Source organism: Cynocephalus volans, chromosome 9 (assembly GCF_027409185.1).
Source record: "Cynocephalus volans isolate mCynVol1 chromosome 9, mCynVol1.pri, whole genome shotgun sequence".
In the NCBI taxonomy this organism is placed as follows: domain Eukaryota; kingdom Metazoa; phylum Chordata; class Mammalia; order Dermoptera; family Cynocephalidae; genus Cynocephalus; species Cynocephalus volans.
Window position 1 is genome coordinate 47551813 of NC_084468.1, and position 144179 is coordinate 47695991.

Here is a 144179-nt window from a genome sequence, read left to right on the forward strand (position 1 = left end):
ACTATTCTGCACCTGAGTTCACACCACCTTTAGTGCTGTCTTTGCATTATACTACATTGAGCAGACATGAAATGTGGCAGGTACAATACAATATAACCAGGAGGTACACATAGTTTCTGCCCTCAAGAAACTCCAATTAGTCGAGAAACAGGAAACAAAAACTCATTCAGTTAAAAGGTTGAGTACCAGCTATGTATGTGCCAGGAAGTGTGCTGGATCCTTTAAATATGGTCCTAGCCTCACCGTCCATATAATGAGACAGGCCTTAACCGATGCTCACTGCTCAGAAGTAGAGATCTCTATGACAAAATATAACTGCAAAGTCAAAGGTTTCCTCATAGAAATAAATTTTAACCTAGAACCAGAAAAACACAGAAATATTGAAGGATGAAAAGGAGTTAGCTAGGTTGCTGGGGGGGTGGCGGGAGGAAGTGGCAGGAGTTGTGAAGGTCATGACAAGATGAGTCTACAGAATAGGCTGGTCAAAATGTCTCATCACTCCCATCAAGTGTACCCAATGGGTCTCCACTTCCATCGTATATTCCAATACATCTTGTATTTAAGGTCTTCCACAAACCCTAAACTCGTTATGTTCATGTGTTGCTTGGTGCTTACCATGTTCCAGGTGCATGAATTGTCGTTTATCCCTAGAACAAATATATTATCACTGTTTTACAGCAGGGAAAACCAAGACTTCGAGAAGCTAAGTAACTTGTTTACTGTCATGCAGAGCCAGTAACAACCTGGAAGGGTAACTTCCAGCTTTATTGCCGACTGCTCCTGAATTGGAGCCAAAAAGGCAGCCAAGGGGTTTTCACCAAATTTGCCTTGCAATTAGGTTTTCTCTTCTTATTTCCTCAACCTGGCTTCTCTGCCGAATGTCTCCCTACTTTCCCCGGAACCAACCCGAGGTATTCCTTGTTGTGAGGTCGTCGCTCAAGAAAGGAACCAAACACTCAATTGAAAAATATAGCAGGGTCCGGCGACTGCTTCCCCAGATATTCTGGTGAGAGAGCAGCCCCGAGACTAAGTTTGAGGGGTTTATAAAGGCAAAAAAATCACATAGTCACACAGCCAAAATTACATCCCCCCCTGGCATGACGGGGTGAGAGGGGTTTCACAAGGCCTAAAGCAAGCTGGTTACAGAAGCCAATATAAGCCAGTTAATCAGTCAGGAACAGCAAAAACTTCCCCATGGTAGTCCCCTTCCTACGTCGCCTATTTATATCTTGATATAGTTTTTGTTTCTATCGGCCAAAAACAGCATAGGTGGGAAATTTTAATTTTTTCATCTTTTATATCCAGGTACAGGGTGTCATGTTTGTCTAACGAGAACTTCTGCTAAGGATGCTGGGGGCACTCCAGGGGAACAGGAGAAGGGAGAACTTGACAAACTAAGGGCAGGAGGGGAGGAGGCGGTGGAACAGGAGAAGGAGAACTTTGATAAGCTAGGCACCTGTTGTGAAATGTTGGGAGCTAATGGCGTGAGTTAAGTCAATTTACCTTTTCACATCCTAAAAATCTTTCAAGAGCCCTTTCTCCAGTTCCTCAATGAAGTATTCTCAACCACCAACGACAAGGCGTGCTTCTCTCCCTTTCAAATGACTCCTTACAATTTCTAGTTGATGTTCTTTTATTTACTACCTCAGAAACGTTTTATTTATTTCCCATAGACGGTCGTCCAGTCCACCCTCGTAGGACCAGGACACTGTCTCGACCGCCAGAGCTGTCGCCGGAAACGCACACTGCTTTGAGCCGAAACTGTTTAGTGAACCCCTTCTCAACCCCCTCCCGGATTCCGGCGCCTCTTTCTTCCAGACGGGCTTCAGGAAAGGTGTATCGACTCTATCCACGCAAATTTCTTGCCACTAGAGTGTAAGACTACGGTCTCTGACGCTGTCTCAGGTACAAAGACGCCGCGACCCCGAGACGCCTAGCAACCACCAGCTTCCTCCCCCGCTTGGCCGCTTTGAAGATCCTCTTCCGGGGCAGAGGTCGCCCCTCTCCTTCCCTCGTCTTCTCCAAGATGGCGAGCGGCGGCAGTGGGGGGGTATCGGTGCCTGCGCTGTGGAGTGAAGTGAACCGTTATGGCCAGAACGGCGACTTCACGCGCGCTCTCAAGACCGTCAACAAGAGTAAGTGTCGGGGCGGGCGCCAGGGCGGGCCCGAGCGGGCGGGACGATGCGGCCTGTTTCCGGCGCGCGCGACCAACTCCGGGTAGACGCGGGGAGGAGGAGACCACCCGCTCCCATGGACTGTGGGCCGAACGCCGGGTGGGCGCGGGTCGCAGTCCCTCCGCTCCACCACGCCAGCTGGCTGTAAGCAGTCCAGGGGTCCCGGATTGCCTACAGCCACGTGTACTTCCCTCTACACCCCGTGGGAAGTGAGGGAGGGATTTAAAGAGACCGTAGTTCCCGGAGTCTTTCAAACTGGTTTCTTTCTTGACTCCGTCTGTGCTGCCTTATTTCGCAAATATTCCAAATTGCCTCCTTTTTTTTATTCCTCTTGAGCGCAGTGAACAAGACGGTATTGCTGAAGGAGCTTGCTCTCTCGGGCCGCGGCGGGGGTAGGAACCTGCCTGGGACACGTAATGTAGAAGCTGGTCCCGACAAGGTGGAAGCTGTACGGATTCGACGGGGAGAGGGGAAGGGCTGGATCTGGATGTCGGGCCTGTCATTCCCACAGAATCTCCCAAAAGTCATTAAGCCGGGAAATGTGTGTGTGAAAGGACAAACATTTTAAATAATGTCGGAAGAAAAGTTTGGCCTTTTTTTTTTTTTTTTTTTTTTTTTTTTTGCCAATTTGATCATTGTGTGAGGTTCACTCAACTCATTCTTTTATCCTTTACTACATAACTGTAATACGGCCGTGCTTTTTTAACGCTCTGGGTCATGCTCAGTTATTGTCTGTTGAAAATGCAGACTGTATATGTTAGATTTGGAATGTTAATTACCAAGACAAGGTTTAGCTGTTCAGAGCAGTAGTAACATACAAGGCTATATAAATAATTTGCGACAACCTATTGCCGGGTTAATGTGAAAAGTGGTGATTGTGCCCACAGTGCACTTTTGGTGATTTCAGACATTGAAGAAAATAGTTACTAATTAGAATTATTTGATTCTTGAACTTGTTTGAATTAACTTTAGCCTTTGGCTAGGCTTCCAACCAATACTATACATTTAATAGTAGCCTAGTAAGTATTTTGTAGGAATTCTTTAATAAGCAAAGGCTGTCAATTTGTTCACCAATGTGTTTTCGTAATTGGTAGAAATTCTTTAAAATTTCTTAGACTGAGAATTGGACACCTGTAGTTGCCCAGGAGCCAGGCAACTATAATCCTGGTCATTTTGACACTGAGCAGCTGTTAGCTTTGGAACTTGGCCACCTGAGTCTTTCATTGTACTACTTTTTGGTTATCTTAGGTGAAAGGGAAATTTTGAATGATTTTTAGAAATATTACCAGCAAGATAAATGGTTTTTGTATTATGCTTTATGGTTTATAAAATTGAATATTATTATTTCATGTTCTTGATAACCTTGTAAAATAGGTTACACTTTTGTATTCACTTTGTAGATAATAAAACTAAGATTTGGATGTTAAGTGATTTGCCCAAGACCTCAAGGCAATTAATGGCAAGCTTGCACTAAGCCTAAGTCATTTGCTTCTAAATTCTACATAAATTTTTTTCTTTCCCTGTGAAGTAATGAAATATGTGGGATGTAGCATGCAACCCAAGATGAAAAAGCTGTAGAAACAGCTTCTTCCTTCCTTCCTTCCTTCCTTCCTTCCTTCCTTCCTCCCTTCCTTCCTCCCTCCCTCCCTCCCTCCCTCCCTCCCTCCCTCCCCCCCCCTCCCTCCCTCCCTCCCTCCTTTCTCTGCACTTTTTTGGTACATGCACCTTGGGAATCTTTATCTCATGGAAAAATCAAATCCATAACTCTCCTTATAACTTCTTAAGTTAAAAGTGAAGATCAGTCATTTTCTTACTGTTTTGGCTAATAATTTCTACTGCAATAAAATTGCAAATGTAGCTTCCTGAGGCAGGGAGTGGGAAAATTTAGAAAAAAATGTGAAAAGGGAATGGATTTAAAAATGACTTTCCTAAAATTGTTGTCCAGTACTGCAGATCAACAAGGATGATGTAACCGCCCTGCACTGTAAAGTGGTATGCCTTATACAGAATGGAAGTTTCAAGGAAGCCTTGAATGTCATCAATACTCACGCCAAAGTGTTAGCCAAGTAAGTGATTCAGTTAGTTGTTTATGCAATTATTAAAAAAACGTTTACCATAGCTATAACTTCTTCCATGGTTTCTTCCGCACTATTCACTGATTTTTGTGCTTTCTTTTTTTTTTTTCTTCTTTTATTCTTTTGCTTGCCAGTAGTGTTCCTGAAACTGGAAGGAGCAACAATAACTTTTGCTCTTTTCTGCCTTAGAGAGCCTTTTTTTTTTTTCACTCCTGTCTTCCCTTTGAACTAAGAAGAGGTAAACCGTAGAGGGATGTATGGCATAAATATTACAAGAATCCTTGGAAGATATAGGCAAGAGGACTCAGCAGAAGTTTGATTAAAAAACAAAAAACCCTATTCTTCCTACTTTCCCGAGGGAAATGAGGGCAGGGAAGGGTAGCTTCTCAGGTTGCCAAAGCCCCTGCTGTATTGGACCTGTCAGCTGCTCCTCTGCACAGTCAGAAATGCTGCTGGCTGCACAGGGAGGGAGGAGCAGGGGAGAAGAACAGATGGACAGGTTCCTCCTGCATTCCAGTTCTCTGTTCACGGAAACTGAGGCCTCTGGCCTGGCAGAAAGCCCCAGGGTGAGGGGAATGGGCAGTTGTGGCTGATGGCTTAAAGTTCGAACTTTCTCTGAAGCTCCTTCCCTCTTGCTCTTGTTCCTGCGTCCCTAAGCAAGCCTGCCCCCTCAGCCTTCCAAGAGTTGCACCCAGTGACCCCTTCCCTTGAAGTGACTCCTGATGAAGCACAACTTCCCACAGGGCTCCTAGCCCTCAGGGGTGGCCATATTTGGGCAGTTCCCAGTCCTGTGGTCTTGGCGATCTGGGGAGCAGATTTTGGGTTTGGAACTTCCTAAGGAATGGGTCCTAGGCTTGGATCTTTCCCTACGGGGCCCTCTTACCCCTTCCTCTATCCTCCTTCCCTCCCACATTGCTGGAAATATTTCAATGAAATGGAAAAGAAGAAAAAAGAAAACACGGGCTGGCTGGTTAGCTCAGTTGGTTGGAGTGCAGTGTGATAACCCCAAGATCAGGAGTTCAGATCCCAGTATTGGCCAGCTGTATAAAGAGAAGGAAAAAAAAACAACAACAACAAAAAAACCACAGAGAGCAGAATATGTAGGGTAGGGATATATAAGTATATAGAATATAAGCATAAGTTGATAGAGGTCTGAAGGTGTGGCAGTCTTAGCCTGACTTTTGTGTTTAACTCCACTAAGAGAAGTATTTGGGTGAGTGTGATTTTGGGCCAAGATCTTTCAATGTCAGATTTCTTTAACAGTCTTTAGAATACATGGGTACTTTAAAAAGTTCATGGAAAGATAGAATTAAAAGATAATACAACTATTTCCATGAACCTCTAGAAGTATCCTTATATATACCAGGTTTTTAAAATTGTTAGTCTTTTTCATTTATTTATTTTTCATTTATCATTCCACAAAATGTGAACTTATATTCTGAATTGTTACTTTGATTTGATTTTTCTTTACAGTTATCCCAAATCCCAAAAGAAATGTGTATCAAAATTAAGTTTGCAGCATATTGATTCTTTAATTGTATACTGGTTTATAAGGTGTAGAACAGTATATAGTATACTTCCTTTTGTAAGAGAAGGAAGATATGAGAATTTGTATGTGTATTTACCTGTATTCGCAAAAACAAACACTAGAAAGAGAAATAATAAAAATAGTCACTTGTAGAGAATGAGGAGGAATAGGTTAGGTTTGGATAGCAGTGAGAATAAAACCTCTTAGCATATATCTTTTTGTCTTTATATTTGAGCCATATAAACTCATTACAGATTGAAAACTAATTTTAAAACTTTATTCAGAATAGAAGGTAAATAAAGGGGATACTGCTTTCTATTATTAAGCATGTTTATGCTAAAATTCAGTATTTTGAATTTTGGTCATTTTGTGAGGTGGGGAAATTCTTAAAAATTTTTCATTAGATAAGTGAGTAAAGGATATTGCCATTTGCTTTGATAAATATTTTTCCTCATGGATTATGATAGAAACTTCAAAGTGAGTTTCAGATATCACATTAACATAGATGATTTTTTAAAAATTTAATTTAATTTCATTTTACTTCTAACAGATGAATTTTTAAGTCTGTGTATGTAAGTAGTGCTTTTATAGTTGTGTGTTTACCAGTTGTTTGATTGCTAGTATTTTGTTCTTTTAAGATTTTTAGTTATTTTTTCTTTGCTAATCATTTACAACTTAAAGAATAATTTAAAGGCAGCATTATATGGCTTATTATTTTATCAATGGACTTAAGAAACTTCTAAAATAATCCACTTAAAACAGTGTTCAGGTTGTCTTTCTTTGTATCTAGCCAGTTGTTATTTAGCTGATTCATGATTTCCTTCTTAAATGTTTGTTTCAACAGGGCAACAATTCTAATAAGAATATCCGTGAAAACAAGAGAGGCTAGGGAATCGGATATGATATTTTTTGCCACTTACAAGCTATCTGATTTTTGGACAAGTCATTAACCTTTGTCAGTTTCCTCATCTGTTGTAATGGAGATTAAATAAATTAATACATATCAAGTGCTTAGAGAAGTATCTGGCATATAGTGGGTGCTCTGTAGTGTTAAATTATAATCAGATATTGATTTTTTCCTTCTTCAGTAACTCTCTCTCCTTCGAGAAGGCATATTGTGAGTACAGGCTGAACAGAATTGAGAACGCCTTGAAGACAATAGAAAGTGCCAACCAGCAGACAGACAAACTAAAGGAGCTTTATGGACAAGTGGTAATTACTGCTTTAAAATACCTGTTGACAGTCATCCTGAGTGAGCATGACTCTGCCTCTAGCCAGGAGCAGGGATGAGGAAACTCAGCCCATCCTGATGCTCCACAAAACTGGCCACCAAACCAGTTCTTGAGGTTTGAACGTATTCCCTCTTCTTGATCTTCATACAGTTGCATATATAGTGTTCTATGAACAAATAACTTCCTCAAGGTAATTAGAAAATTAAAGAAAATGGAAGAACTATTCTATGAAATTTGGACTTTTTAGTTGGACAGATGAAAGCCAGTTACTTTATATACTCACACAGATTTGGAATAGTGTTTCTTTCTTTTAACTGGTATTTTATTCTAAGTTTAACATAAAGAAAATCATGCTACATAAGAATTTGAATGACTTCAGCTAGTCTATGAAATTGTGAAAATATTTTATTCTAAAAGGATTTTGAGACATAAAATTAAGCCTGATGTAAAATAGGGCTGTTGATGAGAGGACAGAAGTGTGTATGTTAAGCTAGCAAACCCCTCTTAAGGATTTTTAAAATGTCAATTTAGGGCAGATAACGTTATATGAATGTATTGTCCCCATGAGGTAGTATAGGTTAACAGTACAAACGGGTTGAAAAGATTTGGGCAAATTCATGGATAGTGAGTCTTATAAAAGAACTTTTAATGTAAACTGGATAAATTTAGGGTAAATTCTAGCACTTTGAATTGTTGAAGGGCACCAATCTCTGTCATACATAGTGGTCTAGTTGACCCAGAGTGGCAGTTGTTATTGTCCTTTGAGAACAAATTGAATGAAATAAGCAGGGATTGTATTGTGTGTACTTGAGACTACCTGTACGATAGCTGGTTTCCAAGAAATAGAAAATGAAGATTATGTATAGTGAACTTCTAGGAAACATAAGTCTTTTTGTTAACATTTAATTTTGTTTCTCTTTCCTGGGGTTTACTAATCATTTTGTGCTGTGGAAAATTTTTTTTATTGTAATTCGGGTTTAGTTTACAGGGTTGATTTCTATAGAAAGGTTTCCTTTCCTAACCCAGTTAGGCATTTAATTAACTTCAAGAAGGAAGGTCAAGAAAATGACTTTTTAAAACTGAGTCATGCCTATAAATCTGCAGTATAGTAAAGATTCATTGCAGGTACCTTTTTGAAAGTATTACTAGCACACAGAACTAATTAGAAATTATAAAAAATAAGCAGTTTATTGCCCAGGTTATGCTGAATTAGGTTTCCTACTTAGTGGTTCCAAAAAGGGTTTGTGTGGCATTAGAGACATAACATTGCATTTGTCTTCTCTGATTTTTTATTTGCTTTTTGTCTTTCAGTTATACCGTTTGGAACGCTATGATGAATGCTTAGCTGTGTATAGAGATCTTGTCCGAAACTCCCAAGATGATTATGATGAGGAGAGGAAAACAAACCTTTCAGCGGTTATTGCAGCTCAAAGCAATTGGGAAAAAGTGGTCCCAGTGAGTATTCTTCTACAACCCTGAAATAATATTTGTGTCTAATGCTTTGTTTCTTTTTTTGTGGCTGGCCAGTACAGGGATCCAAACTCGTGTCTGGTATTTGACTGGTATTTTGCTCCATTGACAGGAGAACTTGGGCCTCCAGGAAGGCACACATGAACTGTGCTACAACGCTGCATGTGCATTGATAGGACAAGGTCAGCTGAACCAGGCAATGAAAATCCTACAAAAAGCAGAAGGTTGGAAGTTTGTTAAATTATCTTTAAATATAATGTCCATAGAACTTTACAGAATATCTCCAAAAATTGCATTTGACTTTTGTGAAATTATTAAGTAGAAGTTATTGATGCAGTGGAAATTTCTCAGAGTTCATCTAGCGTTTCTCTTTTTGACTATATCTCATCTGTATTTCTGTCTAATCCCTAAGCCAGCCCTCTTGTCCATTTTCAACCATACCAGACCTTAAAGTTTGAATTTTGAGGAGTGGGTTTTTGAACAAGTTACTGCGAATGTTAAATCTAAATTAAGTGAGATAATGTCAAGTATTTACAATAGTATGTGGCAAATAATATAAGCATTCAGTAAATACTAGTTATTGTTGTTAAACAGGTACTCAAATAAGTAGTAATATGGTGTGCCTTTGTGTGGGTGCATACACACATACACTACATTTATATATTGATAGCAGCATTCAAGTACATTTTAACTCTATATAGTATGTTAGTATATATAACACATGCTTTGAAGCTTATAATTAAGAAAAAAAATAGTTTATTAGAGAACTTATATCTGGTCTCAGCTCCTGAAATACTGAGACTTTTCTACATGCATTTTCCCTGGAACCTATAAAATTGATATAGTAGGGACTACAGTGAACAGTGGGGAGGAAAGAAAGGTAAAACAGGGTCTCTTTTACTGTTAAATGTTGAAGGTTAAAATAAGAGCAAGGGTTAGGGCATTATAAGAAGAAAAATATGTTTAAGAATTACAGTTACTTGATCATACCCAGTATTGACAGTGGTATGGGAGAAGGGCATTTTCATATGTTGAAGGTTTGAGTGTAAAAGTAGTACAGGCTCTACAGTGGACAGTTTAGTGATGTGTGGCAAATTAAAAAATTTGCATACCCTTTCATCCGAGAATTCTATGTCTAGAAATTTAAAGAAATAATTAGATAAATTAATATATGTATCTATGAACGTTAATAGAAGGGATTTTCATAGGAACAAAAATTTAGAAATAGCATGAGTTCTGTGCAGTTGGCTGTTTTACTTTAATCACAAAGTAGATTACAATGTAGTCATTAAAGTCAATATCATAAAAATAATGTAGATATATATTTATTGTAACAAAGATGTTCACAGTATATTAAATGGGGGAAGGAAGGTTTCAAAATAGTATGTAGAATATCCCACTTTATTTTAAAATGCAGCTGTGCATTTACATAAAAAAATAACTGAAATGCTAGCAGTGTTTATCTCTGGGTGGTAGGAATATTGTCTCTATTTTTAAACTTGTCCATAATTGATTTGTGCAGTCAACGTTTATTACATTTATATATATTTTAAATGCCCTTTAAAGATTTTGTAAGCATAGAGACTGTAAATGAGAGAAAAGTACCAAAGTGCTAGAATAATCAGGGACTGATAATAGTTATGAAGTATATTTGATGCTAAGGTAAATTTTAAATTTGCCTGTTATTAAGATTATCTTAAAATCTTCTTCCTAGGAATTTAGTTCTTGCTTTTTGGAATGAGGAAAAGAATGGGGGTTACCCAGCAACACTAATTTTAAAACAATTTTTCTTTTATAGATCTTTGCCGCCATTCATTGTCAGAAGACTCTGTAAGTATTCCACTGTTGTTAAACCCAAATTTTACACTTCTGACACATATAAATTAGTGGGAGGCCTTATAGTAGTACTTATTGAATTTTTTTAGTAGATGGTGATTCATTAAATAGTAATCACACTAGAACCCGCTCGATCAGTTATTTGATGATGTCTGTTAGGATGAGAAATCATTATATAAAAATTTTTACATACCTTAAGCATTTTATTTTAAATTCATATAAATTCATTCTCCTATTTTAGGATGTAGGGCTAATGTCTTTTATTACGGGTCTGTTCATAGGAATTCTATGCATATTTTTTACATAATTCAACATTCCTGATATCTCCTTTTGTTGTTTTTTTTTCTAAATGCGACATTATCTTAAAGATGGTTGGGAAGCAGTTCTGTTACAGAGTTCTTATAAATGTTAACTTTTTTTTTTTTTTAACCAATCTCACTTTTTTTGGCTCATACCTAATTAGACAGTAATTTTCCGTAGGAACTTTCCTATATCAAATCTTGCTGAGCATTCAACATGGTTTATGTTGAAATAAGTCTCTTTTCACATTCATGTTATGTTCTTACAATAATATTTAAGTTTTATCATTTCTTTATCAAACACAACTGTCATAACGGGTCATAAAACACATCTGGCTAGTGGTCAACATACACTAACCAGGAAAGAGCAGGACTGCTGGGTTGGTAGAAGAAAGTAGCCTCCTAGCCTTGAGCATTCATTGTACATGAAAATCAGTCGACCTTTCCAGAAGGAATGGAGAATATAGATTTATCTGGAGCATCTGTTAAGAGAGCTACTACTTAACAGATTAGTTCAATTACAGAATTACTTTAATTACATAGTTAGTTCCAGCTTTTGAATTTCTTTGTACAGTGTTAGAACTTTGTAGTCTTTGGATTAGAGTTATGGTAAAATTGAGAGAGAAGCATTTTAAAAATGTGTTCTTATGAGAAAATATATTTCCAGAATTTAGGGGTATCACTGTAAAAAGTTAAGGGTTTTTTGTTTTTTGGTTTTTGGTTTTGGCAGCTGGCCAATAGGGAGATCTGAACCTTTGATCTTGGTGTTCTCAGCACCATGATCTCCCAAGTGAGCTAACCAGCCAGCCCTGCCCGCTGGGTTTTAACATTATTTTTTTCATCCTTGGGGTTTTGAGGATAATAATGATCAGTAAATGGTATTCCTGAGTTTGTTACCATGTTTTTCTGGGATCTTTTTGCCATTTTCACTTAAACTTCTCTCTTTTGGTGGCAGTTCCGAAATTTCAAAGAACTGACTCTAAGGAATTATTTCTGAAGTTATATGTCTTCTTTAGGATTGTATGTCTTTTGATTGTTTGGATCACTTGGTAAATATGTGGATCAATTTGGCAAATTTACAGGAAAAAAAAATGTTTCTTCTGCTTAGGATGGGACTGAGGAAGACCCACAGGCAGAATTGGCCATCATTCATGGTCAGATGGCCTATATTCTGCAGCTTCAGGGTTGTACAGAGGAGGCTTTGCAACTTTACAATCAGATAATTAAACTAAAGTAAGTGAGTTATTAAAATAAGGTGTCTTTCACAGGGGATGAAGTTTCTTTTTAAAGGTTTGTTCGGTTTTGACTGTTGCTTGTTGTTCACAGGCCGACAGATGTGGGATTATTAGCTGTAATTGCAAATAACATCATTACCATTAACAAGGTATGGACTATTCAGGCTTTCCTACACATATATTTTACACTGAAAGCTGATTACCCTAGCTTTGATCTAGAAAAAGTGTTCTTTTTTCCATGACAGAAAAAGTCCAGTTGTAGCAAAATCAGAAAGGAGGGTATAATATAGCTCTCATAATGATGACTCTGCAAAGTATATTCAAGTAATAAAACTTTTCTGTAGTTGCAGACCCTGGACTTTAAAATCTTCCCCTTCTCCCAGTTTAGATAATATAGAGAATCTCTATTAGAGATATAAATTGTTTGGACTTTTAATCTTTAAGTGTGTGCACATTTCTTCATCTAAGTTTGAATGTGCAAGTTTTCTTTATATAAATTTTTTCTCTTGAGTTTTCTTTTTGGGGGTGAGGTGGGGTATGGGCATTTGCTCTCTCTCCTTCACTCCCCATCCCCTGCAAAATATTACAAGTATGTATATAGACAGTCCTAACTTTGAGTACTGTAGTAGTCAAATTAACCACCATTTGGAACATTGTTTTAATGGAAAAATATCTCAAGTTCAGATTTGAAATCCAAGTCAATAGAAAATAAGAAAATTACCTAACATTTGACCTAACATTTGATTTTTCTTTCATGTAACTTCTCAAGTGCCATCTTATTTCATCCTCACAATACATTTTAGGTAATAGCCCTTGTCTTCAATTTATAGGGAGTATAATCTGAGGTTGAAAGGAGTTAAGTAATTTATGTGAAGTTATAGCCAGTAAGAAGTAGAACATGGATTCAGATTTGTCTCTGACTCCGAAGCTTGCCCCTTTTCCTCCTTTGTGGTACCTCTCTCCTCCTATAGCTGAAATATAGAGGGTCCCCAGATGTGAAATAATGGCCATTAACGGGGGTTAGTAATTGTGGGATGTTGCAGGCCATTGGCATGGTTTAGGTTTCCAAACATTGGTGCTGGCATTTGAGTGTTGCAACAATATGTACCTGCCTATGTTTACGAATTTTGAAATGCTTGTCAGATCAAATTCTTTTTATCTGACATATATAATTAGGGGGAAGACAGTGTGTGAAATACTAAATATCTCAATCTGAATGTAATTTATATACAGAACTTTCTTCAGTCAATAGGTATTTATTTCTGACTTTTATTCAAAATAGTATTGGATGCAATAGATAATGCAAAAGAAATAGGAAAATGGTCTTAATTATTACTGCATAGTTTAAAATCTCATTCTGATGTTGAAGAAAATAGTGTGTATTTAAATTTCTTGTCTGTATACTTTATAACTGCAGCATTTGGTGAAAGGAAAGATCTCTGGGTTGGCAAATTTGAGCTGACCCTTGGAGAAGGGATATGGTATGAAGGTTAAGCAACAGCATAAGTAAATGTACGTATGAAGAAATATCTATGATTTGTGGGGGAAGTGAACATAGAAGAGGATACATACATGCTGGATAGTTAAAAAAAAAAAACAGAACATTAGACTGAAGGACAACAGGATGTGAGAGGCCTTGAAAATCAAGTTTTTGAATAATAAAGTGCCATGACAAAGTTTAAGAAAAGTCTGACACTGGTACGCATAATGAATTGAAGTATTAAAATAGTGACACAGGAGAACCAACTAGAAAATACAGTTTCTTGGGGATTAATTTATATGACAGGCAGTCTCTTGGCTGTACATTCAGATAGTTTCAATTTGATTTGGAGCTTCACACTCAGAAAAAGAATTTATTTTAGATTTCTTCTTTGCTTTATTTTAGCCTTTAAACTGGTAGAAGACCTGGTTTAAAAAGCACAGTACTTGCAAGGAAATATATCATTTTACAAAGCACTTATTTGCAAATAAATATATTGTTTTACCAAGGTAGAATATTGTGTGCATAGTAGACACTCAGATGTTCAGTTTGTCTTCCTCAGGATATAATGTAACTTAGTTGTCTTTCTTTCCTGAGAGATATGTGACTTTCTATAATTCTTAATAGGACTTTCTTTAGGCAGATAACAGTGTTTGCCCCACATAGAAATTTCAAGAAAGGGAACTTTTCTGCTTCTACCTAGTTGAGAAGAATAGCCTTAGGAAAGGAAAAACGGTAGATGTTACATGAGTGTTTTCTCCTAAAAATGGGTTCAGAAGTGGTATAAATGTATTTCTGAAGTGTGTTTCATGATTTGCTTGCATAAGTGACTGTTTCAAAGAGGAATGAGTTACTGTCCTCATTTATCATATTCTAAAAGCCACAGCTTGTAGAAATTGCAAGGTTAGATATATCTGTAGTCCTAATACACTGTAAGATTTGTGCTATTATCCTATTTTTTTTGCCTTCAAAAAGCTCAAAACAAGCAGTTAATAGTGGAAAGATAAAACAAAAATCTTATTCTGCTTCCCTTCAAAGCAGCTCTCTTCTTAAGCCTTTTTATATTTATTAGTAGGAAGCCTCCTTTTGGAAGGTTCTAAAAGGAATGGGACACACACACGTGCGCGCGTGCACACGCACGCAGATTTGAATTGCAGAGATTTGGTTTACTTCTGTGAACCAAGAGCTAAGACAGATTTATATGCATTTTATTAGCTTAGGTACCCTAACCATGTAGATATACCAAAGCTCTCTTGTTGTATATATACAAAATAAGTAAATGAAAGAGAAACGTGTTCAAAGAGTTTAAGTCAGAGATTCTGTTAATGGTGGGCAATCTTTTCTTTGTCAGGACCAAAATGTCTTTGACTCCAAGAAGAAGGTGAAATTAACCAATGCAGAAGGAGTAGAATTTAAGCTTTCCAAGAAACAGCTGCAAGCTATAGAATTTAATAAAGCTTTACTTGCTATGTACACAAACCAGGTAGGTAATAGACCTCTGGTTCCCTGATTAAATCTTTTGTAATTTGGCATATGAAGCATAATAGGCGTATTAGTTCAATCTTTATATTTTTTGTTTATATTTTTCCTTCTTCAGAATGTCATGTATCTCATATTTTGTTTAGTGAACAAGTAATTTGCCCAATTCTTTGTAAGGGTCTGGAGTTGATGGCTTTTAAGAGGAAGAAAACAGAAGTCATACCTTTAAATGAGATGACTTTCTCATAACCTTTTTTTTTTTTTTTTTTTCCAAAAGATGACCAGTAAGGGGATCTTAACCCCTGACTTGGTGTTGTCAGCACCACGCTCTCCCACGTGAGCTAACCACCCATCCCTATATAGGGATCTGAACCCGTGGCCTTGGTGTTATCAATACCACCCTCTCCTAAGTGAGCCACGGGCCGGCCCCTCATTACCTTATTTCTAATCTCTGAATTAAAATAGGATCATCAAAGATGCCAGTCATGATTATAGATTTAAGATCCATCTTTTATTTTAGTTTTACATAGTCACATCAAGTTATAAATGTTAAGGAGGTCAATTCTAACTCTGATGTGCATTCTGATTAAATTCTGGTTTTATATTCTTCTAGAGCAGATTTTACCGGGAGACTTAGAGGCAGTAATTTTATTATTTAGAACTGAGTCAAGTTATTCTTAATACTTTAGCAAGAAATACTTATGTGTTTTATTTTTTTGAGGCAAATACTTATACTTGATGTGTTTTTTTGGTTTTTTAACAAAATTCTGGAATTTAGGTATCCAAATAAATGTTTAGAACTTGTCCTTTACTAAAGGCTTTTAGAACTCGTAGCTTAAATTCAGTAAAGAGAAATCTTTTTCTTCTAGAAAAAAATTGAGAATTGATACTGTAAACTGATTCTCACACACTAGACAATTCTTCACTTACTGTTTTGTTTCCACTGACTTCTCCGACCTCTTTTCTTTTTGGTCATTTAGTGTTTAATTTCATTAACCAGTTTATTTTTGTGTTGGGGGGGAAATTCTCCTAGGCAGAGCAATGTCGCAAAATATCTGCCGGTTTACAGTCCCAAAGTCCTGAGCATCTGCTGCCTGTGTTAATCCAAGCTGCCCAGCTCTGTCGTGAAAAGCAGCACACAAAAGCAATAGAGCTGCTTCAGGTAAAGGAATTACTTGAATTTTTAATGATTTATCAGGCAGTTGCAGCCTTGTTTCATTTTCATTATGCTGTAGTAACCTAAAAGCTTATAAATTTGACGAGAAAACTAATAGGTAATGTACCACTAGACAAATTCCAGTGTCACTGTAGTTAATTCTTGGGTTACAGCTTTGTTTTATATAAATTTGCATAATGTAAATATTTGTCCTAAACCCTGAAGAATGCTTTTTCATTTGGAGATCCATATTTTAACATGAGTTTTAGGGGTTTGTTTTAGGCTTACAATACCAGAATATGCTTAACCTCTTTTTAAATAATATATTCTGGGCCGGCCCGTGGCTCACTCGGGAGAGTGCGGTGCTGATAACACCAAGGCCCCGGGTTCGGATCCCATATACGGATGGCCGGTTCGCTCACTGGCTGAGCTTGGTGCTGACAACACCAAGTTAAGGGTTAAGATCCCCTTACCGGTCATCTTTAACAAAAAAAAAAAAATAAATAAAAAATAAATAAATAAATAATATATTCTCCAGAGACTCCCACTCCAAAACCTCTAACAATTATGGAGATACCAACTTGGTTTTTATCAACCCAAACCAGCTGTTATATTACATGTTTGAATTTCTTGAGTGTAGATTGTGTTGGGAAGTTGGGCAGGGTAAAATTAAGACCATCCTGAGAGGCAAAGTTGCGTAGCAGGGGCCCTTAGTAAGGGAGCACCATTTGAATGCCTTTCTTTAAAAAACCAAATTTATGTAGTAATCTTTATTTCTCTGGTAGTGACTTCCAGGAAACGACATTATTGCACTTACTTTCAGAGCATACCTTTATTTATTTATTCATTATTCAGTAAATATTTATTTTAAAAATTACTATGTAGCAGAAATTTTCCTAGGCACTGGAGATAAAGCAGTAAACAAAATAGACAAAGACCCTTCCCTCATGGAATTTACATTCTAGTGGTGAAAGCAGAAATTAAGAAACTAGTGTATAATGAAATGGCAGATAGTGACAAGGGCTAAAAGGAAATACAAACCAGAGTAATGGAACAGAGAATACAAGAGCAACTTGGTGAATGGTGAAATTATTACTGAGATGGGGAAGACGGGTATTGAGTGGGATTGCAGTGAGATTGAGCTGTGTTTTGGATATGTTGGATTTGCGATGCCTGTTGCCAGCCAAGTGGAATTGTCCAGGAAGCAGATGTTCTTTCAAGTCTAGGTTTCACAGGAGGGATGGTGGCTGGATGAGTTTCCCTTGAGGAGAGCGTATGGTAGAGAAGTCATCTGCGGACTGAGCAGAGCATACCTTTAAAGCAAAGTGGGTGTTGAATAAAATTTTTCCAAAATTAAGATTTTGACCTGAAACCAGAAGTTTAATATTTTAAAACAGGATTTAAAATTGTATGTAGCTGAGATAAGTAATTATAGTGTGTACAGTTAGTTGCGTAAATAAATGATTTCTTTTTCCCCAACTAAAAAACTTTTTAGGAATTTTCAGATCAGCATCCAGAAAACGCAGCCGAAATTAAGCTGACCATGGCACAGTTGAAAATTTCCCAAGGTATTAATGATATTTTTCATCAATGATTAAAATATTTTAATGGAAACACATGGTTGGAATAATTCTGAAGTTGCGAACTATGTGGTTTTAAATTTTTTTCATAATGGTAAGGCATAAATATTGTTGTTTCAAACATGAAGCTAGATTGTGTGATCTCCAGCAGATTGAATAGTGAAGTAGTTGGCCCTTTCTTGTGTTATTTCTAGATTGTTAGATGATTCTCAGTCTATGCTTTGAAAGTCAGCAAAAACAAAGGATTTTTCTGTTCCAAAAGACCATACCACTAAAATCCTCAGTATGTCATGTGTAGAAAATCTTATGTCTGTCACTTGGTAATATTTGCATGAAATAAGAAAGAGATTAATTTGCATTGTACTTTTCAGAATTTTTTAGCCCTTTATCCTTCCTCATTTTTTTTTTGCATCTGGCCAGTACAGAGAACCGAACTCTTGACCTTGGTGTTACAAGGCCGTGCTCTAACCAACTGAGCTAATTAGCCAGCTCCCCTTCATTTATACTTTGCCACCTGTATTTTTGGAAGGGGGTTGGGGTGGAGGTAATAGAATTTAATGAGAACTGATGTGTTTGAATCTTACAGAAAACTGCCAGTATATTTGTCTATGATTTTGAACCAACTTTGAGTGATTATCGAGAACTGTGTTACCCAGTATGGTAGGCACATGCTACTATTTTAATTTTATATCATAAAAGTAAATGAAATTTAAAATTCAGTTTCTCAGTTGTGCTTGCCACCTTTCAGAAGCTTAGTAGCCACATGCAGCTAGTGGCTACTGTATTGGACAGTGCAGGTACAGGACATTTCCATCATCATAGAAAGTTTTGTTGGACGGCTCTGGTGTAGAGAATGCATTCTCAGTGGGGTCAATAATCGTTCAAAAAAAACCTTAGATATTACAATGGCTGAAGTGAAAATTTCATGGGTTGGAGGGAAGGGGAGTTGGCAATTAGGGAAAAAACATCTAAAAAGGCACTTATTAGGACAATACTGAAAACGTGGTTGAGAAACACTGCTGATCCCCCTGTTTCCCCATTCTCACATTTCTTTACCTTACTCCCATGTCTCTTTTTCCTTCTCACCCCTGTCTTCTTTTCCTTGCCCTCCCCTTGATCTTCTTTGCTCACCTATTGCTTATTTTTGTAAGGATTATTTATCATGCTGAAATTACTGAGAGTCTGTCATGGTTTTTTTGTTTTGTTTTGTTTTTAAAGACTAGAAGGTTTGAGTTACTGAGGTTTGTAATGGAAAATCAGAATTTTAACACCATAGAAAATTTTTCATTGCATCATGTCTATAGTAACATATTTCAAAGCTTTTAGGGAAGGACCCCCACCTTCAAGTTATAGTCTGAAAAAGGAAAAAATAGAGCTAACCAGACTGGGAGTTGGAGACTTCTTTTCTGGTAGTGTCTCTGCCATTATCTTTCTTTGTGAGTTTAAGCAAGGTATATATTTTTTTAGAACTCAATTTCCTCATCTGTAAAATGAATAGAGTACACTATCCCCAAGACCTCAATGCTTGTGAATTTAGAGATGTATAAAATCAGTTTTATGACTCATGGTTGCTTTCCTAAGGAAAGGTAGTGGTTCCAGGAAGTAAAATTTTTTGTATTTTTCTCATAATATGCTTTCTTCAATATGATGCTAATTTTGTTTTTAATCTCTTAAGGTAATATTTCCAAAGCATGTCTAATATTGAGAAGCATAGAGGAGTTAAAGCATAAGCCAGGCATGGTGAGTTTATAATTATAACATTACAAGACTGAAAAGTAGTGGAATTGATAGTCCATTTGTGCTTCTGGTGTTTCTTTGTTTTTTGGGGTTTTTTTTTTTATGGCTGGCTGGTATGGGGGTCCGAACCCTTGACCTTGGTGTTATAACATCGTGCTCTAACCACTGAGTTCATTGGCCAGCCCTTTTTGTATTCACTTTAATTTCTACTTATTTCATTATATATTCATAAGGTGGGAGTAGTAGTTAAAGTAGTAACAGTTACTTATCTGGTATAAGTTTAATTTTATTCTGTGCTCTGCTTTGCATTGGTTTATTATTCAGTCAAATGTGCCAGGCACTGTTTAGGCCTTATATTATCATTATATTGTATTAACATCAGAGAAACTCAGACCTCTGTAAGAAATTTCTTAGCCTAAACTGTTTTATCATGTCATCATTGTGATTTCTCTGAGTTAAAACAATTTAGTAATAGTAGCCAACAAGTTTAGTTTTTAGTTCTCCGAATATTGAAATATCACAGGTTTAGATCACTAATACATCTGCAAAAGCATCTATTTCATAGCAGAGTCTAATGCTGTCATGGTAGTATGTGCATCTGTTGAACAAAAACTGCTTTATTCATGTTTGTATCCTCTAACAGCTTATTTGCAGTTGGCACTTGGTGAATGTGTAATAATGTTATGGTAGTGCTTTCTCTTTTTAGATTTATATTTCAAGGATTGTGCTACAATTACTTTATATTAGAATCAAATACAATATATGGCTGAAAATAAAATGTTTCTAATATTTAATATCTGGCCTTTTGTTACCTTTCAAGGAATTTACCCATTTCATCTAGGTTGAATTTATTTTCATAAAAGTTGTTCATAATATTCTCTTATTATCCTTTTAATATCTATACAAACTCTGTTATTCCTGATATTGGTTATTTTTGTCTTCTTGGGTTTTTTTCTTCTCAGTCAGGCCAAAAGTTGATCAGTTTTATTTATTTTTCTTAAAAGTGCAGCTTTTTGTTTCTGTGTCCTTTCTATTCTCATCTCTTGTTGCTCCTCTTTTTCCCCCTCCCCCTCCATTTCAGTCATGTGGGCCTCCTTGCTGTCCCTCGGCCACTTTAGGCAAGGCTTTCACTGGCTTTATGCAGCTCAGGCCACATGTGACTCATCATAGGAGTGCAGCCTCAGTAGTGTATACCTCATTATCATATGCTTGAATCTCCAGCAATGTCTTATTGCATAAATTTTTCTAAGTGCTTATTCTCAACTTCTGTACTTACCAAACCATTTGTGAACTGGCACTGCTTTAGAGCAAAAGTGTATTTTATAGATAATTGCCTTCATGTTTGGAAAACACCATTGTTCGTGATATTTCTAGGAATAAAGTTATTATACTCTAAAGTAATTTTTTATGATAAATTAGGTATTAGCAGAGAGCCTAGCAACCTTTATTTGCTATTTCTTCAATATTTTTTATTTTCAAAAAGTGTATTCTGGGAGCAAAGGGGGAATTGTATTCATTGATTTATACCTTTGGCTGGGTAGGTGTCTGCATTAGTGACCATGTATAGCCATGAGGAAGATATTGATGGTGCCATTGAAGTCTTCACACAAGCTATCCAGTGGTATCAAAACCATCAGGTAAATAAATGGAGTAAAATGTCATTAGCACATGTTTTTCCTTAAAAATTAAAAGCTGCAGTAGCAGAACTCAAAATTTAGGAAAACAAATATTCCAAGTTACTGTTTTAAAAATGGAATGTTTTTAGACTATCAAATCCATTTTTAAGTATATTAGATCCAAATAAAGTTATTAGAAATAAAGAATAGCTGCAAAATGAAAAAAAAAGTAGCTTGTTTATGTTTTTTGAAGCTCCTTCCTTTGTGTTTGTGTGTGAGATCTGAAGAAATAAGAATGGTAATAGTACTTGATTGCATATAAGAGAGTGCATCTTACTACCACAGGTGGTAGTAATTAGTGGAACTGTAGTACGTGGAATCATTGTTTATCATTTCTCCATCTAATAGGAACATCTTCATTTTTTCCAGTATGGATCTCTGCATAGGCATTTTCCAGTTTATACACACACAGGTGTCATTTATCCTGTTCGCACTATTAGCAGTGAAGGGGTATCAGTGTTCTGGGAAGTATTGGGTTAAATTAACTATGGTGGCATATCTTTAAGAATTGATTATAGGGGAATGTTTCCAGTTGTAGACAACCTTAAATAGAGCTGGGTTATGTTCAAAATTCATTGATTACTTGTACTAATTTGTCTGCCCACCTCCATATATATGTGTGAGTGATTTTGTTGTTTCAGGCATTCAGTAAAGCTTAAAATGAGGAATTTATTGGATAGGTTCATTTTAAAGATCTAATGAATATAACTTCATTGACTTGCTAGATATTTAGCTTAATTTTTTTTCTTTTGATTGAATTTGTAGCCCAAATCTCCTGCTCATTTGTCCTTGATAAGAGAAGCTGCAAACTTCAAACTCAAATATGGGCGGAAGAAGGAGGCAATTAGTGACCTAGAACAGCTATGGAAGTAAGCTCTGAAAGAAAGGTGGAGATATAGAAATCCACATTTTATTGCTGTTATTTTATATGAGAGTTATTTTGCTTGTTTATGTTACTTTCTCCAGTTTTATAAACTTCAGTAACTTTCTTATTTCTTCTTTTAGACAAAATCCAAAAGATATTCACACCCTGGCCCAGCTTATTTCTGCTTACTCACTTGTAGATCCGGAGAAAGCAAAAGTGTATCCTTTTGATTGTTGTTCCAGACAGCTCCCCAATAGCATGCTAGAGTTCTTCTGGTACCTGTGTTTTGACCAGGGCTTTTTCTGTTATAAATTTCAACTAACAAACAAAACCCTTTTCTAACTAGTAAAAGCAAAAAACTAATCAATGTGATTGAAAAATGCAGTGATAGATCCAACTTGGGGTACAGTCTGCTAGACAGGCACTTTAACCAGGTAAGCCATGGTACCAGCAAACTTGGGGTACAGTTTGATCCAGAAACAAAAGTGAAGTCAACAGTGTGCAGCCTATATCTTCCAGGTATACGTCTAGCAGCAAAAAAAAAAGAAAGAAAGAAAAGGAAAAAGCATATTTTGTGTGGGTAGTTGTGCATGATTCTGATGATTCTGAAATGCTATTCTTTTTTGGCAGGAGCGGGGAGCGGGGCGCTGGCCAGTAATTGATCCAAACCCTTGACCTTAGCATTGTAACACTGCACTTTAACCAACTGAGCTAAGAGGCCAGCCCACAAATGTTATTCTGATTAATCTATTTGGGTCACATGCCCATCTCAAACAATTACTGTTGATAAGAGGATTCAGCCCTGATTGAGCTTGACTCACATGTACTCTAATCAGGGTGTGTTCCCAAAACTGAGGTGCGGTGGTGGAAGTGAAAACCTTTGCAGTGAGCGAGTCTGTTTCATAAGCTTGATACTTGTTTTGGAAAGGATCTTTTATTAAGCAACCACCTTGAAGGTACATCACTTGAGTTAAGGAATAAATGATTAGATTATGACTCCTCAAGTTCTTTCCAAGTAAGGGTCTTCAAAAAGTTCATGGAAAGATTCTCACTATCTTTTTTTTTTTATTATTAGCACCACACTCTTAACCAACTGAGCTAACTGGCCAGCCCTATGCACTATCTTTTAATTCTACTTTTCCATGAATTTTTTGAAATACCTTTATATATGCTATATAATTGACATGGATTGCTGATTTTGTTATTTTATAGAAGATTTAAGAACATCTTTTGCTTTTGATGAAGAGCATCAAGAAAAGACAGTGACTTTTTCTATCGGTATAGATATATTTGTAGATGCGCGGATGTGTGTGTGTGTGTGCATGTATGTGTTTATATCATGTTCCTGAACTCCTGTTCTGTCCCAGTCTTAGTAAACACTTACCCTCGTCAGATAGTATGTCTCTAAAAGTAGATGTTGAGGCTCTTGAAAATTCTCCTGGAGCTACGTACATTCGGAAGAAGGGTGGAAAAGTTACGGGAGATACTCAACCAAAGGAGCAAGGGTAATGTTTTATATTGTAACATTTCTCTAATGCTGATTTTAAATTATCTAAGGAATAAAAAATGCATTCTCATAAAAATTCCATGTGAATAAAGTTTTAGTGCCCTTTGTTTCTTTTCCTTCTTTGTGCCCAGCTCTTTGTCCTTGTTTCCCCCTCCCTCCAGCCCCAAATTAACCTCTAGTATTAATAATTTAGTGTATACTTCCAGATCTTTTTCTTTGTGTTTACACACACAGGTGGTTTACAAATACTTTCTTTAAATTGGTTTATTTTGGTTTTTTTACAGATGCGGGATTATACTTGGCTGTTTTCCAACTTGCTTTCATTTAATAAGTCATAGAGATCTTTCCGTGTACTATATGTAGACATATTTCATTCTTTTTATGCATATTTCATATGCTAGATGTGCCCTACTTTATTTACATATAAGTTACTGATGTACATTTAGTACATCATTTAGTATTGTTGTTTCTCTTTTTTTTTTTCCAGCTGGCTGGTACAGGGATCCAAACCCCTGACCTTGGTGTTGCAGGGTTGTGCTGTAACCAGCTGAGCTAACCGGCCAGCCTCATTTAGTACTTTTGAACCAAAATTCAGATGGTTTATTTTGCTGATTTGGAGAAAAGGTTAGCCAGCTTTATTTGCTTATAAAAATCAAATTCTGATTTTTTCCTCATTTTCCACATTTGCTATCTTAAAAACAGCAGAGGCCTACAGTTAAAACGTTTAAGATTCTACTTTAAGAATGTTTAAGACTCAGGATGAAGGGCCAGCCCATGGCTCACTTTGGAGAGTGTGGTGCTGATAACACCAAAGCCATGGTTCCAATCCCTATATGGGGATGGCCGGTTCGCTCACTTGGGAGAGCGTGGTGCTGACAACACCAAGTCAAGGGTTAAGATCCCCTTACCGGTCATCTTTAAAAAAAAAACAACAAACTTTTGTTTAATAAGGAATTGGAATCTCAAAGACGTTACATTGTTCCAAATTCCATTTTATCATGTGAATCTGATTTCAAATCTTATCAGAAACATCAAAATGAAATAAATTCAAGCCAGGTCTTCAGTGGAATTTTAGTTAATACCTATTTAAATATTTTCAGTATTTTTTTTGTTTACCACAGCATGGTTGGCTAACTACTAAGAACACACAATTATTTTCTTATCCTTTAATCTTCTTTCTCTTTTTCAAAATTCAAGAGATAAAAAAGTACAGAGTAAGTAAAAAGTCTTCCTCCCACCCCTGTCTACCCTCCTTTCTCCCAGAGCCATACCAGTATAACTCGTTTTGCATATCCTTCTAGAGATATCCTTTGCATGTATTTTATTTATACATGTTCTTCTGGCAAAGAGTTTGTTCTCTAAAGTCTTGCCAAATATAGGGTAATGTATTGAAGTATTATAGATTTTCATGCTTATGCAGACTTCCTTTTTACATAGACTTATGTGCCACTTAAAAGTTCTTTTCAGCGTAAATGGTATCTGTTTTCTGAAAACAGTTGTCACCTCTCTTTTCTAAACTACCTTCCAAAAATTATAGTATCTGAAGCTTGATTGAATTTAACCTGAGTTAATATCCCAACTAATTTGTTAGCTTTGGTGAACTGGTACCAAGTCTTAAACACCTTTATGATAAATCGCCCAGCTCACTGTTTTGCACATACTTAATGTTATATAAATTTTGTTTATCACAATGATGGTAATGATTTTCTTCTCTTTGTAGTCAAGGAGATTTGAAAAAGAAGAAGAAGAAAAAGAAAGGTAAGGTTTTTTTTTTTAATCTTTAGATTTTTTTCCGCAAGGTAGAAGTTTGAGTTTAGCCCTACATAGCAGTCTTTGGACATAAGTATACTATTCTCTCTTCTTGTATCTTTAAACACTGACTTTTGTCTTGACTCTAGCTAACATTTAATGTAATTACTTGAAAGAGTGCAACTCTGGAGTTTGATTGTCTCAATTCAAATTGTCACTCTGGTACTCTTTCACTGTGTGACTGTGAACAGGTTACTTAACACACTTACCTGAATTTTTCCATCTGTAAAATTGAATATGATAGCATATACCTCATAGAATAAATAAGATGCTAGATGTAAAGCTCTTAGAATGGTTCCTGGCACACAGTAAGCCTTTATACATTAGGATGTTTCAGCTACAGACACCATAAAACTTCATGAAACTGGCTTAAGAAAATATACTGTTTCTAAAACTGGGAATCTAGGGGAAGGTTAATATCAAGGTTGGTTGATCCAATTCTTGTATCTCTTTGTTCTGCTATACACAAAACTAAATCCCAGTCATAGGATATTTGTTGGAAACAGAGCCACATACTTGTTATTTATATCCAGCAGGACACAGAGGACCTCTCTGGACTTGACAAGCCTTTCTCATTAATCTGATAACATAGGACAATATCTAGCCATGAACCATTAACCAGGGGAATACCAGACATCGATTGGCTTGAGCTGTGTTCTTAATTTCTGGCCAGAGTGGATGGAATTACCATGTTTGGCTTCACCTAGTCAGAGATTATCCCTGGAACCACCTACCTATTCCTGAGTTTTCTGGGAGTCTGTGGTATAAATCAGGTTGTTTCTTGATTTTGCCCACTGCCATCTTAGATTTCAGGTTTCCCAAGCCTTAGCTAAGTTCATTACTACTCTTCCATCTGTTTTCTACCTTCCAAATTTTATTGATATCTTTTCTCCTCCTTTTCCTTCTAATGTGTTTATTACCATTTTAGTGGATGTTTGCATTCAGTTCACTTTTTTTTTTTTTTTTTTTTTTTTTTATAAAAGATGACCGGTAAGGGGATCTTAACCCTTGACTTGGTGTTGTCAGCACCACGCTCACCCAGTGAGCAACTGGCCATCCCTATATGGGATCCGAACCCGAGGCCGGCCCTCAATTCACTCTTTTTAACTATAGAAGTCTTATCAGTTCTTCACTTTTGTCACAGTACTTGGAAACTAATAAAAATTCAGTAAGTATTTATTTTATGTATTGGTAACACTGCAAGGAAATAGCTGATAACTGTAGGTAGCAGTAACCTGCAATTTTACTTTCTTGTCCATTTTTGTGTTTTCTAGATGAATATCCTTTAAAATTTACAAGTGATGTATGTTTATTCTAAAAACAAAAGAAGGCTGGCTGGTTAGCTCGGCTGGTTAGCTCAGCTGGTTAGAGTGCGGCCTTCTAACACCAAGGCCAAGGGTTCGGTTCCCCACACTGGCCAGCCACCAAAAATAAAAATAGAAAAATAAAAACAAAAACAAACGAAAGCAAACAGAAAACCAAAGATGTCTGTTATGTCAATCATTATGGAATGACATGAATAGTAGAAAATTCCCTGTCCCAGATTCATGCTCCCAGAGATGATTACTTAATTTTTTTTTATGTGTATAGAAATATACATATAATTATACACTTACATGCTCAACGAAAGTTTTTATGAAATTGATATGAACATAATATCATGGTAATTTGTTTTAATTCTCTACTTTAGACTGAACTGTGAAGAATATTTTTCCAAATTATTAAATATAGATACACTTCACTTTTTAACTCAATTATATAGATTTCGGTAGTGTGGGTATGTTCTAATTTATTTAATCATGCTCACTGATAGACATTTAAGTTATTTTCTTATATTAAAGAATGTCATTGACTAGTCTTAAAAAAAAAAAGAATATCAATATTTTTTTAAACAGCTTTATTGAGAGATAATTCACATATCATACAATTCACCTATTTAAAGTGTACATTCCAGTGGTTTAGTATGTTCACAGAGTTGTGCGACCATCACCACAGATTTTGGAGCATTTTCATCACCTAAGAAAGAAACTCCATAACCCATTCCCAATTCCCCCCCACCCCCACCTCTAGGTAATCACTTATCTACTTTCTCTCTATATATTTGCCCATTCTGGACTTTTTTCCCCCTCTTATCTAACTATAATTATCCTTTGACCAACGTCTCCTCATCCACACCTCCCCTCTAACTACTCAAACCTCTAGTAACCACCATTCTACCCTGTCCTATGAGATCAGCTTTTTTAGACTCCTAATATGAGTAGGATTATACAATATTTGGCTTTCTATTCCTGGCTTATTTCACTTAACATAATATTCTCCAGGTTCATCCATGTTGTCACAACTGACAGGAGATTGTTCTTACATAACTTTGTGGCTTATAGAAGTCTATAAATTTTGACTGGTACTGCCAAATTAAATTGCTCTTCACAAAGGCTATACCAGTATACACTTCTGCCAGTAGTGTTTGTTTTTCACCATTTCACCAACATTGGGTATTTCTGGTTTTAATATTTAATAGTCTGATAGAATTTTTTACCCTTCTCATTTTTAATTAGTGAGGTTGAACATCTATTCACATGACTAACGACTTATTTATCCTGGTTTATCCTAATTATAACCATGCCCATTTTTCTTTAAGTGATTTACCAATTGGTTAGCAAGAATTCTTTCTATATTAAGGATATTAATCCACTTTCTGTTATACAGTATGTAAAATTTTTTGTTATTTTTCTTAAAAATGTATTGTCTTTTCCCAAATGAAAATTAAAATTTTTAAAATATATATCTGTGAAATCTTTTCCTTTATGTCCTCTGAGTTTTGTGTCATGTTTAGAAATAAGGCCTTTTCCCTTGCTATATTATACAAATAAAGCTTCCTCAGATAAATTTCAGTTTTAATGTTATTAATTCCCAGACTTAGATACATTATTAAACAAACTCTTGAAAATGTTATGGACACATCTCTCATTTCTTTATTAATTATTATACAGGAAAACTGCCTAAGAATTATGACCCCAAAGTTACCCCAGATCCAGAAAGATGGCTGCCAATGCGAGAACGTTCTTACTACCGAGGAAGAAAGAAGGGTAAAAAGAAGGATCAGATTGGAAAAGGGACCCAAGGAGCAACTGCAGGAGGTTCATCTGAACTGTAAGTCATTGCTCCACAATTGAGGTCACATAGAACATATGTTGTTTCTTTCTGAGATTGACTTAAGTGTACTAGCTGAGAATTTGTTAATATATTTTAAATATATTAAGTATAGTCATATATTTTTGATAAATGTTTGCAATATGCTTATGTAAAGGAAATAAAATATATTTCTGGTTTGATTGTATTGTAAAAACTAAATATTGTATTTACTTTCAAAAGGAAACTACAGAGTCATTCAACTAAATATCTAGATAAACAGATATAAATAATATAACTAGAAAGAAGTATTAAAAATGTTAAGTTATTCCTATGTGGTAGAATTATATGTCATTAAATTTTTTAAAAAATTGTCTAAGCTTTCTAAAAATTGGCATGTACTAGGATCAAACCCTCCCTTGGTGTTATCAACACCACGCTCTAACCAACTGAGCTAACCAGCTAGCCCAGCATGTACCATATATCACTTTTTCTTTTATTATAAAACAGTAAAAATTTTATTTAAAAGAAAAATGGATAGGGAGTTGAGGGAGCCACCTTAAAAGAAATAGAAAATGTGTAGGAGATGGTTAGGGGTGGAAAGTAAAATCCATGTACATACATTTTTATAGCTTTTTCCTTTGTCAAATATATGAATGATCAAAACTTGTCTAATCTGATGATTTCAGGGATGCCAGTAAAACTGTAAGCAGCCCACCCACCTCCCCAAGACCTGGCACTGCAGCAACAGTATCTGCCTCTACAAGTAACATCATACCCCCAAGACACCAGAAGCCTGCAGGGGCTCCAGCAACAAAAAAGAAACAGCAACAGAAAAAGAAGAAAAGTGGAAAAGGTGGCTGGTGATTAGAAAATTCTTGTTGCAGGCTATTTTTAAACTAGTCTCAATGGCACTAGGAACATAATAAAGGTAACACAGCAAGAAGCACAGAACTGCTCCCTCTTCTGTCCCCATATTTTCAGAAAATAATTTCTTGTGTATCAAATTGAAAAACATCTTTCTCAAACTCTGCCTAGTAGAGTTGGCCTGCTTGTACCACCTTGCTTTGCACAGATTATGAGGACTGAAAATAATTGGGCATTTACCTACCTTGATATCTGTTGCATACCTTATCTTTGTGTACTCATTTGATCTTTTCTCAGTTTCACAAACAAGGCATGTTCCAGGAGGTTTTCCAGGATTTAAACAGAAACTATTTCAACTAGAGTCTGAAGATACTTGTTTCTGTTTAAGTCTCACTTTAAATTATGTCTTAGGAGGCCTTAAGAGGCTGAAAGTGCAATCTTCTGAGCATTCCAAATATCTGCTTACAAATATCACGTGATAAAAAAGGACCTTATTAAAACATTGGTGTTCCTCACTTAATTAAATGAGTGCCCACAAGAAAACTAAAGTAACTATCTTAAATAATTTTAACTATAAATTCTCTGTCATGTGATACTGCAATATGGGATATTTTTCATATATGTATGGCTTCTTTGTGCCCCATATTGTTTTCAGATTATGGTAACATACTGATAGTGCCATGAAAGAATTCAAGGAAAAAAATCAATGTTGCAAGAAGTTGACTCTAAGACACAGTGTTCTGGGGTCAGATTTGGGTTTGGACTGTCTCAATTGGAAAGATTAATGGCCTCTATCAAGTACATGAACGTTGCTTCCTATGTAGTGAGGGAATCAATACCCAAGTTCTGTACCAGGCAGTATAAAATCTAACAAGACTGTTAGGCTCAATTAACAGTAGATACTCAAATGGCTCCTTTTGATAGTTAATGGTTATGGCCTTTCATTACCTTTCTCAAAGTAATGAAGTATTTTACAGTCAATTTGTGGTATGAATGTTGCTCTTGTCTTTTCTTGCTTACAAGCCGCTTTCACATTGAAGAGCTGTGAGACAGACACATTGGGATGCCTACCCTGTTAGTATTCATTTTATGTTGCCCAAGATATCATTTAATTTAGATTTAGGAGTATTTCCTTGTGATCATATTATTCTGTCCTTGTTAATAAAGTACTCCTGTGTTTGACTCTGAATATATCTACTGAAACTTCTTCAAAGAGTTTTTTTAAAGGCTTTTCTCCTTAACAAGATGAGAAATGGGATTGCTGCCTTTCTGTTTAGCATAATCAGAATCTGCAGTGGCATCTAAACAAGAGATCTTCTTAAAATAAGAATGATTTATTATGGCATAATACTTTTTTGAGCTCTCAGAGAACAGTCTTTTGGTAAGACTAACAGATATTTATTCCTTCTGAATATATACCCTATTACAGGAATAATTGTTAGTAAGTTTATTTAGGATTCCATTAAATTTCTGTGGTGAAGGATAATCATTTTTTAGGTTAACTAAACAACAGAATTTTGGTGAAAATAATCCATCGTGAGAAATTTGACCTAAGGTACAACAGTGAAATTTATAGTTTTCTATTTAGTCATTGTTATTGGCAGCCATTGCCATTGGTAGTCATTGCTAAACAACCGAAACCCAGTTCAAATAAATAAATTAATTGTCAAATGAAGTGTGAACATCTATATTAACTTTCTAGTAATTATTTCCTCTTTTGGACAGGTCTTTAACCAATAACATACATATACTTTGTATATATATGTGTGTGTATGTGTACATTTATAAACTTCAGTATGGATACGTCCATTCACTGTGGCACATTTTAAAATAAAATATTCTAGGAGTCAATATGGAAGGTGTTGTGGGTGTTGGCATTTTATGGAGGACTTCCTGGTTAGTGTATCTAAGAATTTTCTTTTAAGCGGGTATCTAAAATTGCTCCTGCCCCTCCCAGCAAAGCCACAAAACTAATCTGATGGGATTGAGAGAACCCAGTTTAAATGCCACTGAAAATTCGTGTTGGCATGTGTGTAAACAAACAGGAGTAAACCTTTTTTAAAGTTACTACGCGCAGCACTTTCAAGACTTACTGGAAACAGCTAACCTTAAAAACTGTTGCATCACTCAAGCCTTCTGGTACTTGCCATTCATTTACTGTTTCTTACAAGCCTATTGAAACATATCTGATTAAGGAAAATCAGTTTATTCCATTAAAAAATAATTTTGTTAAATTGTGAGATATACTAAAGAGTCCAGTTTAACAAGATAATAAAAGGAACCATCCAAGTATTTCTCAACTATTACACCATCTTTGAAAAGCCCTTTGAGTGCCTGATTTACTACATATTAGATCATTAGGGGCGACTAGACAATTTCGTTTTGGTTTTAATGCCCCGCATTACTAACAGCCATGAACTTGACAGGCTACTTAATCTATGGAGAATTTTTTCTAAAGCGAAATACAACGAATTTAAAACAACGGAACTGTTCACGTTCCTCCGTCCTTTACAATCCTGGGTAGCGGACTCTAGACATTCCTAGTGGAGTTTACAGGGGCCGGAGGGCGGGGAGATACACGACTTTCCAGGCCCTGTGTTGTTAGCGGGGAACGGCGGGGAATCCCTTGGGGACGCACGGGACTCTGGCTCCCCAGGCGTTCTCCGGGTTTGAGACAAGTAGGCTGGGCGGGCCTGGAGTTGAAGCCAGAGAGGTCAGACGCTAAGGTCGCCTGGGACGCGGCCTGCGTGGAAGGAGTTTCTGAGACACTGCCCGCTCGAGGGATTCGCGCTATAGCGCACCCTCCAAGTGGCGCCTAGGGACGCTCTTCCTGCAGCGACGATCCGCCCCGCCGGGCTGTCCCGACTCCCCCGCTTCATGTCCCCCCTCCTACCCACAGAGTTCGGCAAATAAGTTAGGAACAGCGCTCGGTGGGCGAGGTGCCGGGCGGCTGACAGCGCGCGCTGGGGCTGGCGGCGGCCGGTGACCGCGGGTGTGGCCTACGCCCCCTGGACCTACGTCTCCGCTCAGCGTACCCCGCCGGGACCACTCCGGCCGGGACAACACGGCCAGGCTCCGGCGCGCGGGCGCGCGGGGGGAAGGAAGGAAGCGGGGGCGGAGAGGATGGAAAGGGGGAAAGTGAAGAAAGGGAAGGGAAAGGAGACGGACGAGGAGAGACTTAGAGAAAAAGGAAAGGAAGAGAAAAAGAAGGAGAAAGTGAAAGAAAGAGAAAAGGAGAAGGAGAAAGGAAAGAAGAATAAAGGACAAGAAGAGGGAAAGGAGGAGAAGAGGAGAGAGCAAGGGAAGGAGGCAGAGAAAGAGAAGGAACAGCTGAAGGGAAAAGGAGAGGAAGAGAAGAACGACGACACGAGCGCCTTGGCCAGGACCCTGCTCGAGCCCCCGGTAAGACACCCGGTGCCCGGGACCCCCGCCCCCAAAGCCACTGTGGGCGCTCAGACTAGGGCACCGGCTTTGTTACGTGCGGAGGCCCCAGACCCGCGCGGGAGGGGATCGAGTCTCATCTGAGGGCTTTTTAAAATCTGGATGGACGGGGTTGTATCAAGCTTCGAACGACCTATCACCAGCCCCTTCCTCACCCCGGCCCCTGCCCCTCATCACATCGAGTGCTGAGGGACAGGAGATCTTGGCCTTCGCCAAGCGCTCTACACTTGAGCGCGCACACCGGCTGACACCCGAGAAGAGCCCTGAACCCTGAACCCTCCGCACGCACAGGCTCTTTCCATTGCCTGCATTCTTTGTGAGAAGGGGCAGTGTTCCGAATTTATGTAGGATGTGTCTGGCGGCTCTCTGGATCGTTTCCGTGGGCGCTGTGGCTACTGCTTACATTGTTTTCAGACCACTATTGAAAGGACGGTCGCAATTTTAACTGAGGTCTTAGAAACCAAGCACTGTTTGGGTCAGCTTGATGGACTCTGTGCTCCTGGAGCTCCTGAACTGGCTTCTTGGCTCAGAGCGCCTTTCTCATTGTAAACAGTTTGAATTACTAACAGAGATTTGATCTCTGGTAAAACACAGACTACATAGATTCACATATAGCTAAAGGAATAACTTTGGGCAAAGAACAATGGTGTTCAAAATCACATTTAGTGTCTGAACTCTTGGTTTACGATAATCTCAGCTTTCCTTAGGAGATGATAAACACGAGGAAGAACGTTTAGACTAAAAATTAAGTAAAATATAAACATGGGTGAGTGCAGAATTTCTAGATAGGGTGGGCTTAGGGACAGCAATATGGTGGGAAAGGAAATAGGGAACTGTTTTTAACTCACAACATTTCATAGAATCTAAGATGCCATTATTTTAGGTACCACTAAGAAGGGGAAAAAATGCTGCCAACCAAAATATGACTACCTTTCATGGTAAAACACATCCTAATTTCAGAGATATTAAAATAAAATAAAAGAGCATTTTAGAATTAATGTACTATGCTGGGGTAGCCTGAATGGTGTCCCTAGTGAAGGTTGTTGGGGGACTCAACCACACCCTGCAGCCATTCTTTGGTGCCACCATTGCTTTAAAGCGTGAAATTTTAAACCATCCAATGAGGTCTCCTTTGTGCATCAAGTGCCTCTTTTTTACCATATAGTACACTCTCAGAATGGCTGTATAACATTTAGACACAGTGAGGGAGTGGGAAGGAAGCAGGGATGGAGGTAGGAAACACCCATGAAAATACCATTTGCTTTAAGAGCCATCAAGAATTCACTCGAAGAACAAATACGTACTTTTTTTGAATTCTGTTTTCTACTATAGTCCTTCATAAATCGTGTTCTCTACACAAGTCTGTATTAGACCAGACCTTAAAATATCTTCCTTTCAAGAGATCTTTTTTCTTTTTTACTTTTTTTTTTTTTTTTTTCAGTTAGTCAAATGTGGTTGTGGGGGTGGGGGAGACAATGTTACAAAGACCTTTTTAAAAAGAAGGTGGGATAGATATTCTAATGCTGTTTAGGGTCACTTTTTTCCAGAAATCCAGTCTAAGTCTAATGTCAACATTTAGTGTTCAAGCAGAACAAACAGAATGTATAAGATTATTTTTATTTCTAAACCAGTGCTATTAAAGACAATTACTGGTGTTTTTGTACATGAGAAACTTCTTTAGTAGGCTTTTTAGGAAATAGAATTGAATTTTTGTGAGCAGTCTGGCTGTACTGTTGCTCATTTATTACTGTTCACATTAAAGTTTGCACCCTAGAAACCATATTTCTGAACACTCTGAACCTTCTGTTTCTGTCATCACACCATCCTGCCCTTCTTGTCCCTCAATCATTTGTCATAAAAAATTTTAAGCCTGGTACATTGGTAGAATGCTTCTTTCTAAGTATATTGGTAGAATACCTCTTTCTAAGCTTACTTCCAGTTCAGCAGGTTTTAACATAAGGTTCTAAGACAAATAAATACTCATTTGTGATTGGAAGTGGTTTAACAATTTCTATAATCTTAGCCTTTTCATTTAATCATGATACTTATATTAAAAAGTATAAGAGGAGAACCTTGCCCTGAGATCTTATAATCTAGTTATCCAGTTGTGGAGACAAGACAGATTAATAATAATATTAGATGCTTCCATGCTGAGTGGCACAGTTAATATATGCACCATGGAGGTCCCAAGACCCCAAACAACAAGCTGAACTCTGGTGCAGTCTCCAATGGACAGCAATTCAAGAAGCAAATCTGAAAACTGGCCCTGTGATCTATGACACCTCCCATAAATAATGATTTATATATATATATATATATATATATATATATATATATATATATATATATATATATATATATATAGTATTTATTTGATAGACTAACCAAGAGTTGGGGGACAGAGAGGTGATATGAGATTAATATCACATAACTAATGGATAATTAGAAAATATTAACTGATTGGTACAGTTTGATCTAGACCTATAAAATTTCTGTGAAGTTTTGTTCTGATTTACAATTCCATGAATATTATTGCATCCTACCACAGGCAGGCACACTACCAGGAGCCAGGAAAACAAGGCCCTGATAACATAGGTTTATCAGTTTATCTTTTGTTTCATAGGAGAAAAATAAGCAGATCCTAGTGCTGGGCCTGGATGGAGCAGGAAAAACCAGTGTCCTCCACTCTCTAGCCTCAAACAAAGTCCAGCACAGTAAGGCACCCACCCACGGTTTCAATGCAGTATGCATCAACACTGAAGACAGCCAGATGGAGTTCCTGGAGAGTAAGATCTCTTCCTCATTAGCTATGGGATAGCCCCATATTGTTATATCTTAAACCAGACATGATATTATCAACTTTGGATCCTGGTGAAAAATAAAACTGGATCAGATTTTCCTAGACTTTTAGAATATGTGTGTAGTTTAATACTAGGGTGCTCTGTGGGAGAAAATCACTTTCTGATTTTTTTTTTTTAAATTTTCTCCTTTTTGCAGTGGTGGTAATAAAGGGGAGTTTAAAGGAAAGCTTTAGCACCTTCTCCTATAATCTCCTATGATCAGCCTCCCTGGTACCATACTACTGCAAATAAACATGCAATCTAATTAAATACACTGTGCTTCCTTCTGTGCAAATGAAGTTATAGACAAGCCACAACCTCTTCTAACTAGATGGCAGTTCAGAAGCCCCTACTGTATAGTAATTCTGGAGTCATCACCTCTTTAAATATTGCAGTTTCCAAAAGTTGGGTCCTCCCCCGCACTCCCCCCGACCTAGGAAACAAAATTAAAATAATACAACTCATGAGCTGAAACTGGAGTGGCAGCCATGATAAAGCAAACAGAAAAGTGATGTTATCCTGAGGCATGTACCAATATTTGACCTGCAGTGGGCCTAGGACAATATAGGGAAGCTTCAGCTGAGATTCCAGCATGAAGCTAGGGCCTCTGGGAGGGGGCTAACATGCTCCCCGTCAGAGGCCAAGATATTCTTGAAGAAATTAATAAGAAGGGTGGACTTGTCCTGTCAAATGTCAAATCTTATTATAAGGCTATAAAATTGAGTTTGTGTGGTACCGGCACAAAGATGAACAAAGTGACCAAATGAACAGACTAGAGAGTCTGCTGGACAAAGGAAAGACTGTTCAATAAGTGGTGCTGGAACAACATGGAATAAAAGGGAAATTGGTTCCCTACTTCCTACATATACAAATGTATACATCAATTTCAGATGAATAAAAACCAAATGTAAAAAGCTTTGTAAAGAAGATATAGAATATCTTTATGACTTTAGGATAGAGAAAAATTTTTTAAACAGCATACTAAAAGCAAGGTAAAGAAAAATGGCTAAATTCAACTACATTAAAATTGAGAACTTCCATTTATAAAAAGATGCCACAAAGTGGGAAAAAATACATGCAACACATACAACCAATAAATGCATAGTATCCAAAATATAGAAAAAACCCATACAAATAAAGATAACATCATTAAAAAATTGGGCAAAAGACATGAATAACATTTCACATAAAACAACAAATTAGAAGTAAACATGAAAAACGCTGAATTTGATCACTAAGTGGAAGGATTCAAATTAGGCAAAAACAAAGAAATCTGATAATACCAAATTTTGAAGAGGATGTAGTTCCAAAGCAAATTTATTGGCTGTTGGTGGAGCGTAAATTGGTACCAACCATCCTGGAAAACAATTTGGCATATTTGGCATTAGTTCCACTCTTAGGAACTAAACTCTTTTATATACGTGCACCAGAGACAAACATAAAAATATTTAGAGTAGCATTGCTTATTGTATCAAGAAGTGGTGAACAACTCAAATGTCCGTTGATGTTTAAACTAAGTGTGTTAAAACCATGAGTTACTTAGAAGATAACGCAACATTATTTTCACAAATTAAAAAACAAAATACTTCAAAGAATGACTAGTCTAGTTCTATACAAAGGAAAGGCAAAGACCCTTTCCTACTAGAACTTAAAATGGTTTTGTTAAGTTCTCAGAATAGAAGTCTGCAAACTTTTTCTGTCAAGGGCTATACTAATTTAGGCTTTGTGGGCCCCATGGTCTCTGTTGCAATGACTCATCTCCACCATTGTGGTGTGAAAACAACCATAGACAATATGTAAACAAAGAGGGGTGTCTGTGTTCCCATAAGACTATTTGTGGACATTGAAATCTAAATTTGATATAAAGCTTATGTGTCACAAAATGTTACACAAACCTTTTTTCTCCCAAACATTTAAACATGTAAAAGCCATTCTTAGCTCATAGGCTGTACAAAAATAGGCTGGCAGCCATATTTGGACCATGGGCCATAGTTTGCCTCTTCTTAGGAGAAAAATAAAAACTAAATCCATTGTGTATATATTATTATCATTAGTCAAAAGGTTTCTTCTGGGAAGAATCAGCAAAATGAAATAATCTAAAGGCATTCTTTTTCCCTGAGGCAAATATTTCTGAATTTGCACAGAATCATATTAACTCAACACAATATTAAGAGAAAAAATTAGTTCTGGGATTTTGACAAAGGAAACAAATCGTGCAAATTAGTCTAGCCAATTAATTCAATGCATTAAAACATTAGAGTAATGTGTGTTTTAACCTACCATTCTTAATTATTTTAGTAGCCCACTCCCATTTTCTGAGCTATAATTGATAAATATGCAGTGGCTACGTGACTGCTGTGATAGCAGGATCAGGAGACATCTGTGGTAGTATCTCTGTGCTGATCCTTTATGATTCTAATATGAATGGATCACTTGTAAAGGGTAATTTATTCCCCTTGACCAACTCTTTTCCCAGTAACATCCCTTTGGCTGTCTCAGAATTGGGTACACTTTAACCCAGTGGCACTTTATCAGAACACCTATCTAGTGTTCAGAAGTTATCTAGATGTGCCCTGCCTGGTGAACGCTCTGTGACTTTTTTGTGTCTTCTTCCCCTACGTTCTCTGTAGTTGGTGGCAGCGAACCTTTCCGTTCCTTCTGGGAAATGTACCTGTCCAAGGGATTGCTACTGATCTTTGTGGTGGATTCAGCAGATCATAACCGATTACCTGAAGCGAAGAAATACCTTCACCAACTGATTGGAGCAAACCCAATCCTTCCTCTGGTTGTGTTTGCAAACAAACAGGTAAAAACCTGTGCAAATATAAATAGTACTCAATAGTTGTATTATTAATACAAGAAATGTCTACTTTTAATAGTTTTTCAACAATAGGCTGTATATTAAATTCAATCTATTATACACTCCTGGATTATACACTCCTGGAAGGTAAAAACTATTTTTTATCTTTGTGTCCCGTGTAATACCTAGTATGCTGCTTTGTAAATAGTAGGAATTCAACAAATGTGTGTTGAACTTATTTCAATAATCATACTGATTGTTGAATTGAATTTGAGAAAATATTTGGGTGGCTACCATGCATAAAAAAGTTTTGGTTTAGATCAATTATACTGACCTAAATTTATTTCTCACATGCATTAAAAAAAAAATTTTTTTTTTTTTTTGAAGATGACCAGTAAGGGGATCTTAACCCTTAACTTGGTGTTGTCAGTACCACGCTCTCCCAAGTGAGCTAACTGACCATCCCTATACAGGGATCCAAACCTGTGGCCTTGGTGTTATCAGCACCACACTCTCCCAAGTGAGCCACGGGCCGGCACTTGCATTAAAAACATTAAACATCCATGGAGAAACTGGAACCCTTGTGCACTGTTCGTGGGAATGTAAGATGGTGCAACTGCTATGGAAAATAATATTGTGATTCCTCAAAAAATAAAAAATAGAATTCCTATATGATCCAGCAATTTCACTTCTGGGTATATACCCAAAAGAAATGAAAGCAGGTGCTGGATGTGAAGACAGAAGAAAAAGAAAAAAAAAAGAAAGAAAGAAAACAGAGACGCAAACATATTTGTACATCCATGCTCATAGCAGCATTATTCACAATAGCTGGCAGGTAGAAGCAAACCAAGTGAATGGATAAACAACAAGATGGTAAATATATGCAATGGAATATTATTCAGCTTTAATAGGGAGGGAAATTCTGACACATGCTACAACACAGATGAACGTGAGGACATTCTGCTCAGTGAAATAAGCCAGTCACAAAATGATAGTTACTGTAGATACCTCACGTAAGTGGACAAGCACAGGAGGCATCCGAAGTTGTTAAATTTATAGAGATAGAAAGTAGAATGGTGGTTGCCAGCGGTTGGGAGAAAGGGGGATCAGAACTATCAGCTGATAGCACAAAGTTTCAGTTTTGCGAGAAGAAAAGCGTCTGGAGACGGATGGCGGTGGTGGGCGCACAGCAGTGTGAACGTGCCGAACGCCGCTGAACTGCGCACTGAAAAATTGTTAGGATGGCAAATTTTACGTATATTTTACACAGTTAAAAAAGCGCCGAGTGGAGCCAGCATGACCGAGCGCCGCGTGCCTTTCTCGCTCCTGCGGAGCCCCAGCTGGGACCCTTTCCGCGACTGGTACCCGGCCCACGGCCGCCTCTTCGAGCAGGCCTTCGGGCTTCCGCGGCTGCCGGAGGAGTGGTCGCAGTGGTTCGGCACCAGCGGCTGGCCGGGCTACGTGCGGCCGCTGCCCCCAGCCGTGGTCGAGGGCCCCGGGGCGGTGGCTGTGCCCGCCTACAGCCGCGCGCTCGGCCGGCAGCTCAGCAGCGGCGTCTCGGAGATCCGGCACACGGCCGACCGCTGGCGCGTGTCCCTGGACGTCAACCACTTCGCCCCCGAGGAGCTGACGGTCAAGACCAAGGACGGCGTGGTGGAGATCACCGGCAAGCACGAAGAGAGACAGGACGAGCACGGGTACATCTCCCGATGCTTCACCCGCAAATACACGCTGCCCCCCGGTGTGGACCCCACCCTCGTCTCCTCCTCCCTGTCCCCTGAGGGCACGCTCACCGTGGAGGCCCCGATGCCCAAGCCAGCCACCCAGTCGTCGGAGATCACCATCCCTGTCACTTTCGAGGCGCGTGCCCAGCTTGGGGGCCCGGAAGCTGGGAAGTCCGAGCAACCTGAAGCCAAGTAAAGGCCTTAGCCCTGCTGCCCACCTCCCAGTAGCCATCCCTGGCCACCCCTATCTGCCAGCCTGTATGTTCTTTTGATACGTTTACCTTCTGTTTTTCTCAAATAAAGTTCAAAGCAACCACTAAAAAAAAAAAAAAAAAAAAAAAAAAAGTGAAAAAAATAAACATCTGTAACTTTGGAATACTAAAGCCCCTTTCTCAACAGCTAGGTTTGCCAATCGTAGATGAGTCGAATTCCTGCCTTTTCTCCCAGTGCTTTTATGGATGAATGTTTATGGAAGTAAACAAAGCAATTACAAACGGTGACCTAAAGTAGGGGCCTGTGTAAAAGCTAGTCGAGCAGATTTCGACATTCTGCTGGCATTTTGAAAGAAAGGCTGGGGCTTTTTTGGTTTGTTTTTAAACCAAAAGATGCTCCACCGTAAAGTGGAGCCATCTTAAGTACAATAAATTACAAAGATTTAGAAGATCATGATACATGTAAGCAAGTGTTCCATTGTATGAATACACCACAATTTTACCATTTTCTTGTGGTTGGATATTTGAATTATTTCCTTTTTTTTTTTTTAAAGACGACTGGTAAGGGGATCTCAACCCTTGGCTTGGTGTTGTCAGCACCACGCTCACCCAGTGAGCAACCGGCCATCCCTATATGGGATCCGAACCCGTGGCTTTGGTGTTATCAGCACCACACTCTCCCGTGTGAGCCACGGGCCGGCCCGAATTATTTCCAATTTTTTATTGTTATAAACAATGCTGCTGTGAGCCTTCATGTGGATGTGTGTAACATTTCTCAAGTGCATTTATCTGAAAGAAGAATTGCTGGGTTTTGGGATTTGTACATTTTCAATGTTATTATATATTACCAAGTTGCTTTCCAAAGATGTTGCACCAATTTATTCTTCCACCAGCAGAATATAACAGTTGTTGAAGCTCCATTTTCTTGTTAATACGTGGCATTGTCAGACTCTTTCATGTTTGCCAATCTGGTGGGCACGAAGTTTTTTTTTTTATTATTCTAATTTGAATTTCCTCAATTACTAGTGAGTTTGAACATCTTTTCAGATGTTTATTGGTTATTGGTCTCCACATCTGTGAATTGCCTATCAATATCTTTGCCCAGTTTCTTTTTTTTTTTTTTTTCTTTTAAAAGATGATTGGTAAGGGGATCTTAACCCTTGGCTTGCTGTTGTCAGCACCACGCTCAAGCAGCTAGCCAACTGGCCATCCCTATATAGGATCCGAACCCGTGACCTTGGTGTTATCAGCACCACACTCTCCCAAGTGAGCCACGGGCTGGCCCTTTCCCCCAGTTTCTTACTAGGGTGTTTATCTTTTCTTATTTGAGTTGTAGGAGTCTTTCATATCTATTGGAAAAATAATCCTTTGTTAGTTATATGCATTACAGATATCTTCCCCAGCATCCTGGTGGCTTATCATTTTACTTAGCTATTTTGCTATGGCTGTTTCTATTTTTATATAGAAGATTTCCATTTTTTTAAGACTTTTTAAAAAAAATTTTAACATTTACTTGTACATATTTTGGGGGTACAGTGTGTTGTTTCAATACATGCATATACTGCACAATGATTCACAAGATTTCCATTTTTAATAGTCAAGTTCATGAATATTTTCCTCTTTTGTGGTTTATATCTCTTATCTTCATCATAAACAGAGCCATTTGTTGTCAAATTTATAACTTTTACTGAGGCTAAAGGACAAAAGGTTTGGCTATTCTAGTTTAAGATTAATTCATTTTTGTTTAAATTCCTTAGCCAAAATGTTTACTCTATACTTTCAGATGACTCCCATGTTCAAGTTATTATTACATAGTCTTCAAAAAGTCTTGTATTATCTTTACTGTCTTGGGTTTTGACCTCTATTAAGGCACAATTACGTTAAGTGTGGAATAAACCTGGTCTTTATACCCGATGTGTGTTTTCACTGCAAGGAGTTCCTCCTCCCACCCAACACCCTCCATCTCCTGTTTCTTCCTCTCCAGTTCCATCAGTGAGTGTGTTAACCCGGGACATCATCCAAATGTTACTGGATCCATTAACACTGTTACAGAAGTTACTATAGGTTCCAAAACTAAACGAATTCAGGTTTCAAACAGACAATATATTGCAACTACCAACATCTAGAGAGGTAATCAACTCCAGTCAGTTACCATATATAGCATGCCAGGAAGAGCCTCACAGGCTCCCAGTGATAGAATTTGATAGGTTCATATTGGGCAACAGAAAAAAATAATGACACGATATTGGATTATTTCCAGAGATTTAAAAAGAATCTCCTAAAAACTTAGGAGGGATACTGTGAAACACCAAAAGTCAATTACAAATGCAGTTTCAGAAATGAAAACACACAGGGCCTGTGGCTCACTTGGGAGAGTGTAGTGCTGATAACACCAAGGCCACGGGTTCGGATCCCTATATAGGGATACCAGGTTAGCTCACTTGGGAGAGCGTGGTGCTGACAACACTAAGTCAAGTGTTAAGATCCCCTTACCGGTCATCTTTTATAAAAAAAAAAAAAAAAGAAATGAAAAAACCAAAATTTTTACAAAGTACTAAAAAACTATAGCTGACTCTGTAGATTTATCAAAGGGACTACCAGAGGTCATTTGCAGAAATAATTCTTGATGTATGAGAGGTAAAGAAGTCTGTTCCCGCCTTGCCATTTGACCCTGGCATACAGCATAAGCACAGGCTTCCTGTCTTCCCATTCTAACCTCTCTCCTCTCTGCCTCTCAGTCTTCCCCGTCTTTTTCTCTGTGCCCATCTCTCTTAGCCTCTCTCTCTCACTACCCCTTTTCTAAATCCACTACCTTTCCACTTTCTTCTTGTCTTCCTCCAGCCCCCAAAATTTTATCCAAAAATTTTTGTTCAGGAGAAATAATGAACACAAAAAGAAAACTCACAATGGCAAGTGTTATAATTAGTAAAATATGATATGGACAAAAAACAGCTAATGAATCAGATTTCTGTAGTTAAACACAAAATAAAAATAATTGATTCTATTGAAAATAATCTTGGAAAGTTAAAAAGAAAATGGAAAAACAAAATTAAAAACAGATTTACTGCACTTTTTTAGAAAATTAGGGTATTATATTGGCTTAGCTTCATTCCAGAAAATACTTTTTTGATAACTCATTAATGCTGGCATAATTGTTTTTTTTTTAAAAATTATTTGTTAATTATTATTATTATGTTTTACATTCTAAGATGTTGCAGAACAGTTGGAAAGAGAGAAGGGGAGGGGGAGGGTTGGAGAATGCTGGCATAATTCTGATGAAAATATTTATATTCAGGCAACAACTGGGGTCATAATAATGGGGTCACAGTATCCTCTGTATTAAAATGGTAGATTCATTGAGAGCAACAAATAAGAGAATAAGTGTATCTATCTGAAAGGACTGCAAAATAACCGACTTTTTCCCATTCTTTTTTCAATACGGGTGAAGGATCTTGAAGCAGCCTATCACATTACAGATATCCATGATGCTTTGGCCTTATCTGAGGTGGGAAATGACAGGAAGATGTTCTTGTTTGGAACCCATCTGACTAAGAACGGCTCAGAGATACCCTCCACCATGCAAGATGCCAAAGACTTGATTGCACAGCTGGCTGCCGATGTGCAGTGACCAACACTAGGTCCACTGTGCAGCTCTCAATCTAAGTGTCATCAGGGAGTGTTGAATGGCAAGCTTGAAGCCAAAGTTTCCACTTTCAAATAAAAAATAAGCCACTTTTTATTTTCTCAATGCATGCCATATATACAGTTGGCCCTTTATATCCATGGGTTCTATGTCTGTGGATTCAACCAAACACCTAGAAAATATTCAGAAATATTCAGACACAATAAAAGAGAACAATACAACAATAAAAAGTAATATAAATAAAAAATACAGTATAACAGCTATTTACATAACATTTACATTGTATTAGGTATTATAATCTAGAAATGATTTAAAGTATATGGGAGGATGTGTGTAGGTTATGTGCAAATACCATGTCATTTTATATAAGGGACTTGAGCATCCACAGATTTTGATATCTGAAGTGGGTCCTGGAACCAATACCCCGGATACCGAGGGATGACTACAAAGAAGGTGCTAATTTAGTAAGAGCATCTCTTTAGTTACATTTGAAAATGTTTTACATTGTAAAACTGTGTATTTGGCGGGGGATTGGGATTTTTAATCAACAAAAGTAAAATGAACATTACCAAGCCCTTATCCTATTTGTGGTTTTTCAATGACATGAAATTTGTGTTAAAATATTTTAATAAGTTTTCTCTTTTCAAGTAAAAATCCAGGTGTTTTTCCTTTAACTGGATCCATTCAATCCTGCAGGAAAGAAATATCTGTATAAGACAGTGAGGAAAGAGAGCACTATCAAACCCACAAAGAAATAGAAATTAACACTATTCGGAAAGAAATAGGAAAGGCTTCTTTTCTAGGAGTCTGTTATACTAGATGAGGAACATTTGGGGGTTTGTGGGTTTTTTGGCTGCTGGACAGTCTGGGGACACCCTTGTTACAAGACCATGCTCTTAACCATCTAAGCTTACCAGCCAGCCCTGTGGGGATTTGTTTTTAAATACTTGATAATTTGCTTGTATATGTAGATAAGGTTTCTTCACTAGGAATATTTTGTAAGAATGATAACTATATTTTCCTACAGACATGATATAAATCCAACTTTTAACTGTGGTGCCTTGCCTTGATTAAAAAAAAAATAAAGATTTGGAAAGAGGATTTGTTCTGTAAATCTCCTTTTAAAGTTGGAATTATGGCAAAATAAAAAAACAAATATGGTGAAGACAGTTAACCCTTCTCGATGTTGATAGCTGTCTTTATCATGTTTTAGGTTAAGATGGAACATAATCGAACTTAGGCGTGCATGTGCAACATTATGACTGCCCTCTGAGAGATGAGATATCGGAGTGTGTGCCTTTAAGTTCTCTCACTACCTTTCTTACAGTGCTGCAGTATTGTGTTTTGTTTTTTTTTTAAATTTTATTTATTTATTTTTGGTGGCTGGCCAGTATGGAAAGTATAATGTTTAATTTAATGGTATCATATCACAACAGCCACGTAGGTGTCTCCAGTCAAAACTTCTTTTGTCTCGCTTATGGAGATTGGATCACACAATGATTCAGCATTGTCAGAAATTCTGGATTTTAGCCTCTGCCACAAGGATTACCATGAATGGACACCTGGACAAATTCCTTAACCATATTGGTCTTCTCCCTGTAAAAGGATCAAATCGAGATGCACACTACTTCCAGCTCTAAACTCTGATTCTATATGCTTCCCTATGTTTTCTTTCTTTCTCTCTTTTTTTCTTTCTTTTGCTGGTGTGAGAAGGGTCTGGAAGCCGAAATAGGAGCAAGTACACCTGCTCCCCATCCAGATGCTACAGGATGAGGCATATGGGAGAGAAAGGACAACTTCTTTTTTTTTTTTTTTGTCGTTTTTTCGTGACCGGCCACTCAGCCAGTGAGTGCACCGGTCATTCCTATATAGGATCGGAACCGGCGGCGGGAGCGTCGCCGCGCTCCCAGCGCAGCACTCTACCGAGTGCGCCACGGGCTCTGCCCGAGAAAGGACAACTTCTGAGAAAGCAGAAGGGAAGCCCAGATTCTTGTGAGAGAATCAGGTTTGAGAAAGAATATGAAGAGAGCATTTAGAGAGGAGGCAGAGAATAGACAGAGGGAATGCGAGGAGGACAAACAGGATTTTTGAAGTTGGGGAGAAATGAAAGAAAAGATCAGAAAAGGGGAGGTGGAGACTGGGACTGGTGCAGGTGGGGTCTGCGGTAGGGGTGAACGTGCTCCCTGCGGCGTTTCCTGTTCCCTTCTCTGAGTGGCTGCAGATCGGGCCTTTGGCCTGACCCAGCCCAGCCATAGCTTCAGCTTTGGAAGAGTTACAGAAAGATCTGGAAGAGGTAAAGGTGTTGCTGGGAAAGGCCACTAGGAAAAGAGCACATGATGCCCTTACAGCTGAAAAATCCAAGATTGAGACAGAAATCAAGAACAAGACATGACAGGAATCTCAGAGGACAGCAGAACTTCTTGACAATAAAAAGCCAGCTGCTGTGGTTGCTCTGTTTACAACAGGACATACAGTGAAAATCAGTAATTATGGATGGGATCAGTTAGATAAGTTTGTGAAAATCTACATTACCTTAACTGGAGTTCATCAAGTTCCCACTGAGAATGTGAAGGTACATTTCACAGAGAGGTCATTTGATCTTTTGGTTAAGAATCTAAATGGGAGGAGTTACTCTATGATAGCGAACAATCTTTTGAAACCCATCTCTGTGGAAGGCAGTTCAAAAAAAGTCAAGACTGATACCGATATTATCTTATGTAGAAAGAAAGCAGAAAACATGCAGTGGGACTACCTGACTTAGGTTGAAAAAGAGTGCAAAGAAAGAAAAGCCCTCCTACAACAGTGAAACAGATCCTAGTGAGGGAATGATGAACGTTCTAAAGAAAATTTATGAAGATGGAGATGATGCCATGAAGCAAACCACTAATAAAGTGTGGGTGGAACAAGAGAGAAGCAAGCCAAAGAAGACACAGAATTTTGAGATTTTAAAGTCATTTTGGGAACTGTGATGTGGAAATACTGATGTTTCCAATAAGGGAATGTTGTACATATAAATTTGACAGATAACTACTTACATGCCTTCTTCTAAGTAAAGGCAATGAATTTTTCATTTCCTACTGGAGGATTTATTTATCTGCACCGCACTCTACCGAGTGAGCCACGGGCCGGCCCTATTGGAGGATTTATTTAAATAAAATATGCTTGTTAAATACTTCCTCCAAAGATGGTTTTATTAGTACCCTGGTTATTTTGTTCAAGAAAGGGTTATGTTGCATTCTGATGTGAAATGTAAAAAGCAAGTCTTACCTAATGAAACTGCTATGTTGTGTGTATTTTGTTCAGCTAAGAGAAAACAAAAGTATTTGCTTGCCTTTAAGTTACCGACCCCAGCTCCCACCAATGTAAGAATAAGTAAGAGTAAATCCTGAATTTTTGCATAAAAAAAAAGAAAATAGAAAAAGAAAGGGAGTGGTAGAGAGCATTATGGGAGATAAGACACAGAGACATGACATCTTGGTCTTCCTGTGGTGATGATGAGATTGGTCCTGTTAGCTTGTAGCAATCGGTCCCTCAATAGAAATAATGTGACAGGGGGTAGGATGATTTCACCAATGGGTGAAATTCCACCAGCTGCCTTCTCCTGGTTGGGAGAGAGTTTCAAGCTGAGGAGTGAAGAGGTGCGCCAGCAGGGCCAAGAGCAAGCCAGCATGTTCAGTGAGCCCACTACCAAGGGCCACAGCGAGGCGACTACAACTGCTACTTCTGACCTTCCATGACCTCCACTTATGGCTGCCAAGGGATGCACCATTCCCAGAGGTACTGCAATACCAGGTCAATGCATGGAGTGGATGGAGCAAATTCCTATTCCACCTCCCTGCTCCAAAAATCTATTTAATCTATTGTCCTTGAATAGAGGATGTGTCACATATTAAATTGACAAGAACAGATACTACACTTGATCTTAGCCAAAAGGCTGAGAAGCGATCTTCCCTATGTTTTCTAAGGTGGTCAGGGGCATACACAAGTTTCTGGATGCTTATTTCAAAGGTGATACCAAGAGCTTTCAGGATGGAGAATGATCTCTCTGTTCTTTCTTGTTCAGTCTTGTTTTTTCTTACTCAGATTTTATAGTCTACATTTTGGCAACAAGTGTTGTGGCCAGAGTTTTTTCTCCAGTGAACAGTTATTGAGTGCCAACATGGTAGTCACTGCTTGATGCTGGGAATGAATAAAGCAGGGATCCTATAATTGAGATGATCTCAGGATAGCGATGGAGGTACGTGTCACAGGGCTTACCAATGGAAATGGCACTCAGCCAAGACAGGTTGGTGTGTTTGTCAAAGAGGCTGCTTGGCTGGTAATCTTCCCAACAGGCCTTACAGGGTAGCATTCATTACCTCGGAGAACTTCCCACAATCTGGTGTCTGTTGCCAGCCTTCCAGGCTTAGAAACTATGGGTTTATGAAGCATACTAAGAGTGGATCTGCCTTTTCATTTATTTATCCAGTGTTCTGTACCTGGTTGTACTACCCCATGGTCCCTCCAAAGTATTTTACATGCTAGTGAAGCTGGACTTCTGACTGGTCCTTGGAACCCTCTGGGCTTTCCTGTTACTTGGCCTTACTTGTGTCGTTTTCTTCCTCTGGAACAGTCCTTTTAATTCCTTTCTCTCATACCTCTAATCATTTTTTAAAGTGTGTCTCAGTACCTCCTCTGTGTAGTCTTTTTGTATCTCTTTTATGAGTTGTGGTGTCCCATTCACCTGACACTCTTTACCCCTCTAAGCCACCCTGAGGACATTTAGCATACTCTTCCTTAAAGCTCCTGTTGTGGGCCTCTCATTTATACCTGGCAGTCTGTGAGATCTGTGAGGGTGATAATGGTGTCTTCTTTTCTCTGAGAAACTCTCAGTAAAACACAGTAACATTGTTTATAAGTAAACATTTATTTACTTATGTGCCAGAAAGAGTGCCAGAACTCTTTCAGTTAAAAATGGTGGAAATTCAGCTAAGTTTGTGTGTGCCAAAAAAGGGGATTCTTTTTTTTTTTCATGGGGGTGGGGGGTGGGAGGGGTGGGGCTCATCATACTGGGAAATCTGGGCATGGGTGGATTCAGGGACTCAAAGATAACAAGACTGTTTCTCCTTCTGCTGGGTCTGCTAATCTCTGCTTGGTTTCATTCTCAGATTTCCCTCCTCAAGGTAGCAAGATGGTTGTTGTCTTGCTGTCAACACCAAGCCTATAACATTCTTACAGCTCATGATTCCAAAGTAACATGTATGCTCTCTCTTTGAGCAGCCATACAGCAAATCTCATGAAGAAGCACTGATTGGCTCTCTGGGGTAGTACATTCATCCCTGAACAAATCCCCGTGGCCAGATTGGCCAAATCTGGGTGAAGGGCAGGATTAGCCCCCTTAAACCACAGGGAATGAAGAGGTTCTGCCTTCAGCAGAGGAGGGAAGGGATTCTAGGCAAGAAAACAACAGAAGTAATGACAACTATCCATAGTAACTCACTATGCTTGGCACTGGGAATACACCAGCAATCAGGACAGAGAAATGTCCCTGTCCCTCGGAGCTTACATTCTAGTTGGGGAAATACACACAAAAATAGACAAGCAGATGAAATAATTACAAATCATTTTGAAGCAAGGATTTAAAATAGAAAGTAATGGTGAGAACATTTAAAAAATTAATGTGGGCTGGAAAGACTTCTCTGAGTGGGTGATAATTAAGATGATCCTAAAAGGATAGAAAGGATACATTATGTGGAGAGTGGGTGAAAGTGGATTTCAGGCAGTGGAAACAGGTGTAAGAAAAGGCCAAAATAGGAAAGAGATTGACGTGTTAGAGAAGAACAGAGAAGCTGGAATGTAGAGAGCAAGGGTGCAGAGGCCCAAAGCAGACTAGAGAGAAAGAAAAGGGCCAGATCATGGGGCTGGTCATGATTATAGTGTCATGATTGGAGGGCAAAGGTAGAAGTCAGAAAACCAGTTGGGGGCCGAGCCCGTGGCGCACTTGGTAGAGTGCTGCGCTGGGAGCGCGGCGACGCTCCCACCGCGGGTTCGGATCCTATATAGGACTGACCGGTGCACTCACTGGCTGAGTGCCGGTCACGAAAAAACGACAAAAAAAAAAAAAAAAAGAAAACCAGTTGGGAGGCCACTACAGAATCCAAAGAGATGATGGTGGCCACGACTGGAATGGTGACGAGAGATGGAAAGAAAAGGATGGATTAAAGACACATATTTTTGGAATTAGCTGGAGTTGCTGATGCTTTGGGAATAAGGGGTTGAGGGAAAAAGAGAATCAAGCTTGATTTCTAAATTTTTCTCAGAAAAACCTTAGATTTGTGAGGCTGGTGTATAAAATCAGAGTGCCAATATATAACTGTGATGTGGACCAAAATTTATTCTGTGTGATCATTATTAATCTTGCCCAGTAAGCAGACTCCCTGGGTCATGTCAGAAAGTGGAATGGCGAGCATAGATCTTTTGATGTACAGTGACACCAGGCCACATGTCCATCTCAAGAGGGTCTGAAGAATGGGCTGTTAACAGTTGCAGTCTGTTGGCTTAGGTCCTCTCGCCTCTGCAGTTTTTGAACAGGCACAGCCTCTATGACTCTCTTCCTGTACGTTCTCTGGGAGCGGAAGCCCCATCTTCTGATTGATGTGTTCTTTGGATCTTGAAGGTATTTCATTTAGGTATTTCATTTACTGATTTAGAAGCCATCCTGCCTCTTTAAGGTGAATTTACAGAACTCTTCCCTGGTTGTTTACAGGTTGAGTTAAAACTCTCTGAGGGTAGCTTTATCTCTCCTTTTTCAAAGTTTTGGGGCATACTCTTGAATCTCCATACAGCACTGTACATGTTTATATCAAAGTGAGTCTGAAGGAGCAGATTTCCTGATTCATATACGATTATACTAGAATTAATCTTCTAGTTCCATTACAGATAATATCCACAATTCAAAATGTTTCTTTCAATTTTTCTTTGCATTTATGAGTCAAAGTATCCAAGGAGTACCCAGCAGTGTGCAAAAGGTGTACTAGGGTTCACTATATATTTTGACAGATAACTTATTCCTAACACCTCTAGTCCCTTCCCTAGAAAATTACTGATGTAACAGGTATAAGAAAAGTCCACCAGTTATATTCTCCTCTACCACATTGTCCTGGCCATGAAAGTTTGCTGAAAGCACTCTTCAGGAATTGGGAGAGGTCCAGGCCACTTACATTTTAAAAATTCTTGGTATAATAATGATAACAAAGAGGAGGAGGAAGTGGGGTTGCCAAAAACAGGATTACAGAAATTGTGGTATATTGTATTTAAAAAATATCACAGTTAACAAATTAATGCACACACACAAAGCATACAGTTGTGCTGTTCACAAGATAATTACAGGACTTACAAAAATAATGATTTATAGCATACTTCAATAGATACTGTGCCCTGTAATGGGACACAAGTTGTAGATGAATATAGTTTTATTTTAATCCTGTTAAGTGTTTCTTTGTGCTTGCGTGTAGAACTTCATATAGAGATAAAGTCAAAAATCTAACTTGGAGATTCTTCTTGAATGCTTGCACCAAATGTCATTACCCCCCACTCTCCCCGCTCATTCTGATTGCTGCGGCATTGACTAGAAATTTAAGAAAATCAGTTCCGGTGGTTGAAGGTCTTGCCAGTCTCGGCATCTTCTCCCAGCATGATCAGGGGAGGGGACAAAGGCTTGTATAGAATCTGTGCCCAGGCACCTCTGAAACCTAACAGAGACCTGGCTCTGCAGTAACGAGGCTGGAATAGACTGGAAGCTGATATGTTCTGCTCCAGGGCCTGGGCATGCGAAAGTCCTCGACCTTGACACAGTGAATAGGGTCAGGATTTCTGTCCCTCGCCCCTGCCCCCCGTCACTGCCAACTCGCCTCTGGCTCCTCTCCTCGCCGGGCGCTCCCCGAAGCCCTTGGGGAGCTGCGCGTCTCCTTGGCAACGGGACAACGCCGGCCGGGGCGGGGCTGTGTTGGGGCGGGGCTGCGGGGGGCGGGGCGCTGGCGGCCCCCAGCCCTGCCTAGCGGCTCGGAGAGCCCACCGCGCCTGGGGGCTCCCGGCACGGATGCAGGACCGAGAGTTCTCAGGTTTAACCGCGCTGTCCGAGGTGACCGACGGCCAGGACACCACAGAAATATCCACTTGCTCCGAAGGCTTCCAGAAGCCTCTTGTGCCCAGGATTCTCGACGTGCACAACGAGCTCGGGGACTCCGAGGATCCCGAGGATACCGAGAACCCCGAGAAGGCCGACCGCGAGCGAGACAAGCGAGACGCAAGTGAGCAGTGTGACGAGTCGGCGCTTCGCGAACGCCACGAGCACCGCGAACCCCACGAGCCCCGCGAGTCCCGTGCACCGCGCAAGCTCCGCGGGCCTCATGAGCCCCACAAGCTCCGCAGGCCCCAGGGGCCCCACCGGCCCCGCCAACCCCACGAGGCCGCCTGGGCCGAGGTGCTCCCCCGCGCCGCCCTGATGATCTCGCCATCCCTGATCACCGCATTCCCGCCACGGCTTCAGCAGTCTTCCCTGAACGGTAGGTGCTGCCCCCGCCTCCCCTGCACGGAGCAACCCCGCGCCCCCATGACTGGGGGTCCCAATGTGAAGAGTTGCATGCAAGAGCTTACTGTGTGTTCAAGGAAGATAATTCTGGTGTCATTTACCTGCTGCTTTGCAGTCACCTCTCTGCACTTAAAGGGACTCCGACGGGAAAGTGAATCTGAATCCCTTCACTTCCTCCACTGGCACCCCTGAGCGGACCTTGACGTCTTACTGGTGCCTCCTTTTGAAGCCCTTCTGAATTCTTCTCTCCAGTTAGTCATTGCACCCCTCTGTCCATTATCCCTATTATAGCACTTAAGATTTTGTATTACACCATTCATCTTTCTCCCCACTAACGGGAAAGATCCTTGAAGTGAGAATCTTTTTGTCAGTGTTTGGCACATGATCCCATGTGGAAACAAAACATTCATTGAGCAAATATTCAAAGAGTACATCTACTCAGTGCTCACTATATGCTCAGTTCTCACCAAGTTTTCCAGGTAACAGGGCTGATGAGACATTCTTTCTCTGACCACACCAGCTCACTTAGGATCCCTCACTGATGACCCAGCCCAAAACAATTCTTTGTCCACATTGGCCCTCCAATCCCTTGGCTGATCAATTTTTATCACATGTTCTCACTGACTCCTCCTCACCCAGCCTCCATTCTATGGTCTATCACTTCATTGTTCCCTTACAACATCTTATACCATCCTCTGGCCCTCCCGCTATCCACCATACTTCTGACAAAACCCCAGCCGTGGTATAACCCAGCCATCCATCTACCCTCTTCCTCCACCTAAGCAGTTGACTCTTGCTGTACAAAATTGCACAACCATACTGACTGGTTTACTTCAATTTCATTACCACAAATCTCAGTTGGTCACGTGGCACTGCCTAGCAAGTTCACTTTATTCACCTAGTAAGTTAGTTTTCCCAGTCTCTGAGATGATGACTAAAGGCCTTCTTGACTCTCTTCCAACCTTCATACCTTTGGCCCCCACCCAGTTAAAGACTTTGTCTTACACTTTATTGAGAAAACAGAAGCAATCAATCATGAACTCTCTTATTTTATCACTACAACTCTGTTGCCTTACCCACATCTGTACCCATGGATTCTGCCTTTTCTCATATTTCAGAGAAGAATTGTGCCTCTTCTTATGAAAAGCAAATTCTTCACTTGTGCTTTGAATTACAGCCTTGTTTCCTGAAGAACCCTGTTCCTACAGTTATCCCCTCTCTCGTACAGCATCAGTTTTTCCTTTTCTAGTGAATCAGTCCCTTGAGCATACACAAATACTCTAGAATCTTCCATCTTGAAATAACTCTTGACCCCATGTCTTCTTCAGACATGTCCTTTCCCCATCATCACCAATATTTTTCTGTTCTCTTTTACCATAGAACTTGTTGAAGAGTTTTTTATACTCACTGACTCCATTTCCTCACCTCATTCTCTCCTCAACCCATCTGGCTGGGCCTCTTTCCCCTCTACTCCACTGAAACTGCTCTAGTTTACTGCCTTTCTGTCCACTGCCACCCTTGTCATCTTGCATGGAGATTTCATATCCACATGGGTGATCCCCTTGGCTTCTCAGTTCTTCAATCTCCTTGCTTCAAATGATCATGTCCTTCACCCCGTCTTAGGCAACCACTACCCTAGTCTTTTCAATTGCCTTACGATTTACAGAATCTCTATTTCAAGCACTCTAATCTCTAACCATGTCCTGTCTTTCCAGCTCACTCCTCCATGTACCCCCTCTTATCAAATTCATCTTTAAAGGGACCTCTCATCGGCTGATCCTACTAATCTTTCATTATGTATCACTACCTTAGGTTCTGTTTCTCCCTACTCGCCTTATATTCCATGGTCCACCAATGGAATCATTCCCTTCCCTCTCTTTCCCTCTGTCATTCTTGCCTGGATAAATCCAGCTCTTGCCTGCACTTGAGTAACAGATAATGACAAGAGAAATGCAAACAACTATGCTAACTGATCATTGCATTTATGACCTTGAACTTCAAGTGGGCTCTCAGTGCTGCTTGGCAGTCATACCACATTTCCCTAGTCAATTCATTTTCCAAATGTCCCAGAAATCATGGTCAGTGTTCTCTTTCCTCAAACCTCCTACATTCCTTCCTCCATCCTTACTCTTAGCTGGTGACTTTACTTTTTTTTTAGAAGAAATTACAAAAGATCTTCATATTTTTCCACATGTAACCTACCAAATCACCAGTATCTGTACATATATATACTGTACTTTTTCTACTGTTAATAATGGATGAACTGTTCTTGCTCCTCTTAAAGGCCATTCTCTCAGTCTTTGTGTTGGATCCCATCCCATTTAACTGCTTTAAGCTCTTTGTTCCTAAAATTAGCCCCTCTCTGTCCTACATCATGGTATTCCCCTCTCTCCTGGATTCACCCCCATCAGCATATGAACTTGCACAGTAACTCTTATCTTTAAAAAAACAAACAAATCTTCCCTTAACTCCTTATACCCCTCCAGCTATCACTCCTATTTCTCTGTTCTTCTTTAGAGGAAACATTTCTCAAAATAGTTGTCTTTGAGTCATTTTCTCCATGTCCTCTTTTTCCATTCTCTAAACCACTTAAATTAAGCTTTCCCTCTCTCCACTTAGCCAAAGTGGCTTTTGTTGAGGTCACAATGGCCTCTGCCCTGCCAAATTCAATAGTTAATTCTCCATCCTCATCCTCCTCATTTGACGCATTCACTTCTTTCTTAGAAGTCTTTCTTTACCTGACTTATGGGATACCACCACCTCCATTGTCCTACTTCATTGATTGTTCCTGACTCAGCTTCCTCTGCTGGAGCTTCCTCTTCCCAGTCTTTAGGTTGAACTGACTGATGGCTTAGTCCTCTCAGAGTCTTCTAGAACTTTCCTTATTTCCTAGATGATGTCATCAGTTCTAGGGCTTTAATTATATGCTGATAATGTCCCAAATTATCTCTAGCCTCAACTTCTCCCCTGAACTCCAGAGTTTTATAAACAATTATCTGTAACCAAGCATCCCTGCTTAAATATCTGTTAGGCACATAAAACTTAACATGTCCACAGCTGAACTCTTACACCCAATCTTGCTATTCTGCCATCGTTTTCTAATTCAGCAAACGGCGCCATTATTCATTTATCCTTGTGCTCAGAAACCTTGGAATCATTCTTGGCACCTGTTTTTCTCTTACACCCTGCCTCCAAGCCGTTAGCAAATCTAACTTTGAACTATCCTTCTATGACTGTCTCATAACATCTAAAATTTCTTCATCTTCAGAAGCCACTATCATCTCTTGCCTGGTCCACTGAAATAGACTCCACCTGGGCTCTTGCTTCCACTCTTGCCCCACCTCCCAACTCATTGGAATGAGAATCCCTTAGAACATAAATTATATGCAGCTCTCCTGCTCTCAGCCCTCCAGAGGTGGTTCTCATCTCACACAGTATGTAATCTAAACTCCTTAGCAGGCCTACAAGGCCCTGCTTGGTCTGGCCCCTGTCACTAACCTGATCTTGAAATTGATCATGTCCTACCACTCTGCCCGTAGTTGCTGCTCTCCAGCCACATAGGCATCTTTGCTTCTACTTCAGGATCATTTCACTTGCCACATTTTTCCTCTCTCAGGACATCTTCCCTCAAGTTTTGTTACCTTCCTAGAAAGGTGTACCGAAAAGAACACCCTTTGGCTTGCTCATTTTCTTCAAGACACTTATCTGACTGTATTATATTTTTGTTTACTTGTTTACATTAAGCTGTCATGAGGGCAGGACCTTTGTCTTTCATCTTCAATGCCTCAAGCAGTGCCTGGAACAAGTCAGGACTTGAAGATTATTGTTGAATGAAGGATCTCTTCATTTGACCTCTGGTCATCAAATCCAATGGTTTCTTCTCCATCTTCAGCATTGTTAAGAAGATTCAAAGTGTTAAGAGCTGTAAAGCATTTAGGACAGACTGTGGTACATGGTAAGTGCTCAGTAGATGTTAGCTGTTAGTAATAGTAGTGTTAGTGGTAGTACCTTATTTGGCCCATCAGCAGCATTTAGCACAATTGACTACTCCTTTCTTGACACATACACCTCCTTCTCACAGCCTCTTATGTCATCACAATCTCCCGGTTTCTCACCTACTTGACTGGCTCCTTCTCAGGCTCATTTGCTGAGACTTCTCTGTATTCTTGATTCTAACAGGCTCTGTCCTAACCCTTTTTCTCTTTATTTACACTTTTCCTTGAGGTGTTGATATCCACGCTCACAGTTTTAAATAGCATTTCTATGCCTCTGCCTCCTAAATTTTTGTATTCCTTTTCTACTCCCCCTCTCCTGAGTTTGACATTCACACATTCAACCACCTACTGGACATCTCTCATATATCATTTGGATATATCAGAGGCATCTCAAATGTAACATACTGTGAAACAGAAGTCTTGATTTTTCTCCCAATCTTGTTTTTCCCTATCTAAGAAAATAGCATCCAGTTGCTCAAGCTAATCTGTTCTCTGATTCCTCTTTCCTCACCCTCAAATGCAATGCACCCAATGAAAGTTCTGTTTAGTTTTATCTCCAGAACATGTCCTGAATTCATTCATTTCTGCTGCTAACTTCCTCACTCCAATTATGGTTATTTCTCGCCTAGATTTCTGTATTAGCTTCCTGAGTAGTCTCCCTGCTCTGCCCTTGTCTGCCACAATCCCTTTGCTACCACAGCCAGAGTGGGTTTTTTAAATACAGAATCAGATCATGTCTCTCCCTTGTAGTCCTGTGTCTTTCATTGCTCTTAGAGTAAACCCAAACTTTTTACAGGGGTCTCTAGAGCTCCATGGGCTCTCTGACCTCATCCCCCACCACTCTCCCCCCTGCTCACTCTGCTCCAGTCGTACCGGCTTCCTCTCTTTTTCTCTAAAAGGCCAATCCCTCTACTTGACCCTGTTTCAAGTCTGCATTTGTGGTTTCCTCTACCTGGGATGCTTACTGTTTTCCCAGGCTTATTGCACGGCTAATTCCTATCACTCAGGTCTCTGTGCACATTTTTAAAAGGTGGCAAAGCCCACCTTTTAGAGGGCTTCCCCTGTGTGTGCTGCCTAAAGTAGCTTGATAATGAGACTCTAAAAAGTTTTCAGACTCTGCTTTAGAAAACACTACTTAAAACTTCCTTATCTTCTCAATTTGTATTCTAGATTTTCCTTGTTAATTCCAGTAAGTCTTTATAATTCCCTTAGTAAAGCTCAATAAACACCAAGTATATTTAAATAATATTTACATAAAATAGTGTACACATTAGGTAATATTTAGTCAGCATAAGGTAACTATTTAACACAAAGGTGACTAAGACATGGCAGTTTGGTTGTATGCAAAGTTTTAAAATTTATAGAGTGGGTTCCATCATCCCACTTTACAAAAATATCATCACCTAATCCTACTGTCATTGTTAAACTCTATTGAGCACTTCCTATGTTCAGGGTGTAGGCACTGAGCTGTAGATGAAGAAGACATGGATTCCTTGCTTGAAGGACTGTGTGGCTGGGGAGGCTGAACACATCATAACAGTAACACACCCATAGCATGGGAAGTAAAGTAGTCTGGAGTGTCTTATAGGACAATTACTTCATTTTTCTGAGTTAAATGGCAATGACAACCTTTTTTTTTAAAATAGAAGAAAGGCTAAAGGAAAAGAAATAGACCCAAAGTACTCATTAAAGTTATTTACCTAAAATAGGCTGACATAGAGACTATTTAGTCTCGAGTGAACATAACCCAGAATATTTAATCTGGATTTATAAGGGATTAGGGAAACAATTAGAAAGAAACAGGATCTCAGGCATGTGTGGGAGCATAGGAGGAGATTATACTGAGTGAGAATTTTTAATTTAAAACTTTTTGAAATTTGTAAGATATGTGGTTCAAAAACCAAAACAATAGAAAAAGACATACAAGGAAATGTCTCATTCCTACTCTGCCCCTCCCAACCCCTCTCTCACCTTTCACAGGTAACCTTCAGTTTCTGTGTATCTTTATATAGATACAAGAAAGTGTTGTACGTGTGTGTGTGTGTGTGTATTTCCCCCTTTCTTACTCAAAGGATAGCACACTCTATACTGTTCTTCACTACTTTTTTTTTTTTTTTTTTTTTTACTGGACGATGTACCTTTCCATATAAGCCCATGTAGAGTTTCCTCATTTTTTAAAAAAGCAGATGCATCATGCTCCATTATTTAACCTTCTCTTGTTTGCTTCCAGGACTTTGCAATTACAAACAATGCCACAATAGAGAAAGTTGTACTATGTGTGTCCTAAATCACACACACATATATATGTATAACTGTAGAATAAATTCCCAGAATTGGTATTGCTGGAGAGTAAGTGTATTTGTAATTTTGATTTAGCTAAGTTGCTTTCCATAGAAGTTGATTCACTTTGTATGCTCACCAGCAAATGGATGTGTCTGTGTGCTCCTAGCCTCAACATTGTAGTGTATGGTTAAACTTCTGGCTCTTTGAAAATCTGAGAGATAAAAAACTTGCATTTATCTTATTATATGAGTGATATTAAGCATCTATTAAGCAACATATATTGTCATGTCCTTTGCCTATTTAAAAATTTTTTTATTTTTTAATTTATCAATATACAATGTAGTTGATTTTTGTGTCCCTTTACCAATTTCCATTTGGCTTGATAGGTGTCTTATTAACAGATCAACCCTTTGTCTGGGATATGTGTGACAGATTCTTTTAGTTTGTTGGTAGTCTCATGTTTTTTTGTTTGTTTCACTATAAAAACATTTTTTATAGTAAAACATATCAATCTTTTCTTTTATGTTTTCCATATTAAATCATAATAAGGAAGAGCTTTTCCTACTTCTAGGCTATAAAGGAATTCACTGATGTGCTTTTTTCACAGTCTTTTTGGGTAAACATTTAAATTTTTGATCCATTTGGAGTTTATCCTGGTGTAAGGTGTGAGTTAGAAATCCAGCCTTACACTCATTGGCTGCCCAGTTGTCCGTGCCATTTTCACACATGAAATTTTCATGAAAATGAACATGAAAAATAGATTTGAAATTAGATTAAAAAAAGTCACAAAAGTGCAGAATTAGGGGTCTGCAGACAAAGCATACAGCTTTGTCTTAATAGTTAGCTTGGGGATGCAATCTTTTTGAACACTAGTTTGCGTATAAGACTCAGGTTTTCTATTGTTTAACCAGATGGAAGGGCTTATCCTCTTTCTGCCTCTGCCATCTCACCCTCAAGCAAATCCCTCTCCCACGCTCTTTCATCTTTCACCCAAATGACTGTCAGCTAAGGCAGCAGGAGCACAGGCTCAGGAGCTGTGCCTAGGAGGGGAGCAAGGGAGAATGGACAGTAGTAACAGATCCTATAGCTTAATATATCGCATCAAAGAACATCCCAATGTTTGTCTATATAGTCATACCCAGTGTACAACTGGGCAGCACAATAGTGCACCTAAAACAAGCATGAATTTTACTTCACAAAACCTTAAAAAGTGATGTAGGTCTTATTGAAGTATCTTTTTTTTTTAAATTGAAGCATAATTGATCATACATACTTTTGGGGTACAGTGTTACTGAAGTATCTCAAAAGGAATTATACCTTCCAACATAGAGCAAAACCTGCTAAACTGTTCCTGCAGCATTTCACTTCCCAAGTCCCTGTCATAGTGACAGCTACTCCCTGCCAAACCTTTCCGATTTCTCTCAAACTCAGCCTGCCTCTCTCTCACCCTCTCCTGCCTCTGCCGCAATCTGTTCTTTTGTCTTTGGAAGTGCCCCCTGCCAATTCTTTGTAGGTCAGCTGTACCCCATTTGGAACTCAAACATGGACTACTTAGAAGGGAGGGCAGAGGGCAAGGTGGAGAATTGTTACACTTTGATATTTCATCCTTATGTTACAGAATGATTTACTGCTACATGCAATGGGAATCCCAGTGTATGAGTGCGTCACAATCAGGGAAGAGTAGGGTTTAAATGGTGCCTTCTTCCAGCAGATGGCAGCCTTCTCCACAGATGACTGCAGCAAGGCCAATCATCCCATTTTGTTGGCTCTGGAAGGCAATGGAGCAACGGAGTTTGTGTGCTACAGAATAAAACACAAACATTTAAAAGGAATATAAACAAACACTTAAAAAGAACAATATAGTCATAATGATTATCTCCTAGAGGGAGATGCCACTAATTATCTTGTTTAGAACCCTCCAGTGGCTTTTCCTGTTGCCCTTAGAAATAAAACCAGAACTACAGGGTTCATAGTGATCTGGCCAAACCATAAATCCTGCTGTCCTTTCCCTTGCTCCTCCCCTCCAGCCACCCTGACTCACTGTCTTGCTGTGTGTCAATCTAAATAACAAACAAAGAGAGGCTGTCTAAAAGAATAACGAGTTTAACTGGGAATAAGGCCTTGCAATGGGAATATGCGTACCATAGTAAAATGTGCGTATTCAGGGAGGTAAAGGAAGACAAATGTTTTTAAAGAAAAAATAATGGAGGATTACATAATTGTTTTGGGATAATTATCCTTGACTACAAGGATCAATAACAGGTGACACCAGTCTGAGGTTGGACAGGCAGTTGCTGAGCAGATGTCCTTGCAGAAGTATTTTTTGTGTAAGGTTGCAATGGCCTTTGTACAAGGTTGTGGTTTTCACAGAGTCCTTTGTTCTTGCTCTTGTTAGGAGGCTTTTTTGTGTGAGAATCCTCCCTTCATGGTCTTCCCCAGATCTGTTTGTCAGGGTTTTTAACACATGTGATTCCATTTTGATTCTGACAACTTTCACATGTCACTTGATCCCACCACAGGACAATTACACTTGCCGTTTCGTTGGTCTAGAATGCTCTCCCTTTCTCACCCCTATTTCTCCCCCAGGTCATCATGTATCTGGCACCTTCTTGTCTTTCTTTCCACAGTTCAAGCGTCATTTCCTCTGAAAGGCTCCCCCGCAACTACTCTCCCTAAAGTTGGCACCCCTTTCCTTGTGCCTTACTGACCACATCACGTAAATTTATTTTCTTCCTAGCACTTATCACTGTTTGAAATTATTTACTTGTTTATTGTCTGTCTTTCCTCCTAAAAGGTAAGCTACATTATGATAGGACAGGAACTTTAACTCTCTCGACCCTTCTCTATTCCAAAGCTTAGAATGAATGGGTAAAATCAGCATAAATGTTATTCATGTGGACATTCCTGAAAACTGTCTAGATTCACTCAATAGTTATCAAACTCATAGTAGCTTATGTTCATTGAGTGGTCTAAATATTTAACATGCTCTTATTTTAAGACAGCCCTTTGAAATAAGTAATGTTTGTGTCCCCATTTTACAGATGAGGAATCTGAGACTCAGTGCTTTTGTTACCAAAACTCCAAAGGTCCGTTTGCTCGCTGCTCAATAGACAATAATTAAGAGACAATTGTTGCTGTAAAGAAAGGTAGCCTTTAATCAGGAAGCTGGCAGCCTGTGGGAATGGTGGACTTATGTCTCGAAGACCATCTCTGCTTTTCCCAGACTTTCCAAAGGGTTTTACTGGGACAGGTGGTAGGGGTGCTGATTCATGGTGATCTAAGCAGGGACATCCAGGCATAATCATAAAACTGCAGATAAACATCGAAGAACTTCTTGGCTGGGAGCTGATTCATGGTGACCATCCTCCAAGAAGTCAAGTCATGGATTTAGTTCCTGTAAACCTCAAAAAGATCTAGTTAGTAAGCTAGTAACGAATGGCCACCTGGGTTAATAATTTCTTCTATTATTATTCTGTGTACAGTGTGAGCAAAAGTCATTATGTTCTAGCAATCATGTGAACAAGAATCACTGTATTCTAATGTCCAACTGGAAGCTGTGCGGTTCAGGTTACAAGAGTAAGAAAAAAACCCTTTTTAGTTTAGAAGTTTAACAAAATGGAGTCACTTCTGTTCAGCCTGTTACACTTTCTCTAAGGGTGTGTAGTGGTGAGACCAGCATTCAAAGCCATAGCAGTTGATTCAAAGCCTGTGAAATACTGCAGCGACTAGACAGGTGGGGGCCAGATTGGCCTTAAAGAAAAGAAGTACTGATGTTATTTTCTACAGAAGAGGGGGCTGGGCAACATCTTAGGGATAGCAAATGATACTGGAGCTGTGCTACAGGATGATCAGCCAATGAAGATTGATTGGACATGTAGAATCCTCCCCCTGCCGCTAAAGAACTTTGAATGTGTGAACACTGCTGTGCCCAAGACTCATGGCTCCAGCCACATACTGGGGATTTCAGTTAGAGCATACACTTAGTAGAAGAGGAAGCTTGATGCTGTTGGAAAAAGCACTGAACTAGGAGACAGGAAACTTGGAATTTACTATTGGTTTTGTCATAGATCTGTGTCTGTTTCCTTTCTAGTGACAAGAGGTGGTTGGACTAGCCCATCAGTATGTGGACTACTAGTGTTGAGAGTCTGTATTTTAATATAACTGTTAATTTGGTACAAGATGTTGCCAAAGTGTGATTATTATCTATTCTTGAATATAAGCAAATTAATTTTTTTTTTTGCCTATTTGAGTATATAAACTTTTGGGGATAAAGCTAAAATAGACAAATGTTTATTTTTAATTGTATTAATTTAGTTGTAAAAATAAAATTAAAATAAATGGTATGATTTAGAAATATTTCTTATTTCTAATATTATATTTTATGAAAAATTTTTCACATGCATTTTTGACATCACTAGAGTCACTTTTTGAATAATTTAACATACTTTTTCAGGCACGTCATTTTTATTTCTGAGTTATCTGAGATAGAAACCTTAGAAGATTTTTTTATTATGGAAATTTTCAAATACGCACAAAATAGGGAATCTTATAATAAATCCCCCTGTACCCATCGCCTAGTTTCAATTATTAACATTTTTTGAGTTGTGTTTTATCTAGGCACCCCTACCTTTATTTTGGGGGCATTCTATAGGACAAATGCTGTTTTAAAGAAAGTACCAGATACCATATCATTTCATCCATAAACACCTCTAATTGCTAAGAATTAAAAATATTCCATAATTATAATGTCATTATTACACAGGACAGAATTTATAATTATTCTTTAATACCATCTAATACCCACTAAATACTTAAGCTTCCCTAATTGTCTCAAAAATATATTTTATAGTTGATTTATTCGAAACAGGACTCAAATAATGGCCATACATTGCATTTGGGCATTATGTCTCTTAAAGAGTCTCTGTTATTCTTTATCACCAGGCCTTATCTTCTCCCTTTGAATTCCTTTTATTTTCTATTTTTCTGGCAGCTAGCTGGTAGGGGGATCTGAACCCTTGACCCTGGTGTTACAACATCATGCTCTAACCAACTGAGAACTGAGCTAACCAGTCAGTCCTTTCTCCCTTTTTGAAATGCCACTTATTTCTTAGAAAAATTGGGTAAAATATCCCATATTCTGAACTTGATTCATTCTTTGTGATGTCTTTCACTTGTTTCTCTAGCTCCCCTTCTCTTGCAAAACACGGTTATTAAGAAGTTTGTTTATTCGGATCCCATGTAGGGATGGCCGGCGCGCTCACTGGCTGAGCCCGGTGAGGGCGATGCCAAGCCACTGGTTGCGATCCCCTTACCAGTCATAAAAAAAAAAAAAAAAAAAAAAAAAAGAAGTTTGTTCAGATTCAGAAAAAAATTATTTTTGTCTAGAATCTTTGGTAAATGGTACCATGTACTCCTCTGGCAACACACTTTGAGCAAGACATATGATGTCTGGCTCTCCCACTTGGGGTGAGTCTAAGATTCATGGGTGGGTTCAGGTAGAGCCAGCCTGATCTCTCCCTTACAAAGTTCCCCATCGACATTTCACCTCATGGTTGTAGCAACTACTTGTTCATTGCCTAGATTCCATTGTTTTATTAGGAGTAAGACGGGGACCTTTTTGAACCTGTGTTTGTTGCCATCAGTGGAAATTATGTCACAAGCCATCAGAATCCATTCAAGTAACAGTAGGAGCTTTTAAAAATTCGTCTGTGGGTGTACTTTTATCTATACAATACAATCACTATGTTCTTAATTTTGTTTTGTATTTGTTTTTTTAAAAAATAATATTTAAAACTTATTTAGAGGAACACCCAGCACTTGGGATTACAAAATCATATCCCCAAGAATAATTACTAAATCTGTTTTAAATTTCTTCACCTTCCTTTTTTCCCCCTTTCAAATACTATTTATGGTTAGGGAGAGCTCTGTAATTTTCCCATTCTAGTATTTACTGAATTTGTTTCAAGCTAATATGTCTTCCTTGACCAGTTCTTTGTTGGGAAAATAAAGTAATTGAGAAAGTGCCACATAAGATGGTTTCTTGTAAGAAATTGCATAGAAGGTAACCTTGTCTGAAGACTAATTTTGGGGGGGGAAATCTTGCCTTATATTAAGTCATTTATATACTTTACTGGAAACGTCCTAATTTTTCCTTAATTTAACCTGGTTTCATGAAACATATCCATAGTAAACTTTGAAAAGGATTAAAAAGGTAAGAAAATCGGAATCTGTTCACCTTTCCATGACCACTTACTTAATGCTCTGTGTAACACCTGTAAGAACTCAACGAGGGAAACGCAACCCGTCCCGCTGGGCGCCGCCAGGCCGAGCCCCGCCGCCGCCGCCGCCTGGCGCCCTCCGCGGCCTGGACGCCTGGTCGCACGGGCTCACGCTCGGCTGCCCCAAGAGCCACCTGGATCGGGACTTCAGCGACAAAGGCGCGATGCTGACGAGCTGGTGAAGTGCGTGCAGCCTTGTGGACCTGCGCAACCACAACCCCACCTGCAACACGCGGCCGAGGCTCAGCGGCTGCAATCTTCTCTGCAGGAAGGTCTCACACAAGCTGCGCCTCTGGGTCCCGGAGACGGACATCCGCAAGGTGGTGGCCTACTCTCCCGGGCCATCGAGCTCACCCTGCGTGCACGGAGCGACACCGTGCAGGACGGCGCTGTCCACGCGAGCTCGCCCGGTGCAGCCGGACGTGTGGGTGGTGATGGGTACAGCCTGCCAATGGCTGCGTCTGTTTACGTTTAAAGCGGGCGAATAATCTGTCTATTCCAGAGTAAAACCAAGAAGTAAATGGTGACAAAGCCCCTGCTCCCCACCCCGCGACATTTCAATGCTAAGAAAAGCTGGTCTCCGCTTTCAATGCTAGTCAGATCGACTTTGCTGGGGTTTGTTATACCTTCCTCCCTTGTTTCGTATTATTTCCCTTTCCTTTCTCCCTCCACTATAGTTTTACTTTCTTCCTTGAATTTCTCATCTTAAAACAGATCAATCCTGTTGTAGTGCATGTGTTTATGTAAGCAACCTCAAATCCTTTTAGAAATGAGGGGAGAGTGTAAACACACAAAGAAACCAGTGAAAATACGTGTGAGTACATGTTCACAACTAGGTTCACATGTCATTAATATTAACTTTCATAGTTGGAATCCTTAATAATGCTTCCTTAACAATGACTTCGATTTCACAGTTACCTAAACAAATGGCTTTTTAGTCACAGAAATTTAAGCAGAATCCTAATCCCTGAACGTTTAGAGTTAATGATAGCTACCATTTATAGTGTATTTACTATGTTTGGGGCACTATGCAGAGCACTTTACATGTATTATCTTATTTAACTTTCACATAACAACCTTTTGAGGCAAGAACCCATTTTACGCATGAGAAAACTGAGTTACAGAAAGCCTAAGTATATTTGCCGAAGATCAGAGGTTAGATACAGAATTTGGTTCCAGCCAGTCTGATTGCAGAGCCAGTAGTGTTAGTGGTTAAATGACATCATTGTAGTCCCCAAACTTGTCTGCTTCAAAAAATACTGGTGACTGGTTCCCACATCCAGAGATTGTGATTTAATTGTTCTGGAATGTGGCCTGGGTGCTGGAATTTCAGAAGTATTCCCAAATGATTCTAATCTGCAGACAAGTTTGGAAACCATTGTCACACTGCTTTGCTTGGGACGTTAGCTAACAACAGCCACCTGAGAGCTATTCCATCCTATCAGTTAGTGAGTTAGCATCGAAAGTGTGTTTTCTAAAATAGGGAGTGAGAGTTTTACCTATGGGAGAAATTATAGCATGAAAGGGCATTCATTATTCATTTATATTACCAGTATTTACAGATGATATTTTAGGATTCAGTGTTATACTGATTGTCTGACCTGTGTATATAAAGCTGCAACCAAGGTTGGTAATACGTGAAAAGTCCACAGAACAAGCGTTGCAACTTTCAAGGGTGGCAGCATGACTGAGCACCATGGGCATTTTTGTAGATTACTCTCTCCTTAGGTCTGAGACAGTTTAGCCTTAAAAAGTAGAGCAATAGAAAATATCTGAATTTAAAAGTTCCGTTTAGTTTTTTTTCTTTTAAAGTTCATAACTTGTCTCTCTTATTAGGCTGTAAACTCCTTGAGAAGAGAGACATATCTTGCTCACTTGTGTTCTCTCAGCACTCATATCATGCTTGCACTTATGAGCCAAATCAATAGTTGAACACTTGGTCTACAGTGCTCTATTAAAGCCATTGATGCACTGATGTTGTAACTAATAATTCTAACTATCATTCATCTACTCTTCAACTATTGTATGCATTTGCCAGGTGCTTTACGTACAAGTCACTAATCTTTACCCAGACCTATCTGTTATCCTTCTATCTGAGAGGAAACTGAATCTCAGAGAAATTAAGTACTTTGCCCAAGATTGTACAGTTGAGTAAGTAACAAAACTTGGGCTTGAGCCATGTCTGTCTGATGCCAAATTGCACCTGCTTTCCTTTACCCAAAACACTGAGAGGGTAGAACATGTTATTTCAGAACTCTCAGATGTGTTTTAAAAATCCCAAGAAGAGACTCTGTCTGGAGCAGTCTGTCATTTTGAGGCTTGGCCTGTAGCATTGCCTATGTTTTCCCACATGAGAAAAAACATGACTCTAAACATGATTTTTCATTTGCTTCACTATTTCTTCCGCTTTGCCCATTTCAGGTTTATCCAGTTTCTCACTTTTAAAGACACCACAATGAACATTTTTGTGCCTAAATCTTTGCCCACACTTGGAATTATTTCTTTAGGGTAAATTTGTAGAAATGAAGTTACATTAAGGAATATAAATATTATTGACTTATACTGCCAAATTTTTTTCATAAAGTGTGCTAATTTAAATTTTTACCAGCAATGCACAAGGGTATTCATCTTTTTTTTAAAAAAAAATCTTATTTATTATTAGCATATTCATTATTACAAATTGTGATTTTTTTCTTTATGCCCTTTACCTGACCTATCACTCCCCAAATTTCCGCCCTTTCGCCGCCCCCATCTCTAGTATCCTCAGGATTGTTCTCTCCTTCTGAAAATTCAACATATTGTTGTGGTCTTCTCTCTCTCTCTCTTTCTTTTCCTTCTTTTCCTTGCTTCTTTCTTAGCATCCAGTTATGAGTGAGAACATGTGGTATTTCCTTGTCTGTCTTATTTCATTTAACATAATTTTCTCCAGACTCATCCATGTTGTTGCAAATAGCAGAATTTCATTCTTTTTTATGGCTGAGTAGTATTCCATTGTGTATATATAGCACATTTTCCTTATTCAGTCGTACATCAATGGACACTTACGTTGATTCCATATTTTGCCTATTGTAAATAGAGCTGCAATGAACATGTGAGTGCAGGTATCCCTTCAACATCATAATTTCCATTCCTTTGGATATGTACCCACTAGTGGGCTTGCTGGATCATAAGGTAGTTTTATCTGTAGTTGTTTGAGGAAACTTCGTACTGTTTTCCATAATGGCTGTGCTAATTTACAGTCCCACTAACAGTGTAGAAGAGTTCCCCTTTCCCCACATCCTCACTGGCATTTGTTATTCTTGGTCTTTTTAATAATGGCCAGTCTAACTGGGGTGAGATGATATCTCAATGTTTTTTTTTTTTTTTTTGAAGGTGACCAATAAGGGGATCTTAACCCTTGACTTGGTGTTGTCAGCACCACGCTCTCCTGAGTAAGCTAACCAGCCATCCCTATATAGGGATCCGAACCTGTGGCCTTGGTGTTATCAGCACCATACTCTCCCAAGTGAGTCATGGGCCAGCCCTTCAATATGGTTTTGATTTGCATTTTTCTGATGGCTAGTGATGCTGAGCATTTTTTCATGTACCTGTTGGCCATTTATATGTCTTCCTTTGAAAAAATGTTCATCTCCTTTGCCCATTTTTTAATTTGATTGCTTTTTTACAATATAGTTATTTGAGTTCTTTATATATTCTGGATATTAATCACTTGTCAGATGTATAGTTTGCAAATATTTTCTCTCTTTCCATAGGTTGTCTTTCTACTCTGTTGTTTTCTTTGCGGTGCAGAAGCTTCTTAGTTTGATATAATCCCATTTGTTTATTTTTACTTTTGTTGCTTGTGCTTTGGGGATCTTATTCATAAAGTCTTTGCCCAGTCCTACTTCCTGGAGTGTTTCCCCTATGTTTTCCTTTAGTAATTTTATGGTTTTGGGTCTTATATTTTGAATTGATTTTGGTATACGGTGAGAGGTACAGGTCCAGTTTTATTTTTCTGCATATGAACGTACAATTTTCCCAGCCATTAATTAAAGAGGCAGTCATTTCCCCAATATATGTTCTTGTTGCCTTTGTCAAAGATCAGTTGGCTGTAAGTATGTGGGTTGATTCCTGGGTTTTCTATTCTGTTCCACTGATCTGTTTTTATGCCAGTACCATGCTATTTTGGTTACAATAGCTTTGTAATATAATTTGAAGTTGGGTAATGTTATACTTCCAGCTTTATTTTTTTTGCTCAGGATTTCTTTGGCTATTTGGGATCTTTTGTTCCTTATGAATGTTAGACTTGCTTTTTTTATTTCTGTGAAGAATATCATTGATATTCTGATGGAGATTGTATTGAATCTGTAGATTGCTTTGGGTAGAATGGACATTTTCATGATGTTAATTCTTCCCATCCAAGAACATGGTATTCACCTTATCTTACCCTTCTAGCATCATTTTCCTTTGCAAACAATTTTTGCTAATTTGATAGTTTAAAAAATATCTCATTTTTTATTTGAATTGTTTTGATTACAAGCAAGTTTGAACTTATGTTTATTATCTAATTTATCTTATTTATGTTTACATATTAGCTCTTTATATGTCTTTATGTATGAATTCAGTTTCTGTTCTTTATTTAATTTTTGAAAACAACCTTAGTGTTTTTCTTATTAACCTATAGTCTTATACTCTTCAAATATTAAGATATTAAGTTTTTATAATACTTTTGCCAAATATTTATCCAATTTTTTTCCTTTTTAATTTTAATTTTTGATATACAGAAGTTTTAAATTTTAAATATTTTTATCTATTTATATTGTCCTCTATGTCTTTTGTCACCTTTAACTCTAGAAGATTAAAATCCAGTGATCAAGTAGATATTCTTACATATGTTTTCTCTAATTCAATTTTTAAAAAATTTAAGTTGATTTAGCTGTGATGTATTTTGGTACATGGTGTGACATATTTAATTTGGCCATTTCCCCAAATATTCCTATCTCCTTTCTCTTTTGTTTTGTGGTGTTATCTCTATCATGTGTTTGATTCCTGTTGAATCTAATTTTTGTTTTTATTTTTATTTTCTTTTAGCAAATCCTGTTTCCTGTGACTTTGTAAGGAAATGGTAAGAGTACATCTCTAGTACTATTCTCACAGACCTAAACTAGTGGGCCAGCCAAGCTGGATGGGGTGGACTCATTCCGGGGCATTTGAAATGAAAGTCTATCTTGGGGTTTTTAAAAAGGAGATTCCTATGCTTTCTCTTTGTCATAAAGCCCTTTTCTAATTACAATTCCTATGGGAAGAGGAAAGATAGAAGATAAATTAAAAAGTGAAAGGGGAGAGATTAAGATGTCAGAGAACTCTTCTTATATTCACTCAGTTTTTCACTTGTTTGCTAGATACTAGGTTTGTTGCATACCATATCTGAACCTTTAAGGGACTTGGGATTTTGCATTGACAATCTCATGTAATAGATTTTGTGAAGCTCCAGGCCAATATATCCCAATCTCCCTTGTGTTAACTCAGGTACAATATATAATGAAATTTTAAGAAAGTGTTCTCTATGGAAAATAAATTTTTAAGTGTGTGTGTATGTGTATCATATACAATGTTCAAAAATAAATGCCTCCTGAAAATAGATGCTTACCCTTGGTTTGGCTAAGATGTAGTTAAAAGGAAACAGAATAGAATCATTAAGGAGAAATACCAAGGGTCCATATCAATGGTTCCTGTAGATAAGAAGTAAACAACACCAGATTTTGTTTTTTGTTTTTAATTAATTTTTTATGAATATTATTATTATTTACATTCTAGATGCTGTTGTGGAGCAGTTGGGGGAGGGGGGTGAGGGGAAGGGGGAGGAAAATTGGGTGGGAGGAGGAGGAAGGAGGGGGGCATGATCAAGGCCCCTGACACCACCCTTATTCTGGCAGGGGAGACCAAGGGGCTTCTAGCGGTGGCTCGGTTGTTGCTAGGCTGATGCAGATATTGGTGGTCATTGCTGGGCTGGTTGGGGATGTTGGGCAGGTGTGTCTGAGGCCCTTGGCCCCCCTACCTCCCTGGCTTGGGAGTCTGAGGTGCTTCCTGCAATGCCTTGGTGGTTGTTGCTGGGCTGGTTGCAGATGTCAGGGCCAGAGTTTGTTTTTATCCACTCTTTGAAGAAGTGGGTTAAAACCATTCCTATTTATTATTATTTAACTCATTTATGCTTATTACTTAGACTTATTTAGAATTTTCTATTTACTGTGCTTTCTAGTTTTTCCTCCTCTTTCAGGCAGTAAACACCTTATTTTTTGTAATATTTTGCAGTTAAAATTTTTTTTTCTTCTCACAAGAATCTTAAAAGTAGATAGGACAGATATTTCAACCAGGTTTTACTGAGAGAAAATGAAAGTCAGAGAAATTACATTGCTTTCCTAAGGTTATATGGTGGTTGAGCAGTGGAGCCGATAGAACTAACATTTACTGAGTATTACAAACTATGCACTCAAAATACCATAGTACTTTAAATAAATGATGTATGCTGAGTGAGCAAACTCTCCTGTAGCAAAATAGGCAGTGGAAATAGTTTCTACCTAGTAAGTTTTTATACTAAAAAAAAAAGATTGTGAAGAGAGTGGTTTAAAAAATTTTTGGGGGGGGGTTATTGTTATTATTTCTTACTGCTCTTGCTTTTGTTTGGTTACTTTGGGGTTGATTAAATGAGGAAATTGTGCTGTCTTCATGTGATCTATCTCTACAGTCTCTAAAAAATTCTTCTTTCTTTTACAGATGTATTGTGCCTAATTAGTTATTTGAAAGAAAACATTTTCTGAATATCAGATAGTAAAATGTAAAATAGCATTTTGACTGAAAGAATTATTTGATTGCCCCATCAGCTGAAATCACTCCCATAGTTGATGCTGTATAAATGTATATTTATTGCTGTGCGCCCAAAGTAGTGATTTCAAAAACTTTCATAGCTATTGGCAAACCATAGGAGACTAGTTATCAATGAAGACATAGGACAGCAATGTAATCCTTATTTTAAAAAATCTGCCTTCAATGGTGGCTGGCTGGTTAGCTCAGTTGGTTAGAGCTCAGTCTTACAACACTAAGGTCTTGGGTTTGGATCCTTGTACTGGCAAACTGCAAAAAAAAATCTGCCTTCGAGTGTTAAAACCCTTTAACAACATTCTTTTGCTTCTGCACAGGAACATGACAAGACACTATGAGCTAATGCATTTTAAGGAGAGAAGGGCAAACCATGTTAAGATTAAGAGCTGTAGGTTGGAGATATGTTGATATAACGCATAAAAAGTGAGTGAAAAGGCAAAGTATTAAAACTTCACACAGAATTAACAAATGTTAATGATTACTCCCAGTTGAAATAATCCAATTTAATTATCTACAGGAATAAACTAGGAAACTGTCAATAGCCTTGCATAAAATGATGCATTAAAAAAATCCCCATTATCGGGGCCGGCCCGTGGCTCACTCGGGAGAGTGCGGTGCTGATAACACCAAGGCCCCGGGTTCGGATCCCATATACGGATGGCCGGTTCGCTCACTGGCTGAGCGTGGTGCTGACAACACCAAGTCAAGGGTTAAGATCCCCTTACCGGTCATCTTTAAATAAATAAATAAATAAAATCCCCATTATTTTGCTGGTGAAGAAAAGGTCGCGAGGGAAATCTTGGCTCAGGGGTGATGATGGAAGTCAGAAGCCAATTTACTTTAAAAGATCAGTATATAATAAGATGTGTTGTCTGCAACTATGACTTTCTTTCTCCTCCACCGAGCCACCCTCCCTAGAAAGTTGGCACAGGTTATTGCAGTAGGGGTCACGTGGTACCTGCATGGCAAAGCTGCTCTTTCGTTGAATAAGAATGTGAAAATTTTCTTTCTGGCAATGGACAATATCTTCATTGTTTCTAGATGAACGTGACTAGGCATGACTAGAGGATTGCATCATATCAATTACATAGCAGATGCCAAACTTCACCACCAAAGGATCTTTTGGTTATCTCTACCTACTACCAGAGTCTCATGTTTTGAAAGTTTTTTATTGTTGTTCACAAAACAAACATTTGTTAATTTTTTTTAAAAGTTAAGGACACATATAAATTTTAATCTGTCCCTTATCACAGTCTGGTGGGTTAGCTCACTTGGTTAGAGTGTGGTGCTGATTACACCAAGGTCAAGGGTTTGGATCCCCGTACCGGCTGTATGAAGTAACATATGGAGTTAATATAATTCAGAAACACATTTGGTATTTGGGGTACTCTCTGCAGCCTTATTGTGGATAATGTAGGATTCCATTTGACTTTTTTGAAATGCTTTAATGGTTGGGGACTCCCATTATTATCTTCATAGATCCCCTAAGGATTCAGGCTTGAAGTAGGGAACCCTTGAATTAAGCAGCAGAGACCTAAGGGACCAAAACTCAAAATGGTTGCAGTAGGAAAGGGAGGAGTTAGAAGAGTCAAGAGTGTGAGATATTGGGGAAGAAAGGGCCCCAGCAGCTGGGATGGAGGTGGGATATCATTCTTATTACCTTCTAACCTGTATTTTATCCAGAAACCTCTGTGAGCAATAAAACAATTTATCTTCAATGTATCCCTTTATCCAGCTTATTGATAATTCTATGATCTTCCCTTATAAGAACACTTAAACTAAGTTAATATTTTAAGCAATTAAGTGTCAGCTCAAGTCAAGGCAATCAGCATTTACTACATACAGGGTATCATGCTAGGTGCTACAGGTGAGAAAGGGAGAAAGACCTAGCATTTACTGAGTACCCACTCCATGGCGAGCACGTGCTAGGTACACAATCCTTTAAAGATGGATGCAATTATTTTCATTTATAGATGAGGCTAACCACAACTGGCCTCCTGTTGTTTTTGAAAAATATAGGCATGCTCTATCCCAGAGCCTTGGAACTTGCTATTACCAGTGGAATGAAATTGTCTTTCTCTGAAAAATCTGTGTAGTCATTATTCAAATGTAACTCAATCAGTAATGCCTCTTTGACCACCCTACTGAAAACTGCAACCCTCTCCTAACCATGTATTACTTATCCCCCTTACTTGCTTTATCTTTCTTTATAGCTCTTATTGCCATTTAACATACTATGTATTCACTTTATTCCATTTATTGTCTTTCTGCCCTGACTTGAAGGCAAGGATTTTGGTCTGTTTTATTCACCAATGTACCTCCAGTCCTAGAACACTACTTGGTTCATAGTGAGTACTGAATAAATACTTGCTGAATGAATGAACTAAAGCTCAGAAAGTTAACTTGTCCAAGTATAAGAAAATGGCATTTCATTTTAAAATAATAAAACCCAGAATCTTCAGGTTTGGTGCTGGAATAATACTCTCTTAAATGAGAAAAATCATTGGACCAAGTGCCCATGTCCCCAGGATGGATCACTGCCACCACCACACTGGCCTTGGGAGGGACTGTTCCACTGTTAATATTATGGCCTGGTCGTGTGCATGGAATCCTGACTTGTATAACTCCCGCAGTACAGCTAAGAGGAGGCTGTGAGGGTGAAACAAGTCATTACTAAAGGCTGAAGGCAACACAAGTGGAGTAAACAGAGTAATGTGGAAATACATAATCTGACTGAAGGATTTAGCTAGTTCTTCAGGGCAGGTGTCCCAGTTTTATGAATATGCCACTTTGGGAGCTGCTGACTACTCATCCTCACTTGCCTCCTTTCGTTTTCTGAAAGGAGCTTCATGGTGCACCAACCACCACTTAGGAAAGGCTCTTCTCATAATGGTTTGTATGTGCTGTGGCAGGGACTCAAGACTACCTGACATGAAGCATTTGGAGCTTATTAAAGACTTCAGGCTCTTTAATATGTTATGGAGAATGCTTTCCCCCAAAACCTCCCTCTTTGTCCATCAAGGTGATTTCCTTGAGTAATTCTCCCTGCCTATTGACTCACCAATAATTAGACTCCCTACGAGGTAGGAGTGACAATAGTTTGAAGGGTTTGGGAGAGAGAATTGGCCCTTCTGGGTCCTCTCACTTCAGGACCACAGAGAGTGATCTTTGTGATCTGCTTTCTGTCATATATCAAGCTTAGCCCCTGTAGTGGATTGAATTATGTCCCCCCATAACTCACAAAAGCTTGAATTGTGTCCCCTAAGTTTTATGTATTAGAAACTCACCCCCCACTGTGACAGTTAAGAGGATGAGAAATCCTATTATGGTAATTGAAAGGTGGGGCCTTGAAGAGGTGATTAGATTGTAGGACCGTGCCATAGTGAAGGGATGAAAAATGGTGGTCAAGGGTATGGTTCTGAGGACTTCAAAAAGGAGAGAGATGATAGGTTTCTGGTCAAGATGGCAGAATAGATGGTCCCCAGCATCACTCTCTCCCACAAATCAACCAATTTACAACTATTAAAAAGCAACAACAGCTAAGCTGAGGCTGCTAGGACCCAGGGGGAGAGGAGGAGAGACCTACGGAGTGCATGAAGGCGGGAAAAGCCACACTGAGAGAAAGAAAGAACTGCTCCGACCATTTGAGCCCTACCCACTTCCAGGCTGGAGCTGCTGAGCACACGGAGCAGGAGCTGGCAAAAGCCACTGCTGTGTCCTTTGTATGAAGATGCTTGAAGCCTGCAGGGGTGAAGGGGGTCTTGGTGGCCCTCAGGCCAGCAAGACTACTGACAGGGTTCCCATGGACACACATGAGAATGAGGAGCCACAACAACTGAAAAGAAGGAGCCACTCAGAGACCGGTGAGTCATCACAAGGGACTGGCTGAGGGCCTGCCCCATAGGAAGAGTTTGGAGTGTGCAGTGTAGGGGAGATGCGCCCATGGGGGGAACACTGGGACACAGCAAGGACAGCTGATTTGCCCTCTAATCAGCACAGGATCATTCAGTGGAGAGTGGTCAGGAATGTAAAACTGCAGGGGTACAGTTTGCTGAAAAGATTCAGGCCCAGACCAGAGTTTCTACACAACTCAGGTGTACCTGATCTCATGAGAGCTAGGAGCACCTATAAAGTCAATAATTAAAACCTGAGCTGCACAAAAAGCCTTCCCCTGGGAATCAGCAGCAAAGCAGCAATTTATCTCAACCACACAGCTCAAGTGCTGGTCTCCACAGGAAGTTTCCCCATTTTAGAAGTAAGCAAAGGACAACAAATTAGTTCCAGTGCAGAGTTTAAGTGGTAGGAACAGCAAATAATCCAACACAGAACTGAAAGAAAAAACAAAATACCCACAGACCAAAGACAAAGTTTGATCTTAACCAGTAAATGTTTCACACCACCAAAGAACACCTATAACACCTAGAAGGACTAGAAATCCCCTGGGCTACTGAAGGGAAAGTGAAGAAAAGTGGTCAGGGTCCCTCAGATGTTCAGAATCTTGCCAAGCATTTGATGTAAATGATAACTGTGCACATGTGCCTAGGTGTTCCTTGGCTATTGTCTGATGTAGATGCATGTGGGCACCCAGATGTTCCTGGGTTATTGGACTTAAGTATAAAGGATGAACGGCTCTGATCCACCATGCCTCCCACCCCTGGGATGCTCCGGGTGGGGGGCCACAGGGAGGCCACTACTGCTGCTGGAGACTTGCTGCAAACTCTTGCTGCCAGGGCCCCCAGGGTGTCCCTGGGAGGCTACTGCTGCTGCTGCTGGATCTGCTGTAAGCTGCTGCTGCTGCTGCGGAAGCTGAGGACTGAGCTCCTGTCATCTGCCAACAGCTCCTGGGGTCTTTTCCCAATTACCTAGCTTGTGACCTGCATGTGAGGGGTCTGGAGACCCAGCCTGGCGCATGAGGGGTCTGTGATCCAGCTGGCATGTGAGGGGTCTGGTGACTCTGTACAATGGGTTTGAAGGGTCTATAGCCCTAGCCCTACAGCTACCAAGCCAGGGAGGGGAGAGGGCTGGGGGCCTCAGCCATGCCCCCCAATACCTGCAAACAACCCAGCAATGACCAAGACAACACTGGAAGCCCTCTGGTCTCCCCTGCAGGAATGAGGGGGGTCCCACAGGCCTCAACCCTGCCCCTTCTCCTTCCTCTTTCTCCCATCCTATTTTCTTTCCCTCTCTCCTTCCCCCCCAACTGCTCTGCAACGATGTCATAGAATGTAAAAAAAAAAATTAATAAATAAACCTAATAAAATAAATAAATATAAAAAAAGAGAGGAGTCTGTCTCTCTCTCTCTTCTCTGCTGTTTCACAATGTGATACCCTGCATCACTGAAGTCATTGCCAAGACCCTCACCAGATGTGTTCCCTGGACTTTGGATGTCCCAGCCTCAGAAACTGTAAGCAATGAATTTCATTTTCTTTATAAATTACCCAGTTCCGTGTATTTTGTTATAAGCAACAGAAACATACTAATACAGCCCTTGTAGGGGAAGGCCTGCAGCTTTAGGGAACAAGTTCCATTCAGGCGTGTAAGAGATTAAAACTCTGCTCCCTTCAATATAGTTTTATCAATAATAGAGATAGTGTTTTTATTCTACTTGTCCAGTTCCTGCCCTTATTTTTCAGTTGGCTTCTAATTGTGGTCAGCAAAAAGGGTTATTATTTATTGGGCCCTTCAAACCAGCCAAGTAATAAATAATTATAATATGATCTACAGTAACATAGGTGATAGATTAATCTGCATAAAATAGACAATGCTTCAGTAACAAACAAGATACAAAATTCTCAGTGACTTCACACAATAAAAGTTTATTTCTCCCTCACATCACCATTCAGGGTGAGTTGGTTGGCCCGCCTCTACTTTATAGCTGTGCCATCTAGAATACGTGGCTTCCAGAGAAAGAGAGACAGGGGAGGCACATTAGGTCTTACGTGCATTGCCCTGCAGGTGATACCCAACAATCCTGCTAAAGTTAGGCATGACTAGTCACATGGCTCCAGAGAAGGGAAACTAGGAATTGTAGGGGAACACACAGATACTTGGAGAGAAAAAATTGTCTGCGACGGGTGGATTAAGAACAATCAGGAAAAGTTCAAGGGAGCAGAGTAGGGGCCCAAAGGGAATTGAGTGCTGTTGAAATTACATTTTGCCTATTTCATAGCTTTGTCAAAGCCAGACATTCTGTCATCTGAAATTTGTCTGGACAATCTCTTCAGAATCCAGTGCCAGCAAGCCATCTACAAATTAACTTAATATGCAAATTGAGGCTTTTTCCGATTAATAAGTGTGCATTTTACCTAGGGTCTTCTGTGACAGTATGTTCTCTGTTTACTTGCATATTTATTTTCTTTATCCTGTACTATAATTATGATTCTAGAAGTGAGAATTTTGGATCCGTAGTATGTTTGGATATTCTGAGCATTTCAGCACTCTTCAAACAGCATCAAATATAGCATTGTTGTTTATGTTTTTGTTTTCCACAGATGGAATTTGTTTGACTAGGAGTCATCTAATATAACCATATTCCTTAAGCATTCTCTTTGAATTAATCAGCTGGTATTTGTTAGTCTTTTTTCCAGGAAGAGAATCCAAGATCTTTCTATGCCTAAAAAACAATGGGGAACTCCAGATAGGTAAGGCAATATTATATGCTCTTGTCTGTGATAATTGTTACATCAAATATTTAAGTATTATTTATAACTGACTGTTAACCCTGCATCCCAGGTTTATCCACCACCTCTCCTCAACTGGGTCCACTAAGCCCATATTGTCACCTCAGTTGAATCAACACATGGAAGTCTAACCCTTGGTCAGTGGTTCTCAAGTTTGTCTACACAGTCAGCTGGGGAGCTTTAATACTGACTCCAGAAATCCTGATTTAATTGGTCTGGGGTGCAGCCCAGGTTGCAAGAGTTAAAAGTTCCCCAGATGATTCTAATAGGCAGATAGGTTTGGGAAACCTCAGGGTGTGACTCCACAGTCCTTTGAAACTTTTATCTGCATCCTCCAGGTCCAATTTTGTTGCCTGTAACATCCGGTCCTGCTATGTGTAAGCCTAGCACACCTGTCCTCTGTGTCTCCACCAGGTTGGACCCTCAGTCCTTCCATACTTGTCCATAGGAATACCCTTTTTCTTCTTTGGTTCTGAGTAAAGCTTGAAGTTTTTTCCTGACATCCTACTGCTTTTAAAAAAAAAATTAATAGACTTCAATTTTTAGAGAAGTTTTAGGTTTACAGAAAAATTGAACAGAATGTACAGAGTTCCCATATTTACCACCCCCTTGCCCCAGTTTCCCTTATTATTAACATCTTTCATTAATGTGGTACAATTGTTACAATTGATGAGCAAATGTCAATATATTATTAGTAACTAAAGTCTGTAGTTTACACTGGGGCACACTTTTTGTGTTGTACGATTCTATGGGTTTTTTTTTTTTTTTAGATGACCAGTGAGGGGATCTTAACCCTTGACTTGGTGTTGTCAGCACCACGCTCACCCAGTGAGCAAACCGGCCATCCCTATATGGGATCCGAACCTGTGGCCTTGGTGTTATCAGCACCGCACTCTCCCGAGTGAGCCACGGGCTGGCCCAGATTCTATGGGTTTTGACAAATGTGTAATGTCATGTATCCACTGTTACAGGATCATGCAGAATAGTTTCACTGTCCTAAAAATCCCCTGTGTGCCACCTGTTCATCCCTTTCCCTCTCTCCCTGCTCTTCAAACCCCTGGCAACCACTATGCTATCCACTGTCTATTTACTGTCTCTAGAGTTTTGCCTTTTCCAGAATGTCATACAGTTGGAATCATACAGTATATAATCTTTTCAGACTGGCTTCTTTCACTTAGTAGTATGTGCTTAAGTTTCCTCCATGTCTTTTCATTGCTTAATAGCTCATTTCTCTTTAACATTATATCCCATTGATCTGAGTAGTATTCCACTGAAGGGATGTACCAGAGTTTATTTATCCATTCATCTACTGAAAGGTATCTTGGTTGCTTCCAATATTTGTTAATTATGAATAAAACTGCTATAAACATTCATGTGCAGGTTTTTGTCTAGACATAAGTTTCAACTAATTTTGGTAACTACCTAGGAGTGCAATTGTTGGATCATATGGTAAGAGTGTGTTTAACTTTGTAAGAAACTGCTAAACTGTCTTCCAACATGGTTGTACCATTTTGCATTCTTACCACCAATGGATGAGATTCCTGTTGCTCCACATCCTTGTCAACATTTGTTGTTCTTAGTGTTTTGGATTTTAGTCACTCTAACAGGTGTACATTGGTATCCTGTTTTAATTTGCAATTCTGTATTGACATCATGTTGAGCATATTTCGTATGCATTTTGTCTCAAAATCCTCCTCTCCTTAGCATTACATTACATGGTACTCCTACCTCTACCCTACAGTCTTTTCTTTAGGGAGTGTAGTTACGATCTTCCCCATTGCCACTCTGCTTTCTCTGGCCCTCGTCCCTTGAGGTCTGAACCTCTGCATTAGCCTCTTATTCTCCCTGAGGTCATTCTGTCCTCTCCAATATCTGTTGCATGTCACCATCAGGTGAATCCCCAGTTTTCACCATTCATTCATTCATTTAAACCATTATTGAGCACCTATTGTGTATAGCAGTAAATTATACGAGGGGAAATCTCCAAAAGTTAAGACATGATCTGGAAGAATACATAGGCTGGAGAGGTAGGCACTTGGTCAGAATTGTGGAGGGCCTCATAAGCTACAGGAAGGAGTTGGACATTTATTTTAATGTCAATGGAAACCTTTGAAGTGTCTTGAACAAGGGGGTGACTTGATCAGATATACATTAAGAAACATCACTCCCAGTGGTGTGGAGAAAGTAGTGGACATGATGGGAGGATGGACAAGAGAAATAGCAATGGAAGTGAGGAGAAATGGGCAGATTTGAGCCATAGTTAGGGAATGGGATCAGCAGAATGTAGGGGGTGGGGATATTAATATTTGTAATAATGACTCTGGCTGATGTTTATGGAGAGAGAAAGATTATATCCACAAATACAGGCAAAGTTAGGGGAAAAAAAGGAAACCTGGGGTCTTTTAAAAGGATAAGTTCAATTACTTAGCAAATTAAGTTATGTGTAGTGTCAGGTTGCTGAGCTACTTTTTTCTTACTCCTCAGCTTCAAGGCCTTTCTTCCCTCATTGTCCATTCCAGCAGTGTTATTTAATTACTTCCCAACATGACGCTGCTTCCACCATTCTTGGATCCAGACTTGGTTATTATCATTTCTCATTGTTACCCCAACATGGAATATGCCTCATTCCTGGCAGTCTGTGCCTTTTCCTTTCTCCCATGAAGCCTTTTCTGGTTAATCCTGTACTGATTTCTCCTTTTCTGTTTACCACCTGCACAGTAATCATACCTATTTCACAAGGCTATTGAAACTAAATGAACTGATGTCTGTAGAGTACTTGGCACAGTGCCTGGCACACAGTAAATATTCCACAAATCGTAGCTATTGATAATATTCTGTTACTATTTTATTCTCTGACTACCTGGAACAGGGCTTCACCAAAAATGGGAGCATAGTGTAGATTATTGGCATACCCATTTTATGCCAACCTGAGTATAAATTCCAGTGTTTACATGATGGAAGAAACAGAAACATCTCTAATGGGTTTGTTTTTGATCACCACATTTTAAGACAGTAGGTAAAACAGTCTTATATTTAGTTTAACTTCCATAAATAGTTTATACATTTCTGATACCTGGAAATTGTAATAATCTGTGATAGGACAGTTTTTTTTTTTTATTTAAAACTTTTAGTAGTTTTATTTTTTTTAACTTTTATTTTGTCGATATACATTGTGGTTGATTATTGTTGCCCCTTACCAAAACCTCCCTCCCTCCTCCCTCTCCTCCGTCCCCCCCAACAATGTCCTTTCTGTTTGCTTGTCATATCAACTACAAGTAATTGTGGTTGTTATATCTTCTCCCTTCTCCCCCCCCCCCGTTATTTGTGTGTGTGTGTGTGTGTGTGTGTGTGTGAATTTATATATTAATTTTTAGCTCCCACCAATAAGTGAGAACATGTGGTATTTCTCTTTCTGTGCCTGACTCGTTTCACTTAATATAATTCTCTCAAGGTCCATCCATGTTGTTGCAAATGGCAGTATTTCATTCGTTTTTATAGCTGAGTAGTATTCCATTGTGTAGATGTACCACATTTTCCATATCCACTCATCTGATGATGGGCATTTGGGCTGGTTCCAACTCTTGGCTATTGTAAAGAGTGCTGCGATGAACATTGGGGAACAGGTATACCTTCGACTTGATGATTTCCATTCCTCTGAGTATATTCCCAGCAGTGGGATAGCTTGGTCATATGGTAGATCTATCTGCAATTGTTTGAGGAACCTCCATACCATTTTCCATAGAGGCTGCACCATTTTGCAGTCCCACCAACAATGTATGAGAGTTCCTTTTTCTCCGCAACCTCGCCAGCATTTTTCGTTCAGAGTCTTTTGGATTTTAGCCATCCTAACTGGGGTTAGATGGTATCTCAGTGTGGTTTTGATTTGCATTTCCCGGATGCTGAGTGATGTTGAGCATTTTTTCATATGTCTGTTGGCCATTTGTATATCTTCCTTAGAGAAATGCCTACTTAGCTCTTTTGCCCATTTTTTAATTGGGTTGCTTGTTTTTTTCTTGTAAAGTTGTTTGAGTTCCTTATATATTCTGGATATTAATCCTTTGTCAGATGTATATTTTGCAAATATTTTCTCCCACTCTGTTGGTTGTCTTTTAACTCTTTTAATTGTTTCTTTTGCTATATAGTTTGATATAATCCCATTTGTTTATTTTTCCTTTGGTTGCCCGTGCTTTTGGGGTCGTATTCATGAAGTCTGTGTCCAGTCCTATTTCCTGAAGTGTTTCTCCTGTTTTCTTTAAGAAGTTTTATTGTTTCAGGGTGTATATTTAAATCCTTAATCCATTTTGAGTTGATTTTAGTATACTGTGAGAGGTATGGACCTAGATTCATTCTCCTGCATATGGATATCCAGTTATCCCAGCACTATTTGTTGAAGAGGCAGTCCCTTCCCCAGTGAATAGACTTGGTGCCTTTGTCAAAGATCAGATGGCAGTAAGTGTGTGGGTTGATTTCTGGATTCTCTATTCTATTCCATTGATCAGTGTGTCTGTTTTTATGCCAGTACCATACTGTTTTGGTTATTATAGCTTTGTAGTATAGCTTAAAGTCAGGTAGTGTTATGCCTCCAGCTTTATTTTTTTTGCTGAGCATTGCTTTGGCTACACGTAGTCTTTTATTATTCCATATAAATGTCTGGATAGTTTTTTCCATTTCTGAGAAAAATGTCTTTGGAATTTTGATGGGGATTGCATTGAATTTGTATATCACTTTGGGTAGTATGGACATTTTCACTATGTTGATTCTTCCAATCCAAGAGCATGGGATATCTTTCCATCTTCTTGTATCCTCTCTAATTTCTCTCAGCAGTGGTTTGTAGTTCTCATTATAGAGATTTTTCACCTCTTGGTTAACTCAATTCCTAAGTATTTTATTTTTTTGGTGGCTATTGTAAATGGGCAGGCTTTCTTGATTTCTCTTTCTGCATGTTCACTATTGGAGAATAGAAATGCTACTGATTTTTGTGTGTTGATTTTGTATCCTGCTACTGTGCTGAAATCATTTATCAATTCCAACAGTTTTTTTGTAGAGGTTTTAGGCTGTTTGATATATAGGATCATGTCATCTGCAAACAGGGACAGTTTGACTTCATCTTTTCCAATCTGGATGCCCTTTATTTCCTTCTCTTCTCTGATTGCTCTGGCTAGTACTTCCAACACTATGTTGAATAGGAGTGGTGAGAGTGGGCATCCTTGTCTAGTTCCTGTTCTTAAAGGAAAAGCTTTCAGCTTTTCCCCATTCAGGATGATATTGGCAGTGGGTTTGGCATATATGGCTTTAATTATGTTGAGATACTTTCCCTCTATACCTAACTTATAGAGGGTCTTTGTCATGAATGAGTACTGAATTTTATCAAATGCTTTTTCAGCATCTATAGAGATGATCATATGGTCCTTGTGTTTGACTTTATTAATATGGTGTATCACATTTATTGATTTGCATATGTTGAACCAACCTTGCATCCCTGGGATGAATCCCACTTGATCGTGGTGAATAATTTTACGTATGTGTTGCTGTATTCTGTTTGCTAGTATTTTAGTGAGGATTTTTGCATCTGTATTCATCAAGGATATTGGCCTGTAGTTTTCTTTTTTGGTTATATCTTTACCTGGTTTTGGTATCAGGATTAAATTTGCTTCATAGAATGAGTTTGGGAGATTTGCATCTGTTTCGATCTTTTGGAATAGTTTGTAAAGAATCGGTGTCAATTCCTGTTTGAATGTTTGGTAAAATTCTGCTGTGAATCCATCTGGTCCTGGGCTTTTCTTTGTTGGGAGCCTTCTGATAACAGCTTCAATCTCCTTTATTGTTATTGGTCTGTTCAAATTTTCTACGTCTTCATGGTTCAGTTTTGGGAGCTTGTGTGTGTCCAGAAATTTATCCATTTCCTCCAGATTTTCAAATTTGTTGGCGTATAGTTGTTTATAGTAGTCTCGAATGATTCCTTGTATTTCAGATGAATCAGTTGTAATATTGCCTTTTTCATTTCTAATTTTTGTTATTTGAGTCTTCTCTCTTCTTTTTTTTTGTTAGCCATGCTAATGGTTTGTCAATTTCATTTATCTTTTCAAAAAACCAATTTTTTGATTCATTGATCTTTTGTATTGTTTTTTGGGTTTCAATTTCATTCAGTTCTGCTCTGATCTTAATGATTTCTTTCTGTCTGCTAACTTTAGGTTTGGATTGTTCTTGTTTTTCTAGTTCTTTAAGGTGAAGTGTTAGGTTGTTCACTTGCCATCTTTCCATTCTTCTGAAGTGAGCATTTAATGCAATAAATTTCCCCCTTAATACTGCTTTTGCAGTATCCCACAGGTTTTGGTATGATGTATCATTATTTTCATCAGTTTCAATAAATTTTTTGATTTCCTGCTTGATTTCTTCTTGGACCCATATATCATTAAGTAGAATGCTGTTTAATTTCTATGTGTTTGTATAGTTTCCAGAGTTTCATTCGTTATTAATTTCTAGTTTTAATCCATTGTGGTCTGAGAAGATACATGGGATAATTCCAATTTTTTTGAATTTATTGAGACTTGATTTGTGACCTAATATGTGATCTATCCTGGAGAATGATCCATGTGCTGATGAGAAGAATGAATATTCTGAGGTTGTTGGGTGGAATGTTCTGTAGATATCTGCCAATTCCAATTGGTCTAGAGTCTTGTTTAGATCTTGTGTTTCTCTACTGATTCTTTGCCTAGATGATCTGTCTAATATTGACAGTGGGGTGTTCAGGTCCCCTGCTATTATGGTATTAGTGTCTATTTCCTTCTTTAGGTGTAATAGAGTTTGTTTTATAAATCTGGCTGCTCCAACATTGGGTGCATACATATTTATGATTGTTATGTCTTCTTGATGGATCAGTCCTTTAATCATTAAGTAGTGTCCCTCATTGTCTCTTTTTATGGTTTTTAGTTTAAAGTCTATTTTGTCAGATATAAGAATAGCTACTCCGGCTCATTTTTCTTTTCTGTTTGCATGGTAAATCTTTTTCCATCCTTTCACTCTTAGTCTATGTGAATCTTTATGGGTGAGGTGGGTCTCTTATAGGCAGCATATAGTTGGGTCCTCCTTTTTAATCCAGTCAGCCAGTCTGTGTCTTTTGATTGGGGAATTTAAGCCTTTTACATTAAGAGTTGTTATTGAAAGGTGTTGATTTATTCCTAGCATTGTCTTGGTTGTTTGGTTGTCTTAGGTGTCTTTTGTTCCTTGCTTTCTTATTTACTGTTTGGTTTCTGTGTTTGTTGGTTCCTTAGGTTGTAGATAGCGTTTTTGTTTGTTTGTTTTCTCTTCATGAATGCCATTTTTATTATACTAGTGGGTTTTGATTTTTCTTGGGTTTTTATGGCAGTGGTAGTTATTTTTCAGGAACCAAAGCCAGTACTCCCTTGAGAATTTCTTGTAAGGGTGGTCGTGTGGTGGTGAACTCCCGCAGTTTTTGTTAGTCTGAGAAATATACTATTTGCTCTTCATTTCGGAAGGATAGCCTTGCAAGGTAGAGTATTCTTGGCTGGCAATCTTTGTCTTTTAGTATTTTGAATATATCATCCCATTCCTTTCTAGCTTTTAGGGTTTGTGATGAAAAGTCTGATGTTAGTCTGACTGGGGCTCCCTTATTGGTGATTTGACGCTTCTCTCTTGCAGCTTTTAAGATTCTCTCTTTGTCTCTGAGTTTTGCCAATTTGACTATAACATGTCTTGGAGAAGGCTTTTTTGGGTTGAATATGTTTGGAGATTGTTGAGCTTCCTGGATCTGAAGATCTGTGATTTTTCCTTTACCTGGGAAGTTTTCTGCCACTATTTTGTTGAATATGTTTTCAATGCAATCTCCGTTTTCCTCCCCTTCTGAAAAACCCATGATTTGGATATTTGAGCGCTTAAGGTTGTCTGATATCTCTCTCAGATTTTCTTCCATGTCTCTGATTCTTTTTTCTTTTTTTTTTTTGTCTGCTTGTGTTATTTCAAACAGCCCATCTTCAAGTTCAGAGGCTCTCTCTTCAACTTCGACAAGCCTGCTGGTTAAACTCTCCGTTGTGTTTTTTATTTCGCTGAATAACTTCTTCAGTTCAGCAAGTTCTGCTACATTTTTTTCAGGACATTGATTTCCTTGTACATTTCCTCTTTCAGGTCCTGTATACTTTTCCTCATTTCATCATGATGTCTAGCTGAGTTTTCCTGTATCTCATTCAGTTTCCTTAGAATTATCACTCAAAATTCCTTGTCAGTCATTTCAAGGGCTTCTTGTTCTATACGATCTAGAGTTTGAGATTTATTAACTTTTGGTGGTGTACTTTCTTGATTTTTTGTATTTCTGGTATCATTTTTTTGGTGTTTATTCATTGTGGCAGGGGGTTTCACAGTCCCCTGGTTTGAGACTATTGACTAACTAAGATGTTGCTGTGGTTGCCAATTTGGTATGGGTACCTCCGTGACTGCTCAGTTGGCCTCTAGTGCCTTGTGTGTATGGTTGCCTCGGGTCTTGGGCCTCTCCGGGGAGCCACCTCTCTGGTCATCTTGGACTCTGCTGGGCTGCTGGATCATGGGGCAGTACCGCAGGGAGTGTGGTCTCTGCTGAGCTTCCACTTCCCGTGCAGGACTTCTCCCTGTGTCGTGCGCTCTGGTCCGGGCTGTTGGATCACGCAGTGGCGACCCTACAGGGTTTGTGGTTTCTGTCGAGTCTCCGCCTCCCTGGCCGGACGTCTCCCCACTCTGTGCACACTGGGCTGGGCTGGGACATGTCTTCTGCAACCCTCGCCTATCAGCTGGGCCTTCAAGACCCTGCTCGGCACTGCCTCGCCCAGGAAGTCTACCAGGTTTCTGCTAGGCGCAGACAACTAGTGGCTCTGGGTGCCTTTGTAGCACTGTGTAGATCTTTCTCGGGACTTATCACCTTCCTCCTGGTATCGCGGTTATTTGTGTACTTGTCTTATCTCCCACACCAGAGCATGAGCTCCTCAGGGGAGGAGCCCACAGCACACAGTTCACCTTTGTATCCCCCCGATGCGGCCCGAGCCCGCCCGCAGTCAGCTCTCCGGCAGGTTCAAGTGAACTCAGGAACTCTCCGACCATACTATTCAGGGTTGTGCTGGGTTGGGCGGCTGCCTCTCTGTCTCTGTGTCATCACTGTCCCCGTTCTCGGTTGCCGCCGCCTCGGGCTGCTCACTCGGTCCCACGGCGTGGCTCGGGCGCTCCCAGGAATCTTCTTTTATGCCGTCCTGAAACCTCAAATCCTGAATAGGGCAGCTGGCCACCTTCAGTGAGGCCCCGGCCTCCGGGATCCTGGCAGCGTCAACAGCAGCCCCGGTACCGTGTTCCCTGTTTAGAGACTCGCTTCTGCAGCTAAGAAACAGTTCTTTTCCTGCTCCATACTTCAAAGCTGTTGCCTGTAAATGAGGCAGCCTCTCCTGCCAAGGGCAAATTGGCGGTCAGCCCCCACGACTGGCCACCTGCAGCGGTCCTCCCTTAAGAGATGGCAAGAGGAAGGTCCACAAGTTTCCTGGCTGCCTAGAGCCCAGTGGCCACCTTTTCCACCTCAGCTACTCCGCGCCAACCGCCGCAGCCACCGCCATCTTAGGATCCCTGATAGTTTTTGAAATGAAGTAAAATCAGTTGAGAAACTGTTCAAGAGCCATTTTAAAAATTTTCATTAGCAGTGGATTTATTACAATTGTATTTTTATGCTTCTTAACAGAAAACTGTTTTGGGGAAATCAAGACCCTATTCGCCCTGTTTCCCAGAGTGCTTTGATGGCTCAGCTGACCGAAGGACTTGTAAATCTTGCCCAGCCCAAGAAAGTCTCACCCCATTATGTACCTAACAGGTTAGTGTTATCAGGTTACTTTACCAAGAGTCCATAGGGAAAATGAGCATAGAACCCAGCCCTTTTATCCAAAAGCCACAAATTGTTCAACCTACTGTCAAAATTTATTGAGGATTGGGAACACTTATTCTTTTATAAAATTTTTGAAATTTAATTTAAATTTTTTAATTTTAACTTCTCAATATACATTGTAGTTGATTTTCCTGACCCTTTACCCGTTCCTCTTTCCCCCTTCCCTCTCCCCGCCCCACATCATATCTGGGGAGCACTTATTCTATTTTATGGAATGAAGTATTGTCCAAGTCTAAAATTGCAATAAAGCCAATTGAAATCCTTACAAAAATTTTTTATTGAGGTTTAGGAATTCTATATCTGTTTCTAATCTGATGCTACAGTAAAACTTTTCCAGAGCAAAATCTAATATTTAGCTATTGCAGACTTGTAACATCTTGTAATGCTTTAGCTTATGAGGATTTTGGTCTTTGAATGAAGTGAGGGTGTTTTACAAGGATCTTTCTATAGTTAGGAAACCATCTCTTCAAGATATCTTTGAGGAATTCTACAGAAACCATTCATTTTTCAAGTTAAGATCTCCAATTTTAGAATTCAAGACATTTTAGAAGTTGAAGGGATATCTGAAATCACCTGCTCAGACTCGCTCAGAGGACCTGCCACTGCCTTCTTCCCTGAGTTCTCCTCACACTGGCTTCTGAGGTCCTCTCTGTCCAGGCTCCCTTCCTATGTTCCCTGCCTCCGCTCTCTCAATATCCTTTGTGTGTTCCTCTTTCTCTGCTGGTGTTACCCGGTGTCCTGTCCTTGGCTTCTTTCTCTTCCTGCTTTAAACTCTTCCCGTGGGCGAGGTTGTCCTCTCATGGATTTGGCTTCCATCCTTGTGGTGATGACCTCCAAATCTTTATTCCCAGCCCAGACGTCTCTCATTATCTCAGACTTACTGGGTTTCCCTGTGGGATGGTGTCACAGGAACCTCCGACTCAACATGTTCCTTATAAATCTAATATTGGTTGAATGAGATGCTTGTTTCCAAATGATATTTACAGGCTACAATCATTGGTGTACCTGTTTGTTTGTAAAGAAAGAAATCACTGGTGTATCTTGTTTGTTTGTTTATTCAAGAATATGAATTCAACAATTTTTCAAATTCCTTAATGGGGACTACTTCATTTATTCGAACAAGAGAATTCTAGTTGTACATTAGTTTTATCTTATTTTGAGAAAATATGTGAATGATCCTTGCATATTTGGTGACATTTGACCATTATGTTTGGTGGCATGTTACCATTACATTTTATTTAACAAGTATATTGTGATAGGTGTTTCCAGGGGCAAGGCCAAGTAAGGTAAGACACGATTACTGCTTTTAAGTATTTTATCACCTATTGTGGAGACATACCAGGTAGAGCAAAGTAATAAGTGAGAAGTCCTCTGTTCTTCTGGAGTTCAAAAAGAAGAGATTATGTTTACCTGGGAAGGGTCGAGGAGGAGAAAAATAAAAACTGAATCTTCCCTATCCTTAGTCCTTATTCCTAAAAGTATCCTGTAACACCAAGGTCAAGGGTTCAGATCCTTGAACCAGCCAGCTACTAAAAAAAAAAAAAAAAAAGCTAAAAGTATCCTAAATTTCTTATGATTTCTTCCAGAAAATAAATAAATAAATAAATAACACCAAAGTCAAGGGGTTGGCTCCCCATACTGGCTAGCCACCAAAAATAGTTAAACAAACGAATGAAAGAATAAAATAATGCATATATTTCATTGTATGGCTTTGCCACATTTTATTTTTCCATTTATCACTTACTGGACATTTGTATTGTTTCTACTTTTTGGCCATGAATAATGCTGTTATAAACATTTGTGTACAAGCCTTTGTGTGGATGTATGTTTTTATTCCTTTTGGATATGTAGCGGGAGTGTAATTGCTGGTGCATATAGTTACCCTATGTTTAACTATTTCAGGAGCAGCAGACAGTTTCCAAAGTGACTGTATCATTTTACAATCCACCAGCAATGGATGAGGGTTCCAATATCTCCACATTCTTGTCAACATTTGTTATTGTCTATCTTTTTGATTATAGTCATCCTAGTGTGTGTCAAGTGGTACCTATTGTGGTTTTGATTTGCATTTTCTTAATGACTTTTGATGTTGAGTATCTTTTCATGTGCCTATTGGCCATTCAAATACCTTCTCTGGAGAAATGTCTATCTAAATTCTTTGCCCATATTTGAGGTTTACTTTAAAGTTTTTTTTTTGTTTTTTTGTTTGTTTGTTTTAAATGGCGCTAGAACTGTCGTTAGTCTAGGGATAAAACCAGTCCTTGTTATTTTATTATGTCTGGAAGTGGGAGTCTCTTCCAAGTTTTTTAGTTCACCAAAGTAATTTACTTCTTAAAAGGGTATTATTTATATTTCACGACAAGAGGAAATGCTTGTGCTATAATATCAAGTGATACTGTATGATTCTATTTTTATTTTTAAAAATATTTATTTCTTAAACACACCAAAATCTCTCCCATTGCAAGATCTTTTTTGTAATTCTTTCTCTGCCATTTTAATGCTTTCCCCCATTTTTAAATGACTGAGACCTTCTGGTCTTTCAGTCTCAGCTTGGATCTCAGCTTTTCAGGGAGGCTTTCTCCGACCACTGCCTTCAACATAACTTTCCTCTTCCTCACAAATCTTCCTGGGAAGCCTCTGTCTTTGCTGCATGGCTGATGCCTTCATAGCCCTTATCACAGCTGTTTACTTTGTATTTACTATTCTCTCCTCGACATGGAGATTAAGCTCCCAAAAAGCAGCGATGATCTTCTTCTCCACTCCTTCCCTAATGCTAACACAGTGCCTGGTGCTCAATAACATTTTTCGAGTGTATGAATAGACTTAAATTCTAGAAAAAAAAGACATAAATTATTCCAAAATACTACTGTTATCTCTGAATGGTGGGCTAATGTACACTTTTTGTTTCTCTCTCTTGAACTTTATTTTACAAATTTTCTATAATAAATATTTATCTTTTACAGTGGGAAAAATGCAGTGCACTCTATATTAAAATAATATTTGAGTACCTGCTACAGTGGCAGAATTGTGAGACTTGAGTGCACTGACAGCCACAGGAGGAGGAGAAACACATAAAGACAACAGTAGTAATTCTATCAATATGCCATGTTAAGGAGAAAGATATGAACGTATGAAATATAAAATTAATATACAAGTTGATCAATAAACTTGTGTTTGAATAGTGCTCTGTAAATTATAAAGTGACTTATACTTCTCTTATTTAATCTTTATAACTACCATAAAATGTACTATTTTCTCCACTTTATAGAACATCCACATACTTTTAGGTGTTGGCAGCATAAGGCATAAGTAATACGGTCAGTACATATTTTCATGGCATTAGTGGTTTTCTATTCCCAACTGAGACAAAGTTGAGAAATTGAATTTTGTCTCTGGTGTCCTCCCGTCTTTTCTTGTATCTTGCCCACTGCCTGGGCTCTACCCTTTTCCCCGTTCCCCAAGTGCATCTTGCCTCTGTGCCGCTCATTGGCTGCCTGACACCTCTTCTCACCCACTATAGCCCCCCAGCCTGAGTCTAATCTCTCTGAAGTGCCCCATTGTTCAAAATCATCTCTTCCTTCTGTATATCCAATTCCCAAACTGAATCGCCATTTCCTGCAAAACACTAATCTCAGGTACGTGCTGGAAGGTCCCTGCCTGTTTGGGCTCGGCTCTGTGTGTGGGTGGAGGTGGCTGAGTGGGTTCACTCAGAATGTGGAGCCAGGACTGGGCAGTCATCGGCCCTCTGGAAGCAGTGAGTGGTAGTGTGGGCAGGCCTCAGGGCGGATAGCAGGCAAGGGAGACACAGGCTTAATCGCAGACTGAGGCTTACAGTAGCAATGAGCAGACAGACGCTCGGGGAGATGGATGCGGCTCCCTATCTGTGAGCACCTAAAGGAGCAGAGGTCTTGTGGAAAATAATAGAAACAGAAATGGGACAACAGTCTGTTTAAGGTAGCCAGGTGTGAGGTAGCCAGGTGTAAGGTGGCCAACGGAAATTTCCATTTTCATTGATGCTACAATGTATTTTGATTAAGAAAAGACTGAGGGTCAGGGATGATAAGAACAATATTATTATTAATCCTAAATAAAATCTTAGTTAACAAACCCCAATAATGATTAATAATCTACATACCAGGATTTAAGTAGGATTTATTTCTAAACTCAGAGTTCTTTAACACAAAGTATTCATGTAATTCATCCTATTAACTAAAAATGTAGGAAAAAAAGTTAATTATTATAGATGCTAAAGGAAGTATTTGGTTTTAAAAGCAGCAATTTTTCTTTTCATCAGCATATCTTTTAGTCTATTTTGAAGATACAATTTATTTATCACAGAAAATTATCTGTTTTGGAGAAGGATAATAGAAGCCAAGTGAAAACTTGAAGCCTGTAACCATTTCTAAAGCAATTAATTTCTCCCCCTGTGGAAAATAGCTCAGTAATAAAGAGGTAAACTGTCATTCCTGCTCCCCTAGAACTGAGGATCTATGTTGCAAAATGCTATGATAATTTGAATTCATGCTGGTTTCACTCGCTTCTTTTTTCTTCTACAATTTTCAGGCCTCAATATTACTATAGCTGTGGAAGACAGTCTGTAATTTGGAAGACCCCTCCGCCTGCATTGTTTAGCCAACCCTCCAAAAGGATCCAGAGGCTGTCACAGCCCAACAGGTTCAAAAGACAGTATCCACTAAATAGGTAGAGTATCTTGAGAATCTCCATAAATCCTAATCTAATTTGGTTAAATGTCACAATATTATTGTTCTAATTTTAGTATGTGCAATTTCATGTGCTAAAAGTCCACTTGTGTTCCAAAGCAGCCAGTAAAAAAATCAAGTGTTTGCAGCAATTGTAGGTAATCAGAAGATCATCATCAATAACTACATTTGACTCAATTGTGGTAAAGATAAAAGTCATACTAAATCTTGCCATTGTTGGACAATTAAAAAATACGCACATGAAACATCATAGGTTTTTCAGTTTGTAGTACGTGGTGTTCTCTTACGTCTCTGTGACTTCGCAGATGCTCTTCCTTTTGCTTTGAATGCTGAATTTCTCCTTGTGTTCATAAGACAGCTTAGGTGATACCTTCCCTATGGGAGCTAAGATTGTGATGCGGTTGTTGGAAAACTTAATTTAACATTATGTTGCATTAGTGGAATATGTATGGTGTATAATTAAGGTGAGGTAATAGTGCTGCTGTATGTTACTCTAGTCAGAACACATTAGGTACGTGTCCAGTTATGGATGTTATTCCTTAAGAAATTGATAATAAATTTGAGACTATTCAGAAGGAGGTAAATGAGATATTGAGGCTTCTGGAAACTATGTTACATGAAAAATAATTAAGAGAAATGATATATTTTCCTTAGAGAAGAGACTAAAGAGGCAGTGACAGCTGTGTTCAAATGTCTGAAGGGTTGGCATCTAAAAGAGGAAGAAGAGGTAAAATTACTTCATGTTGATCCTAGAACTAGAAGTAGAACAAGGAATTTACAGGGCAGCACAGGTCAGCTAAGTGTACACAAATCGTTCTGACTACCTATCCAGTAGTAGAAAAGATTATCTGGAAAAGTGAACCACTATCTCCATCCCAGTCCCTGACAGTTTTCAAGCACAGGCTGAAATAATGACTTTACATGGATTTTATTTTATTTGCTTATTTATTTTCTCTGGCGGGCTGGCTGGTACGGGGATCCGAACCGTTGGTGTTACAAGGTGGTGCTCTAATCAGCTGAGCAACCAGCCAGCCCACTTTACATGGATTTTAGAAAAGACTCCTAAATTCAGAGAGAGATTAAAGTGGACAACTTGAGTCTTTTCCATCATAGATTATTGTGAAAGGATGCCCAATTACTCCTGCAAAAATTTTTTCATTTGCTTATTCATTTATCAATTTATTCAACAAAATCTTATTTAATTAAAATATACATGTAAATTTGATACTTATATATCTATAGTTATAAAGGGAATAATACTTTATCTGTTACCACTTTTTGAGAGACTTGAGTTTGATGTTTTGTATAAGTAAATCCTCTTGAGTGCTAAAAGTTTTTGTATTTTTAAAAGTTTGTTGCGCTGCTTTTCTAAGCAGACTCTTCTGTTACTGAATGTACATGTAATCTTTGTTAATAGTTTTAAGACCTTTATTATGAACATCAATTATTATATAATACTTAAATACAGAAAACCTCTCAGGAGCTGTTTAAGTACGGAACACAGTTTTTCCTTATGCTAAATGGTCTGACTTCTGTATTTTTAGATTATGAGATATTCACTTCTCATAGTTTTCCTGTCACTTCTTTTCGTCAGTGGAACAATCTCAAACTAGCCTCTTTTTTATCTTCTGTGAATTTGAAACAGATAACCAAGCCTGTTAGAATTGCGTGAAGGGAAAAAGGTAATTTGTTAGTGAAGACACACAGGGCTCTCAAATAAATGCACTACATGAGCTTGGACTTTTTTTTTTTTTTTTTCCTGCATCAATTTATCCTACTGATTTACTCACACACCTATAAAATGACTTAGGTCAAGACTATTCATTGAAGCATTTGTTAGTAATACTATTTTCGAGCTTGGACTTTATTTGACGTATCCTTTAGCTGATTCAGTACTGGGGCTCAACAGCAGATTTGAGCAGGCAGAAGAAAGAATTAGCAAATTTGAAGGTAGGTCAAGTGGAATGATCAAGTTGAGGAACAGAAAGGAAAAAGGATGAAGTAAAGTGAACAGAGCCTCAGAGACCTGTGGAGCACCCTCAAGAGTATTAACATACCCATCATGGGGATCCCATAAGGAGAAGAGAGAGAGAAATGAGAAGAATGAATATTTGGAGAAAAGATGGCCCAAAGCCCCAAATTTGATGAAAAACATTTTACATCCAAGAAACTCAACAAACTCTAAGTAGGATAAACTCAGAGATCCACAACTTGACACATCATAGTCAAACTCTCAACAGTCAAAGACAAAGGGAGAATTTTGAAAGCAGCAAGGGAGAAACCGCTCATCACATACAAAACACCTGCAATAAGATTAAAACATGATTTCTCATCAGAAACCATGGAAGCCAGAAGGCAGTGAGATAACATATTCAGAGCACTGAAAGAAAGAGACTGTCAACAATCTAAGAGTAGTCTACGTAGCAAAACAATCCTTCAAAAATGGAGAAATAAAGGGCACCAATAGAGTTAACTATATAGGTTAAATATAAAAAACAGTATAAATGTATTTTTGGCTTATAACTCCTATTCTCCTATTGGAACTTCTTCAACTTGATAAAGGGCATCTACAAAAAACCCACAGCTAACATAATTAATTGTGTAATATGGAGTGCATTTCCCGTAAGATCAGGAATGAGACAAGGTTGCCAGCTCTCACCACGTTCATTCATCGTCTATTAGATACTCTAGTCAGGACGACTAGGCAAGAAAAATAAATAAAAGTCATCTAGATTGGAAAAGAAGTAAAACTATCTGTATTCACAAATGACATGATCTTGTATACAGAAAATCTTAAGGACCATACATAAAAACTATTAGAGCTAATAAATAAGTTCAGGAAGGTACAGGATCCAAGATCAATACACAAAAATCAACTGTATATTTATCCACTAACAACAAACAATCTGAAAATGAAATTAAGAAAACAATTCTATTGGCAGTAGCATCATAAAGAACAAAATTATACATAAAATGGAATACTGCTCAGCCTTAAAAAGGAAAGAAATTCTGCCACATGCTACAACATGGATGAACCTTGGTGACATTATGCTAAGTGACATAAGCTAGTCACAAAAAAGACAAATACTGTATGGTTCCACTTATATAAAATACCAAGAGTAGTCAAATTCTTAAAGACAGAAAGTAGGATGGTGATTGCCAGGGACTGAGGAGAAGAGGAGATGGGGAGTTGTTGTTTAACAGGTATAGAATTTTTCAAGATAAGAAGAGTTCTGGAGATGGGTTGGACAACAGTGTGAATGTACTTAACCCTACTGCACTGTACACTTAAAAATAATTAAGAAGGGCCGGCCCCGTGGCACACTTGGGAGAGTGCAGCGCTTGGGAGCGCAGCAGCGCTCCCGCCGCGGGTTCGGATCCGGTGCGCTCACTGGCTGAGTGTGGTGCGGATGACACCACGCCAAGGGTTGCGATCCCCTTACCGGTCACAAAAAGACAAAAAAAAAAAAAAATTAAGATGGTAAATTTTATGTTGTGTGTGTCTTACCACAACTAAAAATAGTAAAAGAACAAAGTATTTAAAAATAAATTTAACAAAAGAAGTGCAAGACACATTCACTGAAAACTATAAACACTGTAGAAAGAAATCAAAGATGACTTCCATAAATAGAAGGACATTCCCTGGTCATTGATTGGAAAACTTAATTTTGTTAAGATACCAGTTCTCCCCAATTTGATCTACAGATCCAGTGCAATCCCTATTAAAACTCCAGCTGCCTTTATTGGTAGAAATTGAAAAGATGATTCTAAAATTCATATGGAAATGCAAGGAATCTAGAATAGCCAAACCAATTTTGAATAAGAAGAACAAAGTTGGAAGACACACAGTTCCTAATTTCAAAATTTACTAAGAAGCTGCAGTATTCAAGACAGTGTGTTACTGGCATAAGGATAGACATTTAGATCAATGGAACAGAATTGTGAGTAGAGAAATAAAGCCTTACAATTATGGTCAATTGATTTTTGACAAGAGTGCCAAGACAATTTATTGGGGAAACAATAAACAGCCCTTTCAACAAATGGTGCTGGGATAACTGGATATCCACATGCAAAAGATGAAGCTGGACTCCTGCTTTACACCACACACAAAACTAATTCAAAATGGATCTCAGACCTAAATATAAGAGCTAAAACTATATAAAGATCTTAGAAGAAAACATAGGCAGCCATAGATCTCTGTGGCCTTGAATTAGCCAGTGGTTTCTTAGATATGACTCCAAAAGCACATTTGACAAAAGAAAAAATAAATTTGACTTCATCACAAGTAAAAGCTTTTGTGCATCAAAGGACACTTTTGAGAGTGAAAAGAAAAATGGGGGAAAATTTTTGCAAATGATATATCTGAAAAGGTAATAGTATTCAGAATATACATAAAGAATTCTAAAAACCATACAATAAAAGACAACCTAATTTTAATGCACAAAGGATTTGAATAGACACTTCTCCAAAGAAGATATACAAATGGACAAGAATCACACAAAAAGAGGCTTTTTAAACATCATTAGTCATCCTGGAAATGCAAGTTAAAATCACAATGTGATACCACTTTACACCTACAAGAATGGCAATGATATTAATAAGTAAACAGAAAATAGCATGTGTTGATGAGGATATGGAGAAATTGAAATGCTTATACATTTCTGGTGGGAATATAAAATGGTGCAGCTGATATGGGAAACGGGCAATTCCTCAAAATGTTAAATATAGAGTTATGATATGATCAGCGATTCAACTCCTGGCATGTACCCAAGAGAATTAAAAACATATGTTCACACAAATATTTGTACAAAAATATTCATAGCAGCATTATTCATAAAGCTGAAAAGTGGCAACAACACACATGTTCATCCGTGGATGAGTGGGTAAATGAAATGTGGCAAATCCCTACAATGGAATATTATTCAGCCATACAAAGAAATGAAGTCCTGGTACTTGAGTCTTCAAAATGTGCTAAATGAAGGAAGCTAGACACAAAAGGCTACATATTTGTATGATTCTATTTATTTGAAATTTTCAGGATGGGCAAATCCATAGAGACTGAGGTAGGTTAGAGGTTCCCAGGGGGTTGGGGGGATGGGCTAATGGGGAGTGACTGTTAATAGGTATGGGGTTTCTCTTTGGGTTGATGAAAAAAAAGTTCTGAAATTAGATAGTGGTGATGTTGCACAATTTTGTGAATATACTATAAACCACTGAATTGGACACTTTAGAAAGGTATTTTATAAGGTATGTTAATTTTATCTTTAAAATATAGAAATAAATAAATAACTGACAGGCTTCCCCAGAGGGTAATTATGTATTTGTTCCAGAAAAACCTTTTCCATATTTGGTTTGTAGGTTTGTTGGTTGATTGGTAGGTTTTTAGTCAGGGAAAGAAACATGTGGGGGAAAACCTATGAAAATTGGCCAGGTGGCTGGGAGTGACGGCCATCACCATCTCAAATTGCACTGCAGGAGACTGACTGTCACAGTGGGTCCTTAGCGGTGACTGGAATTTTTATCTCAGGGATGTAAATGTGAGGTTTTGGTAGAAGTGTGGTGTTTTTCAAACTGCAGATCACACTCCATCCATAATGGATCATGAAATTAATTCCAGTTTTTTTCTTAATAAAATAAAATTAAATTTAAAAAATCAGAATACACTGTATGGGGGAAGCATCATTTCATGATAATTTTGTTTCAGATACACATTTATGTATATTGTATCACAGTATAAAATGTACTTTTTACTGTGGATCATTGTTAAAAATTTTTTGAGAAACACCCATCTGGTAGAAAGAGCACAAATGATTGTGGGAAAAGGTGTTCCTAAGATATAAACAGTGTATGTGATTGATTGGAGGTTGACTGTAGCAATGAAAAGTCCGATTACTGTTCCTCCATGCAATAGTTGTAATATTTCATGTTTATTTGCATATAGGCCCTTCAGTGATAACTTCGTAAGACATTCTCTCCAATTCTCTGATCCTTCTCCCCGGATTTTACGACTCTCAGTAGCCAAAGGCACAGATCCAAACTATGTTCCTCCAAAAAACGTAAGTGGGCCCATGTAAAAGAAACATTTCCTGATTGATTTGGTAACATGCTACCCTCTTATTTCTAAGTATGTATTTTCCTTTCCTTCCTGTTTATTTTCTCCTTTCATCAAATGAGCTTTTCTGACTACCTCCCCTATACCTGATGTATCTGTTAGGATTGGATCAGAGAAGCAAAACTATTCTAAGGGATACGGAATAAGGGAATTATCATTATTATTATAGGGATCACCCCTCATGCAATTGTGGGAGCTGATGGAGGAGTCTATGGAAGGCTGTTATGGCAGCTGGACCTGGGTTAGAAACAACAAGAGGTAGTAGGAGTAGGTCAGCGGTTCTCTGAGAAGTAGATTGATGAATGGCATCAAGGGAAGCCATTACAAGCTTTCAGGCAAGGGGAGTCTAACCTCCCAAGACGGGGGAGAAAGGGCTGATTCTAATGGTAAGGAAGGCTCAGTGGTATTTAGGAGTTTAAAGCCCAGCTTCATTGGAATCTACCCATATATCCCCATTCCAATGTTCAAGGTTTCACTCTTTTTCAATCATTGCCCTCACTTTAACATAAGAGACCATAGAAGTTTGGGAACTCAACGTTCATTGTAACTCACCCACTGACAGAATTAGATTTTGAGTTTGGTTTTCAGAATTTTCAGCCCTGTGATGATAGAAGATAAAGGTTTCTTTTAGGGAAATCACAGAAACTTTCTGGTCCCTTATCAGGATCTTAAGGTGGGATTTTAAAGGCTTGAGCTGATCATTTCTTTTCTCAAGTTCTCCAGTGCACTTAAAAATCTCCAGTGCACTTAAAAATAACCAATCGATCCTATTGTACTTCATTATTTCACTAAAATGTTTTCTGACAGCACTGCTTGGTCATCCAAAGACCTATTGTTTTGCCACTGCATACCATGGACTACTTGTAAAAAATTTCTTATTTTTTTACCACTAGCAATGGGATCATTAATGCCTTTAAATCAAATTAGCTCAGAAAACACATTTCAGATAATCTAGAACCAATACAGAGAACCTATCCTTAAAGTTCTGATCTGGTTGTCTTTGCATTATACTAAACCACCTCCAAACTTAGTGGAATAAAACAACCATTTCATTATGTTCAAGGATTTTATGGTTAGATATTCTGACAGGGCAAGCAGGTATGGCTTGTCTATGCTCCGTGATATCTGGAGCCTCAGCTGAGAAATCTGTAATGGCTTGGGTTTCTGAAATGATAGGGGGCTGGTATCATCTGGAAGCTCCATCACACCTGTCTTAGTCAGATTGGGCTGCTATAACCTAATACTATAGACTGGGTAGCTTAAACAAAAGACATTTATTTCTCACAGTTCTGGAGGCTGGGAAGTCCAAGATTAAGATGCCGGCAGATTCTGTTCTTGGTGAAGGCTCACTTCCTGTCTTGCAGATGGCCACATTTTGCTGTGTGCTCTCATGATCTCTTCTTTGTACATGCTCAGAGAGAGAGAGAGGCAGAGAGAAAGAGAGAGGAGAGGAGAGCTCTGGTCTTTCTTCCTTTTCTTATAAGGACACTAATCCCATTATGGGGCCTCTGCCCTTATAATATACTCTAAACCTAATTTCCTCCTAAAGAACACAGCTCTTGATACTACCACATTGTGGGTTAGGACTTCAACATATGAATTCGGGGGAAACAGAAGCATTCAGTACCTAATAACACCTATATGTGGTGCTCAGGCTGGGATGAGTTGAAGGCTAGACTCAGTTGGGAATATCTACAGCAGCACCTTCACAGGGTCTCTCTAAGTACAGCAGCTATGTTCTGAGAAGGAGTGTCCTAAGATGGACTGTCCCAAAGGTGAACATTCTAAGAGAATAGGTGGACGCTGCATGGTGTTTTATGATGTGGCCTTGAAAGTCAAATAATGTTGCTGCATTCATATCCTGCTGGTTTATGCAGTTACAAGTTTGGCCAGATTCAAGGGGGTGGGGACACAAAACCCACCTCTCAATTGGAGAAGTGTCAAAAAATTCATAGCCACTTAAAAAAAAAACTGCCACACCCAAAGATGTGAATCCTTAAGCTTAGTTTTTGTATGCAGAAAAGACTGTTCAGAGTTATGCTCTTGATTTAAATAAGTAATAGTCCCATTTACAAACGTTTTCTCCCCATCTATGGCTAACCTGTTCATTTTGTTAATGGTATCCTTTGATAAGAGAAAAATGTTTTAAATTTGATGAAGTTCAATTTGTCAATTTTTTTCTTTTGTGGTTAATGCTTTTGGTGTCCTAAGATATCCTTGTTTACTCCCTGGTTGTGGAGGTGTTCTATATTTTCTTCTGGAAGCTTTATAATTTTTACTTTTGTGTTTATGTATATATGATCCACTTTGAATTCATGGGTTTTTTGGTAGATGTGAGGTAGAGATTGAGGATAATTTTTTTTCCCACATGGATATCTGGTATTTCTAGCACCATTTGATGAAAGACTTTCTTTTTTTCTATTGAGTTACCTTGAGTCTATTTCTGGACTTCCAGTTCTGTTCTAATTACTTTCTTGTCTGTTCTTAATCAAAACATACTGTCTTGATTACTATAGTTTTATAGTAAGTCTTAAAATAAGATAGTATAAGTCCTCCAATTTTGTTCTCCTTTTTCAATTTATTTTTGGTTGGTCTAGGTCTTTTGCATTTTCACATAAATTTTATCAACACTGCACTTTAACTGAGCTAACTGGCCATACTTTGTAATCTTGAACTAGAAAATGTTTCCATTTGATAGTAACAGGTACTGTTTTATTTTTCTCTCCTAGATTGAAACCAAGATTTCAATTTATACCCTGAGTGCTGTTGCAACTCCAAGAATAGTAGACCTTGCCCACCCAAGGATCAAGTTAGGGGGTCTGTGCTATGAAAGAGAAAGAAGTGAAATGCCCATTCGTCCTGTAAGCCATCACTGCCTTGGCATCCTTCGGCTTACTTTCTGGTTGCTCCTAGGGTGCTATTTTGCCCTTCTAGGGCATATCCCAAGGTCATTGAAAAAGAGAATCTTGAAAGACTGGTGTGTGGTAGGAAGGAAGACCTAGCTCCATTATATGGAGAGAGGCAGAGGAGGAGAGGGCAAAGAGCATGGGCTTTGGGTTCATATCCCAGCCTTACCACTACTAGCTCTTTGATGATGGAACAACTTCCTGAGACTTACCCATTCAACAAGCATCTGAATGCTTGCTGCGTGCCGGGCATTGTTCACAGCAAACAACATGGAGCTCCATGCTAACCAAGGGAGACAGACAATATGTGAATAGATAAGATAATGTTGGATAGTGATAAATGCCATGAATAAAATAAAATAGGAAATGAGTGACTATGAGGGGGTGAAAATAAGCTACTTTGCCTGTGGTAGTCAGGGAAGGCCTCTTTAAAGAAGGAACATTTGCGCTGAAACCTGAATAATAATGAGTCAGCTAAGTGATGATCTGGAAGGATAGTCCAGTAAAGAGAAGAGCACATGCCACAGTCCTAAAGCTGGGATAAGCTTGAAGTTGAGTGGAGTTAGGTGAGCAAGGGAATTGTGGAGTTAACAGTTCCCTCTTAGAGGTCCGCAGTGCCGAGCAACAGCAGGGAAGACCTGGCGCTCAGCATGGAGCCTGTGCATTCTCGGCTTTCCTACCTCTTTCTCCTTGACGTTCCCCTCCATTAAATGTGGTGCCTACTCGGTGCCCTATCCCAGTTGGGTTTTCAATAAATATCTAATGATCATATTGCCAAAGGAGGTGGGGCCAGTTTTGCCCTCTCTCTAGGAACCTCCAGACTTAATATGGAATTCTATTAGGAAAGAAAACCATTCTGGGAACCAGAAATCTCCCTTGGAAGAGTGTCTTAAGTTTGCTAAAGTGACTTGTCTTGTGACCTGGCAAATGACTATATTCTCAGATTTTTGGTATGTAAAATGGGAGTTATAAGCATCTTAAGATTGGATTGGTTGGACTTAAAAAGTAAAGTCTTTAGAAAGAAGTGATACCACTGTGGAAAATCATACTCTTAGAACCGAAAATAAATGGGTACCAGTGCAAAACTGAACACTTTCAAAGCTACTGAGTGGTGTGAGTTTTGCATCCTCATTCTTTTGAATGAACATTTAGCAGAGAACAGTAGCTATATGTCATCTTTCATATTTTACGAATAAAGCAACCTAATAGAAAGGCAATCTGGTAGATGTAGTTTTCAAAGATCAAAAGGGGTCAGTCAGTCAACATATATATTTATTCAGCACCAACTGTGTGTCAGAGCCTTTTCTAGCTTCTGGCAAACAAGTACTTCCCCTCAAACAGTTTATGTTCTACTGGGAAGAAACAGACAATAAATATATAAACAAAGAGATAAATGAGCTAGTTTGGGTGTTTGTAAGTGCTATGAAGAAGATTAAATAAATACTATAGAAGAGGATGATTAGAAAGGCTGCTTTATTGTGGCTGGTCAGCGAAGACCTCCTTGAGGACTTGATGTTTGAGTCTAGAAACTTGAATGATGAAGAGGCAGCCATGCCAAAGTTGAGGAAAGAAGTTTTCAAACAGAAGAACTGGCAAGTGCAAAGGTCCTGAGGTAGAAGGAGCTGGGCCAAAGGGGCTGGTGTGCTACAATCATAGTGATCAAGGTGGGGAGGGGAGGAAGATGAGGTCAGAGGAACGGGGCAGAAACGAGATCACACAGGGCCTTGTAGGCTGCAGGAAGGACCATGAGTATTATTGTTAGCTAACTGCAGGAAGCCGCAGCAAGGGTTTAAAGCCTGGGAATGACATGACCTGACTTGGGCTTTAGAAGGTACTTACCTCATGAAGTTGTTATGATGATTCAGTGGGAGTGATACAGGTAAATCACTTAGAACTGTCTGGCTCCTGGAACCTGCTAATTAAATGTTCATTCTCTCCCTCAGTCACTGCCATGTGAAGGCAGGATAGTATAGGGGCAAGAATGGAAGCAGGAAGACCACTTAGGAGTCTGTTGCAATAATCCATAAGAGAAATGATGGTGACTCAAGTAGGGAATATAGCTGCAGAGATAGGGAGACGGTGAAATTGGGGATATATTTTTGTGTCTCTGTTTCCACTACAGATAGCCCCTGCTGCCATGCTAGCTGAACCTAGTGCCCGAACAGTAGCTCTAGCTAAGGCCAAGCCTCTTCATGAAGATTATCTCCCTGCCCGTGATGCCCACTGGCCAGTATCTCATGCTGCTATCCATTCCAAAGTATCACCGAGAATTCAGGAACTAGCAAATCCAAATAAAAGGTATGCTAATTTAAGGCTAAAGAGAACAGAAAGGCCTGGGGCTCTGGGGAGAAAGAGAAAGTTAACCCAGTGAGGCCAATATAAAGATTTGTAGAAATACAAAAAAATTTCAAAAGCATGTCACTAACTTGTTACATTTATTATGACAAGTTAATGGTCTTTTTACCATGTATGTAAGGCTACTGTTAAAGTGTTAGTGCTCTAGGCATTGAAACTTAGATCTAGGAGGCAGCTCTGTAAGTATGAATATGGAATTATTTATCCAACATACGAGGGTACTTCAAAAAGTTCAAGGAAAAAATAGAATAGATAGTACGAATCCTTCCACGAACTTTTTGAAGAACCCTCAGGTACTGTTAAGTGAAACAAGTTACAGAACAGAGCACATAGTATGTTGCAATTTGTGCAAGAAAAGATTATGCTATGTGCCATATATTTGCTTGGATATGCCTATAATATCTCAGAAGAGTATGCGAGAAGCTAGTAGCAATGGTTGCCTTTGGTGGCCTAAAGAACTGGGATGGGAGGAAGACTTATTTTTCACTAAATAGGCTTTTGTATTTTTTTCAATGTTTTTGCATCATGCACACATATATGACCTATTTCAAATAAATAAGAAAATACAGTTAACAAAAAGGAAGTTGCCTCTTATCCCTGTTTATTTTTTTTGAGGACCTCTTAACCTGCTTGGATCTCAATTCATTTTGTTACCTTCAAGGGATAACACCTAAACTTCCTTTATAAGCATCGTCAGGAGAACCTATGAGAGGCAGAAAAAGTTGTGCAGATCTTGAGCTCAGGGAAAAGAATATATACTAGTTCTTATATGATAAATTTTTTAAAAATGTTATAATATTTTTATCCTTTAAAAAAACACGAAGTTCATCATCAAATGAAATGAAGCTCATCCTCTGTTTACTGAAGAAGGGAAGGGAAGGATATGATCAAGTGCTTTATCAAGGTTTTATCCAGTGGCTAAGTTATTATTTGATGACAAGGTGGTGAGGATGGTAAACTTCAAAAACTTGATGTTTTCAAGTCTACCAGAAGACTGTCTGGCTTATTTTAACATTGTCGAATTTTTGAGAAACGTCCAGAATTTACTTTATGTGCAAAGAGCAAAGAAAGCCTTTGGAATCTGACAAATATGCAAATCTGGACTTGACCATAGATCATTCTTATCACTTCTCTGAGCCTTCATTTCCTTCTCTGTATAGTGGAGGTCACGAAAATCAAAATGGGATAATATCACAGTGCCTAACACATAATGGGTGCCTGAGAAACGTTAAGTTCCTTTTCTGTTCATTTTATTTCAGGTTGATTTCTTTTTCCCCCATTTCAGGTCTCCTGTGCATATTGTATATTACGATCCAGAAGTCTTTAAAGTCAAGCCGGCTGCTTTGAAAGCACAGTGTTCTCCGAGGGTGCAGCAGTTGGCAGAACCTCTTACACGTTAAATACAGAAAGCCACACTGTCAGACCCCAGCTATGTATCTGGGACATATATTAGATGACTTAGTTCCCTACTCTGGTACTCTCAGTTTATATTCCTCCTCAAACCACCCCCTTCCAAAATGGGACCTCCAGGGAACACCACCATGATCATCAAATAGCAATTGCTGATGTTACCTCTGATCGTATCTTTAGCTGGTTTGGGGACTCCAGCCTGCAATAAAAGAGAAAATGACAGGCTGCCGTATTATCCTTATTATTTCCTCATGAGCATCTTGGCCACCTTATCGCTGTGGCTGACCTGAAGAAATGCTCTTCCTTATATTTGTGGGTTTTGCTTTTTCTTGCCCAGTGAGTTCTGTGTTTCCCAGTAGCCAAACCTCCCTCAGTCCTGGGAATTGAGATCACTGTTTGTATTACTTTGCCAACCTCCTGCCATTACCTAGAAGAAAGACTTCAAAAATGGTGAAGCCTTTTTGTATAAATCAAAGTGCTTTTTATGATCCATAGCTGAAATCTAGGGAACAGGTTAGTTAGTTAGTTAGTTAGTTAGTTTGTTTGTTTATTGGCGGCTGGCCAGTACAGGGATCAAATCCTGCACCTTGGTGTTACGAACACCATACCCTAACCGATTGAGCTAACCCGCCAACCCTGGGCTACTTTAAATGATGACATCTCCACCAATCTCTGTTTCTTCATTCATGCTGAGAGTCCCTTACCATGAATGACAGAAAAAGCAAGACGTGCAGTAAGCATTATAATTCTCTGTCAAATCACATGTACCCAGAATTTTTATTTTATTTATATTATTCTCTCCATGAGGCAGTATTTCACAAATTAACCTAACTTTTATGGGACATATCCCGATTTGCATGAAAATGAGCTTATTTGAAAGCCAGTTCTACAGAAGAATGAGTTCTATTTTTAAGGCCTTTGTGTTGTGGAGAGGCAATACATCATAATAGTTTTGAACCTGAGTTTTGAAATCAGACAGACCTGTGGCTGGATCATTTACCAAGTGTGTGGTCTTAAATTTCCTAATTCCTTGTGCTTCAGTTTCTTTATGTATAAAGTAATTTCCTGCTGCATTGTTGTAAAGATTAGATAAGAAAATGTATATAATAAAGTATGAATTTGAAACAAATTTGTTTAAAAATTTAGCTGTGTTTGCTTTCTAAGGGGGGAGTGGCATAATCATAACAGTGGGAAAAATATGGCTTGATTCTTACATTGAATGAGTGTTTGCTGAGTGTCTTTGCTTTATGGTAGGCACTGAAGATAACCATAGTGAGCCAAACAGATACAGGCTCTGTGCTCATGGACTATTTAACCTATTGAGAGAGGTGGATCTAATTCAAACATTCACAAATAAAAGTGAAATTACAATAGTAGCAAGTGCTATGAGATAGTGTTATGAAATAGCAGAATAGAGAACTTTGATTCCTTTGGAAGGTGAGGGAAAGCTTCTTTAATGAAGGAACAATTGGGCTGAAATCTGAAAGCTGAGTAGGACTAACTAACCAAAGAGGGGACAGGAAGGCATTCCAATTCCAGGTAGTGGGAACGCATTTTTAGTGGACATTTGTTGAGTTTGGGGCCACCCTGCATCTATTCCTTCTCCTCCTGGTGAAAACTCCCAATTTTCTTTGGGGGAATTCTCTCTCCTCATTGTTTAAAGCTTTATTGGGATTTTTATTCAAAGTGTCCTAGCCAAGGCATGGGCATGAGACCAAAGCCAGCCAAGCCCATTGAACCATCCTCAGGGACTTTAGATCTTAAAGCACGGTGATGTGAGGGGTTGGGGAGCTGATATTTCTCATTATAGGTGCCCTGATGAGACTATATTTGGCTCCTTCTACCTGCATCCCTGGAGCTACCCAGACTCCTACCCTGGTGCATCAGCTATTCCTTTGACTCAGGAGCTGCCCATAGTCTTCTAGTAAACCCCTGTGGCAGGTGGGAGGACACATCTGGGACTGAAAGAAGGCCGGTGTGATTCAACCAGAAAGAAAAAAGGGATTGTGTGATGCAAGAGGAGGCTGAAGGATGGGAGCCAAACCATGCAAGGCACTGGATGTCAAGTTAGATTTTAGTCTTCATCTTAAAACCAGTGGGAAGCTATTGAAGTAATTTAAGCATAGGGATGATGCAATCAAAGTTGCCTTTTGAAAAAATTACCTTGACAAATAAATTGGGGAGTGGGCAGTGGAGGTAGGTAGATCAAGGTAGGAGGCTATTTAGTAGGTCAGATGAAAGATGAAAATAGTTTGGGGGGACATCCGGCGTGGTCCGGGTGGCTTCCGGCCTTCCGGCTTTCTGCTCAGAGGAGGTCGTGGTGCAACTTTCTTCGGTCGTCCCGAGTCCGGGTTCATCCGACACCATCCGCCTCCGCCATGCCGCCTCCGCCATGCCGCCTAAGTTCGACCCCAGCGAGATCAAAGTCGTGTACCTGAGGTGCACCGGTGGCGAAGTAGGGGCCACGTCTGCCCTGGCCCCCAAGATCGGCCCCCTGGGTCTGTCTCCAAAAAAGGTTGGTGATGACATCGCCAAGGCAACTGGTGACTGGAAAGGTCTGAGGATTACAGTGAAATTGACCATTCAGAACAGACAGGCCCAGATTGAGGTGGTACCATCTGCTTCTGCCTTGATCATCAAAGCCCTCAAGGAACCACCAAGAGATAAAAAGAAACAAAAGAACATTAAACACAATGGAAATATCACGTTTGATGAGATCGTCAATATTGCCCGACAAATGCAGCACAGATCTTTAGCCAGAGAACTCTCTGGAACCATTAAAGAGATCCTGGGGACTGCCCAGTCTGTGGGCTGCAATGTTGATGGCCGCCACCCTCATGACATCATAGATGACATCAACAGTGGTGCAGTGGAATGCCCAGGTAGTTAAGTACAAAGGAAAATATTTTAATAAAGGATCCTTTGACTAAAAAAAAAAAAAAAAAAAAGAAAAGAAAAGAACATAGTTTGGGGATGCCATGGCAGAGACTGGAAGAACTGACAGACTTAAAGACTTGAGGAGGTGGATTTACAGGACTGATGTATTGGATATGGGGAGGGAAGCAATCAAGATCATTGGATTTCTAACTTATTAAACAGGATAGTCAGTGCTATGGTTTGAATGTGTGTCCCTCCAAAATTCATGTTGAAACTTAATTCCCAGTGCAATAGTAAGTGGGGTTTCTGTTGTTGTTTTGCAGCTGACTGGTATAGGGATCTGAACCCTTGACAGTTTTTTTTTTTTTTTGGCAAGTATTTCTCTGAGTTCCCTCTTTTTCCGTGGTTATTGGATATTTTGAACCTTGATTATGGGGCAAGATGACATTATTTACATGAATGTAAAGTTGCTTTCCAGTCAGCCTGGAGCTGCAGACTTACACATACTATCTAGACAGAGCTTTGGAGAGACCTTGCACCTGGCTCCTTGCACAGAGCCTCCGCTGCTCATGTCCCCCTCCCTCCTGCTTTTCATTTCCCATGTTCCATTTCTCTCAGCCCTCCATCTTAAAAAACCCCTGAGTAAATGTGAGCCTTTGAGATGGCTTTAGTCTGGCCGTTCTCCTTCAGGTTTACCAGAGAGATGGGTTAGCCTAACATCTCTCCTCAGGTTACCGGTATTCCTGAATAAAAGCTGACTTGCATATTCATCAACGTGTGACTTTTCAGTGGTTTGCTTTTGAAAAGGGGCAGGCAGCCAGACCTGGGCCCAGTAACACTAGGACACGGACACATTCAATCATGTTCTTGGGCACTTTATGAGAAGGATGGCCTTTCCTCCACTTTTCAACACCTTGTTCCTCATTTTCATCTGAGACTTCATCAAAATGACCTTTACCACTCATATTTCTGTTGACAATTTCTGTTCACAACCAATTAAGTAATCTCTAAGATGATTGATGGAGTTTGGATGTGTTGTCCCCTCTAAAACTCATGTGGAAATTTGATCTCCAATGTGACAGTGTTGGAAACTGATTGAGTCATGGGGTGGATCCCTCATGAGTGGATTAATGCTCTCCCTGGGGGAGGGGGGAATAATGAGTGAGTTCTCGCTCTATTAGTTCCCATGAGAGCTTGTTGCTTAAAAAGACCCTTGCACCTCCTCTCTCTCTCTCTCTCTCTCGCTTCCTCTCGCCATGTGATCTGCTTGTACCCGCTGCTGCCTGCCGCTTTCCACCATGAGTACAAGCAGCCTGAGGCCCGTGCCAGATGCAGCTGTCCCAGAATTGTAAGCCAAATAAACCTCTGCTCTTTATAAATCATCCAGTCTCAGGTGTCTCTGTTATAGCAACACAAAACAGACTAATACAATGATTGATACTCTCTCTACAGTTCTCCTTTTCTTCTGAGCCCTCTCCAGAATTGCTTTTTGAAACTCATGGCAATATAGGCTTTTTCTAGCCTGCTCCTCCAAACTCTTCCAACCTCTGCCCATTGTCTGGTTCCAAAGCCACTTCCACATTTTTAGGTATTTGTTATGGCAGCATCCCACTCCTAGTACCACTTTCTGTCTCTGGCTCTTTGGACTGCCATAACAAAGTACCACAGACTGGATCATTTATAAAAAACAGAAATTTATTTTTCATGGTCTGGAGGTTGGGAAGTCTAAGATTAAGGCACCAGCAGATTCAGTGTCTAATAACCTCTTTGCTGCCAAGATGGTGACTTCTTGTTGCATCCTTATATGGCAAAAGGGAAAAAGGAATAAACTCACTCTCTCAAGACTTTTTTTATAAGAGCATTAATCTCATGACTTAATTACCCCCTAAAGGCCCTGCCTCTTTATACTTTTGCATTGGGTCTGGCCAGTTGGCTGAATTGGTTAAAGCTCAGTCTTGTAACACCAAGGTCTGCAGATCCAGGCTCATGGGAAAACAACTTTACATTCATGTAGATAATGTCATCTTGCCCCATAACCAAGGTTCAAAATATCAAATAGCCATGGGAAAAGAGGGAACTCAGAGAAATGCATGCAAAAAAAAAAAAAAAAAAATTGTCCTTTTTAAATCTTATAAAGCCCATGCAGTTTTAGATCCCAATATGGCTTCAGTCCTGCTCACTCCAACACTTTCTTTGTGGAAGGTGGAATTTATGAGTGATGAAATAGGATATTTGGCAGGATAAATCTCTAAGCAAAGTGTTGAAGGAGCTGTATGGCTTCTCTTGACTGCTTTTAGTAAAGTGTGAGAAGAGAGAAATACATTAAAAATGGAATTTATAGTTAAAAGGAAAGCAGAACTTAAAGAGTTGGGAAATTCTCAGCCTGGCCAGGTTGTAAACAATGAGAAAGCCTGTTCAGGAGAGAACACCAAGGGTGTGGCCAAGTGAATGTTTGATAAGGAGATCAGTACTGCTAGAAGGAAGCCAGATGCTATTCATCGAGAGAATGGAAGAATGACCTCAAAGGCATTTCAGAGATCTTCAAAGCTGCCACTCCTAATTGGCCCAGAGTGCTAGGGCCTTTAGGGTAGAATGGTTTTAAAGGAGGGTCCCATGGTGCTGATAGGACCTTGCAACTTGCTGCCCAGGGCCACCTCAAGTTTCTGCTCCATGCATTCTGGTGCACTGCTCCTTGGCCACCCCAGGTGTGGCTCCATTAGGCCCAAGTGCACTGAAGTCTGCAGAGAGTCCCCACCAGTGCAATGTCTAGTGGACCTGTGGGAGAAGGGCCACCCCTGTGACTCCAGATTGGTAGAGCCACCAGTGTGCAACACAAGCCTAGAAGAGCCATAGGTGCCCAACTCTAACTCCTGAGAGCTGCTGCATGGGCTGCACCCAGCAAAGCCATGAGGGTGTGGCTGCCCAGAGCCTTGAGGCAGTGTGTCTGGAAGTCAAAGAAGATTATTCTTGAGCCATTAGATTTAATGTTTGCTAAAAAAGAATGAAATACTACCATTCACAGCAACATGGATGGACTTAGAGAAAATTATATTAAGTGAAATAAGACAGGCACAGAAAGAGAAATACCGCATGTCCTCACTTATATGTGGGAGATAATAAAAATAAATAAATATACAAACAAATAAATAGGGGGAAGACACAATAGTCATAATAATTCGTTGAACTTGAGATAAATAAACAGATATGTTGTTGATGGGGGGAGGAGGGAGAGGGAGGGGTGAAAAGGAGGAATTGGTAAAGGGACATGAAAATCACTTATGTTGTATATTTATAAATTAAATAAATTAATAAATAATTTTTTGACCATAGCAGCGGAGGGGGGAATAATTTAATGTTTGCCTTGTTGGGTCTTGGACTTACTTGGGACCTGTTACTCCTTTATTTCTTACTTTTGGAATGAGTATGTCTATCCTACACCTGTCCCACCATTGTATTTAGAAAGCACATAACTTGTTTGATTTCACAGGCTCACAGCTGGAGGGGAAATTTGCCTCAGGATGAATCATTCCTTAAGTATCCCCCTATCTGATTGAGATAATATTTACATGTGACTTTGGACTTAGACTTTAAAGTTAGTGTTGGGTTGAGTTAAGACTTTTGGGTCAATTGGGATGGAATGAATGTATTTTGTATGTGAGAAAGACATAAATTTTGGGGGTCTAAGGGCAGAATGCTATGATTTGAATGTGTGTGTCCTTCCAAAATTCATATCAAAACAATTCCCAATGCAATAATATTAAGAGATGGGGCCTTTAGGAGGTAATTTAGCCCTCATAATGGGATTTGTACTTTTATAAAAGGGCCTGAGGGAGCAAGTTTGTCCCTTTTTCCATTCTGCCATGTGAGGACACAGTAAGAAGATACTGTAGAAAAAAATATAACTTTAACATGCTTAATTTGCTTCTGTATTTAATGCTTACTAAAAATGAGAAAACATAACTAATGTCATTTTAAGTAAGGCAGGCCCAGACACATTAAATTCCAGGAAGGGAGTAAAAACACCACCCGGTTCCAGGAACTGACTGACCAGTTCCTTATCTAAAAGCCACCTGGAAGATAAATGATTGGGAAGTGCACTGTTCCTTTTCAGGGTACCAGCTCGCTAAAGCCCACCAATAAATCCAAAAGTCACCTCTGATAACCTGTAAACAGTAAACAACTCATCCTATTGTGAAAGTCTGTCTAAAAAACTGTATAAAAAGCTCTTGTGTTTAAGGCTCGTGGTCGCTTTTGTCTTGAATGCTGAGTGACTCCAGCATGCTGGAAATAAACTCCTCTTGTTTGATTGCATCGGTCTCTGTCTCGTGGTCTTTGTGAGGTGAGCCATCCCGACGTGTGGGGTTTGTGCACAGTGCACAGATCTTACAATACCATCTTGGAAGCAGAAAGCAAGCCCTTAGCAGACACCGAACCTGTTAGTTTCTTGATCTTGGACTTCCTAGCGTCCATAACTGTGAGCAATAAATTTCTGTTTTTTATAAATGACCCACTCTGTGGTAATTTGTTCTAGCAGCTCAAATGGACTGAGACAGATAGTGAGAGTCAGAATATACAAATGGACAATGGCTCGGCCATACATGACAATAGAACTCTGTCCCACAACCTCTGCAGCAACCAAGCCAGGAAGCCAAACCCCAAACTCCACAGTAATCATCCCAGAATGATCAGTATTTGATCATGGTCCTTTACTGGCACCTATTTTTTACTCCCACTTCCAACTCAGGACGAATCAGAGAAAGCCAAGTGTGCTCCCTAAGCCAATCACATAAGATGCCCTGGTTCTAGTTAGCACATCCAACTTCCTGATGCCAACAGCCTCCAGTCAGAGCAAATCTAAAGCCTCCCCTTACCCACTGCTGCTATATAGCTTCCCCACTCCCCTAACTGCCTTTGAGTCTCTTCCAAATGCGAATGACAGTGACTGACTCCCTTGCTATAGCCAGCTCTGAATAAATAACTTTTTCTTATTTCCACAGTAGTGAGCCCTTCACTGATGTACGGAACACTGGGAGAGGAGAAGAAGAGGGTGGAAGCATCATTATTAGTAGATGTTAAGAAGCTTCCCCATCATTGCTGGATAAGTTTACTTGCTCTGTGATGCTAGCTGTAGCCCCAATAAAAACACAACCCTCCTATCAGGAGGTGGAGTCTACTTCCCCATTCCTTGAATCTGGGCTGGCCCATGACTTGCTGTAGGAGACCAGAACACACCACCCCATACTATGATTGTAGGAGACCAGAAATGCCACACAAAAATATGACTATAAAAAATTTAAAAATTTAAAAAAAGACTATAGAAGGCCAGAATATGCCATCCCATAATATGCCTCTCTAGCATAAGGATTATTTTGAGCTGTTTATTTTGAGAAACTGCAGACATAGGAGAAGCTCTGAAAACAGAGTAGAAGTTTGTAAGGGAAATTTATATCTGTAAGGGAAATCTCCATTTGTAAGCATGTCTCCCTCTCTAAACCAGGAAGAGCAGGATGACTCTAAATCACTAGAGATGCTTATCAATGGAGAAGGCAGCATAAATCTGCATACCGAACCTTACCCTTGTTTACTGTGCTTTTCCTGGGCATCTCCCCATAACTGGCTTTCTCTCACATTCCTCTTTATTTACTTATTTATTTTTTTAGTGAAATGATGGTATTTAAGTATGAATTCAAAGCCACTTTTGTGAGATTCACTCATTTCTGTGGGTATCTCCTATGTATACATGAGATATACATGTTAATAAACTCGTTTTTCACTTGTTAATCTATCTTTTGTTTCAGGAGTCTGTCCCAACTAAGAACTATGAAGGGTAGAGAAAATTATTTTTCTTTTCTTTTTTTTTTTTTTTTAAAGATGACCGGTAAGGGGATCTTAACCCTTGACTTGGTGTTGTCAGCACCACGCTCAGCCAGTGAGCGAACCGGCCATCCGTATATGGGATCCGAACCCGGGGCCTTGGTGTTCTCAGCACCACACTCTCCCGAGTGAGCCACGGGCCGGCTCAAGAGAAAATTATTTTTCCTCACCTAAACTAGACAAAGAGAATGTGGCAGAGGTGATATTGTGTGGCTTCCAAGTCCACGCCTCAAGAAGTCTTGCAGCTTCTGCTGTCACCCTGTTGGGGAGAAGTCCAGTCACTTTAAAGACCTTGTGGAAAGAATCCCAGCCTTCCCCCCACTCACCTCTCAGCCCAGCCCCCGGCCAATCTCAACTGGTTGTATCTGCATGAGAGAGCCAGGCAAAACCAGCAGAACTACCCAGCTAACCCACAGAATCACCGGGAAAAAAACGGTTATTGCTTTAAGCTTCTAGGTTTCGGGTTGATTTTGTTCTTTTCTAGGGAAAAGAAAAACAATTTGTTCTTCAATCCTTATAGGCTGTCAGTTTGAAAGGGCCCCTGTAACAAAAGACAGATTACCAAGAGAAAAATAAACACGCTTATTAACATGTATATTTCATATATACCTGGACAATACCCAGAGAATGAGTCGTTCTCAAAGAGGTGGCTACGAATCTCAGCTTATACGGCATCTTCAACAAAGAACAGTAAACTTTTAGATTTGTGACAAGACAAAGGAAAAGAACTTTGAGTCTCTACAGGTGGCAACCTGGGGAAAGGCAATAACTGGCAGATAAAATCTAGTAAGTAAAGCTTGTTTGTATATATATATATATATTCCTTGTATATTCTGGATATTAATCCCTTGTCAGTTGCATAGTTTGCTAATATTTACCCACTTCTGGCGGCTTCAGTTCTGTTTTCTCCTTTTGAAAGTTGAATGAATTACGACTTGTACCTTTTTTCTTTCTTTTTTTTGTTGATATTTTTTAGCTCCCACTTATGAGTGAGAGAGAACATGCGGTGTTTCTCTTTCTGTGCCTGGCTTATTTCACTTAACATAATTTTCTCTAAGTTCATCCATTTTGATGTGAATGGCAGAATTTCATTCTTTTTTATGGCAGAGTAGTAGTCCATTGTGTATATATACCTCATTTTCCTTATCCAGTCATCCAATGATGGACATTTAGGTTGGTTCCAACTCTTGGGTATTGTAAATAGAGCTGCAACAAACATGGGAGTGCAGGTATATCTTTGCCATGATGATTTCCAATCTTTTGTATATACCCAGTAGTGGGATTGCTGGATCGTATGGCAGTTCTACCTGAAGTTGTTTGAGGAACCTCCATACTATTTTCCATAATGTCTGCACTATTTTACAGTCCCAGCTGCAATGTAGGAGTGTTCCCATTTCTCTGCATCCTCACCAGCATTTGTTATTCTGTCTTTTTGATAATAACCTGCCTAACTGGGGTAAGATGATATCTCAGTGTGGTTTTGATTTGCATTTTCCTGATGCTTAATGATGCTGAGCATTTTTTCACGTGTCTGTTGGCCATTTGTATATCTTCCTTTGAGAAATGAATATTCAGCTCCATTGCCCATTTTTCACTCGGGTTACTTATTTTTTTACTATTAAGTTGTTTGAGTTCCTTGTATATTTTGGATATTAATCCCTTGTTGGATGCATAGTTTGCAAATATTTTCTCCCATTCTTCAGGTTGTCCTTTTGCTCTGTTAATTGTTTCCTTTGCTGTGCAGAAGCTTTTTAGTTTGACATAAACCCCATTTGTTTATTTTTTTCTCTTGTTGCTTGTGCTTTCAGGGTCTTACTCGTAAAGTCTCTGCCCTTCCTACTTCCTGAAGTGTTTCCCCTATGTTTTCTTTTAGGAGTTTTATAGTTTCAGATCTTATAGTTAAGTCTTTAATCCATTCTGAGTTGATTTTGTTATATGGCAAGAGGTATGTGTCTAGTTCAATTCTTCTACATATGGATGTCCAGTTTTCCCAGCACCATTTATCAAAGAGGCAGTCTTTTCCCCAGTGTACGTTCCTGGCACCTCTGTCAAAGATCAGTTAGCTATAAGTATGTGGGTTGATTTTTGGGTTCTTTATTCTGTTCCATTGGTCCAAGTGTCTGATTTTATGCCAGTACCATGCTATTTTGTTTACTATTGCTTTATAGTGTAACTTGAAGTCAGGTAGTTTGATGCCTCTGACTTTATTTTGCTAAGGATTTGTTTTGCTCTTCTGTTAATGTAGGTTCCTCTGGTACCATCTCCAGGCTGACAAAGGGCCAAAGTTGTCTTTAGTGGCTAACCTTTGTTCTCTCTGGTAGAAGTGGAAGCAGGATACCTTTTGTCTTTGTAAATATATGCCCTGCTTTTAAGACATAGATTATTGTGTGATGATCTAAGCAGGCAGGAGTGCCCTGGGGCTTGGATAGTTTGAAAGTGCCACCATCCTGGCTTCAGCAAACTTACTTAAATGGTTCCCTGGCCTAGGTCAGGGAACCATTTTAAGTTCCAGTAGAGAGAGAGCAGAGAGCTGTCCTGGATCTGCTGCTGCTTAATTACCTTTAGCTCAACAATCCTTCATATTTTGTGGTGGCATATTCTGGCCTCCCACAGTCTGTTATTCAGCAATAGTTAACCAAAACAGATAACCAGCTGGTGGAACAGCAGACTGAAGGTTACTCTTGGACCAGAGTCAGGCAACGGGGGTGCTTCTGCCAGCAGTTGGCTGATTTCCATGGGCTTCTGAGCATGTCCTTGGATTTGGTCTTCTAAAAGAGCAGGTTGACACTTTTCCTTCAATTCGATGTCTTAAGCCCCCTATCACCTCATGTGAAGCAGCCCACAACAAATCTGAAATTGGACTGTAAGACCTGTGCACCTTGCACAAATCCCACACATCGGGATGGCTCACCTCACAAAGACCATGAGACAGAGACCGTTGCAATCAAGCAAAAGGAGTTTATTCCAGCATGCTGTGGTCGCTCAGTCTTCAAGACAGAAGCGGCCCGAGCCCTTAACACAAGTGCTTTTTATACAGTTTTTTAGACAGACTTTTGCAACAGGACGAGTTGTATACTGCTTACGGGTTATCTGAGGTGACCTTTAGATTTATTGGTGGTCTTTAGCGGGCTGGCACACTGATAAGGAACAGTGTATTTCTCAAACGTTTATCTTGTGGTCAGGCCAGGCGGCCTCTAGATAAGGAGCTGGTCCCTGGAACCGGGTGGTGGTTCCTCCGTTCCTTGAATCTAGCGTGCCTGGGTCCACCTTGACTCTGCCTGGCCTCTACATAACCCCTTAGAAGCTGCTTTACTTAAAATGGCATTAGTTATGTTTTCTCGTTTTTAGCAAGCATTAGTACAGAAGCAAATTGCATATGTTAAAGTTATATTTTCTCTACATGACCCCTGGTTGGCCAGAAGAACCTGCATGAATTGAGGCAGAGTGTAAAAATTGGGGCTAAAGGCTGAGCTTCCCACTTAACCTAATCCCCCCTCCTCTTCCCAGAGGGTTTTGCTTCCCACGGGCCTGTCTGAGGAGGTCCTGGCCCATGGCCACCCTTGGCAGAAGAGATGCACCACAGGCAGTAAGGAGAGGGAGCCTGAAGACACATGTTCTTTCATAGTTTGTGTTGGTTTTTCCTTTCCATCTGGGAGGAGTTGCCAGACGGTAAATCTTCCCCACCCACCAGCAGCGTGCGTCCACCTGCCTGCCTGCTCTCTACTACCAAGGTGTGGTCTGCTAGAACTTCCATGATGCTGGGTATCCCAGGCAGGATTGTAAGACAGGGAAGGCATTGGACTGGGGATGGGGAAAGGTGGCTATGGGGGAAGGGATGCGGAAAGAAGCAGCTGGACTTCAGTGGGAAGTGGGGAGCGAGTCACCCCTCGATACCAGAGTCACAATGGTGGTGGGCAGAGACATCCTGCTCTGTGGTAAGGGCCTGGGTGGCTGTGGCTCAGGCAGGTGGACATCAAAAGAAAGTATTAACAGACCCCACACCACATACCGCCTTTTGTGTAATGATCTAAGCAGAAAGGAGTGCCCTGAGGCTCGGATAGTTCGAAAACACTGTCCTGGCTTCAGCAAACTTAAATACTGGCTTAGGTCAGGGAGCCATTTTAAGTTCTGGCTTCTCTGGGATTTTTACCACATGGTTGACCACTGGTGGAGAAAGAACAGGTGACTATATCATATGATTTCAAATGTACAGAGAGGGAGTGTAGACACGTGACTAGAAGTGTACATTCTGGAATCAGAATGGCAGGATTTGAACCCTGGACCTACTACTGATTAGATCTGTGTCTTTGAACAAATTAACTAACCTCTCTGGGCCTCAATTTCTTCACTTGTGAAATAGAGGTAAAAATAGTACCATTAAATGCTGGCTGCCCAAAGCACCACCAGATAGCTTGTAGTCAAAGCAAAGCTGCGTTTGTAGCTTGCTGAGGGAAGGGAGCTTTCTGTTTCGGCAGAGTCTTAGTAGTATCTAGTAAAGGGGAGGGGAGTGTGGGGTATTTATGAGGTTTTGGGGGGGGGTCTGTTCTAAGGATGGTCTTTCAATTGGAGGACTTGATTAGGATTGGGCAAGGGATTGATTAACTTTGCAAGGAGAGGATTTCCCAGGGAGTCTTGGGGAGTTGACAAGACTAGTGGAGTACTTTCAGGACAGTAACAATAAAAAGTTACTTGCAGCTTCATCTTTCCTGGGCAGGAGTTTCCTAAAGCCATATTACTGAAAGCAGTGGAAAAGTGTGAGTCATGCTCATGTAGACAGTACACTGTATAGGTGCAGATGGCTTAGGTTCAAGGTCTCTGAACTCACCTCCAATGTTCTTGTGAATATTAAATGAGACAAAGGATGAAATGCTCTGAGTACAGGCGTGACACATACTCAATGATTGTTACCGTTAGTATTATTGTTTTCTTGTCTAAACCCCATCTCTCTTGCCAGATTGCTAATGTGTAAAATTCCACCTCGAGAACTGTTTTCCCATCGCCTAAGGCTGTATCTCTTTATAAAATGCAAATACAGGCGAAAAGGTGCCTCATTAAACCTTATCAGGCATTCACACCTCAGCATGGAGTTGCTCATAATATCCTAAGAGGGGAGCATGGAAGCTTAGAATACAAGCTTTACTAATCCCTTAAGAGAAGTAGCACCATACATCCTTAAGCTCTTCTGAAGCAGTCTCACACATGTCCAATCCAATGCAAGACAAAAGGACAGCAGTGCCAGATCCAGAACCCCCAGGTTTCTCAGTCTGGTAGGTCAGGATGCTTTGATTTATTAAGAGGTTCTTACCTCCTCAGCATCTGTGCTTCCCCAGTCACAGAAGGGCTGGGGATTTGCAGGTGGAGGAAGGGATGCTTTATTCTCCCTAGAGAATCACACAGGAAGAAGCTCCTTAGGCTAGGAAGGTAGTAAACTGCCTCAGTTTATCCCAAAGTACCTGCAACCATTCATCTCTTCTAAGGTTTCTACATCATGACAGCAGCCTCTAGACCAGAGGATCTCAACCTTGCCTGTACCTTAGAGTCAACAGGGGGCTTTTTAAAAATGTCTAAGCCGGGTCCACCCTCGCAATCCCTAACCAAATGAATCAGAATCTCCAGGGTACATCCTGGCACAGCTTGTTTTTCAAAGCTGTCCAGGAGATTGTAATGGGCACCAGAGAACTTTTGCTCTAGATCAGTGCTGCAAATGTTAGCTGCACAAGAATCGCTCAGAGGACTTGTAAAAACACAGATTCTGGGGTTTTTACCTCCTAGAGGTTCCCATTCAGTCGGTCTGGGTTGGGGTCTGAGGATGAGCATTTCTAAGGTACTCCCAGGTGATGCTGATGCTGTGGCTTGGTTTGCTGGGACTGCTGTAACAGACATTTATTATCTCAAGGTTCTGGAGGCTAGAAATCTGAGATCAAGGTGTCGGCCAGGTTGTTTTCTTTCAGAGGTTTCTATCCCTGTGCAGGCATCTGTGTTCAAATTTCCTCCTCCTATGAGGACACCAGTCATGTCGGATTAGAGTCCACTCTAATGACCTAATTTTAACTTAATTACTTCTTTAAAGGCTCTTTTACCTCACATTCAGAGGTAATGGGGGTTAGAACTTCAACACAGGAAAAAAAAAAAAAGAAAGAAAAAAAAAAAAAAAAGAACTTCAACATAGGAATTTTGCAGACAGTTCAGCCCCTACCATGCTGCCAGCTGGGCATATGGACTCCACCACCTTGAGTAGCAAATGGTCAAAGAACCCATGTGGGTCAAGCCCAGCCGAGTGCACGCTGATCAGAGAGGCGCCCAGCTGGAGAAGCTGAAGATCCGCGGAAACCAAGCGCCCTGTGGTGCCAGCACGACCCAGCAGGTAGGCCTTGCCACCCCCGCCTGACTCCATCCCCAGCCCGGCTGAGTGTGCACCAATCAGGGAGGCACCCAGCTGGAGAAGCCGAAGATTCTCAGAGAACACGTACCCTGCGGTGCCAGTGTGACCTAGCAAGTAGGCCTTGCCACCGCCGCCCGACTCCATCCCCAACCCGGTCAAGTGCATGCTGATCAGAGAGGTGACTCCCCAGAGAGGCCGAAGACCCGAGGCAACCACGCACCCGAGGCACTAGTGGGCAACCGAGCAGATGCTGAGACAGTCATACCAAATTGGCAGCCCCAGCAGCATCCTAGCCAGACAATAGTATCAAACCAGTGGACCATGAGATCCCCCGCCACAATGACTAAACATCAAAGGAAAGATACCAGAAATATGAAAAATCAAGAAAGTACACCACCAAAGGGTAATAACTCTCAAGCTCTAGATCCTATAGAACAAGAAGCCCTTGAAATGTCTGACAAGGAATTTCGAGTGATAATTCCAAGGAAACTAAATGAGATATAAGAAAACTCAGCTAGACAATGTGATGAAATAAGGAAAAGTATACAGGACCTGAAAGAAGAAATGTACAAGGAAATCAATGCCCTGAAAAAGAATGTAGCAGATCTTGCCAAGCTGAATTCATTCAACATAATAGAAAACAGAACAGAGAGTTTAACCAGCAGGCTTGCAGAAGCAGAAGAGAGAACTTCTGACCTTGAAGATGGGCTGTTAGAAATAACAAAGGCAGACAAAAAAAAAAAAAAGAATTAAAAACATTGAAAAAAATCTAAGAGAAATATCAGACAACATGATCCTATATATCGAACAACCTAAAGCCTCTCAAAAAAACTCTTGGAGTTGATAAAGGATTTCAGCAAAGTAGCAGGATACAAAAATCATCACACAAAAATCAGTAGCATTTCTATTCTCCAGTAGTGAACATGCAGAAAGAGAAATCAAGAAAGCTTGCCCATTTACAATAGCCACCAAAAAAATAAAATACTTAGGAATTGAGTTAACCAAGGAGGTGAAAAATCTCTATAATGAGAACTACAAACCACTGCTGAGAGAAATTAGAGAGGATACAAGAAGATGGAAAGATATCCCATACTCTTGGATTGGAAGAATCAACATAGTGAAAATGTCCATACTACCCAAAGTGATATACAAATTCAATGCAATCCCCAACAAAATTCCAAAGACATTTTTCTCAGAAATGGAAAAAACTATCCAGACATTTATATGGAACAATAAAAGACCACGCATAGCCAAAGCAATGCTGAGCAAAAAATATAAAGCTGGAGGCATAACACTACCTGACTTTAAACTATACTACAAAGCTATAATAACCAAAACAGTATGGTACTGGCATAAAAACAGACACACTGATCAATGGAATAGAATAGAGAATCTAGAAATCAACCCACACACCTACAGCCATCTGATCTTTGACAAAGGCACCAAGCCTATACACTGAGGAAGAGACTGCTTCTTCAGCAAATGGTGCTGGGATAACTGGATATCCATATGCAGGAGAATGAAACTATACCTATACCTCTCACTATATACTAAAATCAACTCAAAATGTCTTAAAGAATTAAATATATACCCTGAAACAATAAAACTTCTCAAAGAAAACATAGGAGAAACACTTCAGGAAGTAGGACTGGGGGCATGGACTTCCTGAATATGACCCCAAAAGCACGGGCAACCAAAGGAAAAATAAACAAATGAGATTATATCAAACTAAAAAGCTTCTGCACAGGAAAAGAAACAATTAACAGAGTTAAAAGACAACCAACAGAGTGGAGAAAATATTTGTCAAATATACATCTGACAAAGGATTAATATCCAGAATACACAAGAAACTGAAACAACTTTACAACAAAAAAACAAGTAACCCAATTAAAAAATGGGCAAAAGAGCTAAATAGGCATTTCTCAAAGGAAGATATATGAATAGCCAACAGACACATGAAAAAATGCTCAACATCACTCAGCATTCGGGAAATGCAAATCAAAATCACACTGAGATACCATCTAACCCCAGTTAGGATGGCTAATATCCAAAAGACTGTGAACGATAAATGCTGGCGAGGCTGCGGAGAAAAAGGAACTCTCATACATTGTTGGTGGGACTGCAAAATGGTGCAGCCTCCATGGAAAATGGTATGGTGGTTCCTCAAACAATTGCAGATAGATCTACCATATGACCCAGCTATCCCACTGCTGGGAATATACCCAGAGGAATGGAAATCATCAAGTCGAAGGTATACCTGTTCCCCAATGTTCATCGCAGCACTCTTTACAATAGCTAAGAGTTGGAACCAGCCCAAATGTTCATCATCAGATGAGTGGATACGGAAAATGTGGTACATCTACACAATGGAATACTACTCAGCTATAAAAAAGAATGAAATACTGCCAAAGAATGAAATGGATCTAGAGAGAATTATATTAAGTGAAACAAGTCAGGCACAGAAAGAGAAATATCATATGTTCTCACTTATTTGTGGGAGCTAAAAATAAATAAATAAATACACAAACAACTGGAGGCAGGGGGAAGAAGACACAACAATTACAATTCCTTGAAGTTGATATGACAAGCGAACAGAAAGGACATTGTTGGGAGAGGGGGGGAGGGAGGGAGGTTCTGGTAATGGGCCACAATAATCAACCACATTGTATATTGACAAAATAAAATAAAATTTAAAAGAAAAAAAAAGAACCCATGTGGGTCCACCTGTTGACAGTCTTTTATAAGTATGATCTCGTATGGATTCTTTTATATGCTCCTTTGCTATGAATAACATTCCTGAGTTTTCTTTCCCCCTCACTCCAGAGCAAAGTGAGCACAGGGAGTGGTAGACAGAGGCCGGAGAAGCCTGAGGTGGGAGACACAGCCAGGAGCCAGGGCTCTGTAGATTGTCGTGAGGACTTTCATGCAGGAAGCACGAAGGCTGTGTTTTCAGACCCTCTGCTGAATATTGCAAGGTGTGGGAGATCCTCCTCTTTCAAGCTCCTCCTTTATCAGCCTTCATCAGCCAAATCAGAGGTTCAATGCAAGGTGCCTGTGTTCCCCTCGGCTCATTTCCCTGTGCTATTCTACATAGTTCTTCAAAGAAATTTATTTTGCTGTGGTAAGAACACTGAACAAGAGATCTACCCTCTTAAATTTTAAAGTGTACAATACATTATTGCCCGCTACAGGCACAATATTGTACAGCAGATCTCTAGAGCTTATTCAACTGGCTTGACTGAAACTTTATGCCTGTGGATTAGAATTACTTCTCTATTACCTCTTCCCCCACTGCCCCCAGAGTCTGGCAACCACCATTTCACTTTTTGCTTCTAGGAATTTGACTACTTTAGATACCTCATATAAGTGGAATCATGCAGTGTTTGTCCTTTTGTAACTGGCTTATTTCTCTTAGTATAATGTCCTCAAGGTTCATCCATGTTGTTAAATATGGCAAGATTTCCTTTTTTTCTTAAGGCTGAATAGTATTCCGTTGTATGGATAGACCACATTTTGTTTATCCATTCATCTATTGATGGACATTTAGGTTGTTTCCACATCCTGGCTGTATGACACCAAAAGCACAGGTAACAAAGACAAAAATAAGCAAATGGTACTACATCAAATTAAAAAGCTGTACAGCAAAGGAAAGAATCAGCAGAGTGAACAGGCAAACTACAGAATGGGTGAAAATATTTGCAAACCATATATCTCATAAGGGGTTAAACTCCAAAATATAGAAGGGACTTCTACAACTCAGTATTAAAAAAATTAGTCTACCTAGCTCTAATATCCATGAGGTGGCTGTTGTACGCAAGTCTGCAAGGCTGGCTTGAGGGAAATCATGGCAGCCCTAATAGCTGAGGCCTGCTGGCTGGGATCCTGCAGCATCGACATTTACCTGAGTGAAGGAGAGAAATTGACTGAAAAATGGCTGTTTCAAAGCCTCTCACTAGGCTTCCCTTCAACAGCAAGGTTGTAATTCCTGCCTGGGAAATGCTAGGCCAGGGCCATAGCCTCGCCTACAACCCATGCAAAGTAACTACGCAAAGAAAGGAAAGTCAGAGCCCAAGAACCAAACTGATTCTTGCACAGCCAGAATGAAACCTCTTCACGTTAGTTGCTGTTGTCCAGTTCCTTGGAAGTTTTTCATTTTGAAAAAAGAAAAACCCAAACTTATGTTGCAAAAGAGATTTTTGCTTTTTTGAACAATACGGTAAAGTGAGTTACAGCTTAAAATGGGAACAAAACAAATTTCTAGTGCTTTTAAGGTGCCCCAATTCAAAGGGGCCGGCTGAGGGCTGCATTCTGTTGGGAAATGGATTCTAAGCAAGTTTGATTTTTGTGAATTTGAAGTAGCATGATATAACATATTAAGTCTCCCTATATAGGAAAGTGACTTGTAAACTGTTATGTACTGCTGTCTAGCACCTAAGAATCCCCTGAGAGTGTTAGCAAACTGTAACCCTCTTCATCCTCAGTGTCAGGAGATGAAGATTATTTGAAGACATCTGAAATTCTGTGAGTGATTTTAGTTTTTATTACATTGTTATTCTAATATTTATTATTACTAAATATGAGAGATTTTGTAAATCCTATGAAAATATTATTCAAGTGATGATGTTGCTAAAACTGGAGCTGAAAAATGCAACCATAAATAAAAAAATCCAGGATAAAAGTTAGATATGATAAATTGATATGAATAATGCAAGTTAATACTGTACTAATTTAGGAGATAGTCATATGGGAAAAATTTAAAATAGTGTTTTTGAAATTAAAAGCAACATTAAGACAAGAATGTGCTCCAATAGTTATAGATTTTTGTACTACAGGAATACGTCCCTTATATTTTTTATTTATGCCTATGGGAAAACGAGCATTAAATTATGAGAGAGCTCCAGAAACTTGTTCTTTGAAAAAAATATGTCCCTTGGTATGAAAGAGTGGACAAAGGCTAGAATACCACTTAGTTCACAAGTAAAGAATCAAATTGTATTTCAATGTCAGTTGTTAATGTTGAAGAACTAGAACTTGAACAAACAAACATTTCATAACTGTAGGACGATTCATCCTGAAAAGTCATGGCAACTACAAGGTAATTCATTCTTAAACATAGCAAAATTAGAGATGATAAGTGTGCTGACTCGGCTTATACATAGAAATAGATCTTTGAAGTAATGCTGATTGAAAACAATTGGAATTCAAAATAATATGCACAGTTATTACAGCTATGGAAAAATACAAGCATGTCTACTGATAGGGACTTAATTTAAACTGATATAAATGGTGCTTATATCGGATTTTCTCATTTTCTCTGTAGTTGTTTGTGAGATTAATAAAAGCAAATTAGAGTAATTGCCAGGGTTGGAGGGGGCAAGGGAGGGAGGGATGAATCGGTAGAGCACAGAGTATTTTTAGGACAATGAAACTACTCTGTATGATATTGTAATGGTAGATATATGTCACTATACATTTGTCTAAACTCAGAATGTACAACACAGAGTGAACCCTAAGGTAAACTATGGACTTTAGTTAATATTAATGTATCAGTATTTGCCCATCAATTGTTTAACAATTGTACCACACTAACGCAAGATGTTAGTGAGGGGAACTGGGAGGGGAGCCTGAGGGAGTATATGGGACTATATATTTTTTGCTCAATTTTTCTGTAAACCTAAAGCTGCTAAAAAAGAAAGGAAAAGTCTATTAATGTTTTTACAAAGTAAATTGGTGGAAGCGGAGACTGTTGCATGGTACATTCTTGGAGAAATCTTGAATCATCCAACACAAATCAGGCTAAAACATGCTTTCAGTTCTTTGCTTATCTTGCAGGAAGGTGCATTGCTTATTCTGCAAGGACATAAAGATTAAGAACCAAATGAGAGCAATAAAAATACCTTGCACCTATTGCCAAAATAAGCTTTCTCATTGGTTCACTATCATGAACATTAAACCTATCTGTTCAGAGGAATCAATTTCACCTTTGTAGGAAAAGTTCCAATCTCCCTCAGTTTATTTAATAAGCAAACACTGTATCTTAGCGATTCTCACTATAGGATTCATCACAACAGCAAACTTACATGAAAGTGTTTAACAATGTGCTTTATTGTTAGTATCTTGTTGATCAGCACTTAGGTTCGTGGTCTGAGCACATGACTTTTGTTCAGGCAGAGAACCAAGTCTTTAATTCCCTCCCTGTGGTGGAAGTTTGCCAACCCAGGAGAATTCAAACTGTCTCTCCACAATCAGACCCTAAACTCCTCCAGCCCTGGGACCACTTACACCTTCTCCCTCAAGCCACTCACCACCTTCTCTGTCTTGAATCATGGGCATACAGAGTTTATACTCAGGTCTATGAAAAACGTGACTTTATTCTCTACATCTCAGCTTGCTTTCTGACCTTGAGCCTTATTCCACGCAGCTGGTGGAAAAACAGCCTCACACCCTTCTGGGGTTCCAGGAGCCTCACCAGTGCCGAGATGTTGAGTGATAGGGCTTGGAGCAGGGGCAGGTAGGGAACCTCCTCTGGGCCCCGGTCCACATGGATCACTGCTGAGACATGTTATCCCCCTCCGTGTGTCTGCTCAGATCCTCCAGCTGTCTGCTGCTTTTCTGCCCTGACTGGGATGGCGGAGTCTTTGGCAAGGCTGTCTTTGATCCTATCTGCCTAGACAGCCACTTTCTTTCTGAGGTTTTCTTTCTGCAGTAGTGTCTGTGTTGCAAAGCCAGGTACAATTCTTTCTGCTCCTAGAATCCATGACCTCTCATTTTCCCCTCTTTATTCCCACCTATGGAAAACCCTTTCCAGTCTGGGGATGATACACATTCTCTTTCTTTAATCTCCTCTACAATGCCACAACCCTAGGATTTTCTCAGGGCTTAAGTTTTTGGCACAAGGAGCAAAACCACTTTCAAGCTGTATCTGTTTTCTCCTCTGCTACATTCCTCCCCCAAGGCAATGAGGCTGGAGCCCGCTGGAATAGAAGGAAGGGGATGGAGCCCTACAGAGACAAAAAGGAGGAAATCCATATTTCAAAATATTATTTGGCCATATATTTTACCTGTATGTAGGTCTTATCTCCCTTATCATATTTCAAACTGTCAGATAGCAAGGGTTGTTTCTCAATTAGAGTGGAGTCAACCTGTGTGTTTCACTGACAATCTCTGGTGATTCTCCACGAGGCCTTGGACAGCTTTGAGGAAAGCTCTGGAACTATCCTTTGGGTCATGGTGGTCACATCCCTGCTTCTAAGTCATAAGACTTCCCTTTCCAGTCGTTGCCAACTATTACATTTTTGGTCACCTTTGGAGACACTGGATACATCTGCACACAGTTCAGCAGAGTGGATGGAATTTTTAAAGTGTTTTTCATCAAATGGAAAGGTTTTAATCCTAATCATTAAAGAGAATGGTGAATATAAAAAAAATCATATTACCATTAGGTGGGAGGAGAAGCGGGCAGAAACTTTAATACTTTGAGTCTTCTAACCCAAAATGCCACAGTGCTTTCCCAGAATTTCCACAACAGATAATCCTTTGAGCTGAGGCACTGAAGGCCTGTCTTAAAATGTAAACGTACCATTTGGTGATGCCTTTAGATTACCTTGATAGTTACTCAGCAAAGAGCAAACTGAAGGAATGAGACATAGGACAGGTGTGTTCTGATGGAAGGTGGCGTTGGGGAAAAGAACAGGCCGTGGTCTTCCATGGATGACTGGGGTAAGAAATGGAATATTAAAGGGTCTCAGAAGCCCTTTAATATTTAATTTAGAATTTTGTCAAAAATGTATAATTTTGTCCAGGACAGGCCTTGCTTCTATGGAAGGGGATTGGGTGAGCCCATCAGTTTCCTTTTTGTGAGTTGTCCGATGAGGTCCTCATTCATTCCCCACTCAGTGAAGCAGGGAGTCCACAACTGCTTATTCACCTATGCACCCTGGCTATTTAGCTCCCAGGTTTCCGCTTTGTGGAGGGTGTCCCAGGGCCCAGGCTGGTGGCCCACTGCTGGGAGACACCACGCTGGTGGGGAAGGGAGACAAGAAGCTCTGGCTGCAGCTGCCCAGTCTCCCTCCTCTTCCGCTTCCACAGCCCCTGGCAGCCCGAAACCTTGTCAAGGCCATTAACTCTTCCTTCGTAAACCTTTCTATTCTTCTGGCATTTCCTATCTGAAGAGAATACCATATGTCATCTTAACCTCACAGCTGGGCCTTAAGCTATTCAGATGCCTGGCTTCTGCTGCCTGCTGGGAACGGGCGACACAGCAGCTGGAGTGAGCCTGTCCCTTTCCACCTCCTGTTTAAGTGCCTCTGGGGTGTGCCCTGATGACGGAAACAAAGCAGGTTTCTAAAATAAACCTCGCCTTGGGTTCAGTCTTATTTCTTGGTGTTGACATGTTGTTCTATATGTAAGAACAGTAAGTGGTTTACATTGTGATTCAGTAACTAATGACTAACTTGCTAACAAAGAAAGGTCAAAAAGCATGGGAAATGTGCTAGAAAATGTGCAGACATTTTTAACAATGATTATAACTTCTGTATAATGAAGTTATAATTTTACCCATCAATGAAAATGGGACAAATCGGGAGTGAGGCATCCCCCTCCCTATGTCAACTTTCCTATTATAAAATCTTTTCAGCCTGTGATAGACTTCGGAGCACTTTCCAACCCTGTTGGTCTGTGTTTCCTGGGTTGATCGTCCACGTTTGGCTTATTATAAACTTCTCTAAAATTCTTTTGCCTCAACTTCAGTACACAGCCCTGATCTCAAAATATGGTGAAAACCAGCTAAGGAGGATGTCACACCACAGGGTGAGCTTATATATTCTGACTTTACACTTGTTAGCAAGTGTAGTGGATTGAATTATGTTCCCCCTTGATGGAGTTTGGATGTGTTGTCCCCCCAAAACTCATGTGGAAATTTGATCCCCAATGTGGCAGTGTTGGAAACTGATTGAGTCATGGGGGCAGATCCCTCATGAATGGATTAATGCTCTCCCTAGTTGGGAAGATTAATGAGTGAGCTCTTGTTCTATTAGTTCCCATGAGAGCTGATTGTATAAAAGACCCTGGCACCTTCTCTCTGTCTCTTGCTTCCTCTTGCCATGTGATCAGCTTGTACCTGCCGGCTGCCTGCCACTTTCCACCATGAGTAGAAGCAGCCTGAGGCCTGCACCAGATGCAGCTGTCCCAGAATCATAAGCCTAATAAACCTCTCTTCTTTATAAATTACCCAGTCTCAGGTAATTCTGTTATAGCAACACAAAATGGACTAAAACACCCCTAAACTCACTGAAGCTTGAATTGTGTCCTCCAAGTTTTATGTATTAGAAACTTAGCCCCCACTGTGACTGTTAAGAGGGTGGGAAATCCTATCGTGGTAATTGAAAGGTGGAGCCTTGAAGAGGTGATTGGATTATAGGACCATGCAGTAGTGAATGGATTAATAATGGTGATCAGGGGCGTGGTTCTGAGGGCTTTAAAAGAAGAGAGAGGAGAGCCTGTCTTTCTCTCTGCTCTCTCTGCTTCCACCATCTTGCAATGTGAGATCCCTGGGTCACTGTCACCACCACCAGATGAACTCTGGACTTCCCAGGCTCACAAACTGTAAGCAAAAAAATTTTTTTCTTATAAGTCACCCAGTTCTGTATATTTTGTTATAAGCAACAGAAATGGACTAATACAGCAAGGAAGGCCAGGACCCTATTCAAACCCCATCTGAGCTTCTTCTTGATCCTTCACTTGAGTTTAATTCAGAAGGTGCATGCAGACCTGGGGAGCAATTTTGCTGTATAAGGCAGGAACACGTGGCCTGTGGGAGCTCAGTATAATGCTGAGGCTGGAGGCTGAGCTGACGTTGCTAGTGACAGCAGGGTCAAGGCCTCATTTATCCCTGCACCCCAGTGCCCAGCCCTGTGTCTGCCACCATGTAGCCACTCCATCAATGTTTACTGTCTTGAAATGAAACTGCCATTAGTCCACATTTGTAGAATTTGGGACTCCTTTACCAGACTTTTTAATATTCCCAAATAAGTCTCAGGCTCTAAAAGATTAATTTTATTAAATGACCCAGAAGATCTTAAGTCCTTGTTTCTCTTATTTCTCTCCACTCCCCCCAAAACTTAAGGACTGCAGAGTACAAAGGAGTAGAAAAATGAAGGAGAAGGCCCCTCGTCTTATTGTCAGACCAGACACTCATGTGCTTTTATGGAATAAGTATTTTGTACCAGGGCTGGACAGCACAGCAGATTCCTTATGAGAGAAGGTGAAAGGAATGACAGCGTTGGCCAGAGCAGGAACACCAGAGGCTCTCTCTCCTCTTCAGCCAGCTGCCCAGCTCCTTGGAGCAGAACAGCCCTCCTGTCTGGGACATGTTAGACCTGACCTTGCCATGGCTTTTCCCCCAGACAGTGTGAGGCAAGTTCCCTGATTATTATCATTGTGCAGACTCAGCTAAACCCATACACAGGACTTCTTAGGTTGCTGTTACTGTTTTGGAAACCAAGGCAGTCCTGGGGGCAGATCATATGGTCACTTTATGTATATTGCATATTATTTGAATAACCACTTCATTTTTGTAACATTGTTTTGCTTAGAAAGATGTTATAATTACTTATATTGTGTAACATTGTGTTTGAAGGTAGTGCAAACAGTTGTGGGTACAAGGGGAAGAAACAGAGAAACTGGTTCAGATTTTCTGAATAGGCATTTCAGAGGTATGGGTGCTACTGATCTAAAATTAGTCGTCTATATAGTTGTAGTGTTGTTGTTGGAAATCCTTTTAGTAAATAGAACGACTTGTGCTGGATGGCTCAGTGAACACCATTTGGTTCATCAGCGGAATCCCGGACACCTCACCTTTACAGGCAAGAGTGCTTTGCTGCTAGGGCTTTAGTTTACCTTTGATTGTCTCCCATTTTGCCTTTGCAAAAAATTATTGTATGAGTTATCTACTGTGGTGTAACAAACCACCGTAAAACTGAGTGGCTTAAAATAAGTGTTTATTGTTTCAGCTTCTGTGAGTCAGGAATCTGCATGTAGCTAAGATGTGTTAGCTCCTTGCTGGCTGTTGGCCAGAAGCTTCTGTCAGTTCTCTGGCATGTGGGCCCATCCACTGGGCAGCTCACAACATGGCAGCAGGCTCCCTCAGAGTGAGCAAGAGAGAGGAAGATGGGAAGTCATGGTGTTCTTGTAACAATTTTGGAAGTGACATCCCATCACATTTGTCATATTTCATATGTTAGAAGGGAGTCATTTGGTCTAGCCCATAGTCAAGGGGAGAGGATTACATAAGGGCTTGAGTATCAGGAGTTTAGAGATAATTGGCACCGTCTTAGATATGCCAATATCTAAGAGAGAAAAGAGAGAAAAGTGAACATTTTATTTGCCATCAAAATTACTACGATCTTTCAAAGCAGCATTATTCTTAACAGCTAAAATGTGGAAGCAACTCAAGTGTGCATCGATAGATGAATGGATAAGCAAAATATGTGATAACAAAAAAAATCTGCTCTGACTAGGTCAGCTAAATTATAGTGCCTTGGGAGATCTGGGATAAGTTGGTAGTCACGTCCACTTGTCCTGGAAAAAGTTATCATAAGACTGTTTTTACTTAGAAGCAGACGGGATGGCACCAAAAAGCTATAAAATAACCTAGAATGCTTCTTGTAACACTTACCTTAGATCCTTCATGTAGGATGTAACCTAGTAACAATCCCAAATCTACACGTCATGGACAACCAGTAGAAAACCTGATGAAGTAATCAGGTGGGACCGTCCTTCTCTCTCTCTCTCTTTGATCCTTCCCTTTCTTGTGATCACCAAATACTAACCTCTGCTCGCTCTCTTCAGAGGGCATTTTTCAGGGCTACCTGAACTATGTGTCTCCCCAGTTATAATCATCATGTTGGCTCAATAAATCCTTGTTGTATGTAGTTGGCTTCAGTTTCTTTTTAGGTCAACATATGATATAAATATGTACAAAAAAATATTATTAAGCCTTAAAAATGAAGGAAATTCTGAGCTGTGCTACGACATGGATGAACCTGGAGGACATTATGCTAAGTGAAAAAAGCCTGTAACAAAAAGACAAATGCTGTATGATTCCACTTATATGATGTACTTAAAGTAGTCAAAATCATAGAGACAAAAAGCAGAATGATGATTACCAGGGCCTGGAGGAAGGGGGAAATTGGGAGTTATTGTTTAAGGGGTATAGCTTCAGTTTTACAAGATAAAAAGAGTTATGGTGATGGATGATGGTGATGTTTGCACAACATTGTGAATGCATTTAATACCACTGAACTGTACACTTCAAAATGGTTAGAAAGGTAAATTTTATGTTATGTATTTTTTATGTTTATATATTTTAACACAAAAATTGGAAAAATCCATAGATGCTGATCATAGAGGAAAAATAGTTCTAGCTAAATAAGAAAAAATTGCTATGACTTAGATATGACACCAAATATACAAACAACCAACAGAAAAATAGATGAATTGGACTTCATCAAAATTAAAGATGTTTGAGTTTCAGAGGACACTATCAAGAAAGTGAAAAGACAACCCACAGAATGGGGGAAAATATTTGCAAATCATATACTATATGATAAGGGTCTAGAATGCAGAATATATGAAGAACACTTCCAGCTCAACAATAAATAGAAAGACAAATAACCCAATTTGAAAATGGACAAAAAATTTAAATAGGCATTTCTCCAAAAAAGGTATATAAATGGCTAATAAGCACATGAAAAGAAGCTTGACATCATTAGTCATTAGAGAAATGAAAATTAAAACCACAACGAGTACCACAATACGTACTCACATGTTCTAGGATGGCTATAGTAAAAAAAAAAAAAAAGGAAAATAACAAGTGTTGGCAAGGATGTGTGCAATTGAAATCCTTATATGCTGCTGGGGGGAATATAAAATTGTGCAGCCTCTGTGGAAAACAGTTTTGCAGTTCCTCAAAAAGTTAAATACAGAATTACCACATGACCCAGCCATGCCACTCTTAGGTATATACCCAAGAGAAATGAAAATACACTTTCACAAAAAAACTTGCACACAAATGTGCATAGCAGCATTATTTACACTAGCCAAAAAGTGGAAACAACATAAATGTTCATCAACTGATAAACAGATGTGGCAAATCCATATGATGAAATATTATTCAGCCATAAAAAGGAATGAAGTAGTAATATGTGCAACAACATGGATGATCCTTGAAAACATTATATTAAATGAAGAAAAGCCTCACATGAGACCACGTATCATATGATTCCACTTGCATAAAATGTTCAGAATAGGCAAATTCAACAAAAACAGAAAACAGATTAGTGGTTGCCAGGGGCTGAGGGGAGGAGAGAATAGAGACTGTTAATAGGTACAGGGTTTTCTTTTTTGGGACTATCTTAGTTCAGGTCATCATAACAAATTACCATAAACTGGGTGGCTTAAACAACAGGCATATGTTTCTCACAGTTCTGGAGGCTGGGGAGTCCAAGATCAAGGTGCTGAAATCTCATGTCTGGTGAGGGCTCACTTCCTGGTTTGTAGGTGGCTGTCTTCTCATTGTATCCTCACATGGTGAAGAGCCGAGAGTTCCTGTGTCTTTTCTTACAAGGGCACTAGTCCCATTCATGAGGGTTCCACCCTCATGACCTAATCACCTTCCAAAGATACCACCTCCTAATACCATCACATTGGGGATTAAGATCTCAACAAATGGGTTTTGGAGGAGACACATACATTTAGTCCGTAATAGGGGTGGTGGAAATGTTCTGGAATTATACAGTAGTGATGGTTATACAACATAATGAATAGATGAAAAACCACCAAATCACACTCTAAAATGGTGAATTTTATGTTATATGAATTATGTCTCAATTAAAAATTTTTTCATTACTATTCCCAGTACAACAAATATTTATTAAGTGTTTAGTAACTTGCTAGGAACCCTGAGTCTAGATTCTAGAATCTACAGCAGCGGTTGTTAGCTTCATCTGTACATTAAAATCACATGGGAGTTTTGAAGAATTCTGATGCCCAGGCCACACTGGAGACCATCTAGAATCTCTGGAGTGGGAGCCAGGCTGTAGTGGTTTTCATAGCTCCCCATGTAATTCTGATGTGCAGCCAAGACTGAGAACCACTGGCCTGGAACATCAATACTTCTGAGCAGGTGCGGTTCACTTCAGAAGTGACTACTCTTGCTCCCCGGCCACTTTTGGTCCAGATATAGCAGTCAGCAAAGACGTCTGCATGCCCTCAAAGACAGACTCCTCTTCCTAATCAAGATGGTACCTTCACTTCTCCTAATTAACTGACACTTTCACTTTTGTGGGTGACTCAGAACGTTCAGTACTTTTAAAGGGGCATATTTTATGCTTTACAGTTATTTTTTCCCCCCTCGTTGGTTTAGGTTGCTATGATTCAACTGTGGGCAGAGAACCATTTGTTCCGCTTTGAAACAAAAATCGGATTCTGTCCAGACATGCTGGCACCTCTGCTCTGAAAAACCTGGAATTTATAGTGTGAAGTTCTGAATGAAAAATTAAGGTACAAGCAGCTAGAAATATGATGATTTTTACACATACCTATGCTCTCCCTGTTTTACTTATCATCCAACTCTAACACTCTGGTTTATTTACCTGTCTTTAATCTTGGCTTCCTGCAGTCCGAGCCTTTGTGTTCTAAACCCTCTGTTGCTTGCAGCTCACCAAGTATTTCACCCATATTCGCTCTGTTTGGCAAATTTATCTGAGATTGTACCCAAAACCACAGTGGTGTTAATTAAATCTACCAACCAAAGTGTTACCATTTTTTTCATTCATCCCCAGAAGCTGGAGCCAATTTGTGAAAAAGTTGGAAATGGGTAAAGATATAGAAATGGGAAGATTTAAAAGAACCATAAAGAAAAGAGCAGCTGCAGCTACTTTAGGCTATAGAAGGGCCACGCTTGCGGGGTTCTAGCTAGTGACCTGCTCTTGGCTTCCTTGGTAGAAGGCAAGGGGGTGCAAAAGATCAGTTCTGGTGCCACTCACAGCAATCGCGATGAGAGAAAACTCTAGAAAGGAGACGGAGAAGAGACTGGCTGCTATGGGAAACGTCTGGCAAGTAAGTAAGAACACAAAAATTGTAGAGGCCTGTGGAGTGGAGGAAACCCAGACAAGAAAGGGCAGGTAAGTAACAAGCATGGGTGTGTGGATCTGTCTTTGATAGCAGTGGGATCAGCCATCTGTCTAGAATTAAAGTAAAATGCACAAATCTGAAGTGTATAGCTCAATGACTTTTAACATATGTACTTGTACACCTGTGAAACTACCAGCCAAATCAAGATTTAGAACATTTCCATCTTCCCAGAAAATTCAATCATACCGTCCAGGTCAATAGCACCCTCCCCTCAACTGGAAATAGCTTCCGTTCTCATTTACATCACTACAGATCAGTTTTGCCTGTTCTTGATTTTCACATGAATGGAATCACACAGCATACAGTCATTCGTGGGTGGCTTCTTTTGCATGGCATGTTTTTAAGGTCCATCTGTATTGTTATTATTATTTAAAAAAAATTATTGCTGTGTAGTATTTCATAATATAAATAGGTCATGTTTATCCATTCTCCTGTTAATGGACAAACCTCAAAGTATTGTTTCAATTTTGGTGCTATTATGAATAAAGCTGCTAGGAACATTGGTGTCCATGCCTTTTTGTGGATGTACACATTCATTTTTCTGGGGCATATATACCTTGGAGTAGAATTTCTGGGTCACAGGGTAGATATATATTTAACTTAAGTTTTCCTCAGTGGTTGTATCATTTTACACTTTCACTGACAATGAGAATTCCAATGGTCATTTGTATTTATTTATTTTTAAATTTTTTATTTTTCCAGTGGTCATTTTTGAGCTGAAAAGTAGGTCAGTGACTACCTTAACTTCAGCCAAGCTCTTGGCAGTATGAAATTTGCAAGGGCCTGTGAGATATGGAAGCAGCAATGCTTTCCAGTTGATTGAAGAAAGAAAAACAATAAAAACAGAGGTCAAAGGGAGTGCCAGTGCCTGTAACAGTCCTACCCCTTCCAGTGCCAGGAGGAAGGAATCCCTGAGCTATTTTCAGATAGTTCCCTAGCATGGACATTAGCTAGTTAAATGGGAAAGAAATATGGTGAAATGAGAGATGCTAAAATTGTTTCTGGTTAACTTACCAAAAAACAATAATTCAAAAAAAGGGGGGGGGGAGCAGGGTAGATAGCAATGTTTCTCATACTTTAATGATCATCAGAATATATTGGAGAACGTATTAAAAACACAGATTCCCGAGTTCTACCTGCAGAGATTCTAATTCAATACACCTAATGCTGGGTCCCAGGAATTTGCATTTTTAGAGAAACATCCCAGGTGATTATTATCTAGCATCTTAGAAACCATCCATTAAGAAACACTGTATAGAGGTTCAGCAATGCTTGCACATCATGTGTGCTCGAAGTAATAGCAGGGAAACTGTTATTGCACTTGATTTTACATTATAGTACCTTGTTGACACTGTCCTTTTTATCTTTATACAATTGTGTATCCTTTTAAATACACAAAATTGAAGGAAAGTTTCCACCATTCACCTTGTCCTCTGGAGTTCTTCCCACTTAAATAAGTTAAAAAGTGAGTTATAGCTTTTTCCCTCCCTTCTCTGTTGCCAAGAAGGACAGTCACCATAGGTAACCCTCAGTCTACTTTTTTGAGGGATTTATTGTTAGTTACCATTTGAGCTCTGAGTAGACATAAAAAATTACCAATACAGCATTATGAAGTTCAAGCTATTTTGGCATATAGTAGGTGCTTGATATATGTTGAGAGAATTACATGCATTTCATTTAAAAATGTACTAAGTGCCTGTTATGTGACAGGCACTGTGCTAGGGCAAGAAGTAGGATTGTGAATCACATAGAGGAGGTTTCTATTTCCAAGACATTGTCATTCTAATGGGGAACTGTATTAGAGTTGGATAATAGCCATAACACAAACACAGAAACACACACCCAATTCTCATTGGCTTAGCACAATTAAAAAAATACTCATCACTCATTTTATCTTGATCCAGTTTGGGTTGGTGAGAGGACAGGTGTTCTGCTCCATGCAGTCATTCAGGGTCCTAGGCTCCTTCCACATTCTTCTATGTCCACAGAGTCCTGTCCATTCAGCCAGCAGACTGGGAAAGAGAGAGCTAGGAGATTGCGTGGGTAGTTTTTATGGCCAAGCCTAGAGGTGATAGACGTCACTTTACGCACATTCCATTGAACGGACTTAGTCACACGGCCACACCTAACTGCAAAAGGAGTCAGGAAATGTAGCTGGGTGCACAGAAGAAAAGGAAACAGAGTTTGGTCAACACATAACCTCTTTGATGGATTTTGGATGTGACCGGTGCCATTTTACACACACTGAGCACAAAATGGCCACCAGCCTTTCCCTTATGAGAAACTTTGGGGTTTCTGAGAAATAGAAACTCCTCTACTTCTGCATGGGTGCAACCTTCCACCTGATTGCATCTGCCAGCCTTATCTTCCACACCAGCACCAAACCCCTCCCTGTATAAGCTCTCCCACCCCCACACCTGGTGCGGCCCTCCATTTTGAGTGCAGCCCCGCAGATTATTTTCCTTTAGTAAAGCTTGATTGGTCCCGGCATTTCAGCTCACTTTCTTTCACTCTTCAGGGGTGAAGATTAAATAAGTAAGTTTTTCCTTTTAGTGCAGTAAATGCTATAATCTGGGGAGGAAAAGAGTGCTTGGTAATATACAGGAAAGATACCTACCCAGACTAGGCTTGGGCAGAGAGCATATCCTGAAGGAACTGATGTCTAAGCTGGGGCAAAAAAATAAAAGATTCATTTCTTGTTAGAATATGGTAACTTGTCTGCTAATGAGAGACCCCCTTGCATGAACAATTTGTTTAAACCCCAAAACACTTTTTTTTTTTTTTTAAACAAAGTAACCATTAGAGAATGATAAACCCTTTTCCTGGGTCCCTCTTGTTCCCTGCTTTAAGAAGAAATAGCATAATGGGGCATACAGTATTGGCTGGCTGCCTGATAGACATTCCTTCTTAGTTCCTTGATAAGAAAATGCCAATTTTCTTCAGCCATCAAGCAACAATGTATTCTAGGAAAATGGGCTCTAGGAAATGGGCCCTTATTGGTCTAAACCAACCATGGTAATCCAATTCACCTTTTTTTCATTCAACAAATACTTAACAAGCTCCTGCTGCGCGCCAGTTTGTTCTAAGTGCTGACTATATCTTTATAGGCGTGGAGTAGGCATGTGGCCAACTCCAGACAAAGAAAGGTGAGGGGAAGACTGCTAGGGAGCCTCTGGGAAAAGGCTTCTCCTACCTAACAAAATATGAGAGATGCCCAAAAGGAAAGCCAGGACTTTTCCTTCCTGTGTTTGGATGGTGTCATGTGGGATGTGATGGTTGGAACAGGAGCAGTCATCTTGAGGCCATGAGGAGAAAGAGAAGAGATTCCCAGAAATGACTGAGGCTCTGGCCTAGGTAGGCTGTAGAATGAACGAAGCCTGAAATCACTTATCTTTTTTATATGGAAAAATAGAAAACCCGATAAGCCACACTAAGTTGGATATTCAGTCTCTTGTAGCCAAATATGTCCGAACAAAATGAGTATGCATGATTTTCTTTGATTGTTTTGGATTAGAATGAATTAAGAATCTGAAATTTTTTATTTTCTTTTCTGACATTTTAAATTTTCTTTCCAGCTCTGTTGTTTGAGCATAGAAGAATGTATTTTCTGTTGTTGTGCATTTTTTGTTTGTTTTTTGCTGGCTGGTACAGGGATCAAACTCCAGACCATGGTGTTATCAGCACTATGTTCTAATCAACTGAGCTAAAGGCCAGCCCCTGATCACAGAGTAATTTCTATCCCAGACATCTTTGTGGACAAAAATCATGTTCCATGATCTTATTGGCTCCTCCTTTGGCCACTACAGATCCTTGCTGGAAGTTGATGTGTTTGGAAGCAAAGTCACATTCTCTGCTCTGGGCAAGGTTATCTGCCTCTAGTTTCCCTATCTGTGTGTGCCTTGGGGAGCATATACTTGCAAATGAGGCTTTGTTTTCTTTTTTATTTTTTTAATGTAGAAAAGGCATCTCCTTATTTGAAGAATTGTCTTTCTTTCTATGAACTTGGCAGGCACCTTCCTCTCTCCTCCCTCCCCCTTTCTCTCTCCCTCTCTCTCTCTCTCTTTTTTTTTTTTTTTTTTTTTACCATTTACTGAGTTCGGCTATGAGCTGTACTCTTTGTGGGCTGTGAGATTTTTGGAGGCCTCCCTGAACCTTGTTCAAACAGAAACCTGGCAAACTCCGTGTTCTAATTCAGAACTTCCTGGCTGAACTCAGTGGAACCCTAGCTAAGGAAATAAGTTGGTAAGCCAGTGATATTTAAAATTAATAATAAAGATATTTGAAAATAAGCTTTAATTTTGAAATAAATAGGTCAAATAGCTATTTACTTGAATGATTTTACCTAAGTCATAAATATTTCAGATGCTGCTTGGCTTCTCATTGTCTTGATAATGCCAATAAATGAGATATATTTTCTATGCACTTTGAGATTTGGTTACTAACGCATGTTTGCTCTGATCATTACATAGTTGATCTGAAAGATCATCCTTTGTGACTTTCACATCTGCCCATTTCTTCTGTCATCGATTGTTTTGACTAATAGCTGTCATTTGAGGGAAAAGTATTGTATTGGTCTGGGTACCAACAGGACCTAGATGGCAGAGGTAATCAAAGACAATTTAATGAAGGGACTCTGCAAAGATGTGGAGAATATTCAGGGAAACCAATAGGGATAGTGAATCATTGGGACTAACAACATCACTTCTAGACTCAGAATAGGTCAAGGGTAGGGAGGTGTTGCTGGAAGCTGGAGAGACCTATAGCCACGGACAGGAGCTCATGACAAGCTGTGACCACAGCAGAGGAACACAGTCACTATCAAACCTTGACTCTGGATAAAGAGCCAGGGAAAAAATTATGACATTACTCTTTTTTTATGATCTCCCGCTGTGCCTCTCATTGTCCAAACCCAACCAGAAGTCAGAGGAGAAGGGAGCCTGGTTGAGGCAATCTGTAAATATCACCCTCCGTGGCCCCAGAGTAGGGTAGAAAGGGATTGAGAGTGGGTCTGGAAGGGCAAATGAAGGCCATCCATTTGTATGCCTGTGTTTTTTCTCATCCATAACTTTAGAACCAGTTAGTAGGTTGGCAGGCCGTAGATCCATTCTTTAATTAGCTGTATATCTTTATTGCTTAGGATATAGGCTTAGCTCTGTAAAAAGAGATCCACAAACACTACAAATTAACCAAAATAGAAGTTTATTTTTCTATCCAGTTACCTTCCTGGGTAAGAGTCCTGGGTTAATGTTGATTTCTTTGGTAGATATTAGTTTGGCTGAACCCCCTTGGGGGGAGATATGGCCATGCAACTTGCCAATCAAGTGTGAATGAGTGTGATGCCAATGTCATGCTGTTACCAGGTGGCATATCCAGGTTCTTGATCCATGAAAGAAGAACCTTTCATGGGACCAGCAAAAGGAAAGGAAGAAAGAAACAGAAACAGAACATGATAGGGCTTTATTACCAAGTGAAGGTACACGCCAAAGTGCCAGGCGTCTCCACCAGAGAGAGATGCATGCGCCCATGACCTTCTCCTTCCTCTCTGTTCCATGTGGAAACTCCTAATGACAGACCTCTGCCCCTCCTGCCTCCCTAAGTGTGCTGGCGCTGGCCGATCCAGTCTGAATATTTATGAGCAGCCTCCCTGGGGCATATCCCTATTCTTTTCCTGCCTCAATGCCAATCAAGTGCGAGCAAGCGTGATGTGTGTTATAGAAGTATTTTGTTGCCAAGTACAAGGCTCTCCCTCTCTTTTACTCTTCCACTGAAATTTGTGGACGCACTATTGATTTGAAGGACAGCTATCCTAAAACTTTGCCCTGAGCTGCAGCAGATTTGTGAGAGTGAGTAATAAACCATTGCTTTGTTGCCACTGAGGCTGGAGGTTGTCTGTTAGTGCGGCTAAACCTAGTATTTCCTGACATGCAGAGACCCAGGCCCTTCAACCCTAAGGTGTTGCTCTCATCCCCATGATCTAAGATGGCTCATTACCATATAGAATGATTGCATCCTAGCTCACGGGGAGCAAGAAAGAGAAACAAGGGACCACACTTACTCTTTCTAGGGGCAGGACCCAGAAATGACACACATCACTTCCTTGGCCGCATCTAGTGTTCTAGTTATCTACTGATGCATAACAAATTATTCCAAAGCTTAGTAGATTAAAACAACAAATATTTATTATAGCAAACAATTTCAGGAGCAGCTTAGCTGAGTTGGTATGGCTGGGGAACTGCAGTTATCTGAAGGCTCAACAGCAGCTGGAGGGTGTACTTCTAAGCTCACTCACATGGTCATTGGCAGACTTCAGTTCCTCACTGGCTGTGGTCAGGAGGCCTCAGTTCCTTGCCACGTGGACCTCCAGAGGGCTGTTCAACACAGCAGCTGACTTGCCCCAGAGCAAATAATCTCAGAAGGAGAGAGAGAAAAATGGCAGTTGTAGTGTCTTTTAGGACCTGATCTCAGAAGTGACCCACTATCATTTCTGCTGTATTGCATTAGCCACACAGACCACGTTTGGTATGATGTGCGAGGGGGATATGCAAAGGTGTCAGTATCAGAAACCACAGATCATTGGAGGCATCTTGGAGGCTGGCTAAAAACCTTACTATGAGAGAGGTGAGAAACTTAGTCTTAGATGGGCAGCCGTCTCCCAGATCAAACTATGGGAAGAAAAGGAGAAGTGCTAAGGGGACAAGCAGAATTCTGCACCTCAGCTGTCCCTTCTGGCCACGTGAACGTACATATGCATTCTCCTTCTCACACAGGAATACACATTCTGTATCCTGAAAAGATTCTGTGCTTCTGGATTTTAGTTCCTCTGCTCCTGAGGATTCTTGTTCTTAGGGTCACTATCCCCAGAAACTTGCCTTCTTCATATCCAGACAATGTGAAATCCCCATATAAAAATCTTTCTTAAATAGGGGTAGGAAGAGGGAGCTTCCATCTGCAAGAAGAAGAAAGAAAATTCTTCTGCATTGCTAATCTGGAACCCTAACAATGAGTCACATGAACTATGAGTCAGTTTGCCGTTGTATTTAAGTAGTTGGATGAGTTGCGTAAGTTGAGATTCAAATCAATGTTTCTTATGTTTTTCTAAGTTTAAATGGCAAACTCTTATAAGAAGCCACATTGAAACTCATGTTTACAAGAGCACATTCCTCATGCAGTAGCTGTCAAATATTTGTAGTGGTACAGCTGAAAAGGTGAAGGAGAAGGGAGAGGGTTTCCAGGAAACTTCACTCCTAGAAGTGTTTATATAAAAGCATAACATCATAACACCAAGCTTCATAAAACCAAAAAATCTTATTCTCCTGCCTTGCCAATATAAGCAGCGGCTGATGTTCCAGATCTTTGCCAGGCTTGTGTCCTCTTCATGCTTCCATCATGGGAAAAGAATGCAAAGTTTCCAATTGTTTTTATTATTATTGCTATCACTTTGGCATTGAGTTTGGGCAGGGATGCATTTGAAATGGTTGGTATGAAGTTTTTAAAATGACCTTTCAGTAGACAGTGGAGTATGTGGAACAAGATTTACACGTGGAGGGGGCAAGGGTTGAGAGAGAGTAGCAAAACGTTCCCAGGAAGGTAACAAAACCATATCTACTATACAGTTGCATTTAGTTCAAAAAAGTATGTAACCTTGATGTCCCTAAATTATCTGCTTGTCAGGGGTCATTTTTCCTTTAATATGCAAAAATAACTGTGTCTCAAATCCCCATGGACTGAGAGAAGTCTGGTACTCTGCCCAATTATTTTCAAGGTTTGTTGGCCTCTGTATTCCTGATTACTTCTTGCTCTCAATTCCTGCTTATCTTAGATTCTTAATTACTCCAGGGACTGATATTCCTCCTTTCCTGCACTCCTCTCTTCCTTTTTTCATGCTGCCATTAGCCAGAATACTTTTTTTCTTATTACAAATGACAGATATGTACCAAGAAGAGAATTCACTAGTTCACAGAGCCAGGAAGGCTGGGGTAGCCCAA

General features: G+C 39.5%; 5 protein-coding genes, 1 non-coding gene and 1 pseudogene across 7 annotated transcripts; 6 read left to right on the forward strand and 1 right to left on the reverse strand.

Annotated features, from left to right (window-relative positions):
• The first annotated feature begins 2017 nt into the window (after positions 1-2017).
• SRP72 (signal recognition particle 72) lies at positions 2018-30805 on the forward strand. The gene is made up of 19 exons (XM_063108372.1): positions 2018-2135; positions 4120-4240; positions 6866-6989; positions 8321-8464; positions 8592-8703; positions 10278-10309; positions 11723-11847; positions 11941-11998; positions 14681-14812; positions 15842-15970; positions 17460-17532; positions 19220-19284; positions 20823-20918; positions 21723-21826; positions 21963-22040; positions 23190-23327; positions 25050-25087; positions 28129-28288; positions 28957-30805. The coding sequence occupies exons 1-19, from the start codon at positions 2027-2029 to the stop codon at positions 29132-29134; spliced, it is 2016 nt and encodes a 671-aa protein (XP_062964442.1). The 5' UTR covers positions 2018-2026; the 3' UTR covers positions 29135-30805.
• Positions 30806-32257: 1452 nt separating this feature from the next.
• On the forward strand, positions 32258-44353 carry ARL9 (ADP ribosylation factor like GTPase 9). Of its 2 annotated transcripts, XM_063107938.1 has the most exons (4): positions 32258-32536; positions 35199-35361; positions 38046-38221; positions 43600-44353. In XM_063107938.1, the coding sequence occupies exons 1-4, from the start codon at positions 32258-32260 to the stop codon at positions 43777-43779; spliced, it is 798 nt and encodes a 265-aa protein (XP_062964008.1). In that variant the 3' UTR covers positions 43780-44353. The 2 variants fall into 2 exon arrangements, with proteins under 2 accessions (XP_062964008.1, XP_062964009.1); XM_063107939.1 differs by lacking the exon at positions 35199-35361 and having other exon boundaries at positions 32455-32536.
• On the forward strand, positions 39499-40232 carry LOC134386030 (heat shock protein beta-1). Its single transcript, XM_063107940.1, has one exon. It carries the CDS (start codon positions 39512-39514, stop codon positions 40133-40135), a length of 624 nt encoding a protein of 207 aa, XP_062964010.1. The 5' UTR covers positions 39499-39511; the 3' UTR covers positions 40136-40232.
• Positions 44354-45857: 1504 nt separating the features above from the next.
• On the forward strand, positions 45858-46793 carry LOC134385697 (calcyclin-binding protein-like; annotated as a pseudogene).
• A 756-nt stretch (positions 46794-47549) lies between these two features.
• Positions 47550-47740, reverse strand: LOC134386733 (U2 spliceosomal RNA). Its single transcript, XR_010024551.1, has one exon. It is a non-coding gene; the product is annotated as a U2 spliceosomal RNA (small nuclear RNA).
• Positions 47741-51871: 4131 nt separating this feature from the next.
• Positions 51872-105859, forward strand: SPMAP2L (sperm microtubule associated protein 2 like). The gene is made up of 9 exons (XM_063108845.1): positions 51872-52337; positions 69990-70023; positions 78354-78419; positions 88165-88293; positions 92929-93066; positions 99028-99142; positions 101928-102059; positions 104227-104402; positions 105745-105859. Exons 1-9 carry the CDS (start codon positions 51872-51874, stop codon positions 105857-105859), a joined length of 1371 nt encoding a protein of 456 aa, XP_062964915.1.
• Positions 105860-108232: 2373 nt separating this feature from the next.
• LOC134386384 (large ribosomal subunit protein uL11-like) lies at positions 108233-108797 on the forward strand. Its single transcript, XM_063108513.1, has one exon. The coding sequence runs from the start codon at positions 108262-108264 to the stop codon at positions 108757-108759; it is 498 nt and encodes a 165-aa protein (XP_062964583.1). The 5' UTR covers positions 108233-108261; the 3' UTR covers positions 108760-108797.
• The last annotated feature ends 35382 nt before the right edge of the window (positions 108798-144179 follow it).

What these genes read in the sequence shown, in the direction of transcription:
- SRP72 (XM_063108372.1), top strand. Translation starts at nt 2,027, where the DNA reads ATGGCGAGCGGCGGCAGTGGGGGGGTATCGGTGCCTGCGCTGTGGAGT. An exon ending in AATCAGATAATTAAACTAAA is followed by an intron (nt 11,848 to 11,940) that starts GTAAGTGAGTTA and finishes TGTTGTTCACAG; the next exon opens with GCCGACAGATGTGGGATTAT. An exon ending in AGTGGTATCAAAACCATCAG is followed by an intron (nt 20,919 to 21,722) that starts GTAAATAAATGG and finishes TTGAATTTGTAG; the next exon opens with CCCAAATCTCCTGCTCATTT.
- ARL9 (XM_063107938.1), top strand. Translation starts at nt 32,258, where the DNA reads ATGGAAAGGGGGAAAGTGAAGAAAGGGAAGGGAAAGGAGACGGACGAG. An exon ending in GGACCCTGCTCGAGCCCCCG is followed by an intron (nt 32,537 to 35,198) that starts GTAAGACACCCG and finishes TTTGTTTCATAG; the next exon opens with GAGAAAAATAAGCAGATCCT. An exon ending in TTGTGTTTGCAAACAAACAG is followed by an intron (nt 38,222 to 43,599) that starts GTAAAAACCTGT and finishes ATACGGGTGAAG; the next exon opens with GATCTTGAAGCAGCCTATCA.
- LOC134386030 (XM_063107940.1), top strand. Translation starts at nt 39,512, where the DNA reads ATGACCGAGCGCCGCGTGCCTTTCTCGCTCCTGCGGAGCCCCAGCTGG.
- SPMAP2L (XM_063108845.1), top strand. Translation starts at nt 51,872, where the DNA reads ATGCAGGACCGAGAGTTCTCAGGTTTAACCGCGCTGTCCGAGGTGACC. An exon ending in TGTGACTTTGTAAGGAAATG is followed by an intron (nt 70,024 to 78,353) that starts GTAAGAGTACAT and finishes GGTATTTGTTAG; the next exon opens with TCTTTTTTCCAGGAAGAGAA. An exon ending in CCCCATTATGTACCTAACAG is followed by an intron (nt 88,294 to 92,928) that starts GTTAGTGTTATC and finishes TACAATTTTCAG; the next exon opens with GCCTCAATATTACTATAGCT.
- LOC134386384 (XM_063108513.1), top strand. Translation starts at nt 108,262, where the DNA reads ATGCCGCCTAAGTTCGACCCCAGCGAGATCAAAGTCGTGTACCTGAGG.